Here is a 121,548-nt window from a genome sequence, read left to right on the forward strand (position 1 = left end):
GTCTGCAGTACTTATGGCAATCGGGGGTCCGCAAAGGCCAGCACTGGCACCTGGGTCAGCAGCTCTTTCAGCGATTGAAAGGCCTCCTCACATTTTGCATCCCACCTTGGTTCAAAGGGCTCCAATGGGCTAAGATACTCTACACTCTCCTGCCCTTTTCCCCCTGTCCCTTTCTTCCCCAAGGGAGGGTAACCGCACAGAAGCGGATTCAATGGGTGACTTACTTTCACATAGCCTTTCATGAACCTCCGATAGTAACCACAGAACCTGAGGAAAGAGCGCAGAGCGCTCACTGTCTGGGGTCTTGGCCAAGTGGTCACCACCTCTATCTTAGCCAGATCACTAGCTACTCCAACTATGAGACTATGTGCCCAACATAGCTAAAAGATGTTTGACAGAAGTGGCACTTGTCCAGGGAAAGTTTAAACCCTTCAGATTTCAGGCGGCCCAGCACCTTCACTTCATGTTCATCCAAGATGGATCCAAACACTATGAGGTCATCCAGATACACCAATACCTCAAGCAAATTCATATCTCCCACCGTCTTCTCCATGATCCGCTGGAAGGTTACAGGGGCTGCCGATATGCCCTGGGGCATCCTTCCAAACTGGAAAAATCCCAGGGGACATAAATGCCATTTTCTCTTTGTCGACCTCACTCATGGGGATCTGGTAATATCCACTCCTCAAATCCAGCACACTGAACCACTTCGCACCACTTAGGCAGGCCAGCGCGTCTTCAATCCTCAGGACCATATTCTGGTCAGAAACGGTGCTCCTGTTCAGAGTCCTATAGTCCACACACATCTGTACCTTCCCATTCTTCTTCCAGGCCACTATTATGGGGTACCCATAGGGGCTTCAGGACTTGGTGATGATCCCAGCTTCCTTCAACTTACACAAATGCTGCTGAACATTCTCCACCTCTGCAGGGGCCAGTCTCCGCGACCTTTCTGTGAACAGAGTATCCTCAGTCACCCAGATAGTGTGAAGCGTGCTCTTGGAACAACCCACATCAAACTCATCAGTGGAAAAGACACCTTTCAGCTTCAACATCTTCTCTACCAGTCTCCTCTTCCAACCCGTAGGAACCGGGGAGTCTCCGAAGTTGAATGACTCAGCTGTCAACTTTCCCCCTTTTTCCAATAGTTTCTCCCCAGCTTGTCTCACAGGGACACTAGACATTACAGTCACTGGGAACAGATGCGCCAGGGGCATCCCCCGCTTGAAGGTGACCTCCTCTTCGTAGTGTTCCTGACAATCACTGCCATCCTGCTCGCCTGTACAACCGAGGGCTTCTGCAGCTTGGGCCTCACCAGTACCCCAGCAGGAAATCCCAACTCCCCCTGTGGTCTTCCGGAGCGTCCACTAAGAGGTCCTCACCCTCAGGAGCTCCAGGAAATTTGGGGGTCCCCATCACTCTCACTACTTCCCCAGGCCATACCTCCATTGGCTTCGACTGGGTGAACCACACAGTCCCTCGTTTAAATTCGGTATCCGGCCTAATGCAGCCACGCACTTCCTCAAAAGCAGCTCGAAACACCGGGTGCACGGACAATGTTCCCAGAAAGCTCTCACCAGCCTTTGCCTTGCAGGCCCCCATGAGCCTCCTCAAAGAGGGGTGTAGGTCCCCACCAGAATTGAAACGCCACCCATCTCAACAGGGTCCAGACAAACCAGCACCACTGTATCGAGAACCTCAGACACTCCCACATCGGCCTCTGAGAACTCCAGTTTCACTGACAAATAACCATCATATGGATAATCACCAGCACTAAGGCCCCAGATCTCCAGTGCCCTGAATGGGGTCAAGGGTAAATGCTTCAGATACCAGTTGTAAAACAAACGGTACAACAACATGATCTGCGACCCAGTGTCGAGTATGACTTTGGCATGAATACCTTCTATCCGTAGCAACACACTGGAGCATGGACCCACCAAGCCTTCAGGAATTGGGCCTTTTGCTTTCGGGGGTTCCTTGGTACATTGCTGGGAATGTGTTCCCCCGGAGACACCAGGCTATTCCCTCACTGTTCTCCTCTAAGTTTTCCCAATGACTCTCTCTGCTTAAGTACCCGGGGACTCACTCTCCTTCTCGCGTATCACCTGCTGCCAGCAGCCCTCCGCATTGTCCGTCCCCTTAGGGGATCCGTCCCCACCACCCCATCAGCTCCATCATATGGGGGGAGGTCAACCCGCTGATAACAGCTGACGTATCTCCGTTCTCAACTCTGTAGCAATCTGCTCTACCGCTCACCGGGGTAGACTATCGGTGGTCACTCCACCGCAAGGGACGCTACCAAAGAGTGTACCTTGGTAACGGAGGCCTCTCACGCCTCTGACATACTCTCCTCTTCCTGTACCTCTCTGATCAGCTCAACAAATGATGGAGTGGTGGGGGGGGGGGCGCATCTGACGAGACTGTTGGAGACCCCAAGCAAAGAGGTCCTGGGACTGGGCGCCCCGGTTATCTGGACCACTCTTAACTGATCCACCTCAGCCGCCTGAATGACCCCTCTGTGTCGCAAGCAATTTAACTGCCTCTCTAGCTGAAAAATATAAGCAGAAAGCTTCTCCCCCTTCTCCTGACACATGTTCTGAAACCCCGCTATGGGCTCCATTGGGCTTTCTGTCGGGCCAAAAGCATTGTCCAGTTGTATGCAATTGACAGCTGTCACTACGGGTTACCGTAACCTGACAGCCCTCACAATGTCAGCAGCCCACCCACTCAAACTCTCAACCAATCCCTGTCGCTCTACATCATCAGAGCACTGCCACTCATCTAAAAACTGAGAGGTCTTCTCCGCCCAAGTCTCATACTCCTCTTCCCCTTTAGGGGTGGGTGTTATTCCAGAGAATAGGCGGAGCTTACCATAGCTGGGACTTTGAACCTGGGCATTTTTCCATAATTCGCCAGAGTGGCAAGGACGGATACTAACTCAGAATTCTCACTATTCACTGGGGGACGTGGACTAATTAGACATTCCAAATCCGACCACTCCTTCCACTCCCCCCTCAGAAACGATAGAACCCCGTCTTTGAAATCTCCGCCCCCAGCTACCGCTACATCAACACTGGTCTGCATTAAAACATGAGCTGCGCCCGCTATTTTATCAAACCTCCTCCCCAATCACACAGCTTCTAACGAATTCAATCCCAAACGATACCCCCACAATTGTAACTTTTGGTTTGGCTAGCGGCGAAATCTAGGGGAAGACAGCCCTCGGCCCGGCCAAACTTAAGAAATCTTGTTTGGGCGGATGCTGCGTGGTGTGTCTTTTGTTACAAATCAGTACCACGAAATAACAAACTGTACACAATATGTGATTAAACAATTGAGCTTATAATTCTTAATTTGACTGTATGGTTAGCAAAGAAACAAAAAAAAAGAAAAGGGCCCATTCACATGAAACATTCTAATGCGCAATGTTGGAGCTCACGGTTCCATTCATTTGTTTCCCTTTGACCTCCTCTGAGCATAGCCAACCCTTGGACACTCGCTCTGTCTACACCGTCCAGCGGTCTGCCAACTCTCTCCATTCACGTCTTCTCTCCTCATCTCTCCCCAGCAAAAGACCGCGAAATCCCTGCGGACTTTCAAGAATGAACAACATCCCGCTCATTGGCTAGCATATATTCCAAAGATCCCGTTATCTCTAGTCATAACTCAAACATTGCTGCTACAGAGAAACCATTACCTTAGCAGTGAAACATTACAGAGAGGCCATTACATTAGCAGTGAAACCTTACAGCATGTTACAATAATTACAATATAAATATAAAGTGAATGTAGAGAAATTTAAAAAAGAACTTAACCTGGATGGTACAATTAGTTGCAGAAATACCATGGTTGGTGTAAGCCTGAGGGGCCAGATGTGAAGTGCATGCTGTAGTCTCATTAGTAAGATCAGTGGCAGAATAAGAGGTAGGTACACCACCATCTACCAGTTTCTGAACTCCAACACATTTCTGTCTTCCTTTTGGTAGAGCACAGGCAGGAAACTCAAATATGCTTCAAACTTTAGAGGGTGAAGAGCTATTGGTGATCAAAATCTTGGCCATGAAGGAGGTAAAATATATCTTAAGTGAATGAAAGAAGGCCTTATGTTGGTAACTCCAGTGTTTAAGCAAAAAGTGCACTTACCAATATTACAAATGGTGATTAGCAGAAAGCAGAAATTCTGGAGATTTGAATAGTTGTAATATTCTGAAGAGATGAGGAGGGGTGAGGACATGCTAGTATTAGAACGTGCGATGAAGAATTAAAACTGATGCTGGGTTGCAAAATGGTTCAGCAAGTGGATAAGTGATGTGAATGACCAGTCAAATTTTGGATGTGGTTACATTTAAATGAGTGGAAGCAGGAAAGATGAGCAGGAGAGGAAAGGAATGTTCAAGGATAGAGTTAATAAAAGCACGATTGTGAATTTCAGATGTGGGAGAGCTCAAATAAATGAGAATCTTGGAGAAAAACTGGATATGGTTTTCTCTGGTGGGTATGTTTGTGTAGCTTTAAGGAGCCCAATTTATTGATTGTGGTATAAAGAGCATCGATCCCAAGAAGTAGACATATCCTGAGCTAGGAAATATGTCTGAAGTACCTCAAACACTTTCTATTGGTCTGATATATGGAAGGGACACTCATGTGAATTGTTGAATTGCTGGGAGATGCATTTTGCAAAGTTAAACTAGCATGGGACTTATACTATGAATGTTAGGGAACTAGGGCATGTAATGGAATAGAGCGACCGAAGAGTACAAGTGCATGCTTCACTGAAAGTGGTTTTACAATTAGATAGGCTGGTGAAAAAGGCGTTTAGCATTCTGGCCTTCATTGGTCATGGTATGGAGTTGGGATATTATGGTTCAATTGTACAAATTGTTGTTGAGGCCACACTTTGAGCATCTTGTACAGTTTTAGTAACCCTGTTATCGGAAAGATGTGGTTAATCTGGAAAGAGGAAAGAAAAGATTTACAAGGATGGTGCCAGACCAGAGGGCCCAAGTTATAGGGAGAGGCTGTCATGATGCGCTCACGAAGGACTGGACCCAGGTGCGGAAGAATGGCAGGATCACCAGGAACAGACGGAAAGAGGAGATTAAATGTCAGAATCGGACCCTTGACACTCAGTGGAAAAACATTGAGGAGAGGATACTTTCCATCCCCATACAGGCAATTTTGGCTGATAACAACCTACGAAGTTACATAAATACTATTGATAACCCATGGGTGAAATGGACTCTTAAAATATGGAAAACTATTATAAAAGAATAAAAACTAGAGAGAGACATTGCAATTCTTAAATGGTGTGCATATGACTCAGATTTTATGCCGAATATACTGGATGCTAGATTTAAGGACTGGACAGCTAAAGGAATAACAGCTATTTGCAATATAATGAAAGAAGGAAAACTGTTCAGTTTTGAAATGCTCAAAGAGAAACACTTATTAGAAAAACAAGACTTTTATCGATATTTACAGATGCGACAGTATGTTACTAGGAGGGTTAAAAATGTAACCAAGGCAAGTACATGTTTGATAGAGCTATTTAGAAAAGCATATAATTCAGACAATGGTAGTAGAATAATTTCAAGCGTGTATAAGGGTTTGTCAAATCTTAAAACGCATTCGACTTCATACATTAAAACAAAATGGGAGAAGGATAATTATATCTGAGGAAGAATGGACAATAATATGGAGGTATCAATGGAAGCGTACCAGTTCACGGAAATGGAGGGAGTTTGGGTGGAAAAACTTGATAAGATATTTTATTACACCCTCTCGGAAATCCCATCATGATAGTAGCCTCCCTGTTTACTGGAGAAATAGTGGAAATCAAAATGCAAACCATTATCATATTTTCTGGGAATGCCCTGTTATCAAAGACTCTTGGAATGGGATACATAATGCCCTACAAGACATTTTTAAATGTGAAATACCCTTAGAAAGTAAGACCATATATTTTGGGTATATACCTCAAGAATCGTTGAAAAGAGATAAATATTTAATGAATGTACTGCTGGTGGCTGGTAAAAAGACCCTTACCAGGAAATGGTTATCACAGGAGAGCCCAACTTTAAATGTATGGATGGAAATTACAATAGACATTTACAAAATGGAGAAGATAACAGTATCTGTTAATCATAAGTTGGAACAATTTGATTCATACTGAGAAAAATAGTTTAACTACATAACACCTCATAGGCCTGATTTTATTCTCGCAAGTCAATGAATATGTTGTAAAAAAAAAAGATCACTCCCTACTTTGTACATAGTTTTCTTCTTTTGATTGTTCTTTCTCTCCTCTCCTTCCTATAAGTGTATACCTCAGACAAATATTATGTGGAGATTTGTGACAAATATGACTATAACTATATGACTATATATATATACAGCATCTGAAATACATCTTATGGAAAGTTTTGTTTGATGTTGAACTTCAATAAAAAATAAATTACGAAAAAATAAAATCAGACTCTTGGAGGAGCCATGAGGTAATTCACCCTCTCTAACACAATGACCCCACTAAGGCACTGAATGAGAATCCTCTTTAAGTTAAGATGGACTGTGGGAAACAGATGCCAGCCACAATTAACTTGACAAGATTAAACCAAAAACACAAAGGCTTCTTAATTCTAGTTCAGACACTGATTAGCAAATACAAGTGCTCAAAAACCCCAGAAGCTCAATGCTCTACGGCAAGCCACAGGGCTCATGACAGTACCTCTCACACGAGGCCAGCAATGGGTGGCCCAGGGAGCTCGTGAGGCAGGTCTGAAAAACACAGGGCAGAACTGGGCCTCAAGGTGGTGCTGGAATATCCAGAACAGCTCTGAAGTTCCTGAGGAAGATTTGAAAAAGCAAACGGCAGAACTCTTGGGACAGGGCTGGAAAATCCAGAACAGATTTTGGGCTCTCAGGGCAGGTCTGAAAAACTCAAGGTAGATCTGGAGCTCAAGGGAGTTCCCGAGGCAGGTCTGAAAAAAACACAAGGTAGACTTAGAGCTCCGGACAGTACCCTGATGCTTCCAAAACAACATGAGGCAGATTACATGGGGCAGGGCTGGAAAATCTGGAACAGATCTGGGGCTCCTGAGGCAGGTCTGGAAAAACTCAAGGCAGACCTAGAGCTTGAAACATAGCATATAACTTGGAAACACAGCCTGTAACTTGAAAAACAAAGGATATAATTTGGAAACATAGTAATTGACTCAGAAACATAGTATATAACTTGGAAACATTGCATTTCACTTGGAAACATAGCAAGATCATATAGCTCAGAAACACTGTATGTGACTCATAAAAAAAGATATAACAGATTTTACAAACCTTGTTGACCCAGAGTACCTCAGAAAAAAAGTCTTGAGCATAGACTGGAGATGCTCAGAACCTCAGCTGGGTCCAAGTGAGTGGGGTCATTCGGTCATGATGTGCTCACAACAAACTGGATTCTAGTGCAGAGGGACAGCTGGATCCCCAGGAAGAGACAGAAACAGACAGTTAACCATTGGAATCAGAGCCTCAGAAGAGGGACTGAATAACACCACAAGGTAATTCATCCTCACCAACGCAATAACCCCACTAAGGCACTGAGTGATAGTCCTCTTTAAATAAGAAAAGGAAACATGTGCCAGCCACAATTAACTTGACAAGATTAAACTGAAAACACAAGGGTTTATCAACTCTGGTTCAGGCACTAATTAGAAAATACAGATGCTCCAAAACCCCAGAAGCAAAATGGTCTACAGCAAGCCACGGGAATCATGTCAGAGGTTGGCGATGATAGGCCTTTATTCCTGATAATGTAGGAGAAGGTGAGAGGGTTGACCTTATGGAAGCATTTTAAGATGAATGGCAACAATCTTTTCCCAAGGGTAAGGGAGTCCAAAAGTAGGGGTTATAGATTTAGAGTGGGAAGGAAAAGATTTGGAAGGGATCGGGGGGGGGGGGCAAAGTTGTCACACAGAGAGTGTAAAGTATATTGAAGTGGTTGAAGCAGGTATTTAAGAAGTATTTGGATAGGTACATGGATGGGCAGGGATTAGAGGGATATGGGCCTAGCACAGGAATTTGGGACTAGTTGGATGGGAACCATAGTTGGCATAGACTGGTTGGGGTGAAGGACCTCTGTCTGTACTGTAATGCTTCTTTGGTAATGGTAGGTCTGGTTGCTTGTTATTGTTATGGGCCATGCCATTCATCAGCGGTCATGGATACAGGCTGGAATGCATCCCTCAGATTAATGGACTATGCTTCTAAAAGGCTGAGTAGCATTGAACTGTGAAGAAATTCAGGGAACTGGTAATAAGCAAAAACTAGAAAGAAAGAGAGAGGCTTAAAGTTGTTGACTAATGAAACTTGTGGCAGTGCAGGAGACGAAGTTTTCACTTTCTCTGACATTCAGAAATTTCTGCTCATGTAGCAAGATGTTTGACAATTTAGAGACAGCAGAGGGATTAAGAGAGACAGTGGTAAGGCAGAGGGAGGCAGAACTGTGCCAGCTGTGTACAGGCTGAAGCAAAGGCTTCGAAAGCTGTCAAGGGCAGCAAGTGAAGAGAAACAGGGAAAATAGGAGAAAAGAAGACTGAATCCAAAGGGCCCACCAGAGATAACTGCCAAGCATCACTTAGAGGAAGAACAGTTAATACATAGAACATTTTCAGAGAAGTAAAGCAGGTTTGATTTGTTATCACATCTTTTCTTTCATGATAATGCAGAATAAATGTCAGAATATGCTTCTTACATCCTCTTCTATTATAGCAGGGATTTATGTCTCTGGTGTATAGAGCAATGCTCAGCATTAATTTCACAATGACTCACTAAATGAATTAGTAACCTGCATTGAGATAGTCTGGTACTCCCTGAGGAGGTGAGATATACTATTGTGGCAACTACTTTATTAATCATTGCTTTGTCAAAGATCCAGCTATTATGTTGAACCCCAGGCTATCAAAATTGAACACAGTTCAAAGAATAGAAAAATACTGTCATGAAAATTTGAAATAAGATCCAAAAACACATCCGTAAAAGGAGCAGATTGGGTCACATTTAACTTACCAATGACAGACGGTGCTTAAGAGAATTGTCAGTTACATTTATTCTGTGCATCACTGTGATTGTAAACTCTGTACCTACCAAGACCAAGGCAGCTCCAGCTTCATGAGCAATTAGATTCATTGTAATTGTTTTCTTAAGTTTACAGCAGCTGTGGCAATCATTTCTAGGAAGGTCTTATTCATGTGAATGGGATCGCCCATTTTCAAAACATAAGTGAAATGTATACATGTTTGTTTTGTCACGTGACCAGCAACAATGGATATATTATTAAGTCAGGTTTTACAAACAAACAGACATTTATTAAACTCTGCTCAACAACAGCGAAAGGTATTCAAACGACTAACTTAACCAGAAGTTAGCGGCTATACGGCAGATCTGGAACAGTTCTTAAAGTGGTAAATTCGAACACAGTCTTAAAATGGTGAATTCAAAAGTCCAACTGATTTACACAGTCAATAAGGAGAGACTTCTCTGGAAACGGATTTCTTCGAAGACGTGACGTTACTGTTGATTCTGTCCAAAGGATTCACGAATGAAGGAAATAAAATGGCTTAAAGGAACTGATGAATGAACACTGCAAAAACCTTCCTGATATTAAAGGGGTTATTTCAGATGCTGGTCACTATTTCTGAATGAAGATTCAATCAGGTCGATCCTTTATGAAACCGCCGAATGACACCAACTTTACTCAATCCTTCAGGCTCCCGTACTTTAGTAAGATCTTCACTCTCCAATACTAGACTTACAATAGAAAGTAAAACTCCACTTTAAAACAAAACTGCGTCATTTATCGAATACGCAGCATAATGGAGTAACTGGTGAATTAAACAACAAACTAAACTGAGTAACAACAGGGGTTTCCAGTTATATGCCTGTTGAGAACATGTCATCACGTGACCTCATACTGGTGGGAAAATTACATCACCCCACCATCACAAGACCATTACATCATGCTCACAAGATACTCAATTACATCATGGTCACAAGATACTCACAAGGTATGTAACAATTTGTTTGTATTTATGTCATTTTAATTTGATATTTTTATTGAAAATAGATTGTCAATTAAGTTATTTAATATTTCTTAGAAAATAAATTAATTATATGTTTCTAAATTGGTTCTAAGTACATTTTAACAGTAGAGAGATTTAAAGTCTACTGAAGAGGCCTTTAAAAGGATGAAATGCTAGAAGACCATCAAGGAAAAATCTGGAATGGCAGAATCTTAGGTTTCACCACTGCTAGATGTTGTATATGGACACTTCTGGTGCATAGGACAATCATAGCTAAATGGAGCTGGGTTCAGATCTGACTGGACCCAAGGCCAGGAGTCAGAGCCAAGACTCCCAGAGATCAGAGACCATGTCAAACCTAATATGATCTTCTGGACCCATGTTCAGCCTTTGAAGTAAGCATACTGGTGGTTATGCAGCTGGCAAGGAGAATGGAGCAGTGGAGTTATGATGAGAGGACCATGTGGAGATAATGACTGAAGTAATAAGGTGATAGTGATTGGGAAGGTAACTGGAGCAGACAGCAGGATGATAGTGAGTGATGCAGTGAGGAGACAGTATCTAGAGTAGTGAGGGAGCGTATAAAACTATGATAATTGAACATGACTAAAAGTTTTACTACCTGACAATGTACAGAAAAAATAAAATTTGCATCTTGTTTGATGTGCTCCCCTCAAAAAAGTACTCTACTCTCCCACACCATTGACAATGGAGCGACCCACAAAATATCAAAACAGAATCACAAAATTATGGAACTGAAAGAGATAATTCAACCCATTGTGTATATACTGATCAGAAACATATATAAGACCATAAAATATAGGAGCAGAATGAGGCCATTTTGGCCCTTTGAATCTGCTACCCCATTTCATCATGGCTGATCCATTTTCCCTCTCAGTCCTAATCTCCTGCCTTCTCCCCTTATCCCTTCATGCCCTGACTAATTCAGAACCTGTCAACCTCTGTTAAAGAAATTCCTCCTCATCTCAGTGCTAAATTGACGTCCCTCTCTTCTGAGGCTGTGTCCTCTAGTATTAGGCTTCCCCACGATAGGTAGCATCCTCTCCACATCCACTCTATCAGGATCTTTCAACATTCAATAGGTTTCAATGAGATCCCCTTCATTCTTCTGAATTCTAGTAAGTGCAGGCCCAGAACCGCTCCTCATATAATAATCCTGTCAATCCAAGAATAATTTTTGGGAATCTCCTTTGAACCCTCTCCAATGTCAGAACATCCTATAAAGGCCCAAAAATGTTCACAATACTCCGCGAGGCCTCGCCAGTGCCTCATAAGGCCTCAACATTACATTGTTGTTTTTATGTTCTCGACCTCTTGAAATGAATGCTAATATTGCATTGGGTTTCCTCACCACCGATTCAACCTGCAAATTCAGTTTTAGGGAATTCTGCACAAGGACTTCCAAGTCCCTTTGCACCTCAGATTTTTGAATTTTCTCTTCATTTAGAAAATATGCTGTGCTTTTATTTCTTTCACCAAGTGCATGACCATACACTTTCCTACACTGTATTCCAACTGCCACTTCTGTGCCCACTTCTATCTAAGTCCTCTGTAGTCTCTCTGCTTCCTCAACACTACCTCTCCTCCACCATATCGTCCGCAAACTTAGCCACAAAGCCATCAATTCTGTCATCCAAGTGATTGACATATAATGTAATAAGAAGCGGTCCCAACACAGACCCCTGTGGAATACTGCTGGTTACCAGCAGCCAGCTAGAAAAGGCTCCCTTTATTCCCACTCTTTGCCTCCTGCCTCTCGATCCATGCTATTATCTTTCCTGTAATACCATGGCTACTTAACTTGTTAAGCAGCCTCATTTGGTGGCACCTTGTCAAAGGCTTTCTGAAAATCCAAGTATACAACATCCACCAATTCTCCTTTTTCTATCCTGCTTGTTATTTCTTCAAAGAATTCCAACGGATTTGTCATGCAAGATTTTCCCTTAAGAGGAATAACTGGCCTACAATTTACTTTCTTCTGTCTCACTGCATTCTTGAAGAGTGGAGTGACATCTCACAGCTTCATGGTCAGATTCCAGTCCTTTGGAACCATTCCATAATCCATTGATTATTGAAAGATCATTACTAATGCACCAACAATCTCTTCAGCTACCTCTTCAGAACCATCCGGTCTAAGTGACATAGAGACCTACCGACCTTTCAGTTTCCCAAGCGCCCTCTTCCTGATAATGGCAACCTCACACACATGCCAGCTGACACTCTCAAACTTCCAGCATACTCCTAGTGTCTCCCAGAGTGAAGACTGATGCAAAATACTCTTTCAGTTCATCCGCCATTTCCTTGTCCCCCATTACTACCTCTCCAGCAGACTCTCTTGTCTACTCTCTCTTGTCTTTTACACTTTATGTATCCAAAGAACCTTTTAGTATCCTTCTTAATATTATTGGCTAGCTTACCTTCATATTCCACCTTTTCCTTCTTCTGTTAGTTTTTAAATTTTCCCATTCCTCTAACTTCACACTAATTTTTGCTCTGTTATGTGCCCACTCTTTGGATTTTTATGTTGGCTTTAACTTCTCTTGTCAGCCACAGTTGTGTCATCCTGCCTTTAGAATACTTCTTCTTTGGGATGTATCAATCCTACACCTTCTGAATTGCTCCAATAAATTCCAACCATTGTGCTAGCTATCATCCCCGCTAGTGTTCCCTTCCAATTAATTTTGGCCAGCTTCTCTCTCATGCCTCTGTAATTTCCTTGACACCTCTCATTTTAGCTTCTTCTTCTCAAATTTCAGGGTGAATTCTACCATATTATGATCACTGGTACCTAAGGGTTTCTTTACCTTAAGCTCTCTGATCAATCCCAGTTCATTGCACAACACCCAGTCCTGAATAACTGATCCCCTAGAGGGCTCTACCAGAAGATGCTCTAGAAAGCCATCTCATAGAAAATCTACAGATTCCCTCTTTTGAGATCCAGCACCAACTTGATTTTCCCAATCTACCTTTATATTTGTGGCGCATGGCCAAGTGTTTAGGGCGTTGGGCTCACGATCTGAAGGTCGTGGGTTCGAGTCTTGGCCAAGGCAGCATGTTGTGTCTTTGAGCAAGGTACTTAACCACACACTGCTCCAGTCCACCCAGCTGAAAATGAGTACCGGCAAATGCTGGGGGTTAACCTCGCGATAGACTAGCATCCTATCCGGGGGGGGGGGGGAGTCTCGTACTCTCAGTTGCCTCACGCCACAGAAACCAGCATAAGCACCAGCCTGATGGGCCACAAAGTCTCGGGACAGACTTTGACTTTTGACCTATATATTTAAATCCCTCATAACTATCGTAACATTGCCCTTTTGACATGCATTTTGTATCTCCCATTGTAATTTGTGGAGCGCATATTTACTACTGTTTGGAGGTCTGTATATAGCTCCCATCAGGGTCTTTTTACACTTGCAGATTCTTAGCTTTATCTACAATTATTCTACACCTTTCAATCCAATGTAACCTCTTTCTATGATTGATTTCATTTTCTATGAACAGAGCCACCCCTCCCCTTGGTCTATCTACCTGTCCCTTCAATGTAATGTTTCCTTGGACGCTAAGCTCCCAGCTGTAATTTTCTTTCATCCAATGTCCAGGTCTTAGTCACTGGTCTTGTAGACTACTGTTTGGCCAGTATATAGTGGGCAATTTTTAAGTGTGCTAAGAATTTCTGCCTCTACCCCATTCCTTCAGGTGATGAGTTCCATTACCCTACAATACCCTGGATTAAAAATGTTTTATTTATCTCCCTTCTTATTGTTCTACCAATAACTTCAATATTATGCCCCCTGGGTTTTGAAGACTTTTGTCAGGAATAATCATTCTTATTTCCTCACTGCCATTTACTTTCTACCATTTAATCTTAATTCAGGAAATTGCAAAGTATTGCACTTTGCAAAGTTAAATCCAGCTAGGATTTTCATAGTAAACGATAGGGCCCTGGAGAGTCTTATAGAAATGAGTAATCTTGGTGTACAAGTACATGGTTCTCTGAAAGTACAGTCTGGAGTAGACAGTATAGTGAATAAGGCTTTTGGCCTGCTGGCCTTCATAAGTATGAGCATTGAGTATAAAAATTGGGAGGTTATGGTGTGATTGTATAGGATGCTGAAGGAGCCACACTGGGATAGGGTGTTCAGTTTTGATTGTCCTAATAAAGGAAAGACGCTATTAAACTAGAAAGACTCCAGCAAAGATTTATTATTATTATTTAGAGATGCAGCATGAAACAGGCCCAACAAGCTGCACTGCCGAGCAATGTAGCTATTTAATCCTATCTTTATCACAGGACAATTTATAATGACCAATTAACCAACCACCAGTGCACCTTTGGATTGTGGGAGGAAAGTGGAGCACCTGGGGGAAACCCAGGCATTCACGGGAAACACCTTAAAGGCAGTGATGGGAATTGAACCTGGATCGCTGGCGCAATAAAGCGTTACGCTAACCATTACACTACTGAGCACAAAGATGTTGCCAGGACAGGAGAGACTGAGTTATAGGGAGAAGTTGGACAGGCTAGAACTTTATTCCTTGAAGCACAGGAGACAGCGGTGATATTTTCAAGATGTATAAGTTATGAGGGTCATAGATGGAGTCAGCTGTTTTCCCAGGGTTGGGGAGCTAAGAACTAGAGGGCATAGGTTTAATGTGAGAGAGTAAAGATTTAATAGGAACTTCAGGGCCCATTTTTTTTACTCAAAAGATAGTATCTGCGTGAAATGAGCTGCCAGAGGAAGTGGTCGATGCAGCTTCAATATCAGTTCCATAGATGCTGCTTGACCTGCTGAGCTCGTCCAGCATTTTGTGTGTGCAACTTTTAAAAGACAGTTAGACAGGTACATGGATTAGAAAGGTTATTGGCCAAACACTGCCAAATGAGACTAGCTTGGAATGAGCATCTTGGTTGGCATGATTCAATTGGATCCAATGGCCAGTTTCCATGTTGTCTAAATCTGGCCATATTTTCTTGCCATTTCACTTAAATCTCTCTCACCTTCTTCTACTCCAGAGTAAACATTCCGAGTTTATCCATTCTTTCTATATAGCTAGTTTTCTAGCATTGCCAACAGCCTTTTTTTTTTATCTCATGTGCAGCTTCCCCAATGCAACCATATGTTGTGATGATTTGAAATGTGTGTGACACAAAGCTCAGGACTAACTTCCCTGCTGTTATTCTGTATGCCTTGGCTAATAAAGGAAAGTGTTTTATGCATCTACTGACCTATACTGAGGTGCTCTAGCAGACTAGGTGAAGGAGGATCCTGAGGTCTTCAACAAATATATAGAAGACTGGATATATGAATATTTGGATAGACAGGGATTAATTAAGGATAGTCAGCATGACTTTGTGTTTGGTAGGTTCTATCTAACCATTATTATAGAGTTTTTTTTTTCTGAGGTTGTCACCAGGAAAGTCGATGAAGGCAAGGTAGTGGATGTTGTCTACATGGACTTCAGCAAGGCATTTGACAAACTCCAGCATGGGAGGTTGGTCAAGAGTGTTCAGTCACCTGGCATTCAAGATGAGGAAGTAAATTGGATTAGACATTGGCTATGCAGAAGAAGCCAGAGAGTGGAAGTAGACGGTTGCCTCTCTGACTGGAGTCCTGTGACTAGTGGAGTGCTGCAGGGATTGATGCTAGGTCCGTTGTCATCTATTTCAATGAACTGGATGATGTGCGGTTAACTGGATCAGCAAATTTGCAAATTTGACACCAAGATTGGGGGCATAATGAACAACGAGGAAGTCTATCAGAGCTTGCAGTGGGATCTGGACCAGCTGGAAAAATGCACTGAAAAATGGCAGATAGAATTTAATGCAGTCAAGTGTGAGGTGTTGCACTTTAGGAGGTAGCTGTTGTACAGTAAGCAGTAGGGCACTGAGTGCAGTAGAACAAAGAAATCTGGGAATTTATTTGACATTGATGACGCCTAATTTGGAGTATTGTGTGCAGTTTTGGTCAGCTGCCTACAGGAAGGATATAAGTAAGATTGAAAGAGTACAGAGAAAAATTAACAAGCAGGTTGCTGGGTAAATGCAAGCAGGCCTTCTCCCCTGAGGTTGGAGTGACTACAATCGGAGGTCATCAGAGGATGAAAAGTGAAATGTTTAAGGGAAACATGAGGGGAAGCTTCTTCACTCAGAGAGTGGTGAGAGTGTGGAATGAGCTGTCAGTACAAGTGGTGGATGAGATTTGAACTTCAACATTTAAAAGAAATTGGATAGGTATATACATAGGAGGGGAATGGAGGGCCACCACCCTGGTGCAGGTCAATGTGAATTGGCACGAACTGGATAGGCTCAAGGACCTGTTTCTGTGCTGTAATTTTTTTATGACTCTATGAGTTGATTTTTAGGCAGATTTTATGAGCTCATAAAAGCCATTCAATACTTCTATAGTCTGTAGCTGTTAAATTATCAGACAGTTCCATATCTTGCCAGTCACTGAAAAATATGCAAGTGTTTTGATAGTATTTAGTATTGCTCCCAATTTGATGGTCCCTTACATTCTGATTATAACTGAGCAAATTGGAGGACTACTGATTATCAGCCAGTTTACAAAGACTCTGGATAATTTGAGAGAATGTCTACTGGGCTGTTATTACTGAAAGGGTGTGTATACCTGGGTTGCTCTGGCTCAATATTTCAACCTCTGTGGATTGAAACTTGAAAATTTTCTTCATCTGTCACCAAGGAGACACTGAAGCTAGTGGATATCGAGGTGTTTTATTCAACAAAAATGAGCAGCAGGCATCATATTGAGACACTTGGAAGAAGAGGCCTCCCAAGCCAATAATACATTTTTATATGCTAAAGATCAAAGGTAGCAGCAAGACAATTCTACAGTTACAATATTACCTACAACACTTCCTTTGAATAACATATAGTTTTTAAACACCTCTTTCACCACACCCAAAAGGAATGTTAATTGCCACTGACTCAAGGTTGCATTAATGCATCTGCAGGCATCTGAGGTCTAATTGTTTTGAGCTGTGTTTTAAATTCAATCTGCAATCCACATTCCACGTTGAAAATTAGCTGCTGGTGAAATTGATATTTGCTATATACCCTAACTCCAAAATACACCTTAACGATGAAAAACAAAATGTAATGTTAAATTAAACATAAACTAACAATCAGTATCACTCAGTGGTTCTGCTGCACCATTGTTAATGAGAGGCAAGATCATTCTGGGCCAGGGCACTAACACCACTCTGAAACAAATATGAGCTCTTCTGATAGCACCATTTGTAAGTTCTATACAGAGTTTTACAATTAAACCACATAAGCTATAAACACCCTAAGTTTGATTTTTTGCTTGTATAGCTTCAATTGTGTCAATGGTATATGGTGTTCATGGGATGTGGAGGTATAATCGGCAGTAATTCCTTACTGATATCCAATGGTAGATGCAGGAAGATGTACTGCATAAGACTGGTTGACGACAGGAGAAAGGTCCCTTTGTTTTTATATCTTGCATCCTCCCTGTCTGCTGTGGAAACATTCGTCAGTTTAATACAAAGGAACCACAAAGTTATGAAAGCCACTGTCCATTTTATTAGGGTTATTTCATAACGGGGCCTGAATGATTGCAGACAACAAAGCGATTCCATTTCTAAAGCAGTGCATCTCTTGTAAACAACATAATGAAAAGCTCTCCATGAGTATATAGAACATTATTGGAATTTTAAATAAAAGCCAAAGTTGACCCTTATCAAAAGTGATCTCAGTGCCCTGAATTTAAAAAAAGAAATACTATTTCTCTATTTTTGAATAAAAATGGGCTCATATAAGCTCCTTCTTAAGACAAACAATTGATTTGGATATTACTTCCTTTCATTGCCCCAACCAAGGAGAGTCAGTTTTATAACATTTCCAGATCCACTGGAAACAGTCATGAGTATCTGAGATTAACTGAGTTGACGTGAAAACTCCTTTCACTCTTATGTCATTGATGTGAAAACACAACAGAAATTGATAAAGATGGCCTCATTAGTATTAATTAAGTGGCAAGAAATGTCTGTCTTTACCATAGAAAAAAAATTCAAGTGCTGGAATTACAGAGAGGCATAATGTATCACTGAACAACCGGAAAAATAGACTTCTACTTCATATTAATTTGATGCACAGAAAGAGTGATTTGATTTTAATCTTCTGTAATTTTCTATCAGATTAGTCATAAACCTTGGTTTGGCCCGGTTAGAAAGACAATCCCAGGCCTACAAACCAATTTTTTTTTACCTACTGCAGGGAAGACACATTTCCTGTATAGCAGCACACAAGTTAAAATATGTAAAGAATTTGAATTGATTTTGTGGTAAAGAGAATGTAGACTATTATTGTTTTTTTTACTGTCAGTACCTTCTGTTTAACAATAAAATGACATTTGAATTTTAGTGAATGAAATAGCTGCAGTTCAATATTCCTAAATTTCTATTGTTGTAACTGTCTGGGAAAATAGTTGTGGAGGATATGTTAGTGACCTTGGAAAAAGTCTGATCCTGAACATGACCTTGTGAAACTGTGCATGCTGGGGAAGGAACAAACAAAATACAAGCTGAAAACTGCTTTCAGGGAAAATTTCAGCACTTTTGGCAAGTAATTTACACATCAGAAGTAATGCCGTTCTGGAGAGCTCTGTTCTCTCCAGCGGTAGGTCAAAAATTGGATTGCAGTCCTAGAATCATCATACTAACCAGGCCAAAGTATATGACTAGTTATATTACAAAATGAATGTCTGTGTGGCTGTGGAAGGATGAGTTAGGTGAACCAAACACTCCTCAACTTTGTGATGGAATTTCCTGCAAAGAGTTAATGGGTGAACGGATGTTTAAAGGATTAAAACTAACTTACATTTTCCATGTCCTGAAGAATGTAGGGATAGTACAAAAAGTAGAATTATGAAAACTGCATAAAACTACACCAAACTATGTATAAGGCAATTGGGTTAAATCCTTCAAAAAAAATCAAAACTTCTGTGCGGTTTGTGACATATATCTTTAAAGAAATAGACAAGTATTGGAGACTTTGTACATGAAAGCTGTGGATTGAAATCTCATTGCAGAAATCTGTGCTGCTTGTCCAGTGCAGATCTGAGGCAGTAGTGCGTTTTCTGATGTGGCACCTTTCATTGAATCAGTGCCCCAACTGCCCTCTAAGCTGGACAAAGAAGATTGCATGACACTCTTTGAAGAATGGCAGGGAAGTTATCACTGATGTCCTGCCCAATATTTATCGTTCAGTCAAAATCACTAAAGCTGATTGGACTGTTTGATCATTTATCACATTGTTGTTAATAGAAAATCCGCTATATATGGACTGAGATCTCTAAATACATTGTTTAAATGTAATACTTTCTTCTTTCTTAGTGTTGAATTGGATGCAAGGAAGTTTTAAGCCACTCTGCTGATATTGCTCAGCACAAGTCCACAGTCAGATGAGGTGGACAGGACAATGAGGAGGAAATACACTAGATTCCAGTTAATTGAGATATATCGAGACCAAGACATGTTGAGCCAATTTAGTGGCTGTCCCAATTAGCAAAAGTTGATGGAAATAGTTAAAAAGGTTTAAAAATACAAACTGCCATTTAACTGAATAACAAATTATGTATTTAAATGAAATACGGTATAAATTACAACATTACCAAAAATGATACAGTATTACAAAACTGTGAATTAGTTCCTAATAGTTATCAATGGACGAATTCTTCCATTGCGATGCCTTCAAATTCCACAAAAAATTTAAAAAAATAAAAGAACTGATAAAAAGTTAACCACCCAATGTACAGAAAGAGAAAAAAACATCATGCAGACAATAACTGCAAGCAAATAGCATTTGGAGGTTAAGTCCGCAAAGAGAGTCCCATAGGTCAGCATAGTTCAGCGCAGAGCCAAGTCATAGAGCAGTGATCTGAACTGGCCTCACCTCACCTCAGGCCCCAACAGCCTGGTTTATCACCAGAGTCTCACAGGAATGGTAAAACTTGGTAAAACTCTGCCATCTAACTGAGTGACATCAATTGGTCCCCGCCACCTCCATTCTCAATGGATCCATGTCATTGTGCATAAGGTCTTTTCTCCCAAGAAACACTATGTAATACTATAGGATATCTTTGATTATCTCAGGATGCCTGAAAATGCTGTATTTTTATTCTGTGCAGTAGTAGTAGTAGGTAGAAGATCTTTGAGGATGTTGAGTGAAGAGCCAATTCTTGTGTCAGTAAGTTTCAGAGTCAATATTGCTTGCACTAGCAGCAGATGGATGAACAATGAGATGTTTCTAAAAATTAATGTATTCATCAGAGATTTATCAATTGAATGGATGAAGTAAGATTTAATTTTATCACAATTTCTTCGAGTAACACTGAATTAGAACACACAGTTTTGTAAACTGAAGGACAGGGTTCCCTATAACAGATGAACTTTCAATAACAGTTCTTATTACTAATTTGTTATTGCAAAGAGGACAAGTGAATGTGTTATAATATGGGTGTTACAATTTTAACCTACTCAATACCACAAAATGAACATCAGATCACAGTACACATTGACATGGAAATTTAACGATTATAGTAACCACAACAACAGACCCCGTTGCTTGGCAACATTACTTAATACTTGAAGAAAAGGTGTGTAATTGTAAAAGTCAAATGCACCCCTACAGAAACTCAATTTTTTCTATTACGGTTACTGACTTTTGGCTTTGGAAAGGGCAGCATTATTAATGAATGTTATTCAACTCCAGGCTTAAAATAAATACAGATCATTAAAATGAAACTAGCTTCATTTAGAAAGTATGGCAGTTAATTGAGTTCTTCACTATAAATTAATAAACTCTGTAAGAGTTCAGCACGGACTAAAAGGGCCGAGATGGCCTGTTTCTGTGCTGTAATTGTTATATTTTATATATGGTTATTAATACAAGCTACCGTCTTGTTTCCCCTGGCAGAATGTCTTAGTCCAATTATTTTAGCTTCCCATTTAACTCTGGATTCGTTCTCAATAATAAGCATTAAAACAAAATAAATTATCCAGTCATGGATTTCGCTCCTGTGCAAAATGTGCACTCAGTCAAGACTTGGCTTACCTTGGGAAAATAACCCTGACAACGTGAGGATAATTCACTGAAGCGTTATCTGCATCTCCCCAAAGACATCAGATAGAAGGAAGGCAAATAACAAGTGGTGCGTATTCATGCTTTGTTCTTTTACAGAGGTTTACATTTTGATTTGTCGCTGCATCTCACATTTCCTTAAAAGCTTTAGAGCCTTCATCAAGTCTCTGCTCTCCTATCTCCTTAAAGATCAAGTTGTCTCAGAAAGGCAGTGTCCATTATTAAGGACCTCTAGCACCCGGGGCATGCCCTTTCTCACTGTTACCATCAGATAGGAGGTACAGGAGCCTAAAGACACACACTCAGTGATTCAGGAACAGCTTCTTCCCCTCTCTCATCCAATTCCTAAATGGACATTGAAGATTTGAACACTACCTCACTTTTTTAATATACAGTGTTTCTGTTTTTGCACATTTTTAAAAATCTATTCAATATATGTAATTGATTTACTTGTTTATGTATTATGTTTTATTTTATTATTATTGTTTTTTTTCTCTCTGCTAGATTATGTATTGCATTGAACTGCTGCTGCTAACTTAATTTCACATCACATGCTGGTGATAATAAACCTGATTCTGATTCTGTTAAGTAGCAAAAGTCATTATGGATAACCGTCAACGAAATTGAGACATTTAACAATCCTGCATTAAAAGTGACATTGTGAGTTAGTGATAAAATTTGGTGAATTTAAATTAGAAAATTGCTTTATCACTGGAATCTCACAGGAATAGTAAAATTTGGTGGGTTACACTCTGCCATCTATCCGAGGTGACATCAATTGGTCCCTGCCTCCTCCATTTTCAATGGATCCATGTCTTTGCACATATGGTCTTTTCTCCCAAGAAACACAGTGCAATACTACAGGCTATCTTTGATTATCTCAGGATGCCTGGAAATGCTGTATTTTTACTCTGAATGTACACACCACTGATAAACTGAACAAAAATGTTCTGCCCTGGAAACAAAAAAGCCACAGTTAACTAAAAAGTGGGACAGATTGAACTTCAGGTCTCTTGTAGATTTTGGGAACAGCTTCATGATAAAACAGGTAGTTGTGCAATGGTGCCATGAAAAGTTAAAAAATAATCAGAGAGTACTAAGTGCATTATCCTTCTTAATTTGCATCATCTAGGAATTTTAATTGTTTGTGTTTCTTTAATATTGTGTGGAAATTGCAGAAAGAAAATCGATTTGAAAATGATTTTCAGCTTGTTTTGAAAATGGAAATACCTGTATCAGACAGAATCAGAACCAAAACCCGATTTGTTATCACTGACACATATTGCAAAATTGTTTTGCCGTAGCAGTGTAGTGCAAACTACTGTATGTAAAAACTATAATACATTAGAAAGAGAGTCATAAAAAACTAAATAAACTGTGAAGGGGGAGAGCAAAACAGTGAGGTAGCATTCATAGGCCATTCGAAAAGCTGATGCTGAAGAGAAAAAGCTCTTCCTAAAACTTTGAGTGTGTGTCTTCAGGCTCCTGTACCTCTTCCCAGATGGTAGCAGTGAGAAGAAGGCATGCCCAGAGTCGGGGAGTTCCTTAATGATGGATGCCACCTTTTTGACTCATCGCCTTTCGAAGATGTTGGGGAGGTTAATGCCCATAATGGAGCTGGCTGAGTTTAAACCCTCTGCATTTTTTTCTGATCCTGTGCCTTGGCGACTCCATACCAGACGATGATGTAACGAGTTAGACGACTCTCCACAGTACATCTGTAAATATTTGCTAGAGTCTTTGGTGATAAACCAAATCTCCTATACATGAGACATATTACTCCATACTTTAGTTGCAATAATAGTTTCCTGAGGTAGGTTTCAGAGTGTAATTAATAGTATTAGCATTTACACCCAATGGCCTCTTTGATAGGTACATCCATACACCTGCTCATTAATGCAAATATCTAATCAGCCAATCATGTGGCAGCAACTCAATGCATAAAAGCATGTAGACATGGTCAAGAGACTCAGTTGTTGTTCAGACCAAACATCAGAATGGGGAAGAAAAGTGATCTAAGTGACTTTGATTGTGGAATGATTGTTGGTGCCAGCTGAGGTGGTTTGAATATCTCATAAACTGCTGATCTCCTGGGATTTTCATGCATAACAGTTAAGGAGAATGGTGCAGAAACAAAAAAAATAAACATCCAGTGAGTGGCAGTTCTGTGGGCGAAAACACCTTATTAATGAGAAGGGGCAGAGGAGGGTAGCCAGACTGGTTCTAGCTGACAGGACGATAACCATGCATTACAACAGTGGTGTGCAGAGTAACATCTCTGAATGCACAACACTTCAAACCTTTACATGGATGGGCTACAGAAGCCGAAGACCATGAACATACACTCAGTGACCACTTTATTAGGTTCAGGTGATATTTGATAAAGAGCCATTGAGTGCATATAATTCCTGCAACGTGCATTTAGTGGGTTACAAATGAGGCAGTCAGGAGCACAGGGGTATTTCATTCCTGCCCCATGGTCAATACATCTTGAGAGGTATTTTAGAACTATATATGTCTGGAGTTCAGTACCTTTCAAGAAGTTATATGCTGTATTGAATATAATAGGACATTGCTTCAATGAATTTGCTGAGTAACTGGATGGGAACTGAAATAGTTAATATTGCATCAACTGATAATTAAAGAAATGTCCCTCCTTTTGGGAAGAGAAATAGGATTACCACAGATGTCGAGAAGTGAATAAACTGGCAGAAAAGATTCCGTTGACCTTTTGGATATTGATATGATTCTCTCATGATTTAATTGGCTGAGCTTGGTAAAATGATTTAATGTCATGTATGGATGTGACATCTGATGTTAAATAACTGCCAAGCTGAGTTAGTCATAACATTTCTTAACTTAATAAGCGAAACACATAAAAGAAATGCGATCATCTGGATTTCTGTACACTGTGGGAGCAAATGCTTCAGAACGTTGATATAAAATTGTTTCTGTACAAATCAGTAACACAGAATTTACCACTTAACACAAAAAGAATGAAAGAATAGATTAGTTTTGTAATAAATCGCCAAACCAAAGAACAGCCTAATATGGCAAATTTCTGTCAGTGACAACATGCCAGAAACAGTAATGAAAACAGCAACCTGTCAACTATCTCATTATTAAAAGGTCACCTTATATGAAACTTACTTCTGAGTCCAAGATGTAAAACCTGATGTGTTCCTTGCTTTTGACGGGTTTCAATGTAAGTAGTCACACCCTCTGTCCTAATTTAACTGTCAATTTTCCAGGAAAGGCAATGTTGAGGGTTATTTTGTGATTAGTTACATAGTATCCTGTTGCAACACAATATTTGCTGCTTGAATTCTGCTTAAGTCAGTCTAGGCAATAAACCTATTGTTGCCCAGGGCTTGAAAAGAAAATGATTTCCATCCTCTTAACATGGTATTCATTTATATTCATTGACTGCAGCTTTCCATCTCTTGAGGTTGACAGATCCATATTCTGTCTGGAAACAGCCTGAGCACTAAAGAGGACAATAACAGTCTCTGTTAGTTGTACGGGTGGAGACACCATTTTAATTTGACAGGATTCCATTACTAGATAACAAGAAGAAAAGTGAATCATTCTAGTGTAGATAACAGCAAGGCATGTTTCTACTGAACAATTATTCAAAATTTCCAGCACCGCATTGAACATAATGCCAAAAAAAAATCACATAAAATGCAACAACAATATTTTGGTTCTGTATCAATCTTCTTAAATTTGAGTATAATCAAATTTAAGAAATAGTATCCATAATATTTAAAAATATATTAACCTTACTCACCGTGAAATAGAATTGTTCATTGTATAATCTGCCAGGTGAAATACAGAAGCATAGGACAGTAAGACAGAGGAAGGTGTCAACCTGTTTGATCAAGTACACAGAAAAACAACATGGAGGCTGCAAGCAAGCAGAGACAAATCTGCAGCAGTGTAATTCCTGTCAGTGAGCTGATTTTCCAGATTTTCACCAGGATTGCCAACTCTGATTTTACATATTCTCGAAGTTTCCATGAATTATTACCCATCCGCCAAAATATCTTGTCCATCTGTGCACGCACACCTAGTCTGTCTTTGTGCTATACATTTTATGACGGCTTCAGTAAAGCAAATGGTCTCAAGGGCAGCAGATTCTCAACCAGGTAAATTAACTGGTAGGAAATGTGCTTCTTTTGTCAGATGGGAGCTGGGATAATTTCCTGCACACACTAATGTTAACCTGCAATGTAATTGGAAATGCACTGAATAACCTGAATAATTGGGGTGAACTGCCAGGGGTTGTAGTGCTTCCAGAGGCAGCTGGCTCACTTCAACTGCCTTAGTCTGGGATGCCTGCCTAAAATTAGCAGGAGCTGGCCAGGTTGGAAGGCAAAACAGAAGAAGGTGACCCAAGAGAGCTAGACTTTTAGAGTGCTGTGCAGGCAAGAAAATCATTATGGCTTTTGCTGACTCCATGTGAATACTAAAACCATGTCTCTTTAGAGACTCAGCTGTCCCTGAAGAGCTTAGTGGAACACCTTGTTCGACTCTGAACAATCCGGATCTTAAAGAAACATTAGATACTTAATTAACAGTGAGCATAATCCCTGTTTAAGAAAGTCAACAGAAATACTTCAAAAGGTTGAGGACCTTTCATTCAGCTTTGTAACTTGGAAAATCAAATCATAAAGTTATGGAATTTTGCCTTCTTTCAGTGGGCACTATTCACAAGGGAAAAAATCCTTCCCTAAAATGCATATTAGAGTCTTAGAACTATAGAATCTGACAGCACAGAAATGGAACCTTATGGTACAGCTCTTTCATGCTAATGGTGATGCCTCTCTATGCTAATCTCCATATGACCGCATCAGGCCCATATTCTACAACTACTTTCCCATTCAAATACCTGCCCAAATGCCTTTTAAAAGCTGTAATTTTGCCTGCCTCCACTATCTCCTTTGGTAGCTCATTCCAGATTCACCACATCTGAGAGAAAAACATACACTTCAAACCTCTTCTAAACTACACCTTCCCTCACCCCCCGCCCCCACTCCCCCCCCATTCACCTTAAATGTGAAGCCCTAGTTTTGGATTCCCTACCCTGAGAAAAAGATTCTATTTTTTCCCACCACATAATTTTGTCAACCTCTTTGGTTAGTTTCCTGTGTTCAAGTGACACTAAGCAGAGCCTACCCAAGCAACATACATCAAAGTTGCTGGTGAACGCAGCAGGCCAAGCAACATCTATAGGAAGAGGCGCAGTCGACGTTTCAGGCCGAGACCCTTCGTCAGGACTAACTGAAGGAAGAGTGAGTAAGGGATTTGAAAGCTGGAGGGGGAGGGGGAGATGCAAAATGATAGGAGAAGACAGGAGGGGGAGGGATAGAGCCGAGAGCTGGACAGGTGATAGGCAAAAGGGGATACGAGAGGATCATGGGACAGGAGGTCCGGGAAGAAAGACAAGGAGGGGGGGTGACCCAGAGGATGGGCAAGAGGTATATTCAGAGGGACAGAGGGAGAAAAAGGAGAGTGAGAGAAAGAATGTGTGCATAAAAATGAGTAACAGATGGGGTACGAGGGGGAGGTGGGGCTTTAGCGGAAGCTAGAGAAGTCGATGTTCATGCCATCAGGTTGGAGGCTACCCAGACGGAATATAAGGTGTTGTTCCTCCAACCTGAGTGTGGCTTCATCTTTACAGTAGAGGAGGCCGTGAATAGACATGTCAGAATGGGAATGGGATGTGGAATTAAAATGCGTGGCCACTGGGAGATCCTGCTTTCTCTGGCGGACAGAGCGTAGATGTTCAGCAAAGCGGTCTCCCAGTCTGCGTCGGGTCTCACCAATATATGAAAGGCCACATTGGGAGCACCGGACGCAGTATATCACCCCAGTCGACTCACAGGTGAAGTGGTGCCTCACCTGGAAGGACTGTTTGGGGCCCTGAATGGTGGTAAGGGAGGAAGTGTAAGGGCATGTGTAGCACTTGTTCCGCTTACATGGATAAGTGCCAGGAGGGAGATCAGTGGGGAGGGATGGGGGGGACGAATGGACAAGGGAGTTGTGTAGGGAGCGATCCCTGCGGAATGCAGAGAGAGGGGGGGAGGGAAAGATGTGCTTAGTGGTGGGATCCCGTTGGAGGTGGCGGAAGTTATGGAGAATAATATGTTGGACCCGGAGGCTGGTGGGGTGGTAGGTGAGGACCAGGGGAACCCTATTCCTAGTGGGGTGGTAGGAGGATGGAGTGAGAGCAGATGTACGTGAAATGAGGGAGATGCGTTTAAGAGCAGAGTTGATAGTGGAGGAAGGGAAGCCCCTTTCTTTAAAAAAGGAAGACATCTCCCTCGTCCTAGAATGAAAAGCCTCATCCTGAGAGCAGATGCGGCGGAGACGGAGGAATTGCGAGAAGGGGATGGCGTTTTTGCAAGAGACAGGGTGAGAAGAGGAATAGTCCAGATAGCTGTGAGAGTCAGTAGGCTTATAGTAGACATCAGTGGATAAGCTGTCTCCAGAGACAGAGACAGAAAGATCTAGAAAGGGGAGGGAGGTGTCGGAAATGGACCAGGTAAACTTGAGGGCAGGGTGAAAGTTGGAGGCGAAGTTAATAAAGTCAACGAGTTCTGCATGCGTGCAGGAAGCCTACCCAATTTTTCTTTGTGACTACAGACCCCCTTTGTAACAACGTCAAGTGAATCTCTTCACTAGAGTCTGTATTGCTACCACATCTTTCTGGTGGTGTGGTGACCAGAACCGCACACAATTCTCGAAGTGCAGACCACCAATGCAATGTACAACCTCAACAAGATATCTCAACTCCTATACTCAGCCTAAACCAAGCATATCAAAAGTCTATTTCATTATCCTATCTACCTCTGTCACCACTTTCACCCAAGGTCTTTCAGTATGTATATATGCTCCTACCACTCACACTGTATGTCAGAATTTATCCTCTAAGAGTGCATTACTTCACACTTATCAGGATTACATTCTGTTTGCCATCACTCCACTAAACTTTCCAACTCATCTATGGCTCCAGTGTCTTCATGATCAACAACTCTACCGATCTCTTCTTGCTTTATTCCTCAGGAAGTTAAAGAAATTCGGCATGGCCCTATTGACTCCTACCAATTTTTACTAATGTGCCACAGAAAACATTCTGTCTGGATGTATAACAGCTTGGTAGGGCAACTGCTCTGCTTGTGTACACAGGAAACAGCAGAGAATTGTGGATGCAGCTCAGTACAACACAGGAACCAGCCTTCCCTCCATGGACTCTGTCTATAATTCCCACTGCTTCAGTAATGCAGCCAGCATGGTCAAAGACCCCACCCACCCTGGAATTCTCTCTTCTCCCCTCTCCCATGGGGCAGAAGATACAAAAGCCTGATAGTATGTACATGCAGGCTCAAGGACAGCTTCTATCCTACTGTTATCAGACTCTTGAATGGACTTCTTGTACAATAAGGTACAAGAACTCACAATCATTCTCATTATGATCTTGTGATTTATAATTTGATTGCACAACTTTCTTTCAATTCTTTACATTTTATTCTGCATTGTTATCATTTTACCTTGTTCTAGCTCAATGCTCTGTGTAGTGATTTAGCCAAAGTAACTGTCGTCGCTGATATTAAAATATCTAAAATAACTGGACTCACAACACACACACTCTTAGGATTCAAGCATTCCTTTTATTTTACTCGTACACAGGGCCTCTGTCACCAACGCTGTTCTGAAGAGTGAACAGAAAACTGCTATTTTTATACAGAATTGGCTTATCAGTTACAAATATTGATCATAGTAAATTGTATATCTTTCAATTCCTTACTCACAAGATCAATCACCATTCACAATAGAGGTGGTAAAGTCAATCGAAACATTAAGCAGACTTTATGTTACATTGAAGTTATTCGAAGATAGTAAGGCCTGGGAGTGCTTGTGCATGAATCACAAAAGGTTGGCTTGCAGGTGCAGCAGGCTACCAAGAAGGCAAATGGAATGTTGGCCTCCATTGCAAGAGGGATTGAATTTAAGAGATGGAGGTTATGCTGCAACTGTACAGGGTCTTGGTGAGGCCGCATCTGGAGTATTGCATGCAGTTCTAGTCTTCTTACTTGAGGGAGGATATACTGGCTTTGGAGGCGGTGCAGAGGAGGTTCACCAGGTTGATTCCAGAGATGACGGGGTTAGACTACGAGGAGAGATTGAACCACCTGGGACTGCACTCACTGAAATTCAGAAGGATGAGAGGCAATCTTGTAGAAACATAAAGTTATGAAAAGGATAGACAAGATAGAGACAAGAAAGTTGTTTCCACTGGTAGATGAGACCAGAACTAGAGGATACAGCCTCAAGATTCAGGGGAGTAGACTTAGGACCGAGATGAGGAGGAACTGCTTTGCCCAGAGAGTGCTGAATCTGTGGAATTCTCTGCCCAGTGAAGCAGTGGAGGCTACTTCAGTAAATACATTTAAGACAAGGTTGGATAGATTTTTGCAGAGTAGGGGAATTAAGGGTTATGGGGAAAAGGCAGGAAGGTGGAGATGACGGGCTAGATGGCTTACTCCTGCTCCTATTTCTTATGTTCTTAAGACAATAGAGCCTTAGTTATGATCTTGGATGTGATTCTGGGACTGTTGGAGACCGTGTTTTGCTTTTTAGAGATCATTTGGAGTCTTCATTGCTCCGCAGTCTCCGAGACTCCAGGAGGCAAAGGCAGCATGAGTGAACCTCGTGATGAGAACCTGCAGGATGGTGTGCGAGACAATGCTTGACCCCATCTTGCTGATTATAACTTCGACTGTTCACCGGTTAAAGCAACGAGGGCAATTGAACCCTCCTGGTGATTGCAGAAGTTTGGAGATCATTTGGGTGTTCCAGCGCTCTGCATTCTTGGAGAGGATTCCAAGAAGCACGAACCTCACGGCGGGCAGGCTGCAGCACCGGGTGCAAAGCCAACGTTTGGCTCCACTTCACCAATTAAAGCTTCCATTGTTCGCCAACTGAAGCGAAGCAGGTGCGGAGGGTGAGCAGCAGCTGCCTGTCGTTTGATCGCTGTGCTATGCTACCAGAGAGGGGAGAGTCTGCCGCTGCGGAGAGTATTGCCCAGGTTTTCTCTGTGTTGTGGATGTTGACTTGACTATAAAATTCATTTTTTTAGTATTATAGTTTTTATATTCTGTGTTTTTTCACCTAATCTTCTTGGTCATTTTCTGTATGGGAGGAGAGATTTGGAGAGGACAGGGCCAATGTGCCTCAGCCGTTTTGTTTGTTTTTGTGCAGGAGGGGGATGAGGAGGTCAAAGTGTCTGATCCGTTTTCCTCAGCTTTTGTGCAGGAGGAGGGATTAGGGAGTTAATGTGCCTGATCCGTTTTGCTCGGTTTATGTGTGGGAGGAGGGATTTGGAGATTGATGTACCTGTTCCATTTTTGTTCATTTTGTTTTGCCAGGAGGTGGGGTTTCGGGGTTGATGGTTGCGCTGTCTTTCTTTTCTTTCTTGATTTCATGGCTATCCAGAGAACTGCAGAATTTCAGAGTTGTATACTTCAATAATAAAATGAACCTTTGAATCTTTGGGTGTGTTTCACATCCTTAACATAAGAACATTAGAAATAGGAGCAGGAGTAGGTCATCTGGCCCATTGACCCTGCTCCGCCATTCAATAAGATCATGGCTGATCTGGCCATGGACTCATTTCCACCTACCTGCCTTTTGCCCGTAACCCTTAATTCCCCTACTATGCAAAAATCTATCCAACCTTGTCATAAATATATTTACTGAGGTAGATCCTTCTGTTATCTTCAGCACCCCCTACTGTGTAAAGGAGGTAATGTTTTTTAAAAATCATTTTTAGAGAAGTCTCACTGTAGTGGCCTCAGTCGTTTAGCTTTACTGCACACTATCTCATCTGTAGTAGGCAGGGGTGCCTTTACTTCATAGGCCATGTTTGACTACAACTGGCCCAGGCTATCTTTACCTTACTGTAACTTCCACACTCCCTCCTCTTTGTCCTGTAGAGGTCAACATGAGTCTCACCTAATCTCTGTGATTGGCTACTGTATGAGGATGGAGGGAGCTGCTCTGCGGGCGAACACTCCAGAGGAATCTCAGGCAAGAGACCAAAGGAATATGATAACTATCAAGGATACGCCTCCCATTGCCCACTGTACGATGGAGTTGCCCCCAGCCTCTGAGTAAAGAGTGAGGGCAGCTAACAGGTCCCCAAGGTGAGGATGGAGTCTTGTGCACCTTTCTCAATCCCCTAACCTTATCAGCTTCTACTCACAAGTTCACAGCTAACAGGGTGATATTCTCAGACATATCGGGGCATATGTGCAGGACTCTTGGCCAATGAAGTACCACTCTTTTCAGCCAACAAAATGTCCAATGCTAATCGATTTTAAAGAGCCACCATGCAGATTGCACCTATTTCAGCAGTGATGACATCAATGGCCATATCATATAGCCCTGAGTCTGTATTAGTAGCCAGTTTCTACAGCTGTGCAAAGGCCAGGTTAATATTTTCATGAGCCAGATTTCCAGAACAGGGCTGCTAATATCCAGGAACACTCAGTTTCCATAATGCTCCTTTGATGGGTGGCCCCGCACAGTGGATTGTAGAGGGAGTGCCCGCAGGTGGTATAGATATGAATGGTACTACATAGGTTTCCAGGGCGCAGGCCTGGGCAAGGTTGTATGGAATACCAGTAGTTACCCATGCTGCAAGTCTCCACCGATGTTGTCCAAGGGAAGGGCATTAGGACCCATACGGCTTGGCACCGGTGTTGTCGTAGAGCAATGTGTGGTTAAGTGCCTTGCTCAAGGACACAGATATTGCCTCAGCTCAGGCTCGAACTAGCGACCTTCAGATCACTAGACCGACGCCTTAACCACTTGGCCCTGTGCCAACACTCATTGTACTGTAAGTACATAGATATTATCCTGCAAAGCAGATTGTCAAAAGTCATTCCTATGGGCAGTGCAGTCCCATGCTCCCTTCACAGTTCTAATTTTGTTATCAAGGTAAAACACGGATTCAAATTCACTACAATCCACACACATTCATAACTAAGGTGAAGAGAAGTGTTAAGAGTATTGGTAGCTTGAGGTACTTCAGCATTTAGGCAGAAAATGGACGCCCAGGTTACCCACAAAATATAATATATATTGGTTACTTAAGGTGGCAAACATCAAAGATCAAGAGTTCAGTCCGTCAGGATTTTTCTGGCCACCTGTTCCCTGGCCTGAAGGCACCACAGCTTAACGTGTGAGGCATGTATCAACGTCAGCCTTTGCTTGGACCTTTGAAGTGGTACAGTATATGTGGTCAGCAACTCTTGGAATGGACCTTCCCAGTGGGGCTCCAGGGAGTTCTGTACCCAGTCTCCCAGCTGGTCTGTCCACACTCTGCAGCCAGCGCCATCTTCTGGGCTCAAGTACCCGTTGATGGGAACCTTTAAGAGTCTGTGTTAGTGCTATACAATGCTGCAGTAGGTTTTCACTCATAATATGGATGTCCATCTGTTTAGTTAGAAAGGGAGAGGCGATGAGCAAGCGCATGGGACATCACAAAACTATCTCATGTGGAGCTAGGCCTGCTGCACAGTTTGGAGCACAGCCTCATGGTCATACGAGCCAGTGGAAACAGCTCTGGCCACTTTAGCTTGGTCTCCTCATGCAATTTAGCAAACCGCATTTTCGGGCCCCATTCTCTCTTTCGGCTGCCGGTAAGATTGACGGTGGAAAGTGCCGGTGAAATCATGCTGATGCTAAAGGCTTCCATCAATTCATAACTTTACCCATAAAGTGAAAACCGTATTCAATTAAGATTTTCTCAGGGATCCTAAACCTACTCATAAATTCTAATAAAAATCATCAACAGTTAGGGCATCATTTCTCTGAGTTGGATAAGCGTTTCCCCTTGGAGATAACAAAAAAACAAGTGCATAATCGCAAACCACACATTTAGGTAACTGTATAAAGTCCATTTGGAGATGCACAATTCCCGGGAGGGCGGGCAACAACGGCAGATACCGGGCAGTGCCTTTCAGGATTATGTCTCTGGCAAACCGGAAAGTTGCTTCTACTTTTGCTATGGTCGAGAATCTCTCATTTTCAATTATACCACCATCCTTTAGTCTTGCACATCATGTGCTTTAGTCCACAAAGCCTTATTTCAGCTACTGGTTTATCACGCTGTAATTTTACTATTCAAAGAATTTGTAAAGTATTGGCGGCCTGATCACATTTGGACTGCGACGTGACCCTGCCCCTGAAGATTTGCTGTTGCTGCCTTAGCAAAGGAGTCAGCTCGTTTGTTCCCGCTGGTTATTTCATAATTCCCGTTAGTGTGAGCCGCATAGATTATAACAGCAATTGCAGGAAGTGTTTTATACGCAGGAAAAGGTTCAGTTTTATCGGATTTCCGAAGAGGTGAGAACCCCACGTTGTTATTGTCCACTGTCAGACGCTAATAAAAATTACATGCGGTCTTACATCAGGTGACATTTTACAAGGGGCGGAATTTAAATTGTACAAGTTCTTAAATACAGTTCAGGAACGGATTATCTAAAGGAAACTGCGTAGTAAATGTAGCGGTGGAGGAGTAAACTGTTATCAAAATTGCCTTGACCCGAGGGCATCTTCGAGCCCTGTAGCCGCAAACTAAAATACAGTATACCCCTCGCATACATCCCCACGTTTAACCCCACCATGTCCATCGTCCTATTTCCGTGTTTGTTCGCTCAAAGGTCTGTAAACGCCATTTAGAATTTATTTCAGATTTCGAATAATATTATCTAAACTACGCTGTTCAACCAGTCACAAGTGGGTCTCATGAGTCATGTGTGTATAAATCAGGTAATGGTAAACACGGGAAATACTGCGAAATTTTAAGCAGAACTTAATCTGGTAGTGATTAGCCACTTCAATGTAGTTAGATACAAAGTAAAACTATGAATTAAAATAGCATTCAAATCGCAATCCTTTTAAAGCAACATTCAACATTGCCCAGAGGCTATAGTGGAGCAGCCCGGAAAGTTTCACACATAAGTATGGTCCCGGTTACCCGTAACAGCTTTAATCCCTTGATGTTGTAATTGCTTTTGGCAGTATTGTAAAACACTCGCAATTTTACTTAACTCGTCTCATCTCATACAATTAACAGTCTTTTGTTTTCCTTTAACCTAAAAGTTAATTTAAATGTAAATTAAGACGCGCGTCCCCGTTTCGAATGCGGAATACATCTACGCGCGTTCTAGAGATTTATTATCAGTATTGTTTCCTGCCAGATTTTTTTTTAATGCCAATCTATAGTGTGACGAAACATTTTCTTAGAGCTCCTACTAGACGAGTTCAAGGTACATTTAAATCAACATTTAGCTCATCCCCTCTGCAACCCTCCACCTCCCGTCGTACTGCTGAGAATCGCCGCCTCTGGCGGGACACCGACTGGCGCCAACCTTCACCGGGTGCTGAAGAGGCGTCACTTGGCGTGGGCGTTGTTGAATCCGTGCCTGGCGAAGGCGGGGGTACAGCATCTAATTCATCCTCAGCCTCTGGTGCTAACTGTTTCTTTTCTAACTGAGGTAGTTTTATACTTGTGCCTTTTCCTTATTTAAAATTTACTTTCTCTGCTTTTTATAAGATTTATCTAACCGTATTTGTATTTCACATCTTTATTAACAAATACAGCCCACCCTGCAGTCTTCTCGCATTGTCCTTTCTCTAACACACGCTTGCACTCGCCTAGTCCATTCCACTTTACAATATACTGAATAGTCTCTGCTCCATAACTTACAAACGTGCACGCTATCGGAGTCCTTTAGAGACGGGGCAGTGGACTTCCACGCTGCAACTCACGCACGCACACATTTCGGAATTCCTTTTGTTTAAACAAACACATCGATTTTTTTTCCCTCTCTTTCTGGGCTTCGTGTGGGACCCGACTCGGAGCACAGCGACCCTTTTTTAATGCTACAGCTTTCCTATATCGGCGGCTAAGGTACCTTGGCTGCCCCATACGGGAGGAAAAGTGCGTTCCAGCGGCAGACTCAGTCCCTTTCTCAAATATGAGCAGACTAGGATTTAGGACTGATCGGCTACCGGGGCTGAATTCCTTCCTCAGTATAATGAAACCAAGGGTTAGCCATCTCGCGGAACCCCCAAGTACAGTAACTGTCGTCGCCAGGACTGGGCCCAGAGCACATGGAATGCTCGACTACAAGACGACGTTTATTTCACTTGAGCGTAAGGAGAACACCATGGGCCCCTGTCACCCACACTGTTCTGGTCTGAACAGAAAACTGCTAGTTTTGTACAGAAACGCAAACACGAGGAATTCTGCAGATGCTGGAAATTCAAGCAACACACAACAAAGTTGCTGGTGAACGCAGCAGGCCAGGCAGCATCTCCAGGAAGAGAGACAGTCGACCTTTCAGGCCGAGACCCTTGTCAGGACTGAGTTCACCAGCAACTTTGATTTTTATGCAGAATTGGCTTATCAGTTACCGACATTGATTATTGTAATTTATATATCTTTCAATTCCTTATTTTCAGTCGCCATTCACAATAGAGGTGTTAAGGTCAATCGAAACATCAAGTGGACTTTATGATATTTTGAAGTTAGTAAAGACAATAGAGCCTTAGCTGTTTGCTAGATTCACATGTTTCTATTATCGTGTGTGTCTTTGGCACTCCCTATTGTGTAAAAGGGATGCTATGCTTAGGAAGACCTTTCTGGGAAGTCTCACTTCAGAGGCCTCACTGGTTCGGTCTGAGTACACACTATCTCACCTGTAGTAAGCAGAGGTGTCTCTGGTGATCTCACTTGACTACAGCTGTCCATGGCTATCTTTGCCTGACTGTAATTTCCACAATTTTCTTATGGAAGTTGAAGTGTAAACAGTATGCAAAACAGGCTTTTCACTGTATTTAAAAAAGCAGCTGGCACCAATTGCTTTTAGATACAAACTTAAAGAAGGGTAACTTTGAAGGTATGAGATGTGAATTAGCTAACATAGACTGGCAAATGATACTTAAAGGGTTGACAGTGGATATGCAATGGCAAGCATTTAAAGATCGCATGGATGAACTACAACAATTTTTCATCCCAGTTTGGCAAAAGAATAAACCAGGGAAGTTAGTGCACCTGTGGCTGACAAGGGAAATTAGGGTTAGTATCAATTCCAAAGAAGGAACATACAAATTAGCAAGAAAAAGTGGCACACCTGAGGACTGGGAGAAATTCAGAGTCCAGGAGAGGAGAACAAAGGGCTTAATTAGGAAAGGGAAAAAAGATTATGAGAGAAAGCTGGTAGGGAACATAAAAACTGACTGTAAAAGCTTTTATAGATATGTGAAAAAGAAAAAGATTGGTTAAGACAAATGTAGGTCCCATACAGTCAGAAACAGGTGAATTGATCATGGGGAACAAGGACATGGCAGATCAATTGAATAACTACTTTGGTTCTGCCTTCACGAAGAAGGACATAAATAATTTTCCAGAAATAGTAGGGGACCGAGGGTCCAGTGAGATGGAGGAACTAAGGGAAATACATGTTAGTAGGGAAGTGGTGTTAGGTAAATTGAAGGGATTAAATGCAGATAAATCCCCAGGGCCAGATGGTCTGCATCCCAGAGTGCTTAAGGAAGTAGCCCAAGAAATAGTGGATGCATTAGTGATAATTTTTCAAAACTCTTTAGATTCTGGACTAGTTCCTGAGGATTGGAGGGTGGCTAATGTAACCCTGCTTTTTAAAAAAGGAGGGAGAGAGAAACCAGGGAATTATAGACCAGTTAGCCTAACATCGGTGGTGGGGAAAATGCTAGAGTCAGTTATCAAAGATGTGATAACAGCACATTTGGAAAGCAGTGAAATCATCGGACAAAGTCAGCATGGATTTGTGAAAGGAAAATCATGTCTGACGGATCTCATAGAATTTTTTGAGGATGTAACTAGTAGAGTGGATAGGGGAGAACCAGTGGATGTGGTATATTTGGATTTTCAAAAGGTTTTTGACAAGGTCCCACACAGGAGATTAGTGTGCAAACTTAAAGCACATGGTATTGGGGGTGTGGTATTGAAGTGGATAGAGAATTGGTTGGCAGACAGGAAGCAAAGAGTGGGAATAAACAGGACCTTTTCAGAATGGCAGGCAGTGACTAGTGGGGTACGGCAAGGCTCAGTGCTGGGACCCCAGTTGTTTACAATATATATTAATGACTTAGATGAGGGAATTAAATGCAGCATCTCCAAGTTTGCGGATGATACAAAGCTGGGCGGCAGTGTTAGCTGTGAGGAGGATGCTAAGAGGATGCAGGGTGACTTGGATAGGTTAGGTGAGTGGGCAAATTCATGGCAGATGCAATTTAATGTGGATAAATGTGAGGTTATCCACTTAGGTGGCAAAAACAGGAAAACAGATTATTATCTGAATGGTGGCCAATTAGGAAAAGGGGAGGTGCAACGAGGCCTGGGTGTCATTATACACCAGTCATTGAAAGTGGGCATGCAGGTACAGCAGGCAGTGAAAAAGGCGAATGGTATGCTGGCATTCATAGCAAGAGGATTCGAGTACAGGAGCAGGGAGGTACTACTGCAGTTGTACAAGGCCTTGGTGAGACCACACCTGGAGTATTGTGTGCAGTTTTGGTCCCCTAATCTGAGGAAAGACATTCTTGCCATAGAGGGAGTACAAAGAAGGTTTACCAGATTGATTCCTGGGATGGCAGGACTTCCGTATGATGAAAGACTGGATCGACTAGGCTTATACTCGCTGGAGTTTAGAAGATTGAGGGGGGATCTTATTGAAATGTATAAAATCCTAAAGGGATTGGACAGGCTAGATGCAGGAAGATTGTTCCAGATGTTGGGGAAGTCCAGAACAAGGGGTCACAGTTCAAGGAAAAAGGGGAAGCCTTTTAGGACCGAGATGAGGAAAAACTTCTTCACACAGAGAGTGGTGAATCTGCGGAATTCTCTGCCACAGGAAACAGTTGAGGCCATTTCATTGGCTATATTTAAGAGGGAGTTAGATATGGCCCTTGTGGCTAAAGGGATCAGGGGGTATGGAGAGAAGGCAGGTACAGGGTTCTGAGTTGGATGATCAGCCATGATCATACTGAATGGCGGTGCAGGCTCGAAGGGCCGAATGGCCTACTCCTGCACCTATTTTCTATGTTTCTATGTTTCTATGTCCCAGACAGTTCTGGGTCCAATTTACCAACAGATTCAGATGCCTTCAGCATCAGCCTACCATGCAGGACATCAAAATCCTTATAACGTGAGGTAATAGATGAGAGAGAATAAGACGCCTTAGTACTCTTATAGACAATGCATACGATCAAAGAGGTGGCGAGTACAGACATTTTTATAAGGAAGAAATAGATTCTTTCCTGCAGTAAATTTTTAAACTGTTTCTTTGAGCAAATAAAGCAGCATCCCTGGTCTCAAATAGTCTCACAAATGGGAATGAATAAAGGGCAGTGCAATCTGTTCAACAGGACATCTGGTTATTATCACCTTGTTTATGGAAGTTGACAGTGCACAAATTGGCTGCTGTATTTCTGGCTTTACAATCATGGAGCTACATCAAAAGTACTTAAATTACTGCATAGTATCTTGGAGCAACATGAAAGGTTATTAGACAACCTGACAACATGAAAGTGATGTGTGTAAGAGCATGTCTTTATTTCTCTCTTCCCTCTAGCTGTTGTTGGCCAACATGAATCACACCAGAGATAATGAGGCTTTAGATATATCTGCTGGGATATTAAAATGAATGCACTACTAGCAATCTCTCGTTAGAATAACAGGAGTATGGATTGAAACTCATTCGGGATTTGAAAGTGTAATCTAGTCTAAAATCTCATCTCCAAAGAGGCCATCTTTTAGATGAAATAATAAACCATGTTAGAAACATATGAAAGTACAAAAATAATAAGCATGAAGAGACCATCTGGTACACTAACCCGGCATCATATATTTATTAAACCATCAGTATTGTAAAGAACCAACTCTTTATATCATTTTTGGCAAAGGATAATCGTTTTTATGCTGATCAATGAGAGAATGGTTTCTATATTGCTGCTTTCTATATTCTGATTCATTATTTGTCACATACAGTGAAATAAGTCCTTTACGTTAATAACTAACAAAACCTGAGGATGTGCAAGGGATACCACACATTCCAGTGCCAATGTAGCATGCCCATAATGTTCAACAAAACAGCAACAAGTTAACAATAGCAAAACAACCACCTGCCCACTCACACATACAGTCAGTCCTCCAATACCAGGACAGCTTCCAGGTAACCATCCCCACTGGAGAAGGACCGATGTGTGTCCTGGGCTCACACACATCGGTCCTTCTCCAGTGCTTCAATTAAACATTTTTTAGGCTGGAATCTTCAGCTCAGCCAAGGTCAGTGCAACACTCATTCTGAAAGTTTGTAGAAACTCTAAGCTCACCACTGCTTCAAAGAAGGAACCCCAACATCTAACCACAGGACCATAAAACATAGGAGCAGAAATAGGCCACATACCCCATCAACTCTACCATGATTTGTTTTCCCTCTCGACCCCATTCTCCTGCCTTCTGCGCATAACCTTTGATGGCCTGACTAATCAAGGACCTATCAACCTCCACTTTAAATATACGCAATCACTCGGCTTCCATTGCCGTCTGTGACAATGAATTGCACAGATTCACCACCTAATAAAATTCCTCCTCATCTCTGGTCTACAGGGAAGTCCTTCCATTCTGAGGCTGTGCCCCTTGGTCCATGACTTTCCCACTATTAGAAATATGTTCTCCATATCCACTTTATCAAGCCTTTCAATGTCCGATACCTGTCAATGAGAGCCGCCCTCATTCCTCTAAACTCCAACGAGCACAGGTCCAGATACATCAAAGGCGCCTCTTATATTAACCCTTTCATTCCTTGGATCACTCTGGTAAACTCCTCTGGACTCTCTCCAATGGCAGCACATCCTTTCTTGGATATGAAGTGGAAAACTGCATACAATATTCCTAATGTGATCCAACCAATGCCTTATAAAACCTCAGCGTTACATCCTTGGTTTTATATTCTAGTCCTCTTAAAATGAATGCTAGCATTGCACTTCCTTCCTTACCCACCGGTTCAACCTTTAAGTTAACCTTTAGGGAATCCTGTACCAGGATTTCTGAGTCCCTTTGCACTTCCGATTTCTCAATTCGCTCCCCGTTTAGAAAGCAGTCTTCGTCTTTATTCCTTCTACTAAAGTGCATGACCATACACTTCCGCATGCTGTAAACCATCTGCCATTTCTTTGCCCATTCTCCTTATCTATCCAAGTCCTTCTGCAGACTTCCTGCTTCCTCAACACTACCTGCCCCTCCACCTATATTTGTATCATTTGCTAACCTAGCCCAAACAATGTGTAACCCATGTGCATATGTGCACGTGTCTTAAGCCTCTGAAATGCATAATAAGAACACAAACTAGTCATCTACTTATTCAATCAAATCACCTCAAACCTTCATATCCGTGGTATATCTGTGTGGCCAAGCATAACTCAATTACCATCTATAAATTTGCTGATGATACAACCATTGTTGGAAGAATCTCAGGTGGCGATGAGAGGGTGAGATATGCCAACTAATGGACTGGTGCCACAGCAAGAACCTGGCACTCAACATCAATAAGATGAAAGAGTTGATTGTAGACTTCAGGAGGGATAAGATGAAGGAACACATTCTAATCCTCATAGAGGGATCAGAAGTGGAGAGAGTGAGCAGCTTCACGTTCCAGGATGTCAAGATCTCTGAGGATCTAACCTGGTCCCAACATAACGATGTAGTTATAAAGAAGGCAAGTCGGTGGCTATACCTTATTAGAAGAGATTTCACATGTTAACGAATACACTCAACAACTTCTATAGATGTACTGTGGAGAGCATTCTGACAGGCTGCATCACTGTGTGGTATGGAGGGGCTACTACACAGGACCGAAAGAGGCTGCAGAAGGTTGTAAATCTAGTCAGCTGCATCTTGGGCAATAGCCTACAAAGTACCCAGGACATCTTGAGGGAGTGGTGTCTTAGAAAGGCAGCATCCATTATTAAGTACCTCCAGCACCCAGGGCATGCCCTTTTCTCACTGTTACCATCAGGTAGGAGATACAGAAGCCTGAAGGCACACACTCAGCAATTATAGAATATAGAACATAGAATAGTACAGCACATTACAGGCTCTTCGGCCCACAATGTTGTGCCGACCCTCAAACCCTGCCTCCCATATAATCCCCCACCTTAAATTCCTCCATATACCTGTCTAGTAGTCTCTTAAACTTCACTAGTGTATCTGCCTCCACCACTGACTCAGGCAGTGCATTCCACGCACCAACCACTCTCTGAGTAAAAAACCTTCCTCTAATATCCCCCTTGAACTTCCCACCCCTTACCTTAAAGCCATGTCCTCTTGTATTGAGCACTGGTGCCCTGGGGAAGAGGCGCTGGCTGTCCACTCTATCTATTCCTCTTATTATCTTGTACACCTCTATCATGTCTCCTCTCATCCTCCTTCTCTCCAAAAAGTAAAGCCCTAGCTCCCTTAATCTCTGATCATAATGCATAATCTGTAAACCAGGCAGCATCCTGGTAAATCTCCTCTGTACCCTTTCCAGTGCTTCCACATTCTTCCTATAGTGAGGCGACCAGAACTGGACACAGTACTCCAAGTGTGGCCTAACCAGAGTTTTATAGAGCTGCATCATTACATCGCGGCTCTTAAACTCTATCCCGTGACTTATGAAAGCTAATACCCCATAAGCTTTCTTAACTACCCCATCTACCTGTGAGGCAACTTTCAGGGATCTGTGGACATGTACCCCCAGATCCCTCTGCTTCTCCACACTACCAAGTATCCTGCCATTTACTTTGTACACTGCCTTGGAGTTTGTCCTTCCAAAGTGTACCACCTCACACTTCTCTGGGTTGAACTCCATCTGCCACTTCTCAGCCCACTTCTGCATCCTATCAATGTCTCTCTGCAATCTTTGACAATCCTCTACACTATCTACAACACCACCATCCTTTGTGTCGTCTGCAAACTTGCCAACCCACCCTTCTACCCCCACATCCAAGTTGTTAATAAAAATCACGAAAAGTAGAGGTCCCAGAACAGATCCTTGTGGGACACCCCTAGTCACAATCCTCCAATCTGAATGTACTCCCTCCACCACGACCCTCTGCCTTCTGCAGGGCAAGCCAATTCTGAATCCACCTGGCCAAACTTCCTTGGATCCCATGCCTTCTAACTTTCTGAATAAGCCTACCATGTGGAACCTTGTCAAATGCCTTACTAAAATCCATAAAGATCACATCCAGTGCACTACCCTCATCTATATGCCTGCTCACCTCCTCAAAGAACTCTATCAGGCTTGTTAGACACGATCTGCCCTTCACAAAGCCATGCTGACTGTCCCTGATCAGACCATGATTCTCTAAATGCCCATAGATCCTATCTCTAAGAATCTTTTCCAACAGCTTTCCTGCCATAGACATAAGGCTCACTGGTCTATAATTACCCGGACTATTCCTACTACCTTTTTTAAACAAGGGGACAACATTCGCCTCCCTCCAGTTCTCCGGTACCATTCCCGTAGACAACGAGGACATAAGGATTCTAGCCAGAGGCTCAGCAATCTCTTCCCTTACCTCATGGAGCAGCCTGGGGAATATTCTGTCAGGAATATTCAAGAACAGCTTCTTCCCCTCTGCCATCTGATTCCTAAATGGATATTGAATCGCTGGGCACTACCCCACTTTTTTTTAATATACAGTATTTCTGATTTTGCACATTATTTTAAATCTATTCAATACATATAATTGATTTACTTGTTTATTTATTATTATTATTATTTTTATTTTATTGTTAGTTTTTCTCTCTGCTAGATTATGTATCGCATTGAACTGCTGCTGCTAAGTTAACAAATTTCACGTCACATGCCGGTGGTAATAAATCTGATTCTGATTCTGAAATAAACAGACTGAGTTTTTAAACTTGCTTCAGTAACAAAACATTTTCATTCCTTCAGCTGACCAGATGGGGCTCTATGCACCAACATGAAAGAATTGCTCAAAGCTGTTTGAGAGAAGGGAAATAGTAGAGCCTGATATTTGGTGGAGAAAAAAGACTGCTGGGGAACACACAAAATGCTGGAGGAACTCAGCAGGTCAGGCAGCATCTATGGACATGAATAGTCGATGTTTCAGGACTGAAAGGGAAAGAGTTCAGGATAAAAAGGGGAAAGAGCCTAGCTAGAAGATGCTAGGTGAAATCAGGTAGGTAGGAAAGATAAAAGGCTGGAGAAGAAGGAATCTGATCTGGAGGAGAGTGGATTATAAGAGAAAGGGAGTTAGGAGAGGGATGTGATAGATAGGTGAGAAGAGGTAAAAGGCCACAGTGGGAAATAGAAGGCGGGGGGGGGGGGGAATTGTTTACGGAAGGAGAAATCAATATTCATACCATCAGTTTGGAGGCTACCCAGACTAAATATAAGGGTCTCGGCCTGAAACGTCGACTGCGCCTCTTCCTATAGATGCTGCTTGGCCTGCTGCGTTCACCAGCAACTTTGATGTATGTTGCCTAAATATAAGGTGTTGCTTCTCCACCTTGAGGGTGTTCTCATTGTGGTACAAGAGGAGGTGATGGACAGGCTTGTTGGAATGGGAATGGGAATCGGAATAAAAATGTTTCAGCACCGGGTAGTTTTGCTTTTGGGGGATAGAGTGGAGGTGCTCAATGAAGCGGTCCCCCAATATATGAGGGGTCTCACCAATGTAGAGGAGGCCACGTTGGGAGCACTGGACACAATAGACACCCCAGCAGATTCACAGGTGAAGTGTTCTCTCTCCTGGAAGGACTGTTTGGAGCCTGAAATGAAGGTGAGGGAGGATTTATATGGGCAGGTGTAGCATTTTGACCACTTGCTTGCAGGGAGATTACTGGGGAGGAATGAATGGTCAAGGGAATCACGGAAGGAGAGATCCCTGTGGAAAGTGGAGGGAGTGGGGAGGTAAAGATATGTTTAGGATCCCTTTGAAGATGGTACAAGTTGCAGAGGATGACGTGTTGGATGTGGAGGTTCATGGGGTGAAAGGTAAGTACAAGAGGAACTCTGTCACTGTTAAGGCAGCAGAAAGATGGGGCGAGTGCAGATAATCGGGAAATGAAGGACGTGCAAGGGTGAGGGGAGCATCAATAGTGGAGGAAGGAAAACCCCTTTCTTTGAAGGACAAGGAGATCCTGGAAAAGAAAGCTGGATCCTGGGAACAGGTGCAGCAGAGGCAGAGTAACAGAGAAAAGGGAATAGCATTTTTACTTTCTCAGTTCTTTCACCTCTGCTCCCAGGAAGTGGCTTCAGAGGTGTCCTCCTTTTTCACAGAACAGGCTTTTCCTCCCTCCACTATTGATGTAGAGTTCCTTTTGTCCTTACCTACCACCCCATGGGCCTCTGCATCCAACACATCATCCTCCACAACTTCCACCATCTCCAAAGGGATTCTACCACAAACAGATCTTTTCCTCCCCACCCCCTCTGCTTTCCATTAGGATCACTCTCTCCACGGTTCCCTTGTCCGTTCATTTCTTCCTACTAGTCTCCCTCCCAGCATATTCCTGCAAGTGGCCTCTGTTCTACATCTGTCCATTCACCTCCTCCCTTGCCTCCATTCAGGGCCGCAAATAGTCCTTCCAGGTGAAGAAACACTTCACCTGTGAATCTGCTGGGGTCGTCTATTGTGTCTGGTGCTCCTGATGCAGTCTCCTCTACATTGGTGATACCCATCGTAAACTGTGAGACTGTTTTGTTGAGCACCTCTGCTCCATCCACCGTAAGTAGAACTTCCCGGTGGCCAAACATCTTAATTCCATTTCCCACTCCCATTCTAACATGTCGATCCATGGCTGCCTCCTGTGCCAAGATGAGGTCACCCTCAGGGTGGAGGAGCAAGACCTTATATTCCGTCTGGGTAGTCTCCAACCTGAGGGCATGAACATTGATTTCTCCTTCTGTAAAAAAAAATTCTCTCCCTCATCCTCTCATCTTCTATTCCCCTCTCTGGCCTTTTACCTCTTCTCTCCTGCCCATCACTTTACCCCTGGGTCCCCTCCTCCCTCTTTTTCTCCTATGATCCACTCTCCTCTCCTATCAGATTACTTCTCCAGCCCTTTACCTTTCCCACCCACCTGGCTTCACTTATCAACTTCTAGCTATCTCCCCCCCCCCCCCCACCTTTTTATCCTGGTGTCTTCCCCTTCCTTTTCAGTCCTGAAGAAGGGTCTCAGCCCAAAACATCAAATCTTTATTTATTTTCATAGGTACTGCCTGACCTGCTGAGTTCCTCCAGCATTTTAGGTGTGTTGCTTTGGATTTCCAGCATCTGCAGACTTTCATGTATTTATGATTTGCTGGGAAGCATTTCTTGAGAGAGGAAAGACAACTCTTCTAGTGAAGAGGATGTTAAGGACATGTGAATAGACTGTATCTGAGTGCAGGAGCAGTGTAGAGGAATCATTTTATGATACTTACATTGGTGAAAAATGAAACTTGCATTGATTAAAGAAAGGATATTATGAACTGAACATTATGACCAAGTACTTTACCATTACAAAGACCGGATTAATTTTAAATTCAAAATTTGTTTGAGTACTTCTCTGTAATTTTTAAAAACCAGTCACTTGCACTTTATAGTTGCTTAGTGAAAGATTTTATTCTATATCTCATAAAGCCAGGTTGCATAACTAATCTGGATTCTATTCAAATCTTCCACTGAATAGAGATATCTACAAAGAGGACAACCATGCCTGCCTCATAGAGTAGAGAAGATGATTCCCAGGAGACAATTATGGCTTCACTTCAAACTGTAAAATGTGAAAGCAATCAACATCAAAGAAAATATAGAAGAATCAATTGGAAGCCTCTACTAGAAAAATGAAAACAATGTGGGTTTTCCTTGACAAAAATTGCTAGAATAGAACCCTTTGAATCAGCCTTCCCGCTCTATCAAATGATGTTAAACTGTTGTACTTTTTAACATTTCATAACCCTTTCTGGCTGTGCATACTTCATGGATACAGTGCAATTTGGCTTTATATCTATAGCAGTTTATTTGTAAAGTGAGCATAGGTGCTATTAAAGTCTAATACTAGCACCTGAACTTCACAACGACAGCGGTAACTGCAGGCTACTATCTAGTGGTTTAGCAAGTTGACAGATAGTGAATTACATTGACGATGTTAGAGCATCCCTGTTCAGAGCAAATTGCTGATGAAATTATTCTCAAAATGGACTTGATGGGCTGAATAGCCACAATGACCATATAGGGTGAAATAAGAAAGGACCCCAGAGACAGCTGGAAAGCCCTTAACTGAACTCTCCTGGTGAAGACTTCGTCTTGTGTATGATAGTAGTGTAGAGTGTAGGGATAATTTTATTTTACTTTCACTGGTGATAAAAACTGAATCAAGGTAGATTTTGTACTAAAACGCACTCAGTTCTGGAACATCTGGACAATGAAGATGCATGTATCAGGATTTTCTTCATTGGCTATAGCTCAACATTCAACATTATCATTTTCATTTTCTTATTTACCGTCTATTACACTGATGGCATTTAGGGCAAAAATGAAGGTCCTCCATCTCTGTCTGTCCTTGGCCATCTCCTCTATTGTGCCCCAAATATGGTTCAGGGTAATGTCCCAGGTGGAGAGTCGGGAATGCCATTGCACACAGATGTAGAAGAATTCTTCATTGCTGTTTCCGTAACAGTTTTGTTTGACTAATCAGAGATTTTAACCCTGACCTGAAACACCGAATCTGGAGGACTGGTGGAGCACTCTTAGTCCGGCCTCTACTCTTTGACCTGTTTGACATGGGTGACCCTACCAGGAGCCAAAGCAGACAACATAACTCTCTGGGTCATTGAGGTACACAAACCTCCAAACCACAACAAGGTTGTGGTCCTCTTGGAGGACATCACCATCCCCTTGAAATTAATTGCTAATCTCCGGAACCTAGGCTTTGATATCTCGCTATGCAACTGGACCCTCAATTTCCTTGCTTGTAGATCCCAGTCGGTATGGATTTGCAACACCATCTCTTCCACAATCGCCTTCAGCACAGGTGCACCTCAAGGCTGTGTGCTTATCAGCCTGCTCGATTTTCTTTATACCCATGATTGCATGGGTAAGTGCAGCTCCAATACCATATTTAATATTAATGTTCAATAATGGAAAAGTCTACAGAAATGGTGGATCAGCCCAGTCCATCACAGGCAAAGTCTTCCCCACCATTAAACATATTTGCAAGGAATGCTGCCACAAGGAGCAGCATCCATTATTAAGGATCCCCACCATGCAGGACATGATCTCTTCTTGTTATTTCCATTGGGAAGGAGGTCTTAGATCCTTAGAGCCTTAGATCCCACACTACCAAGTTCAGGAATGGTTATTACCTTTCAACCATTAGGCTCCTGAAGAAAAGGGAAAAGCTTCTCTCACCTCAACTTTGATCTGATCTCACAACCTATAGACTCACTTTCAATGACGCTGCAACTCATGTTCTCCGTATTATTTATGTATTTGCATACTTCTTGTTTTTTTGTCAGTCTTTGTACAGTATGTAGTTTTTCATTGATTTTATTGTATTTCTTTGTTTGACTGTGAATGCCTGCAAGAAAATGAATCTTAAGGTAGTGTATGTACTTTGATAATAGTAGTTAATAATCAGGTCAGGGACATCATGGATAATTATGAAAAATAATCTATTCCAAGTAATTCACTTTCCCCTCAGATTTCAGACCTGGGCAGTTCTGCTGCAAGTCATCTGTCTATCTGTAATGTTCCCCCAGTTTTTCTCTCTCTGCTGGCTACATGTTTCATGTAGTTCTGCATTTCGTAGCCTTTACATTAATCTGTTCCTGTTCTATTTCTCAAAAAAGTCTCCTCAACTTATCCATCTGATAAGCTCATCAGCAGCTTATAGCCAGAGCAGCCCTGGCTTGATCCTATCCCTTTGCCCTATCCATACCTCCTGCAAACTCTCTGCAATATAAGACCACATTGTTTTCTCTCTTTCTCTGTTCTGGCAGTTAGGAAACAGATAGTGATAACTTCAAAACCCTCCCTCCCAAAAGCAATAAAAAAGGATATTGCTGTCTTATGCTCAGGGCATTGACATTCTCTTGAAGTTCAAGTTCAAGTTTATTGTCATCTGATTGTACATGTATACAACCCGATGAAACAACGTTCCCCCAGACCACAATGCACCCACAATGGATATATCACACACAACACATAAAACAGGATATCACCACAAGTACTGTGGATTAATAAAATATAATTCAAAATGCATACGAAATGCACGCACGGGCAAATAGTACAGTAAACATCTTGCTGTCCTAGTGACGAGACCTCGGTGATAGCAGGGTATTCATTAGCCTCACAGCCTGGGGGAAGAAACTGTTTCCCAGTCTGGTAGTCCCAATCTTGATGTTCCTGTATCTCCTTCCTGATGGTTGTGGGTCAAAGAGATTGTGGGATGGGTTGTAGAGACCCTCCACTATGCTTCGTGCCCTTCGTATACATGATAAGGCCTTTGTCATCAGGGGCGACCATGGATATTGCATCCTAACTGTCTAGAAACACACGCCTGGGCAGTACAATATAGAGAGCAAGCTGTTGCCCATGTAGCAGGCTCCCCCTCTCCATGCACCTGATGAACCCAAAGGAACAGATACTGTTTGGCACCAGTAGCATCGCAGGAGTTGTTGGTTTGCATTGAAATCAATGTAGGATTGCCTTAGGGACTCCTGCTCCAGATTCTTCCCTCTGGGTTTACTCCCGAAGCCTTCCCCGTGAGTGGGTATAGCAGCAAGGCAGTGGAAGTTTGAGATCAGAGTTTTCCTTCTCCTACCTGCCAACCACGGCTGACAAGCCCCATCTGCCTGAAGCGATTGGTTTTAAGGCACCAGCAACCCACCTTTGCCCCTTCTCTTGTCAATAGAAACAATTCCGCTGGGCTTGGTAGCTAAGGCACACATGAAGGCCAGGAGCCGGACTTGGTTGCCAGAGGCTATCTGAGGCGCACGTTATAGGGAACATTTATTAGGTAGTGGGAGCCTATCCCCACTACTTCCCCCAGCTCTAATAACCTCAAGGATCCAATTATATACAACGTTCCCAGTAAATGTCACAAATAGGGTGGAGGGAGACCCCAGTGATCCTTTCGGCACTTTTTTTCTGTCCTCTGTAAGGCCTGATGCCTTGTAGCTACCATACCACACAATAATCCAGCCAGACAGGACACTTTTGATGGTGCTCCTGTTGAAAGTTGTCGGAGTGGGAGCAGGGAGCCTTGCATATCTCAATCTCCTCAGAAAATGCAGACGCTGTTGTGTCTTCTTGACTAATGAGAAGGTGTGGTGGGTCCAGGTTAGATTGTCTGTTATCTGCACTCCAAGGAACTTTATGTTCTTCACTCTCTCCACGGCAGAGCCATTGATGTGCAATGCAGAGTGGTCATGCCATGCCTTCCTGAAGTCTACAACCATCTCCTTTGTCCACATTGAGACTCAATTTGTCGCTCTCACACCACTTGATAAGCCTCTGCCTCCTCTCTATGCTGACTCATCAATTGTTGCTGGTGAGGCTGACAAATGTATCATCAGTGAACTTGATGATACGGCTTGAGCTGGATCTGGTAATGCAGTCGTGAGTCAGCAGTGGGCTGAGCACACGGGCCTGGAGGACACCAGTGCTCGGCGTGCTGGAGTTTGAGATGCTGCTGCCAATTTGGACTGACCGGAAGATATCAGTTAAATTGTTCTCTATCATTTTTCAGTGGTTTCCATTGTTTGTGCCAGTTACCAAACCCTGAACACCTGATGGTCCACGGTCCACAGTCCAGACAGATGGTCAGCTTGGAGCTGACAGATCTGTCCAATTTAGCACGACTGTAGAACCACACAACATAATGGAAGACATCCTTAGTGTGAAAAGGATCTTGATCTGCACAAAGTGGCACAGCTGTCACTATACCAAGGCTGCAGTGGGTTGATTGATCAGGATGAGATCATACAGAGTTATCTTTCCTATTGATTAGGGCAGTACCTGATGGCGATCCAATCTGCCTCATCCTTCGGTTTGGTCACTGGGGAGATTAGTGATCCATTCTGGTTGAAGGGCATTGTAGATCACCACTCAGAATACATACTCTGCCATTTCTACTCTCAGTGCTTCTTCCAAGTTTTGTTCAAACGTATGAACATTGATGTATTAGCTGAGGATGGACAACAGATGTTAATCAGAAAATGGTTTGACCTGATGCCAAAGTATTTGTGGGATCTGGACTGCCACATCGACTCCTTCCTATTGGTATCCTTTGTGTACCACCATACAATGGCCTTGGCTGGGCCAATCTTCCTGGAGGATGAGAACATAATCAAAAGTTTTCATCCTCTGGTATTCACAGTATCATTCTAAATCAGTGGGTTTTGAGAATAAGTATTAATAGTTTATTAGCTGTTAGGGGAGAAGCAATCATATTTTCTGAAGAAGTCATTGGGTAATGATGAGAAAAAGCTCGTTGCTCCACTCATCAATTTGGTGATGCAATGGGTGATTACAGCCTAAATGCTGTTGAAATTATTTAATATGACAGAGACTGGGAATAAGCAGTGTGGTTAGTCACAGACCGCTAAGAAGCTACCCATGAAGGATTATTTTGCAGCTGTGAGGTCATGTTATGAGTTTGAATGGGACTGAAATACAGACATAAATAAAATCTATTGGCCACTTGCACTTTTTTTAAAAAATTAAGCAGCTAATAAGAGAAGGCATAATGGATCAAACAATTATCATCCTGTACGTCCTCCTGAGAGCCCATTTCCTCTGGAGTGCAGTATTATTATTGATAGTGTTTTCTTTTGCCCATCAATGCAGATAAAGTTAAAATTTTATAGTTTGCCTGTTCATATCAATTTTAAGCACAACCGCCTTCAGACGTTAATTTGAGTGATCTGAAGTAAGAACGCTATTTATTCTCAGGCAGTCAGTGAACACACAGAAAGCAAATCCCGTTTCATTCAGTCTCATATGTACTCAAAATATGGCAATTGGATAAAAGCTGCATAGCTTCTCCCTTTAGAGTTCTGAGGGCAACTTTTAATTGCAAAACCTGACCTGTATTTCTACTTCCCACTCCACACCCCAGGTTTTGATTACAGTCTCTTGTGCAATGACCTACCTGATTGCTCATATGTCCTTTTCAATTTTTTTTTCTGTTCTTACCAGGGAAAAGGTATAATCTGTCTTTATGGGAACACAGAATTGAGAAAATACCTGATACGGAAGACTATACAAGTCAAAAGATTCAGGCTGATTATGAATCAAGAATTAAAGATGAAGGACAGTCTAAAGAGACCATCCAACTTGAGATTGGTGGCCCTGAAGGTCATCGCTCTTCAACTGCACATCCAACCACTGATGAAGAGTGAAGGGAGATCCTTTCAGACCACCCCCCACTTATCATCTGGGTGAAAACATTTTTTTTCCACATTTGTCTCAATGCCAGCAATTACTTTAAATTTACGTCCCAGTTTTTGAACGCTGATGATGAAATTGATATTCATCATTTTATTTATCTCCATTCCTCATAATTTTATGCAACTCAAATAAGTAATTTCCCAATGTCCTCTGCTTCAAAGAAAAGAACTGTTCTGCCCAGTCTTTACACACAGCGAATGTTTCCCAGTCCAGTCAACTTCCCTGCAAATCTTTTCAATTTCTCAACTGTTATCTGTTCTTTCATGTAAACTGATGACTAGAATTTCACCAACCTGATCTGCATTTCCGCTTACTCCTCTGTACTTCATTTGTAGATTCACCCTAATAAAGTCAACTTCTTGTCTTCCACTCTTACAGCACCGCTCTCCTGCCCTTCTGTGTATCTATTCTACCCTACTCCTCAAAGAATGCCCTGCTCTTCCACAAATAAAATTAGTCCATCAATGTATCAATTTAGTCATAGTCATAGTCATACTTTATTGATCCTGGGGGAAACTGGTTTTCGTTACAGTTGCACCGTAAATAATAAATAGTAATAAAACCATAAATAGTTAAATAGTAATATGTAAATTATGGCAGTAAATTATGAAATAAGTCCAGGACCAGCCTATTGGCTCAGGGTGTCTGACCCTCCAAGGGAGGAGTTGTAAATTTTGATGGCCACAGGCAGGAATTACTTCCTATGATGCTCTGTGTTACACCTTGGTGGAATGAGTCTCTGGCTGAATGTACTCCTGTGCCCACTCAGTACATTATGTAGTGGATGGGAGACATTGACCAAGATGGCATGCAACTTGGACAGCATCCTCTTTTCAGACACCACTGTCAGAGAGACCAGTTCCATCCCCACAACATCACTGGCCTTACGAATGAGTTTGTTGATCCTGTTGGTGTCTGCTACCCTTGAAATCAATCACAATGTAATGCTTGTACACTTTAGCTTTTTTTTAAAACAATGTGAATGTGAAAAAAGGATCTAGTGCTTTCCCAGCATATATGACAAATAAACTCTTCTCACTCTTCCAGCTGGGTACAGGTATTGATTTTAACCAAGTTTTGATGACAACTCTGCCATTTTCAGATGGCAGAATTTGTCTTCAAAACGACAGTTAAAATCAATACCTGTACCCAGCAAGAAGCCCAAAAAGAGTTTAATGTGAACTCGTACATTTTCAAACCAGTTCACATTGAACTTGTTCAGAAGTTGTTCCAAATCCTTTCAGTGAAGAAAAGATTAATCAAAAATCTCACAGAACATTACCTACATTTTAGTCTGTGCTCCCTCCCATGCACTTTTGCGAACCTCCACCATTTGATTCTGGCTGATTTATTTTTCCTCTCAACCCTATTTTCCTGTTTCTTACATAATAGGAACTCACACAAAGAACCAGTAAACACCGATTGTGTGCTATACCTTTGCGGCTGATTAGGTAATGAGGCAGCAGTTAAAAACTACATGTATGTTCTGGAACTTCTTTTCCCTTTATGATAGCCTGTGGGATTTCAGATGCAGCTGACATCTTTCTCCCTGACAGCGCTTGTTCTTAGATATATCCAGCACAATCATTATACTTAATTGTTCTGGATTGTTATCTCATTTAACAGCAGTGTGAAATGTTTTTTAGAGTCTGGCAGGAAATTGCGACCTTAGAAATTAATGTTTGAGCCTTGTTCAAAGGATTATGCAGCTTTATTCTTTGTGAAGTATCCTAGTGAGGTTATTGCTTCTCCACTTATTTTGTTTGAAAATAGAAAGAAGTCCACATTTTTAAGTATATTTAAGCTAATGTTTATTCATCAATAACATAATTGGAATATATTAATACTGACTTACTTTCTGATCAAGTAAATCGATTAGATGTTGTGCGGTCAATCTTTGCAGTGTTCCAACAAGAAGAATTCATTGTTTGAACTGATTCTGTGCATAATAAAATATTTCAAGCACAGAGGTATTACTGTGCCTGAACAAAGGGGAACTCAGATGAAGTATTGGGAGTGCCTTTCACTCTCATTTCTGTGATAGTAATTTCTTCTGATAAATTTCAATAACATTCACGCAGAGCTGTCCAGAAGTCAATGCCGGGTTGATGGATATTAAGCAGGGCATTCATTGAAAGGAGTAATTTCATTATCATATTTCAAAGGAGAAGATGCTTGTGTTATTTAATCGCCACAATTAAATTATTGTGTAGACGTTCAAAAAAAACAATTTCAAAACATAGGTTTATATCAATTACATGCCTAAGAACAATGACCTTTAAGACAACTTGTACTTACAGTAATAACAAAAAACTGGCTTGTGAGGAGGTTGATGCAATGAGAATGACTGCATTGTTTCTCCTGCATTAAAAGCCGTAGCCTGATGTTATGCCCAGTGCAGCCTGAAACATCTTTTCATAGATTGAATGACTAATATAGCTGTCATTCTCAGAAATTCACAATTTAATAGTAACACAAATGTAACCATCTGTTAGATTAGTTTTCCTTCAATTTCAAACTGGAGTAGAAAAGGCTAAAAATGCAGAGCATTCCCAACGCTATCGAACAGGATGGAAGGTAATGCTTCATCTGGTAATGTGCTGCAAGGCGCTCTTTAGCATGTCACCCTGCATTTTCTCCCAGCTATCAATAGATATTCTACTTCAGATACGATCCTTTCAGATTTTTAGCTTTGCTTTCCCTTTTTAATTGGAACAATTTAAAGCATCTACCAGCAGGGTGTAATGGTAATGGTATCATCAACCTGGTAACTGTTCCAAGTCATAAATTAGTTCGTGTGAATTCCTTTCTGTTCCCATTTTATTTAAGTCCACAGAATTAAACCTAAATTATGCAGCAGTGCTTCTGCAGAGTTGCAGATGGAAATAGATAACCTCTATAGCAAAAGCAAAATTTATGCTCATGGTTCCCAAAACAAAACAGTTTGCTTTGTCATTTATTCAACCACTGCAGCCATTTTCAATTAAACATTGCAGAAGGTTATTTAATATTGTAAAAAATGTAAATCTCATGAGAAAGTGGGCAAGGAATGACAGATGCAATTTAACTCAGACAACTGCTGCATTTTGGGAAGGCAGGGCTTACCCAGCAAGTGGAAGGCCCCTGGAGACCGTAGGAGTACAAGTACGCAGTTTCCTGTAAGTGGTGACACAAGTAAACAGGATGGTTAAAAAAGAGGCATTTGCCATGCTTGCCTACATTAGTGAGGGAATTGAGTATAAGAGATGAGATGTCATGATACAACTGTACAAGACGTTGAGTCTTGTATGCAGCTTTAGATGCCTAGGTGATTTCATTAAGCTGGAAAAATGTGCAGAAAAGATTCACAAGAATGTTACCAGGACTAAAGGGTTTGAGTTACAGATAGAGAAAGGATAGGAGGGAACTTTTTTCCCTAGAGCATGGAAGGATGAGGAGTGATCTCAGAGAGTTATAATAAGTTATGAGGGGCAAGGATAAGCTAATAGTCAGACTCTGAATAGGTCTATCGTGAGAGAGGAAAGTTTAACAGGAAACTGAGGGGCAAGTCTTTCCACACAGAGGATGGCAGGTATTTGGAATGAGCTGCCTGAAGCATTTAAAAGACACTCGAACAGGTACATAGGTTTTTTAAAAAATTCAGAGATTTAAGGACCAAATTCAAAGACATGGAACCAGCTCAGGTGGACAACTTGGTTGATATTTTTGTGCTGAAGAGCCTGTTTCTGTACTGTATGGTTCAATGGCTCAATGGCTCAATACCATCCTCCATATTATTGGCATGAATTATGCTGTAAGTATAACCTCATCTATTGTTTATCTGCAAATCAGACAGAAATATCTGATAACATAGATTCAAATCCTGAAAATGCTGTTAGAGATACCCTGCTTCTATATAAGATTTGCTGTAAACATCATCTCATCATCTGCTTCATCATCTAAATGCACTGAACAATGTGAGCTCAGATATAGATTAAACGCAACAAACAAGATTAGAACTTGTCCTTTTCAGCCTAAATATCTAATTACATTTTGTATTTTTTCAATCTTTCTCCAAATCTGATTTTCATTCCCTTCTCTTTAATCCATTTTATATAATCAATCTAACAATGAACTTATTAGCTCCAGATCAAATGTTGTGCTGTACATTAGTTTAAATAGAAAAGTACTCTGTCCAGCACTTGCAGACCGCACATGAACATAACATTTGACCTTCTGTCCTCTAAACCTTAATCTGATTGGTTAAGGGCACAAAATGTCAATTGTCCTGATCGTATACATTCTAGTAGTCTCACAGATGCTGTTGTTCTATTTATGTACTTGGCATAGAAGTTGTCATTCAAGTTTATGGACATGTAAAAGTGGAACGAATACTTGAGGCATTATGTATGGAAGTACAAGGCAGAAATTGGGTGAGGGTGAGGGGTGGAAGATGCTTAACTTTTGCGTCTACCATCCAACAAACTAAAAGCAACCTGTGTTAGAGAATTATCACTATGGAGATATCAGAGAAAGCAGGTCAGTCAGGGCTCCCAGTCTCAGGAAATTGACTTGTCTGTAACAATCATGGGGAGATGAGGAATATAGAATTATTCACTGAGTCAGGCAGGATTTCAGGAGTCTGTTTTTGGCATCAGAGGCTTCAAGGGATGAAGGTATCAGGGTTCACAAATGCAATTGTGTTGGGGAGGCTCCTAATATATATGAATCAAAATCACAATCAAGTTTAATATCGCTGGCATATTTCATAAAGTTTGTTGTTGACAATGATCTTCCCAATGATCATTGATATCTGTATGTGATACAGCTGGAGGGAGATGGGATTTGTAAACACCTTCAATAACATTGATCACACCTAAGAGGTCATTAAATGTCCTCCCAGTGAACCATCTGCCAAAAGGTCTTCCTAATTTCCTGTTGTTTGTGGATGGCTTTCCTTCTCTCCATTTCATCTGCCAAGACCTGGATCACTCATAACCTGCTGCAAACTCTAATGATTGGTGCAAGTGATTTCCACCACCTAGGACAGCCACAAGATCCCTGATTTTGGAGAAGTACAGTGACGACATTGATCGGTGTGTGACTGGTGCTAACCATTTTTAAAACCAGTCCTGCAGGTATGCAATAAGACAGTTGCAACCCAATTAGCCATGGTTGGCCACTGAAATCATACAATGACACCACAGCATGAATTCTGTACAGCTTGTACCAGGGTAAATAGGTTACTCATTCATTGTGATCTCCATTCTAGCACTATCATAATTAATCATATTACCTCTAAATCACCAAAATAAGTTACCTGACCTATTGTTACTGAGCATATCCCTTTATTATTTTAGAACATGAGTTTTCTGCTATTTATTCTTCCATTTCTAAACAATCTTGGAACTCTGTCCAAAGCCTTTGCTGTCCCCAATTTATTTCCCATGGGAATCTAAAATACATCATCCACATCTTGTGATTTTTCTATTTTGAGCACCAAGCTGGCCTTTTTGTGCATTTTCTTTATCCACTATTCCTTATTGTCATTGACTGGCATCCGCCTCATCCTTGAGTGGACAAATGTGGGATGTATATGTAATAACAGAAACATGCCTTTCTCAAGATTTTTCCTTTTTGACCGCTAATTGATTCCACCCTTCTATTCTTTTACTATTTAAAAGTGCAAATAAAAATTCTGTTTCCTTTTTTGCCACTCATTTACCTTTTCAACTGTCTCTGATTGTTTCTTATTCCTTTTCTTCCTCCATACTGACCTTTATTAAAAAACCTCCTGTGTTGTCTCGCTTTACTCTACACATTTACCCTTCCATGGGCTGTTAGATGTTGCTCGTTCTCTGCCTTTCTCCTAACCAAATTCACTCTTTGAAGGCCTTCTACTGTTCATTTACTACTAATTCCCTACCTTTTGCACCATTGATTGTCACAACCACGGATTCGGCAGCTCAGTAGATACGGCAATTGCGCTTGTGAATATGCACGTCAGCTAATTATTATTTAATTGTGATAGTATTTAACTCCATACTTGTCGTCGTAGTGCTTGTCGATACTTGGACAGAACACAGCAACGCTTTGCTGCCTGTTTGCATTTGGCCTTCTCTGAGAAATTGGACTGTCGAGTCAACTGACTCTGAAGATTAGTGGTATTCGTTTAATACTTAGATGTTCTCTTCAGCCACAGTGTTGGCTTCGTTTTCCATTTGAGAGTTTTACTTAACAGCCTTGTTTGGCCTAGCATTTATTGTTTTATTTTCCCTTTAATGCTATTAGCATTAAAGCTTATGAACTATCAACCTGCTTCAGTGTCTCTCACTCCGCACTTGGGCCATATCCAAACCTGGTGACATTGATATCTTATAATCATTTATAATTTTCATCACCAGAACTGATTACATTTATATACTTAACTATCAGAACCATCAACTATTAAGTTATAGTCTCCATGCATTCAGGATTGAAGATTATTTCAGCCATAGCCTTCATCATTTGATATGGTAATGTTGTTAATAGCAAGTAGTCACATGCACTGAAATAAACATAACTTCTCCTACCGCATTGTCACTTAAATGTAATTTTCTATTTGTTGACTTACAAATCCTTCCTCATCATTCAGCGTCCCATTGTAATATCACAATCCCACATCTCTCTGACCACTCTTCACATGTGAGCTTTGATGTGAAGGACATTCAATTTAAGGGCCTTCTTCCCTGTAGTTTTAGCACCTGACGGGGATCAGCTAACTCTGCAGAAAGCAAGTACCAAATCTGGCCTGTACATGACAGGACCACACCTGCTGGCCTATTTATTCACAATGCAATTCAGAAAGCTCAGAATACACAATCTCAATTAAATGAACATATCCTTTAAGATCTCAGAATTCTAGCCTCCATTTAAAAGAAGTTGAAGCCAGTTGGCTTCTGTGTATGCCAGCAACGTCCAGCTCCAGGAATAACAACAGCATGTGAACAGAATTCATTGCAAAGAAAGATCCATTGTAAGAATTCTAATAGAAAAGTCATTTGGGAGTGCAATTACATCATGCTACATGAAAAATATCACATCCTTTGTGTTTAACCACCCCTGAATAAACATTTTTATTACAGAAACAGAACAGCAGCTGAGTCACTTTAGGTCTAATTTTCTGTTGCTGATTTTAACCCATGCTGCCTGGTGTTGATGGACTGGATGAATGAAATAAAACTAAATAGAACTTCCCATACATTTTATGATGCATTTGCTCTAGCCAGCCATTTTAGCTGTCATAGTGATCTGCTGCAGGAATATAGAGGCCTCGCTAATACCTTGTACTTAAAATTCATAGAAATATCCAATGAGATTTTAATTGTCAATGGTGGAAGTGATAGCTAGATTTATAGAAGCACAGAGACAGGGAGAGATACAGAATGGAAGCACACTCTTCAGCCCATCAAATCTGCACCAACTACCAATAATCCATATGCACAAACCCTACATTAATCCTACTTCAATTCTCCCATATTCTCATCAACTTCCCCATATTCTACCAAAATTCCATAGCTGTCAATGTTTATAGATACTCCAATACAACTCCATTGATATTGCTAACTTTGACAGTAATAAGTTGTATCATGTCCTCACAATGACCAAGCATTTTAAAATGTGAACGTATTTTTAAGGTTTCATCAGGGCCAGCAAGAGCAAGAACATTGATTCCAGCCAGATGAGAAACTCTTGTGTTGCTCTGTTCTAGGTTGTACCTCTCATTTGACCATATACTTATTCACTTCATTCCTGTATTCAAAGTCAAAGTAGATTTATTATGACTATATGTGCATGTCACCAAAATACACAAGAGATTCTGCAGATGCTGAAGATCCAAAGTAACACATGCTAAATGCTGGAGAAACTCAGCAGGTCTGGCAGCATCTATGGAAAGAATTAGAGCCGATGTTTCAGGTCAAGACTGACAAAAGGTCTTGCTTGCCCTGAAATGTCAGCTCTTTGTTCCCTTCATAAATGCTGACAGACTTGCTGAGTTCCTCCAGAAGTTTGTATGTGTTACTATATCATCTACTACATTGGGATTCATTTCTTGCAGGCATTTGAAGGAAGATAAAGAAATACAAAACAATCTATGAAAACTATACGCAACAAAGACTGCCAAATAACCAATGTGCAATAGAAGACAAAAGAAGTCAAATATTAAAGTCAAAATCAACTTATTATCAAAGTACATATATGTCACAATATACAATTCTGAGATTCATTTTCTTGCAGGCGTTCATAGTAAATGCAAGAAATGCAACGGAATTAATAAAAGACTACACTCAACAGATCAAGCAACCACTGTACAAAATACAACAAACTACGAGGAGTGATTGATAAGTTTGTGGCCTAAGGTAGAAGGAGTCAATTTTAGAAAACCCAGCACATTTATTTTTCAACATAGTCCCCTCCTACATTTACACACTTAGTCCAGCGGTCGTGGAGCATACAGATCTTGGACCCTCCAGAAAGTGTCCACAGTAGGGGTGTTTGATAGGTTCGTGGCCTAAGGTAGAAGGAGATGAGTTATACAGCCCTTGTTACATGCACTTGCAGTTCAACGCTTTCAGTGATCATGCAGAAAGTTTGAAGTTAATAACTCATCTCCTTCTACCTTAGGCCACAAACTTATCAATCACCCCTGCTGTGGACACTTTCTGGAGGTTCAAGATCCGTATGCTCCACGACCGCTGGACTAAGTATGTAAATGTAGGAGGAGGCTATATTGAAAAATAAATGTGCTAGGTTTTCTAAAATTGACTCCTTCTACCTTAGGCCACGAACTTATCAATCACCCCTTGTATGCAAATACAAAAAGAAAGAAAAAAGAATCATAAGTATTGAGAACATGAGATGAAGAGTCCTTGAAAGTGAGTCCATAGGTGGTGGGAACATTTCAGTGATGGGGTGAGTGAAGATGTCCATGCCAGTACAGGAGCCTGATGGTAGTAGGGTAATAACTTATCCTGAACCTGGTGCTGTGCGACATAAGGCTCCTGTACGTCCTGCCCACACAGTATATTGTGTGGTACATGGTGAACAGAGCAATGTACCACATATCATTCCCTTTACTTCTCACCAACAGAGTGCCTCATGGAATTTTGCTCCCACTTAACATTCCTGCCATATTTGGCTAGGACTCTTGCCTTCTAAATAGTGATGAACCAAAATGGCCCAAGTCTTTTGAGTGCTTTGTGCCCAGAAAACTGTAGTCAGTTGTTGTGCCCAGTGTTAAAATCAGGGCTCAATATAGTCAGACTTTATCTTTGAAGAGTTGATTTTGATTGAGAAAATACTTGTATACTCAGGGGTGTTTTAATGGCTTTTTTTGCACGTATCACATTTATGATTTTAAATGCCATAGAAGATCATCCCTTCAAAATGAAACAAATGCAGAGCAACCTTTAAAATAAGATTGAATGGGTGAAACATTCTTAGTAAAATCCATAATTATTCTGATAACAGTGGCTCATTTTCAGTGTCTGTTTTATATTCTGCATCTAGTTCTTCCAGACTTATTGTACATCACAGACAGGACTGTTCAACAGTACGATTGTTCATTAATTTTGCTAAATCGACAGCAAGTGCAAATCTCACAGAAAGGTTATGTGTTGAAAGATGGAGATGAAACAGAAAGCATAGTCAATGACTGGACCACGCTGCCTGCTCGGGTTTCTGATCCATTGAAAAGACTTGTACAATAAATTGAGATTTAGTAACTTTTCCCATGTTACTCTACGTTCAGTTTTTATTACCATGTTTAAATAATGAATCCTTCTGTTTCTCCTTTTCGGATAATGACCTCTTGGGCAAAGGAACAGAAAACCTGATTACATGCAGAAGAACGGGGCATATGGAGCACAGCTGACCTGGCAGCTACAAGTGACTTGGGTAAGTGGAAAAATGAATATTGACTAAATATTGTAATCAATTACTTTCTATGCCTTGCAAACACAAAATAATTGTCACCCTAAATAGAATTAATTTCCTACAGGAGGAAGCAATCTTCATCTCCACCATTAATATCAATTTTGTACCCAAGTTACAAAATTTAGAGAAAAGGATATTTAACTGTGAACTTAATCCTGAAATTGATTCAAGTCTGAAGAATTTTGCATTAAAATAGATGAATGATGGTGCATCCATTTAATGTTTCTGTTAAGAGTATGCATTATTCTTCCAAAGGATGAGATAAATATTTTAAAGTCAGTGATCCTACCTAATAAATCATCATTAAGATATGCAGCAAACTCAGTATTATCTTATCATTAAGTTGTTGAAAATGTAAGTACTCATGATTTGATTGGCTCATTTAAGATTAGTATTTGGATTATTTTTACTACATTATTGACTGACAAAATAGTACCTGAATTGCCATAAACCTATCTGATTCAGAAGAAAATCTGTCCAAAACATGAAATATTTCCAGAAATTGCACTTGTTGTTTATTTGTTCATTTTCCACGCGACATGAAAACCTGCCAATTTCAGTTAATTATGTTGCAGTTACATTTAGGATGAATATAACATAGGCTTTGGAAATGTGTCAGATTATTTCTCTTGATACCAGAGCTACTGTTTTAATTAAAGAAACCAGGGACTGCAAAGATTAGACTTTGAAAAGAATGAGATAAAAAAACTATGTAAATTAGGAAAACGTGATCAATTAAAACATATTTATCCTTAGATTGCAGAAGAAAGAAAAGAGAGGAATAATGATAAAGAACTGCACCAATCTGAGGTCCTAACATAGGAAGTAAGGACACAAATTTTGATATATCTTGATTTTAGTGCAAGTGAGAATCCAAGAGGAGGAAAGTTGAATAGAACAGTATATTGGTATCTTTATAGAAACAGAAGGAAAAATTAACATAAGTAATCCAATTGCATTGATGAAGCTATATATAACGAAGTTTGTGGCAAGACTGGAAGCAAATAGTGCATATCACTTGACATAGTTTAAAACCAAATGTCTCATAAAAAAGCTGCCAATATGCTTATTTCAGCTTTCAGGAGTTGCCTATAATTCTTTCAGAAGAAAATAAGCCCACAATATGGAGTATCTCCAGTAATTTCATACTGGTTTAACGTGGAATACTTCATGGTATTGTGGTATTCAATTATAGAAGTAGCTTATTGAACTTTCAAGATCACATCTGACTTGGAGGGATAGGAATATTAGAACCCTGAATGCTCTAAATTAAAAAATGAAATCTTAAGAATTATGATAAATTTTGACGAGCTAAATTGGGGAGATGTGTTACTACTGGCCAGTCAGACTCTACCTGAAAGTTATAAAATTAAAATCAGTGCAAAAAGAATGGAGGGGCTGAGAAAACAGAGACAGTGATGGGAACAGAAAATAAAGAACATTGGAAAATTCAGATCCACCAGAATCTGTGGAGAAAGAAACAAGGTTTCAAGTTGATGAACTTTCATCATAATTCATAAAAGCAAGTGGATATAAATGTATAGATATTTTAAACAAATATTACGAAGCTGAGGAAAGAATAAAGAGCCACATATGTAGAATGAATGGTTCAAATACATACACTTGTTGGAATATTCTTGGGTAGACTTTATTTTGTAGGTGATAACAAATCACCTACCCCTTTCTCTTCATCCCTCTAGATTTCTAAACCCACCAGGTATGTGGAGTATCTATTTCTATCTTCCTTTGAAAGAGGAGAATATGAAGAGACTTGGGAGAGGTGTTGAATATCATGTGAAATTCTGTTTGGAGTCAGAAGTGTTTTCACTGGAGGTTTCCATCAGCAGCTTTAAGGCAAATGGAAACATTTCCCAGGGAATAAATTAAGACTTTTCGTAAGAAATACCTCTTCAATGTAAATATTTTTGTTTATGAATTTTTGATATGATTGCATTGTTTATCAATTTATAAGCTTATTTAGTTTCGAAAAGAAATTGCAGACCACTTTCTTTGTAAGGGAATATATTGGACCAAAATTCTCATAAACTATTTTATCCCTCCTTTTCCATTGACAATATTTCATATAACAAAATGTTTTCTACATATGATCCCTTTTGTAAGTCAAGGAATGTTTGTAGACTCTTGAGCTGCAATGCATTATCTCAAAAGAGAATTGAAGTATATTCTAAGCAGAATTAAATATATGCCTTAAAACAAGAAATCTGAGAAGTGAATGCAAAGAGCAGGGTAATGGAGGTCTTTGTAGCTCTTTCAAAGTAAACACTTGAAATGCCATGGGCCTAATGCTGTGCAACTTTTCAGGGCACATACAGATAGTCTTATATGCATGGACCTGCTGCCCTTGTCCTACCTAGTGGTAGAGGTTCCATCTTTTAGGAGGTGCTATCAAAATAGCCTAAATAAGCAACTGCAGTGCATTTTGTGAGTGATACACCCTACAACTAAGAAATATTATAGTGGAGCAAATGAAAGTTTAGGGTGATGGATAGATTCTAATTGAGTGAAGTACTTTATTCTGGTTTAGGCTGTGCTTATCATGAGTTGCTGGAGCTACATTCACCCCAGCAAAAGGACAGTATTCTATTATGGTGCTGACATGTGCCTTGTAAAGATGGGAAAAGTTTTGGAGTGTCAAAAAATGACAATATTTAGCCTCTAATCTGGACTTATACTCCTGGTGTTTATAGGCATGCTCCGGTTGAGTTTCTGGTTGAGTTGTGCGTCCCCAGGGTGCTGATGATTGGGATTCAATGCTGGTAATTTAAGTGTCAAAGGTGGGTGGTTAGACTCTCTTTTGGGTGGAGATACAAGAGATTGCAGATCCTGAAATCTGAAGCAAAGAACAAAGCACAGGAGGAAATCAGTGGGACAGGCGGTATCTGTGCATGAAAGCAGATGATCAGCATTTGGGGTGTAGACCCTTCCTCTGGACCGATGAAGAATCTCGACCTGAAACATCGCTGGCTACGTGGAACATTCCATGTTTAAAGCCTTAACTGAGAATGCTCCCCAACTCCTTCTGCACTACATTGATAACCGTATTGGTGCTGCTTCAGGCACCCATGCTGGAGCTCATCAACTTCATCAACCTTTTCCTCCAACTTCCACCCTGTTCTTAGATTCACTTGGTCCATTTCTGACACTTCTCTCTCTTTTCTCAATCTTTCTGTCTCCATCTCTGGAGACAAACTGTCTATTGAACTCTTTTATAAACCTGCCAATTCACACAACTATCTTTACTATATGTCTTCCCAACCCCGCCTTCTGCAAAAATGCTATTCCCTTTTCTCAGTTCCTTCATCTCTGCTGTGTCTGTTCCCAGGATGAGGCTTTCCTTTCCTGAACATCTTCAAAGCCCTTCTTCAGCACTGATGCTGCCTTCACTTGCATTTCCTCTATTTCCCAGACAAAAGCGTTCAACCGCTCTTCCTGCCGCCTTAACAGAGATAGAGTCCTTGTCCTCACACACCACATTCAACACATCATTCTCCACAATATCCAGCATCTTCAACAGGATCCTATCACCAGACAAATCTTTACTTCCCCCTCACCCCACTTCCTGCTTTCCCCAGGAATCATTCCCTCCATGATTCCCTTATCCATTCATTCCTCCCCACTAATCTCTCTCCTGGCACATATCCCTAACGAACAAGAAAAATGCTATACCTGCCCATTCCTCCCCTCCATTCAGGTCCCCAGGCAGTCGTTCCAGGTGAGGCAACAATTCACCTGCAAATCTGTTGAGATCATCTATTGTCTCCATTGTTCCTCTACATTGGTAAGGCGTGACGTAAATTGGGGGCCTGCTTTGTCAAGCACTTCCACTCCATCTGCCAAAAGCAGAATATCCCAGTGGCCAACTATTTTAATTCCTATCCCCATTCCCATTCCAACATGTCAGTCGACGGCCTCCTCTTTTGCCATGATGAGGCCACCCTCAGGGTGGAGGAGCAACACCTCATATTCTGTCTGAGTAGCCTCCAAGCTGATGGCATGAACATTGATTTCTCCTTCCAGTATTTTTCTCTCTTTTTTCTTTTCCCCTCCCCCTTCCTTCTTCTTTCATTCCCCACTCAGGCCTCTTAACTTTTCTCCTCGCCTGCCGATCACCTCCCCCGGTGCCCCTCCCCTTCCCTTTCTTCCATGGTCCACTCTCCTCTCCTATCAGATTCCTTCTTCTCCAGCCCTTTACCTTTCCCACCCACATAGCTTTACCTATCACTTTTTAGCTATCCTCCCTCCCCTCTACCTTTTTATTCTGGCATTTTCTCTCTTCCTTTCCAGTCCCGATGAAGGGTCCTGGCCCAAAACGTCAACTGTTTATTCATTTTCATAGATGTTGCCAGAACTGCTCAGTTCCTCCAGCATTTTGTGTGTGCTGCTCTAGGTTTCCAGCATCTGCAGAATCTCTTGTGCAACAGAAAATTTCCCTCCACAGATTCTGCCTGACCTGCTGAGTTCCTCCAGCATTTTGATTTTTTACTCTCTTTTTGGAGACAGCCATTTATTTGTACTTACGTGGCTCAATGTTCTCTGTCATTTTTCAGCCAAAAATGGCAAGGTCTTACTTCCTGCAAGCACAGAGTATTTCATTTATTGAGGGGATTCAGCAAACATTCCCACTTCTGAGTAGTAATGGAAGGAAAGTTATTGGTGAAGTACTTGATAGTGCCAAAGTAGAGGACACCGAAATTCTGCAGTGAAGTCCTGGGGCTTGGATGATATATCTTCAAAACCATAACCATTTAGCTTTATATAAGGCAGGTGTTCCCAACATTTGTTTTTGCTAAAATCACCTACCATTGACCGAGAGGTTCGTGGACCCTGGGTTGGGAACCTCTGTTGTAAGGTGTGACTACACCAAATGGAGTGTTTTCTAGATTAACTTCAATTTTAGCAGCCTGCCTGACTGCCACACTTAGTCAAATGCTGCCTTGATGTTAAGGGCAGTCATTCTCACATCACCTCTGGAATTCAGCTTCTTGGTTTATGCCAAGGCTGTAATGAGCCTGGAGCAAATGCTGAAAAACTAGGCATCAGTGAGAAAGTTATTGGCAAAAACATGTTAATTAATGGCAATGTTACAGCCATCTGTCACCACTGTGCTGTTGATTTAGCACTGAATGTAGTAATACATTCAATTTTTTTAAAAGCAAAAATAAGGATAGGAAAATAATTTTTTTTAAAGTGAAGCAAAAGCTGCATAAGCAAGATAGATGATATTTTTTAACCATAATCTCTCTTAAACATTTTCTATTAAAGCATAGGGAGTGTTTTTGGAGTACTGTTTATAATAAATAATATTATTGGACATAGTAATTGTAATTACCAATAAATGCAGCAGCATATTTTAAAATACTGGCTAAACAGACCAGTAACCACCAGGTAATAAAACTAAGGAAGGCAAAGGAACTTTTTATGCAAACAATGCAATAACACAACTTAGAGAAAAGAAAGTCAAAAGAAATTGGATGACATACAAGGCAAGTAGATTAAATCTTTATGCTGACTGATCAGAATGGGTTGTGAGTTCCTTCCCCTCCTCCAGCCATTAACACCCACAACTTCACCCCATATCCCAATCAGAGCCATTGACCTCAGGTCCTGTCCAGAGTCTCATCCAGCCAAAGACTTCCAAAATTCCTTGGACCAGGTGCATTGTAAAATCATAGCGGGACTATGATCACTGCCAGCAGAAGCTATTCACCAACACAAAGGCCAGGTGATTCTTTGCTCACAAAACTGAGACAGCAAACAAACAATCAGAAGAATATCCGTGAACAGATAGTCAAAAGTTTACCAGCAAATAGACAGTCACGATTTTGACAGCTTGGCAAATGACAAACACATCCCCCACTGTATCTTAATGGCCTGAATATAAAGTAAGTGCCAGCAGCTGTAAATCAGGTGGTATGGTCCCATGTTGTTTGTGGAATCACAGAGAGGGCAAATCGATTGCAATATTATGGGCACATTTATCTTCAGAATCATATTAACCGCTTATGCAATTTATTCTGTGGAAACAACATATTATAAAATTAACTTGTTCCATTTTAAAATTCAAACTTATTGACCTCTTCAGATATAATAATCTAGGTTTAGATTGTTTGTTTCTTTTTGCAAATTATTGGAAAGATATATTATTTTTAATTCTGATAACTATTTATTTTGCAGCAATTATATATTTCAATTTAATTATTATAAACATTAAATTGAAACAAAACAATAGTACAATTTTTGACTGTCAAAGCAAAAAAATATTTATCATGAAATTCTTACTCTGAAATGCACATCAACCTATCTATGTAAGTGTAGTCATTTTGTTTAAAGTCTGAAGAATCTTAAGTTCATGGAAGTTATAGTAATAACCTTTTTTCTGCTTTCAGATGTATGACTAGGGTCTCAAATTTGTGGTTATAACTAATTACTGAGAAAATGTCCCCAAAATCTACTTTAAAAGATTTATTTTTTACAGTTTTGGCAATATATATGATAATGTTATTCATATGGTTTTATTTTAACCGCTCTGCACAACCAGACTTCTAGCCTGCATATTTGTTTGTGGAATATGCCAGTCAGTAAAGAACTAACGTATCTTGGAGGAAAAGGTTCAAAAATGTGAAAACATAGACAGCAAAGGGATGTATTTAAATATAAACAACAGCTGGAAATTCAAGCAACATACATCAAAGTTGTTGGTGAACGCAGCAGGCCAAGCAGCATCTAGAGGAAGAGGCGCAGTCGACGTTTCAGGCCGAGACCCTTCGTCAGGACTAACTGAAGGAAGAGTGAGTAAGGGATTTGAAAGCTGGAGGGGAGGGGGAGATGCAAAATGATCGGAGAAGAAAAGTTGAAGAGCCGAAGAAATTACAGATGGGGAGCAGTGAGAGATGGTTTCACTGAACTCCCGTCGAAGAGAGGATCTAAACTTCTTCGGTGTAGGCATCACCGGAAGAGGCTTCGCAGTAGTGAATTTAAGCGCAAACAACAGGAATTCTGCAGATGCTGGAAATTCAAGCAACACACATCAAAGTTGCTGGTGAACGCAGCAGGCCAAGCAGCATCTATAGGAAGAGGCGCAGTCGACGTTTTAGGCCGAGACCCTTCGTCAGGACTAACTGAAGGAAGAGTATGTTGATTTGATTATTGTTGTAACCAATGTTGTTACCATTCATTATGGAAAGCAGAATTAATGCATTTTATGCATAATTGTTTAATAACCCCAAATACCCAGTTTTGCTGATGACATATAACAAAGAAAAAGTAAACCAAACTGGAACTGAGCCATTCTTGGCAATAGGATCGTAAGAATTATAAGACAAATAAATCAGCAGGGGCAGGAACAACAGTTTGCAAGTTTCACATAGCTTTGTCTTCAGAACAATATTTCATTATTTTAATATATTTCTGCGGATTATTTTGGTGGACCCGGCCTCTGTTAAAAAAAGTGATAAATATATATGAAGAAAATGTTAGATGATTGATGAGAAATACTGTTCGTACATTGAAATCAAAGGATATAAAAGAAAAGCTTTACCATCCAAAGGCAAAAAAAACCTGCAGATGCTGAAAATCTGAAAACAAAAATGTTGGGAATACAGGCCAGGAAGCGTGTGTAGAGACAGTAGGTGAGTTAATGTTTCAAGTTGATGGTTTCTTTCAGAAAAAGAAAAAGCTAAAAAACCAAGAATGTTTTAAATTGCAGAGAAGAAGCAGGAGTGGTAAGGACAAAGGGAATGTGTATGATAGGGTGGAGACTAAGAAAGACTAAATGAACAGATAGTGATGATGCTAAATGAAGATGGATGGCGAAGGCTTGTTAACCACAGCTGATCTGGCAGCAGGAGATGAAAATTGAAGGACAAAGGACAGGAGAGAGAGACAGAGAAAAAGAGAGAGAGAGAGAGAGAGAGAAAAATTGCAGAATTGTGAATTATAAATTGCTGGAAATCTAAAATAAAGAGAAAGCTGGAGGTACTCAGCAGGTGAGGTAGCATCTGCAAAGAGTGAACATTCTGGGTTGGTCTTCTTCCATCAGAATTGATCAGTTTCCCTGAAAATTGTAATATGTTTAGCTGGAAGATGAGATGTTGTTTCTCAAACTTACTCTCAGTGGCTACTTTATTAGGTGCACCTGCTCATTAATACAAATACCTAATCAGCCAACCACGTGGTAGCAACTCAATGCATCTAAGCATACAGACATGGGCAAGAGTTTCAGTTGTTGTTCAGACCAAACATCAGAAGGAGAAGGAAATGTGATCTAAGTTACTTTGACTGTGGATTGATTGTTGGTGCCAAACAGGGTGTTTGAATATCCCAGTACTGCTGTTTACCTGGGATTTTTGTCTCTAGAACAGGGGTCGGCAACCATTTTGCCTCTGTGGGCCAGATCATGTGTTAATGAGTGGATGGTGGGCCAGATAAATGCCATAAAAAACTTGAAATATGGGAATTATCCATTAAAATACATCTAGTTATGTTTTGCCTCAAATTAATGAATAGCGCGTGCTAGAAAATCATTTGTGCTTAAGGCTGTCTACCCCTGCTCTAGAATTTACAGAGAATGGTGTGAAAAAACAATTAACATCCAGAGAGCAGCAGTTCGTGGGCAAAAATGCCTTGTTAATGAGAGAGGCCAGATTGGTTCAAGGTGAAAGGAAGGCAACAGTAACTCAATGAACCATGTTTTACATTAATGGTGTGCAGAAGAGCACCTCTGACCACATCAAACCTTGAAGTGGATGGGCTACAGCAGTAGAGGATCACAAACATACATTCGGTGGACATAAGTACTTAATAATGTGGTCACAAAGCGTAGATTGAGCTTCATTGGGACAATATTACAGATCAAAGACAAAGCAGGTCAGAGTGAAAGTGGGGTTGAATTGCTGAATAAAAATCAACTCAAGTTCAAGTTCCTTGTCATTCAACTGTACAATGAATACCTCCGCATGAAACAACAAGCCAAGGAGCACACACAGTACATATAACTCACACACAACACATAAAGCAATATCACTACAAACAAATTAACAAATAATAAGGTGCATTTACCTATTAAAAAATCATTTTGTTCATTTCAAGAATTTTTGGATTCTGTGCCAGGAAGTGTTAAAAACTTTAGGACCAAAAGATACAGGAGTGGAATTAGGCCAATCAGTCCCTTGAGTCTACTCAGCCTTTCAATCATGACTGATTCTTGTTTCACAATCCCATTCTTCCACTTTCTTCCCATAACTTTCTTTTTCAATATTTTTATTGATTTCTATACAGAAGAATACAGTCCAAGAGAATACATATTATAGAACAAAAGAAAACATACAGTAATACCAGATACAGTATATTGAATCACATTAACGAACTCCTTACCCTATATTCACATAGATTAGATTAATTCATATATTAGAATATAAATAATTTTATTAAGAAAAAAGATCTATACCCACTACCAAAGTCGAAGCTGTTTGGGGAAAAAAACTATCAGATAATAAAATATGCTATTAACCAACTTTTGCACTTTAACGAGAAGTCAAAGATTATGAAAATAATTCCATAAATTTTGAAAATCTTGGTTAGTTTCAGAAATTGAACAACGAATCTTTTCTAAATTTAGGCATGCCATAACATCCCGTAACCACTGAGCATGATTAGGCGGGACAGCATCCTTCCATTTAAACAAAAGTGCCCTCCTAGACATAAGAGAGATAAAAGCCAGAATGTGCAGATCAGGTGTCTTCAAAATGATATCTTTCCTTCCAACAATACCAAATAGGGCAGTCAAAGGATTAGGCTTAAAATTTACTTTAAAGAGTACAGAAAAAGTTTGGAATACTTCCTTTCAATATTTTCCAAGACTTGGGCATGTCCAAAACGTATGAATAAATGAAGCTTTTCCATTGTTACATCTATCACAGTAGGGAGATATATCCCTATAAAAATGAGATAACTTATCCTTGGTCATATAAGCCCTATGAACCATTTTAAATTGTAATTCCACTTCCCATTCCCATTTCGATATGTCCATCCATGGCCTCCTCCACTGTCAGGTAAGGCCACACTTAGGTTGAAGGGACAACTCCCTATATTCTGTTTCGGTAGCATCCAACCTGATGGCATGAATATCGATTTCTCAAAATTCCAGTGATGCTTCCCCCCCGCCCCTTCACAATCTCCTTGTCCCTCTCTCTTTTTATTTCCTTGCCTGCCCATCGCCTCCCTCTGGTGCTCCTCCCCACCCCCACCCCACTCTTTCTACTTCCTTCCATCTCATTCTGTCTCTTTCACCAATCAACTTCTGAGCTCTTTGCTTCATCCCTCCCCCTCCAAGTTTCACCTATCACCTGGTGTTTCTCTCTCCCCTCCCTCCACCTTTCAAACCTACCCCTCAACTTTTTTTTCTCCAGTCCTGCCAAAGCGGTTCACCTGAAACATCAGCTGTACTTTTTTCCATAGACGCTGCCTGGCCTGCTGAGTTCCTCCAGCATCTTGTGTGTGTTGCCAGGATTGATGTCTGATATAAGATGTCAACCTTGAAAAAATTAATTCATTTTAATATTCATGGCATGTCGTAATTTAAATGAATGAAAGTTCATTGTCTTAATCTGTTCATTCCCTAAAATGTAACAGATTTAGGCAAAAGCAATAAAATTATCAAGATAATCAAGCACTGAAGTTAATGCAAGGGAAGAAGAAACACTGAAGGAAAGAGAGGCCATTATGTTTAGCTCATTAAGTAAATTCCATTCATTACAAACTATTAGACAATTATTTAAAATATTCAAGATCTCCAAGCAAACTAGCATAGCAATCATTATTTCCTATACAATGTCCATTCAGTGATAATACTGCTGTAAATGGGCTATCAGTGATTACTTTTAGATATCAATGAGAGAGTTATCCTCCTAATTGAGAACTGAGTCCTGATGAAGGGTTTTGACCTGAAATATCAACTCTTTATTCTCCTTCATAGATGCTGCCTGACTTGCTGAGTTCCTCCAGTAGTTTGCCTGTGTTGCTCTGAGAATTTTACAGCTGATTCTTCATCCTGTTGGTGTTATATCTACCACAGAATTTTGGAACCCGTTATTTTCTTCCAAATTTGGAAGGATAACATATCACCACCCTCCCAATCAGCCTCTGAAGTATTCAGTGTGAATGTTGGACAGAATACTTGAATTCTGCTGCCAAGTATGGGTAACACCAAGATATCATCAGCCACTGTTACAATTAAAGCTTTCAAAACTGGTTTCCTTTCTCTTTCAACTATCTGGACATCTTTAGATGATCACATTAGGAGGTCTCTGACCTATTGAATCTAAAGGATTGAAACCCTGCATGATGTATTATAGTCTACTATTATGGCTAGACATGAGCTACATTCATCAACTCACTGTAGTCTTGCTAAGGCTTTGGTAGTAGAACATATGTTATCCAAACTAGATTTATATGTTCGTATGGTGAAATACTATATCTATGATCTCACTAGTGATACCTAATTGCAAACTGCCTTATACAAGCATTTAACCTAATGACGTTTAGGATTGACATGATTATCACTGCCACTGAGCGTTTTTTGTAAACCCTTGTGCAGAGGGCAGAATGTAAACAACTAGTTAATCTGAGTGTCCTGAAGCACTGATCCAGTTTGACTCCTGGATTGTTTATCATGTCAGTACAATCAGCTATAGTGGCAAAACACAGAAATTGCCTTAATTTTCAAAGCTTTCTCACATTCCTTTTGATTCACTGCTGGTAAGTGTTGAACTAATGGCTCACTAAGAGCATTAGCCTCGCTTCAGTAGGACCTCTCTTGCTAAGTAAGCAGGCTGCAGGTTCAAGATGCATTCTAGAGAATAGAGTACGTAAATCATGGAAAAACATCAGTCAAAAAGGAAAGTTGTACAGTTTTGGAAGAACCATCTTTCAGGCGCGATGTCTATCTGGACTCCCATCTTGCACCCTGTTGGATATTCCCTAAAAGGAGAGTAGAGGACCACTCCCTTGAGAGCATAGAGCGCAGAACATAGAATACTACAGCACAGTAAGAGTACTTCAGTCCAAAATGTTGTACTGACCTTAACCTACTCTAAGATCAATCTACCCCTTCCATTCTACGTAGCCCTGCATTTTTCTATCATCCATGAACTTATCTAAGAGTTCCTTAAATGTCCATAATGTATCTGCCCCTATCATTACCCCTGGCAGGGTGTTTTATGCACCCACAAATCTCTGTGTGAAGAACTTATTTCTGACATCCCCATATGCTTTCTTCCAATCACCTTAAAATTATGCCCCCTGGCATTAGCCATTTCCACCCTGGGAAAAAAGTCTTTGGTTATCCACTGGATCTATGCCTCTTCTCATCTTCTACAGCTCTATCAAGTCACCTCTCATTGTCTTTCACTCAAAAGAGAAAAGTCCTATCTTGCTCAACCTATCCATACAAGACATTATCCTGAGAAATCTCCTCTACATCCTCTCTAAAGCTTCCACATCCTTCCTATAAATAGGTGACTGGAAATGACCACAATATTCCAAGTGTGGTCTAACCAGGGTTTTATAGAGCTGCAACATTACCTCACGGCTTTTGAAATCAACCACCGCCCCACCCCACCAAAAAATGAAGGTCAATACACCATATACCTTTTTAACCACTCTATCAACTTGCATGGAAACTTTGAGGAATTTGTAGACATGGACCCCAAGATCCCTCTGTTCCTGCACACTGCTAAGAATCCTGCCATTAACCCTGCATTCTGCCTTCAAATTTGACTTACCAAGGCACTCTGACCAACAATTATTTATCAACCATCACCAATAGATAATCTGTCTACTTACATCATCACTGTTGAGGGATATTTGTCCACTTAGCAATGAACACATTTTATAGAATGAGGATTTCCAGCAGGGGGTATATTCTGAGATTTTCTGGGCATATTTCCGCCATTATGAAATACAAATCCTTACATTATCTTCTTTCAGCTTGTCTTCTACATAGAAATAGAAGGGGTGTTGCTCCGTGGTCAGTGAAATAAAATAATTTATTTCACTTATAATATAATAACTTATTTATCAAATGGAACCATGCCTATACTGTACTTGCAATTTCCATTATTACTGTGGTTGCTTGTTGGGAACTCAAATGGAAATAGCTAGTGCTATAGAGGGAACAGCCACTGAGCAGAAGGACATCCCTTTAGAACAGAGATGAGGAATGAGGAAGAATTCCTTTTTCCTAAATTGGTGAATCTGTGGAATTTATTTCCACAGACAGCTGTGTGTGGTGGGGGGGGGGGGGAAGTCATTGGATATACTTAAAGCAGAGTTTGTTGGGTTCTTGTTTAGTGAGGTTGTCAAAGGTTATGAGGCAAAAGCAGTAGAATGGGATTGAGAGGGATAATAAATCATCATGATGGAATGGTGGAGAACACTTGATATGCTGAATGGCCTAATTCTGCACCTGTCTTACTGTCTTCGAGTTAGGAAAGTTCAGTTGAGCACAAACTGAAATTATTCTAAATTAGGATGCAATTAGTTTGTCCAATGAAGGAACAATGTACCAATCTGTGAAATTTTTAGTTTTGTAGGACAAGATCAGTAAGATTTGGAAACACCTTGTAAATGAACACAGTACATCTTGCCTTGTTTTAATCATAACAAATTATATCGAGAGCAGCACCACAGAAGTGGAATTTCTTTTTCGCTATAAATTCTGCGACACTTGCATGTCTTTTCCACTTCTTTCCAACAGCCTTGCAATGGAACAGCTCTGTATCCTGCTGCTATTAGCTATTAGGATAAGTTCAGTGGATACACAGTTCAATGGCTACAACTGTGATGCCAATCTGCACAGCAGATTCCCTGGTAAGATTAAATAAAATGCATTTGAAATATTTAACTCTTTTAATGCCAAACAGTGATTCAAAAGTGTTTTGTCTTTTACTTGAAAATACTGTTCTCAGAGTAATAGGTTTTCTAATTTTATTCAACAATCTTCCCCAAGAAGCAAGCTGTGAATTTAGATCACTCTGATTTCAGGATGGTAGATGTTGTCATCTTTTAGACCTTCAGTTGCTCACTTGTGACCGGTTGAATTGTGGGTCTGTTTATTAGCTCCTTGCCCCCCATCCATCCCTATCACCATCCCCCACCTCTGACTCCAGCCTCTCAGCCTTTCTCCTGAGATTAGTGTGATAGATGGTCTCTTTGTACAGCAATGCAAAAGGACTGATTATAATCAGAATCATAATTATCTGCCAGCAGAAGGGTTATCATCTCTCTCACTTTACCAAAAATATGAAATCTGAAATGCTACCTGATCACTTACAACTATTTTATATCAATTTGCAAAGCCTGGTGTGTCACGCTCTGATAATACTCTGAACTATTATCAGCAGGTCATTTGTGAGCAGAATACTCTGCAATCAGCTGCACAGCCATCAACAATGACTTGATTTTACTTAGTTAAATATTCACGAACTTTATACCAACACCCAAGAAAAAAATCGCTTTTGATTTGTATACATTAGGAATATGGCTAAAATATTTCCCTGGTTATTTATTTTTAATAAACTCATTAAAGCATTGAAACAGAACACAGAAATTACATTCTGACAATTATTTCTGCAATATTTATTATGTTACCGATTCTTAACAACAAGAGGCAAGCTTCCCACAATTAATAATGCTGACAACGTCTTCATTTAGACTGAACATTGCAGACAGATTAGGGCAGAGCCTCAGCCTTTCCAGGAATCACATTGCATTTACATTTTTCATATTTTATGCTTCAAATCAAATAACCTTGCCTTTATCTGTATCAAATCCAATTACCATTTTTTGACTTATCCACATAATGGATTTGAAACATTTTGAAATTTATCATTGATCCTTATGCATCACTGAGGGATATAAATGGGTCTGTATTACAAAGTTCATTTGATCACTGGAGTTAAAAAAGATGCTTACCATCTAACCACTTCAATAGATTACCCTGGCTGATATAATTTCTATGTGTCACAGGTAAGTAACAGTCGATGTCAACAAAAGGAAATTAAGCTTCAGTGGGGTGAAAGAGTGATGTTCAAACTCAGCCGATATTCTGAACTTCTCTGATTATAACGTATTTGAATTCATTGAATATTTTTTTTTCTGACAGGTGAAAAGGATATCCTTGTCTTCTGTGGAGTGCAGACCATAACAATCAAGATCAATTTTTGTCCAGTACTGTTCTCTGGCTATTCAGAAACAGACTTAGCATTAAATGGTAGACATGGCAACGCGCATTGCAGGGGTTTTATTAATAACAGTACCTTTCCCACAGTTGTTATTTTTACCATCAACCTCAGTACATTAGAAGTCTGTGGAAATAACTTAGTGGTAAGATTTACTCTTGTTTTTGTTTATGATTTGTTATAGACTGATCATTCCTAAATTGCTTATTAACATTGAAATGCTAAAAATAATTATTTATTTGTCATCTATTTAAGCATCCTATGTTTTCCAGAGATAATCCCATGAAAAAGGGCCTCAATCTAGATATATAGCATGTCAGAAATGTCACTCAAAATTAATGGGGTTTGTTCTCTGCCAGGACTTTGAAGTTTCATTTCAAAGATGCAGTTCATTTACTCTCAAAAACTGGAGAAAATGTCAAATAGCACCAGTGCTGAATCTGGAACTGCACAGAAATTCTCTCAAGGACAGAAGGTGTCAGAAGGTGAACAAGTCATAAAGAGATACTGCCCTGCCCAGGAACAGGCCTTTTAGCCAACTGAGTCAGTACCAACTATCAAGCACTGATTTATACCACTCCTCCACTAATCAAGTCTCTCCATATTACACCATTCAGTCAAACACTTGGGACAATGACCAACTAACCCACCACCCCACATATCTAACTGTTAAAGAAATGCTCCAAGAATAAGAACAGATAGGAAATAATAGGCTGGTGAGTCTGACATCAGTAGTGGGAAAGTTATTAGAAGGTATTCCAAGAGACTGGATATATAAGTATTTGAATAGACAGGAAATGATTAGCGATAGTCAACATTGATTTCTGTATAGGAGGTCATGTCTAACCAATTTTCTGGAGCTTTTCGAGGAAGTTACCAGGAGAGCTGATGAAGGCAAGTCAGTAGATGTTCTCTACATGGACTTTAGCAAGGCTTTTGATATGGTCCCACAGGAGAGGTCTGTCAAGAAGGTTCAGTCATTGGCATACAAGATGAGGTAGTAAATTAGTACATCTCATTCAGTTTCAAAGACTGAACTACTAAACCACTCTTGAGAGAACAACTTCCCAAAGGAATAGTTAAGGAGGTATTTGGCTCATTCATTAATATATACCAATACATTGAAAAGTTGACCTAATGAATGTTACTGGGTAACACACATCAAAGTCGCTGGTGAACGCAGCAGGCCAGGCAGCATCTATAGGAAGAGGTGCAGTCGACGTTTCAGGCCGAGACCCTTCGTCAGGACTAACTGAAGGAAGAGTGAGTAAGGGATTTGAAAGCTGGAGGGGGAGGGGGAGATGCAAAATGATAGGAGAAGACAGGAGGGGGAGGGATGGAGCCGAGAGCTGGACAGGTGATAGGCAGAAGGGGATACGAGAGGATCATGGGACAGGAGGTCCGGGAAGAAAGATGGGGGGTGGGGGTGACCCAGAGGATGGGCAAGAGGTATATTCAGAGGGACAGAGGGAGAGAAAGGAGAGTGAGAGAAAGAATGTGTGCATAAAAAAGAGTAACAGATGGGGTACGAGGGGGAGGTGGGGCCTAGCGGAAGTTAGAGAAGTCAATGTTCATGCCATCAGGTTGGAGGCTACCCATACGGAATATAAGGTGTTGTTCCTCCAACCTGAGTGTGGCTTCATCTTTACAGTAGAGGAGGCCGTGGATAGACATGTCAGAATGGGAATGGGATGTGGAATTAAAATGTGTGGCCACTGGGAGATCCTGCTTTCTCTGGCGGACAGAGCGTAGATGTTCAGCAAAGCGGTCTCCCAGTCTGCGTCGGGTCTCACCAATATATAAAAGGCCACATCGGGAGCACCGGACGCAGTATATCACCCCAGTCGACTCACAGGTGAAGTGATGCCTCACCTGGAAGGACTGTTTGGGGCCCTGAATGGTGGTAAGGGAGGAAGTGTAAGGGCATGTGTAGCACTTGTTCCGCTTACACGGATAAGTGCCAGGAGGGAGATCAGTGGGGAGGGATGGGGAGGACGAATGGACAAGGGAGTTGTGTAGGGAGCGATCCCTGCGGAATGCAGAGAGAGGGGGGGAGGGAAAGATATGCTTAGTGGTGGGATCCCGTTGGAGGTGGCGGAAGTTACGGAGAATAATATGTTGGACCCGGAGGCTGGTGGGGTGGTAGGTGAGGACCAGGGGAACCCTATTCCTAGTGGGGTGGTGGGAGGATGGAGTGAGAGCAGATGTACGTGAAATGGGGGAGATGCGTTTAAGAGCAGAGTTGATAGTGGAGGAAGGGAAGCCCCTTTCTTTAAAAAATGAAGACATCTCCCTCGTCCTAGAATGAAAAGCCTCATCCTGAGAGCAGATGCGGCGGAGACGGAGGAATTGCGAGGAGGGGATGGCGTTTTTGCAAGAGACAGGGTGAGAAGAGGAATAGTCCAGATAGCTGTGAGAGTCAGTAGGCTTATAGTAGACATCAGTGGATAAGCTGTCTCCAGAGACAGAGACAGAAAGATCTAGAAAGGGGAGGGAGGTGTCGGAAATGGACCAGGTAAACTTGAGGGCTGGGTGAAAGTTGGAGGCAAAGTTAATAAAGTCAACGAGTTCTGCATGCGTGCAGGAAGCAGCGCCAATGCAGTCGTCGATGTAGCGAAGGAAAAGTGGGGGACAGATACCAGAATAGGCACGGAACATAGATTGTTCCACAAACCCAACAAAAAGGCAGGCATAGCTAGGACCCATACGGGTGCCCATAGCTACACCTTTAGTTTGGAGGAAATGGGAGGAGCAAAAGGAGAAATTATTAAGAGTAAGGACTAATTCTGCTAGACGGAGCAGAGTGGTGGTAGAGGGGAACTGATTAGGTCTGGAATCCAAAAAGAAGCGTAGAGCTTTGAGACCTTCCTGATGGGGGATGGAAGTATATAGGGACTGGACATCCATGGTGAAAATAAAGCGGTGGGGGCCAGGGAACTTAAAATCATTGAAAAGTTTAAGAGCGTGAGAAGTGTCACGAACATAGGTCGGAAGGGATTGAACTGGGTAACATGTTACTGAGAGAAGGAAGGGAAATGCACAGCCAATGCAGATTATACCTGTGGCTGTTCCCCTCCATAGTAAGTACATTGTTTTGCACACTGTTGAGGGGGGCGGTCTACCGGGAGGAGCCACAGTGACCAGCTCTCTGGCATTAGGTATGGTGCTGTGGCTCGGAAGAGCAGAGAGGAGAAAATGACTGCAGTGTTGATTGGAGATTCCATATTCAGAGGAACAAAGATGAGATTCTGTGGGTGCGATAGACACCCGGATGGTATGTTGCCTCCCAGGTGCCAGATATCTTGGATTGGGTCTATGCCATTTTCAAAGGGAAGGATGAGCATCCAGAAGTCTTGGTACGTATTGGCACCAATGACGGAAGTAGACAAAGTGAGGACGTCTGGAAGGCAGATTTTAGGGAGCACGTAGAAAGCTGAAAAACAGGACCTCCAGAGTAGTAATCTCTGGATTGCTGCCTATGCCACACACCAGTGCAGGTCAGAATAGTGTGTCTTGGCAAGTGAAAGCGTAGCTGAGGAAATGGTGCAGGGGGTAAGGAGTTCAGATTTATAGATCATTGGGAACCCTTCTGAGGAAGCTGGGTCCCTTACAAAAGGGTAGGTTACACCTGAACCCAAGTGCTGAGGATGAGGTAGTTGGTTTACAAACAGAGGCAGTGTGTAGTGAGACTCCAAAAGAAAGACTGATGATAGGGCAGAATTAGAGTCAACAGGATAAGTTGCAATATAAAAGGTGGACAAAATCAAAAAGAATGAATACAGGACTAAAGTTGTTATATTTGAATGTGCACAGTATACGAAATAAGGCAGATGCATAGTTACAGATCGGCAGGTATGATGTTATAGACATCACTGAATCGTGGCTGAAAGAAGATTCTAACTGGGAGCTTAGCTTCCAAGGATACACATTGTACCAAAAGGACAGGCAGGAAGGCAGAGGGGGTGGCATGGCTCTGTTTATAAAAAGTGAAATCAAATCATTAGAAAGGGGTGACATAGGATTGGAAGATGTTGAATCATTGTGGATAAAAGGAAATGCAAGGGTAAAAAGACCCTGAGAGGAGTTGTATACAGACATTCAAACAGTGTAAAGATATGGTCTACAAATTACAATGGGAGATAGAAAATGCATCTCAAAAGGGCAATATTACAATAGTCATGGGGGATTTCGGTATGGGGTGGATTAGGAAAATCAGGTCAGTGCTGGGTCACAAGGGCGGGAATTTCTAGAATGCCTACGAGATAGCTTTTTTGAGCAGCTGATGGTTGAACCTATTAGGGGAAAATCTGTTCTGGATTGGATGTTGCGTGATGAACCCAAATTGATTGGAGAGCTTAAGATAAAGCAATCCTAATATGATTGAATTCACCCTACAATTTGAGAAGGAATGCTAAAGTCAAATGTATCATTATTACAGTGAAATAAAAGGAATTTCAGAGGAATCAGAGAGGAGTTCGCCAATATTGATTGGAAAAGAACACTGGCAGGAATGATGGCAGAGCAGCAATGGCTGGAATGCCTGGAACCGATTTGGAAATCACAGGATATTTACATTCTAAAGAGGAAGAAGTATTATAAAGGCAAGATGACACAAGCATGGCCAACAAGGGAAGTCAAAGCCAAGATAAAAGCTGTAGAGGGCATATAATAAAGCAAAAATGAGTGGGAAGTTAGAGCAACACACATCAAAGTTGCTGGTGAACGCAGCAGGCCAAGCAGCATCTATAGGAAGAGGCGCAGTCGACGTTTCAGGCCGAGACCCTTCGTCAGGACTAACTGAAGGAAGAGTGAGTAAGGGATTTGAAAGCTGGAGGGGGAGGGGGAGATCCAAAATGATAGGAGAAGACAGGAGGGGGAGGGATGGAGCCGAGAGCTGGACAGGTGATAGGCAGAAGGGGATACGAGAGGATCATGGGACAGGAGGTCCGGGAAGAAAGACGGGGGGGGGTGACCCAGAGGATGGGCAAGAGGTATATTCAGAGGGACAGAGGGAGAAAAAGGAGAGTGAGAGAAAGAATGTGTGCATAAAAAAGAGTAACAGATGGGGTACGAGGGGGAGGTGGGGCCTTAGCGGAAGTTAGAGAAGTCAATGTTCATGCCATCAGGTTGGAGGCTACCCAGACGGAATATAAGGTGTTGTTCCTCCAACCTGAGTGTGGCTTCATCTTTACAGTAGAGGAGGCCGTGGATAGACATGTCAGAATGGGAATGGGATGTGGAATTAAAATGTGTGGCCACTGGGAGATCCTGCTTTCTCTGGTTAGAGATTGGGAAGCTTTTAAAAACCAACAGAAGACAACTAAAAAAGTCATTAAGAAGTTCAAAGGTGTGAGAGATTAGAAGTGTGTAGTTGCCATGACTAGAGAGAAGGGTCTTGGCAAACTAAGGTCAGAAGTTACATAAATCACCTGGACCAGATGGTGTACACCCCAGGGTTCTGAAAGAGGTGGCTGAAGAGATCGTGGAGGCATTGGTAATGATCTTTCAAGAATTATTAGATTCTGGAACGGTTCCAGAAGACTGGAAAATTGCAAATGTCACTCCACTCTTCAAGAAGAGAGAGAGGCAGAAGAACGGAAATATAAGCTAGCTAGGAGGACCTCAGTGGTTGGGAAAATGTTGGAGTCGATTGTTAAGGATGTGGTTTTGGAGTACTTGGAGAAACATGACAAAAATATGCCATAGTCAGCATGGCTTCCGCAAGGGAAAATCTTGCCTGACGAATCTGTTGGATTTCTTTCAAGAAATAACAAGCAGGATAGACAAAGGAGAATCAGTGGATGCTGTGTACTTGGATTTTCAGAAGACCTTTGACAAGATGCCACACCTGAGGCTGCTTGACAAGTTGAGGCCATGGTATTACAGGAAAGATACTAGTAGAGATAAAGCAGTGATTGATCGGCAGGAGGCAACAAATGGGAATAAAGGAAGCCTTTTCTAGTTCACTGCCATTGACTAGTAATGTTCCACAGTGACCACTTATTTTTACACTGTATGTCAATGACTTGGATAGCTTGGTTGCAAAGTTGCAGAACAATATGAAGATGGGTGGAGGGGCAGGTAGTTTTGAGGAAGTAGAGGCTTCAGCAGGACTTAGACAGATGAGGAGGATGGGCACAGAAATAACAGATGGAATATAGTGTTGGGAAGTGTATGGTCATGCACTTTGGTAGAAGAGATAAAATGGTAGACTATTTTCTAAGTAGCGAGAATATTCAAAAATCTGAAGTGCAAAGGGCCTTGCTAGTCCTTGTGCAAGATTCCCTAAAGGTTAATTTGCAAGTTGAGTCAGTAGTGAGGAAGGCAAATGCAATGTTAGCATTCATTTCAAAAGGACTAGAATACAAAAGCAAGGATGTAATATTGAGGCTTTATAAAGCACTGGTGAGGCTTCACGAGAGGGTTCAAAGGAGGTTCACAAAGATGATTCCAGGATTGAGTAGTTTGTCATATGAAGAGTATTTGATGGCTATGGGCCTGTATTCACTGGAATTCAGAGGAATGAGGGGTGACTTCATTAAAACCTATCGAATGGTAAAAAGCCTTGATAGTGGATGTGGAAAGGGTTTTCCTATGGCCAGAGAACACATTCTCAGAATAGAGGGGTGTCCTTTAGAACAGAAATGAGGCAACATTTTTTTAGCCAGAGAGCAGTGAATCTGAGGAATTCTTTGCCACAGGCATGCGTGGAGGCCAAGTTTTTATGTATATTTAAAGCAGAGGTTGATAGATCCGTGACTGGTCAAGGCATGAAGGGATATGGTGAGAAGGCAGAAGATTGGGGCTGAGAGGGAAAATGGATCAGCCATGATGAAATGTTGGAGCTTACTCAATGGGCCAAATGGCCTCACTCTATTCCTATATCTTACGATCTTAACAATGGCCACAATCTATATGGGGTTTGAGAACAAGTTAATAAGACTGCAAGACCATGAGAGATAGGAACAGAATTAGACCATTCTACCCATCGAGTCTGCTCTGCATTCAATCATAACTAATTTATTATCCCTCTCAAACCTATTCTGTTGCCTTCTTCCCATAACCATGTACTCCCTACTAATCAAGAACCTATCAACCTCTGGTTTAAAGAAACCCAAGGACCTGATCCCCACCACTGTCTGTGGCAATGAATTCCACAGATTCATCGCCCTCTGGCTAAAGAAATTCCTCCTCATCTCTGTTCTAAAGGGATATCCTTGTATTGAGGTTCCTTGACTCTCCCACTATTGGAAATATCCTCCCTATGTCCACTTTATCTAGGACTTTCAATATTTGATAGGTTTCAATGATTTACCCCCTCATCCCATTCTTCTAAACTCAGATACAGACCCTGAGCCATCAAACACTCTTCATATGTTGACCCTTTCATTCCTGGGAACATGCTTGTGAACCCCTTCCAGATCATCTCTACTGTCAGCATATCCTTTCTTGGATCTGGGGCCTAAAACTTCTCACAATACTCCAAGTGCTGTCTGACCAATACCTTGTAGAGCCTTAACATTTATGTAGAATCTTGCTTGTACTTTCTAGTCCTCTCAAAATGAATGCTCACAATTATTTTGCCTTTCTTACTTCAGACTCAAACTGCAAGTTAACCTTAGTGAATCCTGCACTAGTATTCCCAGGTCCCCTTACGCTTCCCGATTTCTGAATTTGCTCCTCAGTTGTAAAACAGTCTATGCCTTTATTTCTTCTACCAAAGTGCATGGCTATACTCCTCCCTACACTGTATTCCATTTGTCACATTTTTGTCCATTCTCCTAATCTGTGTAGACCTTCTGCAGACCTCCTGCTTCCTCAACACAACCTGCACCCCTGCCTTTATATCTTTGTATCATCCACAATCCTGGCTAAAAACCGTTAATTTCCTCATCCAGATCATTGACATTTAACAGAAAAAAGCAGCTGTGATACTGATGTCTGTAGAATATTGCTAGTCTCTGTCAGCCAACCAGAAAACACCCCCTTTATTGTCAATCTTTGCTTCCTGCCATGCCAGTATCTTTCCTCGATACTGCAGGCTCTTATCTTGTTAAGCAGCCTCATTGTGGCTAGATCCATTGCTAATTTATCATTGTGCCATCTCCTTTTGAATCAAATCATGGCTTCAACACAAAATAAATGTTATTGCAGTCTGTGACAGGTAAGCCAACATCATCTCGCTCTTTCAGCTTCTCCTCTTAATGAAGTGTATTCCCTAGATTACATGTGCCTCTATTTTGAGTTTTAAAATAAGTAAAAATTTGTCTTTTTCTTTTATAGGTATCTGCTGCTCAAGGAGTTAATGCATTAGGCAATATTTCAATGGTGCAATTTGGGAACATTTCAGGTTATATTGACACTCCTGACCCACCAACCATTATTAGTTACCTGCCAGGCCTGCTGTACAAGTACAGCTGTAGCTATCCTCTGGAATATCTTATCAACAACACTCAACTGGCTTCGTAGGTTTAAATTTTAAAGGGAAAAATATTTCAGCATGTTTCTGTTTGCTACTTGACAAATATTCCTGCTCAGTTTTAAAGTACTTCTAAAATGTTACTTTTAGATCATCTGCAGCGATATCAGTGAAAGACAGCAATGGTACATTTATCAGTACCTTGAGCTTACTCCTGTACAATGTAAGTTTGTCAGCATCTTTTTTTAAGATAAGATTTATTCATTGATGTAGTATCAATAGCCAATTGAGCCATGATTCTTGTTTTGCGGCTACTCATTGTGAAATGTGTAAAATTGCTGAGGACAAACAATTCCAAAGCAATTCCAACTCCAAACCTGATGACAAAACATTATCAACTTTAAACACTTAAAGGAGCACATTCCCTAAATGATGAGATATCGATTTATCTTGGGATAGAATTTTACATTATGTCATTTCAGCCTTACCCCGTAATTTGATCTATGATCCAGTACAATACTAAAGGAGTATTGCATTGTGAATTATATGTTCATTGTGACTTCCTATTGTATATCTCTCTGATAAGAGGCACAATTGTACTCCCATAATTCACACTTTGAGTTTCTATAAATTCATTAAATCAGCACTGTTTAGTACATTATTGGAAAATAACCTGACATCTGTGTATTAGGATCTCACTATCTTTGGGAAAGTATAGTATTTAATCTGTTCATCTCAGTAACTAATACTGGATAAAATCTGTACACCTATGTCACCTTTGCTCTAGGTCCCACACAACAAATCTTTGGGCTTTTATTCTCAATTTGCTCTTTTTCTCTGTCTTACTCCTTTCCCCACACCAATATTCCTGTATGTACTCCAAATTCTCAATGGCTCTGTCCCTCTACTCATGTATCTGTTTTCCATTTTCCCTTTATGCAACCACTATAATAGCCTGTATTAAGAACTATGTGGAAAGGCTGCTCGGGACTGCCAGGAATAGGTCCAGAATCAGGAACCAAGCAGAAGAAATAGAAAGTCGAAAGGATTAGACTGTTAAGACTAAGTTAGAGATCTGACCAGACATCTAATCTGATTGAGTTCAGTTTCAAATTTGAAAAGGAGAAGCTGGTATCAGGTGTATCGATATTTCAGTGGAACAAAGGAAATTACAGTGGTATGAGAAAGGAACTGGCCCAAGTAGATTGGAAAAGTAAGCTAGATGGAGGGATAATAGAGCGGAATTCGACGAAATTCCTACAAGAAATAAGGAAAGTGCAGGAAAAATATATTCCAAGAGAAAAGAAAATCATGAATGGAAAAATGGCACAAATGTGGCTAACGAGAGAGGTTAAGGCTAAAATAAAAGCAAAAGAGACGGCGTTTTAAGGAAGCAAAAATTAGTGGGAAAACTGAGGACTGGACGACTCTTAAAAACTTACAGAAGGAAACTAAGAAAGTCATTAGGAAAGAAAAGATGAATTATGAGAGTAAGTTGGCAATTAACATTAAAAAGGATACTAATAGTTTTTTTAAATATATGAAGAGTAAAAGTGTGACACGGGTAGATATAGGACTGATTGAAAATGACGCTGGAGAAATTATAATGGGTAACAAGGAGATGGCAGAGGAACTAAATGAGTATTTTGCATCAGTCTTCACAGTGGAAGACATTAGCAACATACCTGATAGCCAGAGGTCTCAGGGAATAGAATTAGGTACAGTCAAAATTACTAGAGAGAAGGTGCTTGGGAAGCTAAATGGACTAAAAATAGATAAGTCTCCCGGACCGAATGAGGTGCACCCATGGGTTCTGAAGGAGGTGGCTTTGGAGATTGTGGAGGCATTGGAAATGATCTTCCAGGAATCAATAGACTCTGGCATGGTTCCGGAGGACTGGAAGGTCGCAAATGTAGTTCCACTGTTTAAGAAAGGAGGGAGTCAGCAAAAAGAAAATTACAGACCTATTAGTCTGACATTGCTAGTTGGAAAGTTATTGGAGTCGATCCTCAAGGACGAGGTTATGAAATACCTCAAGGTGCATGACAAGATAGGCTGAAGCCAGCATGGTTTCATGAAGGGAAGATCCTGCTTCACCAACCTATTGGAATTTTTTGAGGTAATCTCAAATAAGATTGACAAGGGAGAGGCTGGGTATGTGTATTTGGATTTTCAAAAGGCGTTTGATAAGGTGCCACATAAGAGGCTGCTTAATAAGATGAGAGCCCATGGAATTACTGGAAAGATATTGGAATTGGTGGAGCATTGGCTGATAGGCAGAAAGCAAAGGGTGGGAATAAAGGGATCCTATTCTGATTGGTTGCCGGTTACTAGTGGTGTTCCGCAGGGGTCGGTGTTGGGGCCACTTCTTTTTACAATGTATATCGATGATTTAGATTATGGAGTAAATGGTTTTGTTGCTAAATTTGCGGATGACACCAAGATAGGTGGAGGAGCAGGAAGTGGTGAAGAAACGGAAAGGTTGCAGAGAGACTTGGTCAGTTTAGGAGAGTGGGCAAAGAAATGGCAGATGAGATACAATGTTGAGAAATGTACAGTTGTACATTTTGGAAGAAGAAATAATTGGGCAGATTATTATTTAGATGGGGAGAAAATTCAAAAATCGAAAGTGCAAAGGGACTTGGGGGTTCTCGTGCAGGATACCCTAAAGGTTAACCACCAGGTTGGATCGGCAGTAAGGAAAGCGAATGTTATGTTGGCATTCATTTCAAGAGGAATAGTGTATAAGAGTAAGGAGGTGTTGATGAGGCTCTATGGGGCATTGGTGAGAGCTCATTTGGAATAATGTGTGCAGTTTTGGGCCCCCTATCTCAGAAGGGATGTTCTGATGTTGGAGAGAGTTCAGAAAAGATTTACGAGGGTGATTCCTGGAATGCAGGGGCTAACATATGAGGAATGTTTGTCGGCTCTTGCACTGTATTCATTAGAGTATAGAAGAATGAGAGGGGATCTCATAGAAACATTTCAAACGTTGAAAGGGTTGGACAGAGTAGATGTGGAAAGGTTGTTTCCCTTGGTGGGTGAGTCCAGGACAAGAGGCCACAATCTTAGAATTAGAAGGTACCCATTTAAAACAGAGATGAGGAGAAATTTTTTTAGCCAGAGGGTCGTGGATTTATGGAATTCTTTGCCACATGCGGCTGTGGAGGCCCGATCATTGAGGGTGTTTAAGGAGGAGATTAATAGGTATCTAATTAGTCAGGGTATCAAGGGATATGGGGGAAAAGCCAGAAATTGGAACTAGATGGGAGAATAGTTTAGCTCATGGTGGAGTGGTGGAGCAGACTCGATGGGCCGAATGGCCTACTTCTGCTCCTCTCTTGTGATCTTGTAATCCATAGAAAATCCAGTACTGGGACATCCAGAGCCCTGCAAAATGCACGAGGTAGGGGAGAAGCTAAAGGGTTGGAGGGACCATGGTCCATACAATTAGAAGGGCTCAGAGTAGGTCAAAGCAGGCTGTTCACATAAGGCAGGATTGAAAATTAACAACAAGTTAGGAGGTCAAAGGAATGGAGACTGAGGTATACGGAAATGTTTGATAAGAGTAAGTGGAATCATATGATTGTTTTTGAAAGGGGCCAAGGTAAGAAGAACAGAAATTCATTGAGGTTGAGAAGTTGGGTAGAGTCAAAGAATAATTGTAGGAAGATTGGGTAAATACTTAAATCTGAATTGCATAGAGAAATACAAAGAAAAAAATGCAGAGATTTCACTGTAACAAAGACATTCTTGCGTGCTTAGATTAATTTGAGGTAGAACATGATTACCATCAACAGATCATGAATATAAGGTATCATACAAAATTTCAGATGTGGTAGAGAAAAAAATTTAGATATTAAATGAAAGCTAAATGAATCACATCAAAATTATGCATGGATCACTGTTCATTTTTGATCATTTTGGTTGGTATCTACACTATTTGGGTATCAGGAGAGCCAATAAGTGCATCATGGGACATAGGGGATCCAGTGCTATTGACTTATGGATAAGGAGAAAAAGGGAGTCTGGTCTGTGGAGGCATTAGCCCAGAAATCAATTTGAAATGTATTCTGATGTTTGATTTTGTTTGATTTTTAGAGCTGTACCCAAGAAATTGTACTGTGTAGCATGATATTCTTGTGTAATCCACCCTCCACAGCAACCGCTTCCTCCCTTGGTGCTCCCCCACCACTAACACTTCCACCCTTCTCTCTTCCGCGAACACATTTACTCCATGATTACCTCTCAGATTTCCTCTAGAAAGGAAAGGACTATTCTATTGTTTTGTTTGCATCAAATTATCACCACCAAGGGAATGACACAAATTGCAACCTCCCACTTGACTTCTGTGCATCACATGTTACAATCCCTATGCAGCACTTTGCTAATAGCAGGAAGCAGGCATTATTTGTGGGCATAATGGGAAAAAAATGTTAGAATTTGTTACTGGCTTCTTGCACATTCCTATACCCAGAGCAATGAATTACACAATAGAAAGAGAAGGAATCTATTTATTCAGCAAATAAAGTGCTGAGAATTTGCCACAACCTTGTCATTTCTCCAGGATTCAGCCTACAACCTCCCTCTAGTGATACCACCTGTGGGATTGCCCTTAAAAACCAAGGTGTATGCAGCTGTGAAAGCTACAAATCTTGATGGCAGGTAACAACTTAATATTAAACCTTAACTTCGTTTTTTTTGTGTGATAAGTATTTCCGGATAAAAAATATCATGTTCCCTGTACAGATGGCATGTCTTCATGGATTATTGTTACACTACTCCTTCCGGTAATCCAAACGATGAACATAGATATGATCTTTTCTTCAGGTGAGTGGTTTTCTTATTTTAAGATCTGTGGGTGGAGAGACTGTTCTCCAGAGAGCAGGGAAACTTTATGGTTAATGGTTCTTGTAGAGTAAGGTGTGAGTGTTTTTGCATTAGCAGAGTAGTAAACTGAGGATACAGGTGCAAGGTGATTCAAAAAAATAAAACAGGAAAGATATGAGAATATATTTATCTATAGTAAGTATTGATTATGCGTGTCGTGCCTGAAAGAACATAAAAATAAATTCAGTAGAAATTGATTTGAAAGGTTATGGTAAAAGAGCAGTGTTTAATTGCAATTCATTGTGGCATTGTTCTGTGTTTTTACAATAGAAAATAAGAATATACGAAATAGAAGCAGGAGTGGACTTACTTCAACATTCAGTTCTTCTACCACATCCACTTCAAGTGGTGCATAGTTTTCCACCTTAGCAAAAGATCTCAGTCCAAGGCTTCAACATGGCAGAACATCCACAGTTCTCCTTTTGACTCATTTTCCTGTCTGGATGGCCCAGCCTCCATCAGCCACATAGCTCTCATTGTGTGATTATGGTCCTTCCATTTTAGAAACTTCAGCCAAGGAAAATTGAACTTGTTAAAACATCTAAACAATATACTGTAGATTTCAATAAAATCACAAAACTAAGCTATGAACTCTGAAGAATATGGACTGATTTCTCCATTTCTCCTTATTTGCTATCTCTTCACTCACTTTCAGGTAAAAATATTGATCCTTGTGGGGGGTGGGGGGAAGACCAAAAGTGCACACTGTATCTCAGAGTCTCACTGAAGGCACGTATACTTAATTACAGCAAGCTTAACACACTTACTTTCCAACTCCCATTTTAATAAGAGCTGTTAATTACTGACCTAAATATCCCACCTTTTATATTGGCATCAGCAAATTTGAATTCATTATGCTCACCTAAGTCATTGATGTAGATCAATTAGACAGATTAACTTTAGTCCCCCAGACAAATTCAGTCTCCTTAATTCATTGCAATTGGCCTCCTGCTGAAGTGGATGCCATATCCCTAGCCCTACAATCAGCTCTGGAGCATCTGGACAGTAAAGACGTCAACGTTAGACTGTTATTTATTGACCTTCAGTACTAAATTCCAAGCGAATTTATTTCTCAAACTAGGATGCTATACTTCCTTTTGCAACTGAATCCATGACGTCCAAACCAAGAGACCACAATCAGCAGGAACGGGCATCAACACCTCCTCCACAGTTATTCTCAACGCTGGCATCCACAAGGTTGCAACCTCAGCCTCCTGCTCTATGTTCTGTACACTCACGACTATGTGGCCAAATTCTGCTCTACTTCCGTATAGAAGCTCGCAGATGATGCCACCATGGTAGATTTTATCTCAAATAATAAATCTGTGTATAACTGGGGTGGGGGGGGGGGAGAGAGAGAGAGTGAGAGAGAGAGAGAGCGAGCGCCTAGTGATGCGAGTTTACAACCTTTCCTTCAATGTCAGCAAAACAAGAGCTGGCCATTGACTTCAGGAAGGAGGGGCAGTGCACATGCTGCTGAGGTGGAAAGGGTTGAGAGATTTAAGTTCCTAGGAGTGAACAACCTAGTCAAACTATGTTGACACCTTGGCTAAGAAAGCTCTTCAGTGCCTTTACTTCCTCAAGGCTAAAGAAGTTTGGTATGTCCCTTTTGCCACCCCGCCTCCGCATGAATTGTTATTGATGCACCCCAGAAAGCATCCTTTCCAGGCACACCATGGCTTGCTATGGCAACTGCTCTGCCCGTGACCACATGAAGTTGCAGATATCTGTGTGCACAGCTCAACACATCATGGAACCCAGCCTGTTAGGCAGCATCTATCGAAATGAATGAACAGTCAACGTTTCGTGCCAAGATCCCTGATCAGGACTGGAAAGCAAGGGGGAAGATGCCAGAATAAGAAGGTGGAGAGAAGTGGTAAAACCTCGAAGCTGATGGGTGAAGTGGGCGGGAAAAAGGAGATGATTTAAGGATCTGGTAGCCGATAGTTCGAAAAGGTGAAATACTGTAGAAAGAGGAATCTGGAGAGGAGGGTGGACCTTGAGAGAAAGGGAAAGTGGAAAGGCACCAAGGGGAAGTGATAGGCAGGTGAGGAGAAGTGCTAAGAGGGGAGATCCAGAGCAGGGAAATTAAGAAGAGGAAAGAGGGATGGAAAAATCGATGTTCCTGGCATCAGGTTGGAGGCTACCTAGACAGAATAGAAGGTTCTGTTCCTCCAACCCGAAAGTGGTCTCATTGTGTCAGAAGAGGAGGTCATGAACCAACATGTCAGAATGGGGATTTCAATTGAAATGGTCAGCCACCTGGAAACCCTGTTTTTTGTGGATGGAGCCAAGGTGCTGGAAAAAGTGGTACCCCAATCGATGTCAGGTATCACCAGTGCACAGCAGACCACATTGGGAACACCGGATACAGTAGACGACCCTAATTTGCAGGTGAAGTGTTGCCTCAGCTGCAAAGTGTGTTTGGCGCCCTGAATGGAGGTGAGGCAGTACATAAGTGGGGAAGTGTAGCACTGCCTCCACTTACAGGGTAAGTGCAAGAAGGGAGATTAGAGGGGAGGGATGAATGGACAAGGGAGTCACAGAAGGAGCGATCTCTGCAGAAAGCTGAGATAGGGAGGGAGGTAAAGATGTGCTCGGTGGTAAGGACCTGTTGGAGATGGCAGAAGTTGTGATGAATTGTGTTAGATGCAGAGGCTCATGGGGTGGTAGGCGAAGACAAGAGGAACCCTATCCTTGTTATGGCGGTGGGAAAATGGGTTGAACATGGATATCCAGGGAATGGAGGAGATGCAGATGAGGGCAGAATCAATGGTGGATGAAGGGAATACCCCACTCTTTAAAGAGGCGGGCATCTCTGATGTCCTGGAAAGGAAAGCCTCATTCTGGGAAATGATGCAGTAGATATGACGGAACTAAAAAAAAGGGAAATCAGGATATCCTGGTGGCCAACCATTTTAAGTTCAATCCCCATTCCCAGTCTAATATGTCGGTCCATGGTCTCCTCTACTGCCATGATGAGGCCACTCTCAGGTTGGAGGAGCAACGAGTTGTATTCAGTCTAAGTATTCTGCAACCTGATGGCATGACCATTGATTTCTCTAACTTCTGGTAATTTCTTTCTCTTCCTCTTCCTCCTTCATTGCCCCATTCTGGCCCCTTTCTTACTTCTTCTCCTCACCTGCCTATCACCTTCTGCGGTGTCCCTCCACCTCCTATTTCTCCCATGGTCCACTCTCCTCTCCGATCAGGTTCCTTCTTCTCCAGCCCATTACCTTTACAAGCTATCACCACCCAGCTTACTTCATCCCCTCTCCCTCACTCCCTCACCCACCTGACTTCATTTAACACCTTCTTGTATGTACTCCTTCCCCTCCCCACACCCCCACCTTCTTATTCTGGAACCTCCCGCCTTCTTTTCCAGTCCTGATGAAGGGTCTTGACCCAAAACATTGACTGTTTATTCATTTCCACAGGTGCTGCTTGACCTGCTGAGTTCCTCTAGCATTCTTTGTGTTGCTCTGTATTTCCAGCATCTACAGACTCCTTAGTGTTTATGGAAACTGGCTTCCCATCTGTGGGCTCTGTCTGCACTTCCGGCTGACTCATTAAGGCAGACAGCATGATCAAAGATCCCACCCACTCCAGACATTCTCTCTTCTCCCACCCTCACACCGGGCAGAAGTTACAAAAGGCTGAAAGCACATACACAGAGCTCAAGGACAGCTTCTAATCCTAGTTCAATAAAATGGACCCTTGACCTCACAAACTACCTCCTACTGACCTCACACCTTGCGTCCATCTGCACTGCATTTTCTTTACACAGTAAAACTTCATCTTACACTCTGTTGTTATTCTACCTTGCACTACTTCAATTCACTATTGTAATGGATTGATCCATGTGGACACTATGCAGGACAAGATTTCTTCTGCACATCGGTGAATGTGACAATAAATCATGTTAACTTTAAAAATCATAAATTGTTGAGGTCAAAGCACAGATTCTTGTTGCTCCCTAGCTTTGTCAAATTGTCAATGCTGAAATGATTTATTTAATCCATCTAAAACAGAATCAGACTTTTCAAATTCAGAGTCCATGAACTATCTGGCAAACTGAGTGCCTTTTAATCTGATTCTACAAAAGAAACTAGGAATTGGGGTGGAAATCACAAACAGAAAATCTGCAGATGCTGGAATTTTTAGTGGGTGCAAGGGGACAAAGGTGAGGCCCTTACTGATCGGGGTAGAAATACGGTCTCCATCTTTACTCAATTGTAGAAATTATCTGCAGTCCACCATGACTTCTGAATTGAATTGAATTGACTGTATTTCTTACATCCTTCACAAACGTGAGGAGTAAAGATTTTTACGCTGTCTCAGTCTAAATGTGCAATGTGTAATCATAGTAATTTATAATAATTAATAATGAATAGATCAGTCAATGTAACATAAAATACACTCAGATCAGCGTGATTTAATCAGTCTGATGGCCTGGTGGAAGAAGCTGTCTCGGAACCTGTTGGTCCTGGCCTTTATGGTGCGGTACCGTTTCCTGGATGGTAGCAGCTGGAACAGTTTGCGGTTGGGGTGATTCGGCTCCCTAATGATCCTACAGGCCCTTTATACACACCTGTCCTTGTAAGTGTCCTGAATTATGGGAAGTTCACAACTTCAGATGCGCTGGGCTGTCCACACCACTCTCTGCAGAGTCCTGCAATTAAGGGAGGTACAGTTCCCATACCAGGCAGTGATGCAGCCAGTCAGGAAGCTCTCAATTGTGCCCCTGTAGACAGTTCTTAAGATTTGGAGGCCCATACCAAATTTTCTCAACTGTCTGAGGTGTTAACATTGTTTGAAAAATCTGATAAATGCAGGTAAGAACCAGAGTTGTATGCATTGTAGCCCTACATACTAACAAATTCTCTCATTGTAGCTCCACTGGAAATGTAATCTGTATGCCCATCCATCCCTCTTGCTAACAATCTATTTCACTACCAGATCTCTATGGTTGTATTTTTGTCTGACTCTCTTTACCTCCATCTAGCTGCCTGCTGCTCTGTATGTTCCTATTCATGCGTTCATCTCTCTAAGTCAATCTTATCTATTCATTACTATGCTTTCACTACTACCTCTCGGAATTCTATGACTATTCATGGAGGCCAACAAACCATTCTATTTGTAACCAACCTAAAATCAAATTCAGAAGTCCCAATCTAATCCAGAATCACATTTCATTAAAATATATATGAACACTCCTATTTGGGAAAATTTTGACCTCCTCTAGCCCAACCAGACATGATCAAGTCTGGATCATGTCTGATCCACTTTACCTCTCAGCCCCATTCTTCTGCCCTCTCCCCGTAAGCTTTCACCCCCTGACTAATCAAGAACCTATCAATATCCATCTTAATTACGCCCAATGAGCCACCTATGGCAATGAATTCCACAGATTTACCACTCTGGCTTAAGAAATTCCTCCTCATTTCTGTTCTAAATGGATGTCCCTCTATTCTGAGGTTGCACCCTCTGGCCCTAGACTTCCCCACTATAGGAAACATCTTCTCCACATCCAATCTATCAAGGCCTTTCAATATTTGACAGATTTCAATGAGATTCCACCCTCATTCCAATAAATTCCAATGAGTACAGGCCAAGAGCTATCAACTACTCCTCATACAATATCCTAGAATCCCAGTATCATTCTCATGATCCTTCTCTGAACCATCTCCCATATCAGCACATCCTTCCTTAGGTAATAGGCCTATAATTGCTCTCAATACTCCAGGTGAGGCCTCATAAAGCCTCAGCATTCCATTCTTGCTTTTATATTCTAGTCCTCGTGAAAAGAATGCTAACATTGTATTTGATCTTCCACTCCACTGATTCAACCTGCAAATTAACCTTTAGGGGATCCTGCTTGAGGACTCATAAGTCCCTTTGCACCTTGGATTTTTTAATTTTCTGCCCAATTAGTAAATAGCTTACACTTTTGTTCCTTCTACCAAAGTGCACAACCATACAATTCCCGAAACTGTATTCCATCTGCCACTTCTTTGCCCATTCTCCTAATATCTAAGTCTGCTGCAGCCTCCGTTTCCTCAACACTACCTGTCACTCCACCTATCTTTGTATCATCCACAAACTTGGCCACAAAGACAACAATTCCATCATCCAAATCATTGAGACATAATGTAAAAATAGGTTGTCCCAAAGATGACCCTGCAGAACGCCACTAGACACCAGCAACTGTGCAGAAAAGGCCCCCTTTATTCCCACTGTTTGCCTCCTGCCAGTTAGCCAATCTTCTATCCATGCTAATATCTTTCATATAAAATCTTGGGCTCTTACTTTGTTAAGCAGCCTTGTGTGTGGCAACTTGTTGTACACTTTCTGAAAATCCAATGACACAACATCCACTGATTTCCCTTTGCCTACCCTGCCTGTTAATTCCTCCAAAAAATTCCAACAGATTTGTCAGGAAGGTTTCCCCTTAAAGAAACCATGCTGACTTTGGGCTGTTTTATCATGAGATTCCAAGAACCCTGACTTCTCATCGACTCCAATATCTTCTCAACCACTGAGGTCGGACGAATTGGCCTATAATTTCCTTTCTTCTACCTCCCTCCCTTCTTGAAGAGTGGAGTGACATTTGCAATTTTCTCAGTCCTCCAGAACCATGTCAGAATATACTGATTCTTGAAAGATCATTACTAATACCTCCACAATTTCTTCCTCTTTCAGAACGCTGGGGTGACTTATCTACCTTCGGACCTTTCAGCTTTGCAAGCACCATACTCTTAGTAATAGCAACTGCACTCATTCATCAGACTGCAGGGTGAATTCCACGATGCCAGACGCAGTGGCAGAGACCCGGTCACTGCGGCTCCCCTGGCAGGTCAACCCGCCCAATGTTTTCCGAAGTGGTATATTTATTATCGAGGAAAAGCCACAACTAGATCCAGGGTGTGATTAGTAACTGACAAAATCCATCAGCAGATTCACAAATTTACACACTTAGTCATGGATTTTTGCACACCTTCAGGTTATCTCCAATTTTCCATCTTGTATTAAAGGAAGATCATAACAAACATAATTAAACATATACTTGAAGTGGAATTTGCAAAGAGATAGCCTGCTATGTCACTCAAACCAATGATGATCTTACTAGAAATGGATTTAATGGCAGTCCATTGCTAAGGATAATTTCAGCTAATCTCCACAACAGAGTTTTTATTGTAGCTTCATTCTCAGGAATTTTAGACCAGCATAATTTGACTGGTTCAATAAAGGATATTCCCAAATATGGGTACCTCTCTATTTACATGTGGAAAATTAAAGGAGTGTATTTTTTTCTGGATCTTCAATAAGTTCTCAGATAATTCATTCACTTATCACAAGAGTGATGAATAATACAGTAATGTAATTCATTTCAAATTTAAGCCAAGTTTATCACCAACGCTAACTTCAATTTTTTTCATTGAGAATAGCTGTACCAAGGATCCGCAGACTACAGTTATAGAAAATGGTAGGAGTCAGATGGGCAGATTCTCATTTGAAGTTTTTCGTTTTGTGAAACATAAGAACCAGAAGATGTCTCCAGTATTCTTGCACTGTGTAACAAAGCTTTGCAAGTCAGATGACTGTCCATTCTTGACACCAGTAAGTGATATCATTTAAATTCATGTGAAGTAAGTCTTTGAGAGCACAATGTCTAATAAATAATACTTTCTAATTATTTGTAATTATAAAAATGATTAAATAATAAATAATATGGGGTGGCCCTTTGACCACCACGTCCATCTGCATCCATCTCATTTACCTCCATTAGGCCTGTAGGATTTTATGAATAAAACATGTGAGAGTTGTTTTGTGTTTGACAAAAGCTGTAGCCTTTACTTCCATTATGAGTAAACCAAAATCAGTCACCTTACACTGACATCATTACATCAGACGTCTTTTAAAGTGAACACATCAATTTAATTACTGAGTTTGTGAATTATGTAGAACAATGTCTATTATGAAGACTATGTGTCATCTGTCACCAATTATACTACCCTACAAGTCTGTATCTTTCCATGCCTTGCTTATTTAAGAACCTGTCTAAATACCTCTTAAATGCGGAGATTGTATCCACTACCATCTCTGGCAATGTGTTCTAGATATCAACCACCCTGTGTTAAAATCTTTCTCCTCAGATCTTCTTTATAACAACTTCCTCTCAACAAACCTATTGCCTCACATTTTTGAAATCTCTGCAAGGGAAAAGAGATTCTAACTGTCTTCTTTTTTGGTGCATGTTGTAATTTTCACCCCTCAGCCTCCTTTATTCCAGGGAAAACGAGCTCAGCCTATCTAATATGCCCCATAACTAAAGTACTTTAATCTAGGCAACATCCCGGTGAATCTCCTTTACCTCTCTCCAGTTCGACCACAGTCCTTCTTGTAGTGTGGTGACCAGATCTACACACAATACTCTAAATGCAACCTAACCAGTGTTTCATAAACAACAGGAATTCTGCAGATGCTGGAAATTCAAGCAACACACATCAAAGTTGCTGGTGAACTCAGCAGGCCAGGCAGCATCTCTAGGAAGAGGTACAGACGACGTTTCAGGCCGAGACCCTTCGTCAGGACTAACTGAAGGAAGAGTTAGTAAGAGATTTGAAAGTGGGAGGGAGAGGGGAGAAGCACTGCTTCCTGCACGCATGCTGAGCTCGTTGACTTTATTAACTTTGCCTCCAACTTTCACCCTGCCCTCAAGTTTACCTGGTCCACTTCTGACACCTCCCTTCCCTTTCTAGATCTTTCCGTCTCTGTCTCTGGAGACAGCTTATCCACTGATGTCTACTATAAGCCTACTGACTCTCACAGCTATCTGGACTATTCCTCTTCTCACCCTGTCTCTTGCAAAAACGCCATCCCCTTCTCGCAATTCCTCCATCTCCGCCGTATCTGCTCTCAGGATGAGGCTTTTCATTCCAGGACGAGGGAGATGTTCCCCTTTTTTAAAGAAAGGGGCTTCCCTTCCTCCACTATCAACTCTGCTCTCAAACGCATCTCCCCCATTTCACGTACATCTGTTCTCACTCCATCCTCCCGCCACCTCACTAGGAATAGGGTTCCCCTGGTCCTCACCTACCACCCCACCAGCCTCCGGGTCCAACATATTATTCTCCGTAACTTCCGCCACCTCCAACGGGATCCCACCACTAAACACATCTTTCCCTCCCCCCCCCTCTGCTTTCCGCAGGGATCGCTCCCTATGCGACTCCCTTGTCCATTCGTCCCCCCCATCCCTCCCCACTGATCTCCCTCCTGGCACTTATCCGTGTAAGCGGAACAAGTGATACACATGCCCTTACACTTCCTCCCTCACCACCATTCAGGGTCCCAGACAGTCCTTCCAGGTGAGGCGACACTTCACCTGTGAGTCGGCTGGGGTGATATACTGCATCCAGTGCTCCCGATGTGGCCTTCTATATATTAGAAACATAGAAACATAGAAAATAGGTGCAGGAGTAGGCCATTCGGCCCTTCGAGCCTGCACCGCCATTTATTATGATCACGGCTGATCCTCCAACTCAGAACCCCGCCCCAGCCTTCCCTCCATACCCCCTGACCCCTGTAGCCACAAGGGCCATATCTAACTCCCTCTTAAATATAGCCAATGATCTGGCCTCAACTGTTTTCTGTGGCAGAGAATTCCACAGATTCACCACTCTCTGTGTGAAGAAGTTTTTCCTAATCTCGGTCCTAAAAGGCTTCCCCTCTATCCTCAAACTGTGGCCCCTCGTTCTGGACTTCCCCAACATCGGGAACAATCTTCCTGCATCTAGCCTGTCCAATCCCTTTAGGATCTTATACGTTTCAATCAGATCCCCCCTCAATCTTCTAAATTCCAACGAGTACAAGCCCAGTTCATCCAGTCTTTCTTCATATGAAAGTCTTGCCATCCCAGGAATCAATCTGGTGAACCTTCTTTGTACTCCCTCTATGGCAAAGATGTCTTTCCTCAGATTAGGGGACCCTATTGGCGAGACCCGACGCAGACTGGGAGACCGCTTTGCTGAACACCTATGCTCTGTCCGCCAGAGAAAGCAGGATCTCCCAGTGGCCACACATTTTAATTCCACATCCCATTCCCATTCTGACATATCTATCCACGGCCTCCTCTACTGTAAAGATGAAGGCACACTCAGGTTGGAGGAACAACACCTTATATTCTGTCTGGGTAGCCTCCAACCTGATGGCATAAACATCGACTTCTCTAACTTCCGCTAATGCCCCACCTCCCCCTCGTACCCCATCTGTTATTTATTTTTATACACACATTCTTTCTCTCACTCTCCTTTTTCTCCCTCTGTCCCTCTGACTATACCCCTTGCCCATCCTCTGGGTCCCCCCGCTCCTTGTCTTTCTCCCTGGGCCTCCTGTCCCATGATCCTCTCATATCCCCTTTGCCAATCATCTGTCCAGCTCTTGGTTCCATCCCTCCCCCTCCTGTCTTCTCCTATCATTTTGGATCTCCCCCTCTCCCTCCCACTTTCAAATCTCTTACTAACTCTTCCTTCAGTTAGTCCTGACGAAGCGTCTCGGCCTGAAACGTCGACTGTTCCTCTTCCTGGAGATGCTGCCTGGCCTGCTGCGTTCACCAGCAACTTTGATGTGTGTTGCAGTGTTTCATGAAGTTGCAATGTAATCTCTCAACTTTAAAGTTCTATAGCCTGATCTATTAAGGCAAGCATGCCCTCTTTACCAACTTCTCTGCCTCTATTGCCATTTTTAAATATCTGTAGACATGAACCTTGAGGGCCCTCTGTTCTTCGGTATTCATTTGTGTTCATTGTTTAATGTACAATTTATACGCTATCCCGATTGACAGGATTGATAGTAGGAACAAATATTGTCATGTGTATTACCAATCTGGATATGAATATAAGAGGTACAATAAGGAAAATTGCAAGTAACACAATGGTTAGTGGTGTTGTTGAAATTGAGGATGGTAGTCTTCAGCCACTAAATGATATTGATGAGTTGTTAATATGGGACGATAATTGACAGATATTTCTTAATCTTTAAGTTTGAGGTAATGCATTTTGGGGATAACTACTAAAACTAGGATATACACAATGAGGATTCAGTGGATTTCTAAAAAATAGAGGTACCTTGTCCAAAGATCCCTGAAGGCATTGATATGGGCCAATAAAGTGGTTAAGGAACCTTGAAGGATACTTGTGTTAAAGAGTATAGAATATAATATCAAGGAAGTTGTGCTACAATTATATAAAACTTTGTTAGGCCACAGCAGAAATATTATGAGTAATTCTGATTCCAGACTTTTAGGATGTGGTTGCCCTGGGGAAAGTAGAGAGGAGGTTCACCAGGATATTCCTACAGATTGGCTACAATGTCAAGGAAATCAATTGGACCCCTAACAAGGCTGATGGAAAACCAGGAAACCTAAAAACGAGCAGGAACCCATCACCACCGCCTGTCTTCCCTATATTTTCACAGTTTCTGGAAGGATCGCCTGGATCCTGAAGAAATACTAGATTAATATTATCCACAAACCCATAAGGAAGCTTGAAACACAGGTTATATGGGTCAAAGATGACCTGAAACTCAGGACGGCTGGCATTTACAGGATTCCCTGTAAATGCAGAGCAGCATATTTCAGCCAGACAGGACGCACGGTGGAAACCTGCATCAAGGAGCACAGGAGGTGTATCCATTTGGATTACCCAGAGAAATTGGCGGTAGCAGACCACTGCATTTGCAATGGCCATAGGATTGACTTCAACATAAAACTACTGTGCCGGGCCAATGGCCTCTGGGACCCCCGGTGAAGAAATCCATTGAAATAAAACTAGAGGAAAAGAATTTACAAAGAGGACCGACTCATTCTAAGACTGGAATTCAATTGTAAACAAGGTGGGACTGCAGAAACCTGATTGGATGAGGACTAACCAATCAGGAGGGACAGACAACAAGGTTATAAATATCACAGGACTAGACATGACCAGGTGTCATCTCTGATGAAGTTTGTCATCGAAACATTGGTTAAAATCGATACCTGTTCCTGGCTGAAAACCCAGGAAGAGATGGACATAGCTGATTTACAGACAGAGGCAATGTCTATTGAGGAGAGGCTGTTGTTGGGGCAAAATTGTAGTCAAGATGAGTTGCAACACAAAAGGTGGACAAAATTCAAAAGGGTGAATAGAGATCAGAAGGTGTTATATTTGAATGTGCGCAGTATATGGAATAAGGTAGATGAACTTGCACCACAGTTACAGATTGGCATGTATGATGTTGTAGGCATTAATGAATGATGGCTGAAAGAAGATTATAGCTGGGAGCTTAATGTCCAAGGATGAACATTGTATCAAAAGGACAGGCAGGAAGGCAAAGGGGATGGCACTGCTCTGTTGGTTAAAAAAAATGAAATCAAATCATTAGCAAGACATAGGGCCAGAAAATGTTGAATCATTATGGATAGAGCTAAGGAACTGCAAGGGTAAAAAGACCCTGATGGGAGTTGTATACAGACTCCCAAATAGTAGTAAGGATGAGACCTACAAATTACAACGGGAGACAGAAAATGCATGACAAAAGAGCAATGTTACAATAGTCATGGGGGACTATGTAGGTAGATTGAGAAAAACAAGTTGGTGCTGGATTCCAAGAGGGGGAATTTCTAGAATGCCTACGAGATGTCCTTTTGGAGAAGCTCGTGGTTGAGCCTACTAGGGGATCAGCTATTCTGGACTGGGTGTTACACAATGAGCCAGAATTGATTAGAGAGCTTAAGGTAGAAGAACCCTATGGGGAAAGTGATCATAATATGATTGAATTCACCCTAAAATTTGAGAAGAAGCTGAAATCAGATGTATCAATATTACAGTGGAGTAACTGGAATTACAGAGGGATGACAGAGGAGTTGGCCAGAATTGATTGGAAAAGGACACTGGCAGGGATGATGGCAGAGTAGCAATGGCTTTAATTTCTGGAAGCAATTTAGAAGACATAGGATATATACATCCCAAAGAGGAAGAAATACTCTAAAGGAAATATGATACGACTGCGTCTAGCAAGAGACATCAAAGCCAATATAAAAACCAAAGAGAGGACATATAATAGAACAAAGTTAGTGGGAAGTTAGAGAATAGGGAAGCTTTTAAAAATGAACAGAAGGCAACTAAAGGTGTCATTAAAAAGATAATCATGGAATACGGAAGTAAGGTAGCCCCCAAAAAAAGATACCAAAATTTTCTTCAAATACATAGAAGTGTAAAAGAGAGGCGAGGGTGGATATCGGACCCTTGGAAAACTATGCTGGATAGGTTGTAGTAGAGGACAAGGAAATGGCAGATGAACTGAATAAGTATTTTGCATCAGTCTTCACTGTGGACAACACTAGCAGTATGGTAGAGGTGTCAGGGTGATAGTGTGAGAAGTTACCATGACTAGAGAGAAGGTTCTTGGGTAACAGAAAGGACTGAAGTTACCTGAATAATAAGTTACCTGAACCCTATGGAGTATAACCCAGGGTTCTGAATGAAGTGGCTGAAGAGATCATGGAGACACCAGTAATGAACTTTCAAAAGTTCTGGAATGGCTTGGGAAGGCTGGAAAATTGCAAATGTCACTCCATCCTTCAAGAAGAGAAAGAGGCAGAAGAAAAGAAACTATAGGCTAGTTAGTCTGACTTCAGCACTTGGCAAGTTGTTGGATTTGATTAAAGATAATGTCTCAGGGTACTTGGTGACACAAGATAAAATAGGCCATAGTCAGCATGGTTTATTCAAGGGAAAATCTTGCCTGACAAATCTGTTGGAATTGTTTGAAGAAATAACAAGCAGAATAGACAAAGGAGAATTGGTTGATGTTGTGTACATGGATTTTCCGAAGGTCTTTGACAAGGTGCCACACATGAGGCTGCTTAACAAGCTACGATCCCATGGTATTACAGGAAACATTCTAGAGTGAATGAAGCAGTGGCTGATTGGTAGGAGGCAAAGAGTGGGCACAAAGGGAGCCTTTTCTGGTTGACTATCAGTGGCTGGTGGTGTTCCATAGGGGTCTGTGTTGGGACCGAATCTTTTTACGTTATATGTCAATGATTTGGATGATGGAATTGATGGTTTTGCTGCAAAGATTGCAGATGATATGAAGGTGGGTGGAGGGGCTGGTAGTTTGAGGAAGTAGAGAGGCTATGGAAGGATTTGGATAGATTAGGAGAAAGGGCAAAGCAATGGCAGATGGAATACAGTGTCGGGAAGTGTATGGTTATGAGCTTTGGTAGAAGAAATGAAAGGGTTGACTATTTCCTAAATGAAGAGAAAATACAAAATACTGAGGCACAAAGGGACTTAGGAATCCTTGTGTAGGATTCTCTAAAGTTTAATTTGTAGGTTGAGTCTGTGGAGAGGAAGACGAATGTAATGTTAGTATTCATTTCAAGAGGAGTAGAATATAAAAGCAAAGATGTAATGCTGAGGCTTTATAAGTCACTGTTGAGGCCTCACTTGGAGTATTGTGAACAGTTTTTGGGCCTCTTATCTTAGAAAGGGTGTGTTGAAACTGGAGAGGTTTCAAAGGAGGTTCACGAAAATGATTCCGTGATTGAATGGCTTGTCATTGAGAAGTGTTTGGCTGTAAGCCTGTATTCACTAGATCCAGAAGAGTGAAGGGTGACCTAATTGAAACCTACTGAGTGGTGAAAGGCCTTGATAGTGGATGTGGAGTGGATATTTCCTATGGTGGGATAGTCTCAGGCCAGAGGATGCAGACTCAGAATAGAGGGGCATCCTTTTAGAACAGAGATGAGGAGGAATTTCTTTAGCCAGAGAGTGGTGAATCTGTGGAACTGTTTGCCACAGGCGGCTGTGGGGGCCAAGTCTTTATGTATATTTAAGATAGAGGTTGATAGATTCTTGATTGGTCAGGGCATGACCGGATATGGGGAGAAGCCATGAGATTGGGGCTGAGGGGAAAATTAGATCAGCCATGATATACTGATGGAACAGACTCGATGGGCCAAATGGCCAAAATCTGCTCCTATATCTTGTGGTCTTGTGTCGTCTCGGATGGAGTATATAGATAATGAGAAAATATTTGAGAGCCAAGTTTGTTTTTCTCATAACAGTATCATGTAAAATTATGGCATATTTGGAGTTGATACTAAGAAACATAGAATATAGAACATAGAATAGCACAGCACAGTACAGGCCCTTCAGCCCACAATGTTGTGCCGACCCTTAAACCCTGCCTCCCATATAACCCCCCACCTTAAATTCCTTTATATACCTGTCTAGTAGTCTCTTAAATTTCACTGGTGTATCTGCCTCCACCACTGACTCAGGCAGTGCATTCCACGCACCAACCACTCTCTGAGTGAAAAAACCTTCCTCTAATATCCCTCTTGAACTTCCCACCCCTTACCTTAAAGCCATGTCCTTGGTGCCCTGGGAAGAGGCACTGGCTATCCACTCTATCTAATATCTTGTACATCTCTATCATGTCTCCTCTCATCCTCCTTATCTCCAAAGAGTAAAGCCCTTAATCTCTGATCATAATGCATACTCTCTAAACCAAGCAGCATCCTGGTAAATCTCCTCTGTACCCTTTCCAATGCTTCCACATCCTTCCTATAGTGAGGCGACCAGAACTGGACAAGTGTGGCCTAACCTGAGTTTTATAGAGCTGGCCATACATTTAAAGTAAGGGGTAAATTTAAGGGATTTGAAGAAGAATTTCTCCATCTGTCAGGTGATTGAAATCTGCAACACTGGTGATAATGAAGACCAGAAAACTTATATACTTCATATATAAGAAGAGTATTTAGATGTGCATTTGAAATATTATGGCATAATAGACTTAATGCAGTATATGTGATACTATGGAAAGGTGTTTGATAGCTGGAACGGCCATAGTTGATGAGAGGGCCATTTTCCAGGTTACATGTCACTGAGATTCTATGATAGACTCAATGTGCCTTTCCTTCAACAGGGAATGGTGGCATTCAAGTGGAATTCCATCAGGTTTTAGATCTTTAAGTTTATTAACTCCAAACCAACTCCAACACTCATAATTTGGTGCTTTAGCATTTCCGCAGTAGGCTTTCTGCAGAAACGTACTTTTCCATGAGAGGCTCTGAAAGACTCCCATTGCTCTGACAACTTGGCTCTGGTGAAGTGTAAAGGTCAGTTCAGTTAATGAGCATCACCAAGTGACCTGCGTAGCTGAGGCATCTGTTCAACTTAACATAAATTTTGATTATCACATTCTAACCACAGTCCTCAAAAATATTGATTAACTTCCACATCTGAAGCAAAATCAGACAACCTGAGACATAATAGGTGAAATAGAAAAAAAGTTGTATTTTCAATTATATTAAAGGCCATACCAAAGCTCATATAAAATTGCTGACTTGAACCCCTCATTAATGTCACTTAATTGGTAGCAGAGCATCATGCAAACATTTTCGCCCATCTTAAACAATCCACTGCAGTCAAACTCCATTTTGTGCATTAGGAAAAATGAACAACAGCTCAGCTGTTCCTTGCCAAGCGGGATCGAACAGCCCTGTTTATCTTCAGATCTTGTTTGCTATTTCCTATTCAGACACTTATGGTTAATTATTTCAGACTGTAGGTCAAAGTATGGAACATGAATAACTAATTATAATATTGGAAAGTATGCAAAACCTCTAATTAATTAAATTATTTTTGATTACAATTAACAGAATTGTTACAAAAGGAAGCGGAGAGATTTAATGGAAGTTGCTACCACAATCCCTCGCAGTTCCACAGGGAATGCCGTAATCACTGCAGGACCTATTATCACCAGGAGTGAGAGTGGTAAGGTTCACCAGCTAGCGCTTGCCAGCAAACATGTGTCGGGGAGCTTTAGGGCAAGTTCAGACTCCTAGGCAATCATAACTTGTGAAGCAAAGCTGAAAATTAATGCAGATAATAATAATGATAATTGTAATAATAATAATAATAATAATAACAACAATTGAAGACATCTCCATGATCTGAGCAGACTATGTGTCAACAAGGAAGCATTGAATGCCTGGCTCAGAGTCGGAGAAACAGAAGCGATCCTTGTGACAATATGGGACCAGGAAGTACGACTTACAGCAGTCCTCGAAGCAATGAAGCAGTATTATGAAAAATGGTCTCCGAACCCAAATCCACCAAAAACTTAAGTGTGTGCATTCCACCTGAGGAATCGAGAAGCAGCTCGGAAACTCAAGATCTTCTGGAGTGGGAAGGAGCTCGAACACCATCTGGTTCCAATTTACCTGGGCGTGACACTGGATAGGACGGTCTCATTTGCCACCCTCATCCAAAAACTCCCACGGAAAGCTGGCTCTCGCTATTCTCTCTTGAAAAAATTAGCAGGCACGAAATGGAGAGCTAATGCTCACACACTTAGATCAACTGCCCTAGCACTCTGCTATGCACCTGCAGAATACTGTGCACCTGTGTGGGGCAGATCAGCCCATGTGAAGAAAATAGACCCGTCGCTTAACGAAACCTGCCGAATAATCACGGGCACACTGCACCCCACACACACTAACATCATTTACAGACTTGCAGGCATTGCTCCCCCAGAGATCCAAAGACACACTACAATAAAAATTGATAAAGGTAAACAGAACTCGGATCCACGGCACCCACTACATCATCATGTGCCGGTTTCCAACCGCCTAAAATTGAGGAAAAGCTTTGCTACAGTGGAGGAACTACCGCACGGAACATCCCCCCCAAACATACAGGCTTGACCTCTGGCAACAAACAGAAGCCAGAACCCCACCAAACAATACAGTGCAAGACCCCACAGAAATGTTACCAGACGGGGCACTGCTTGACAGACGGAAGTGGTGCACTCTCAACAGAGTGAGAGCGGGAGTTTGTAGGACGGGAGACAATATGGTGAAGTGGGGTTTAAAGACCAGCGAATCCTGTGAGTGTGGCGAAAGGGTGCAGAACATTGAACACATTCTGCACAACTGCCCACTCTCACCTGATTTAGCTGACACTGACCTGCTCAACATCAACCAAACAACACTAGAGTGGCTGGCTGTCTGGTGTGACAAGCTATGATGATGATGACCAGGTAGTTAACACAAAAATTTGTCAAAACTACATTATAAATGACCAACAAATTCAAGATGATAAATGTAGAACATGCTGAGAAGAAAACAGAAACAATCCATCAAATGACAGGATCCAGTGGCAGTTTAACACAATCTGATTACTTACACAGACACAATCAAGTGGCAAACATCATTCACCAAAATCTTGATCTAAGATACAAACTCATAAATGTAATCACACCTCACTAAAAAATATAAGTCTGATCCAGGTTTAGAATTAGAATACCACAAATTATATTACAACTGATCCATTATTACAGAGAGAATAATCCATAAAAACAGTCCAGATATAATAAGACAGGGTAAACAAGCAAGAACAACTTACATAATAGATATAGCCATTCCAAACACACATAGCTTAAAAGAATAAGTGGAAAAGCACCAGAAAAATGCTGAGTTAAAAGAGGAAATTGAAAGACTTTGGAACATAAACAAGGGATACATTGTCCCGATAGTAATATCTATAAATTGTGTCATCCCAAAGACATTACACTATAGCATTAAACCATTAGGGCTACACAGTAACATCTATGTAAATCTTCAGAAAGCCACAATCCTAAACACCCCTAGAATAGTCTGAAAGTTCCTAGCAGATGACAAATGAGCCTGCTTGGCTATGCCCGTATCTCAGGTTTTACCAGCTTCAGCCGAGGAAAAAAAAATTTTTTAATAATAATAATTGAACATTTACATGAGTTTTTATGGGAGAGTCTGCAAGTTTTAGAATTGTACTCTTTGATGCTTAATCAATATTATTTCACATTGTGCCACGTTTCTCAGTAATGCTTTTATATTCTGATGACAAGATATTTCAGTCAGCAGCAAACAAATGATGTAGCAATTACTCTGTTACATTCATCTAAAGACCTGCTGTGGGCTTTATGCAAGAAGTTGCTCCCTGACAGCCACTGAGAAAAGGCTTTTTGCTCAGTAATGACAGCCAGGACCTGTGTTTACTAGGCAAATTACTGCATTTCTTAAATAAACAAATTGAAATTTTTCATATTCTAAGTGCTTCCTTCTCACTTAAGCAAGCCAAAATTGAAATTTTACTACATTATAATCATGATAATAAATCATTCCCTGCTCAATAAATAGTTAACAAAATATGCTCCTTTTAAAAAAAAACTATTCCTGTTGTGCCCTACAACCATGCACAGTACTCTGCAATTCCCATACCAGCTATTTATTTATTATTAGTCTGATTGATGGTGCCGTGGTAGCATAGCAGTTAATGCAACGCTTTACTGCGCCAGCAATCAGTGATGGGGTTCACTTCCCATCGCTGTCTGTAAGGCGTTTGTATGTTCTTAACACAGCTTGGATTTTCTCTAGGTGCTCCAGTTTCCTCCCACATTCCAAAGATTTATTTACTGAGATACAATGTGGACTAAGTCCTTCTGGCCCTTCAAGCCATTCCACACAGCAATCCCCAATTTAATCCTAGCCTAATCACAGGGCAATTTTCAACGATCAATCAACCTACCAACCGGTGTGTCTTTGGAATGTGGGAGGAAGCCAGAGCACCCAGAGGAAACCTACATGGTCATGGGGAGAAGGTACAAATTCCTTACAGGCAGCGGTGGGGATTGAACCTGCCATCACCTATACTGTAAACTGTTGTGCTCAGCACTAAGCCACTGTGCCACCCCTCTCTACAGGTTGGGTTAGTAAGTGTGGGCATGCTACGTTGGCACTGGAAGCATGGCAAAGCTTCCAGGAATGTGTTGATTGTTGATGCAAATGACACTTCACTGTACATTTTGATGCTTCATTGTGACAAATAAAGCTAATCTCCTTAATCTTTGATTAACAGCTCAGGCAACATTCCATTGCAAATTCATAATGACACAGATATTGTGGAGAGCCAGAGCCCACCCACCTGTAAATCACCAGCAATCTCAAGACCAAATTCCAATTTACCTTCCTCCTATCCCTCAGGAAAAGTTATCTGGATGAAAGCTGCATAAACCTCAGCATTTGGCCTTTGGATTCATATGTAGAAGGCGGGGCCTTTCTAGTTTAACTAACTGTCAAACATGTCACTCCATTAAGTGTACTTTAAGTGCTTCTGACACTCAAAATTATTTCAGACCCATTAAAATCTAACCAATGCACCAAAAGGCAGCTACAATACTATAAACATGAAAAACTAAAATAATTAAAAACCCTTAATATATTGAAATAAATTAAATCAACAAAAAATCTAAGATTAATACTATTTACTGACACATTTACAGCCATTTTGCATTGAATTGAATGGAAGAGAGCTCCCACATATTCAAATAAATTCTTCAGAGTAAATACTTGGTAAGTGCTGTGAAATTGTGCTCTACTGTTGTGCTGACATTGCCTTGCAATTTTATATAAAATCTTCATGATCAACAGAGAATAAACTTTAAACAAAACATTTTTGCTTGAATTAAACCCAGTAAAAGCTGCTTATTTATCGATTGGTCCATCAGTTGTCAAAAGGGTGCATTTAGTTTGGCCTCTCTGTGGAAAATGTTCCACGTTGTTTTGGGTTGTCAACTCCATAGCTATAGAGATGAGTCTGCAGAGAACATGAATCGTTACTGAGATTGGTTACTGAGAAGCTGATTCACAGTAATGTCTCAATCTGGAGTTATAAAATCATCAGAAAACAACACACGTCTTTTTTATGTAAGATTACAGGCATTACAAAAATGAGCATGCATATTAATAAATATATAGTGTATTATCTGACCTGGACATAGAACATTTTGGGTACAAATGACCCATTCCCTGGAGTCTGCAATCACGTGAATTTTAGTTCCATTTCAGTTATTTGCCTCATGTATCCCTTTACCTACTGCACAAATCTTTAAATTATTTAAGTTTGTAATACATATTTTTGTTACTAACAGATGACGCGACAGCAAACAAATCACAAGTTGGTAAGTCTTATTTTGTTGATTTTTGGGGGGCTAAAGACATTGTCTCAATACCACATTTTGAGGTGAATTTCTGGCCAGAAATTAACGCACTTTGTTGCAGATATCTTGGAGGTAGGGCAAAGGTGGGTGTTCTAATAGGAGGGGTAAGGAGCGGTATTATGGAGGTGAGTGAAGGCTAAAAATCATTAGCAGGACAGAGTTGAAAGACAGGAATATAGGACAGGTTAATCATAATTGCCTAGTCTGAAGATGGAATTCCAGAAGGATCATTGCTGGTGCTGGTGTTGCAAGCTATTCCATTGCCCAGTGAAAGTGTCTCTTAGTTCACAACATCACAAGACAAAGGAGCAGAAGTAGACCATTCGGTCCATCGAGTCTGCTCTGCAGCTCCCCCATGAGCTAAACTATTCACCCATCTAGTTCCAATTTCTGGCTTTTTCCCCATATCCCTTGATACCCTGACTAATTAGATACCTGTCAATCTCCTCCTTAAACACCCTCAATGATCGGGCCTCCACAGCTGTATGTGGCAACGAATTCCACAAATCCACGACCCTCTGGCTAAAAAAATTTCTCCTCATCTCTGTTTTAACTGGGTACCCTCTAATTCTAAGACTATGGCCTTTTGTCCTGGACTCACCCACCAAGGGAAACAATTTTTCCACATCTACTCTGTCCAACCCTTTCAACATCCGAAACGTTTCTATGAGATCCCCTCTCATTCTTCTATACTCTAATGAATACAATCCAAGAGCTGACAAACGCTCCTCACATGTTAGCCCCTGCATTCCAAGAATCATCCTCGTAAATCTTCTCTGAACTCTCTCCAACATCAGTACATCCTTTCTAAGATAGGGGGCCCAAAACTGCACGCAGTCTAAGACAGGGGGCCCAAAACTGCACACAATTGTCATTCTCTTTGAGTCAAATATAAACCACAGATTTTTACACAAACAGCGGTATGGCTGTAAAATAATGTTTGTAAAACTAGAGTCCTAATTTAAACATCATAATTTACTTTACTATTAGAGAAGCAAATACTTTGAAAATTATGAACAAGTCTGACTTTGTGTTTTCTTTTTAGGATACGTGGGAAAATCTGCTTTTCATTTCAACTCTGTGTCAAGTGCATTAGTTTCTGGAATTGTTATTCTTGGAGTGATGAGTATTTCCTTTGTTACCACCTCTGTCATCCTCAATAGGAAGCTGAAAAACAAAAGCGCTTTGGTTGAAACTAGAAATCCTGTTTTTAACTAGCTGGTCTGGAAAATGCACACTGTTTCTTTATCTACATAATGCAGACTATATTATAGAACAAGATGTTAGAGATTTCCTTTTCACTGAATTTAGAATAGGCCTATGTTCTTCATCACAACAAATCTAGCTCTGTCCCTTTTATAAGTTTTTGTAATTTTATTTACATTTCCAACCATGTAAGTGTCAGAACAGAGCATGTTTCCTAACAAATCTTCAGCAATATTTTGAAGTAGGTGTTTTTTTTCCCCAGAATGAGCTGGGTTGGGGAGGCTGCAAAGAGCCTATAATTCAGAATTTAAACTGAGTTTCTCTCTCACAGTTTCAGCAACCCTAGTTCAATCTAGACCTGACTTCTGGTGCTGTCTGTGTGGATTTTGCACACCGACCCTGTGACTGACTAGGTTTTCCCCAGATGCTCTGGATTCCCCACATCCCAAAGGTTGGTAGGTTAATTGGCCACTGTAAATTTTAGGTAGCTGGTAGAATAGAGTTGATGGGCATGGGAGAGGAGCAGGTTACAGGGAAACAAAGAGGAGGATGAGGCTGAGTACAAAACCGGGCACAGGTTATTTCTCAGCACACCAGGAATGGGGAATCTGAGTATAGGCTCGATGGCTCCTTGATCACTATGAAATTCTGGTAGTATTGGCATGATATAAGCCTTGTAGATGAACATGACTATATGTTAAACTTAAAAATGGAAGGGAGAGTGGACATGAGAATCTGTAATAAACTTGAGATATGTAGAGGCTTCTTTGACTAAACTCATCAAACAGAGGAATGCCAACGCAGGGTGAGTGAATTACTTTCCTACTTCAAGGCCCTAGAGTTGAAATCATGCATTTCCATGTCTTAAAACACATTCTTCTCCAGATCAGTGTGGCTTTCTTAAACCCGCAATCTTGACTATTTTTAAGTGCATTTTGTTATTTTTAGATCAGATCAAGGGGAATTTTGTGCTTCGGGGTCATGTCCAGAGATTACCAGAACTGAATTTATGTGGGCCTTTTAACACCATCAGATTTGAAGAAAAAAATAACACTAACATTCTCGTCTGGGTTAAACCCAAGTTCTGAAGAACACATAGTATTATCCAGTTTTTTGACAGAATTTTCTATGCTATGATTTACACTGTGTAGTTTGAAATATTAATTTGCAAATTATATGTGCTTTGTTTCTCTCAGTTGTCTGTTTCTAAATAGTGTTGGTATTCATAATGGCATGGAACATGCAAATAACATGAATTTCAATTAATTCCTGTATATTTCACTTTCAACAGCATCAACATTTATCAGGAGGAAGTACAGAAAAAACGGCCAGTTGTAAGTCAGGCCACCAGCTCTGTACCACAGCCCAGGGCAGATAGCCATGCTTAAAATAAAACTGAAACTGCTGGTGAAACTCACTAGTGCTACTTGACACACAATCAGAAAATGCACATCTAGGCACAATTTTTTTTTTGCCTGCATGTTGTAAATGGGGAAGCTACATGCAGTTTACAGGTTTTCAGAATATAAATCCTCTGTGGATTGCAGGATCTGTTATTTTATTCCATATTCCACTCACGTGTGCAGCTTAATAAAATGGTGCTGCTGGCAAGCCACCTGGATGCAACATCTGCCCATTTGCATCTTCCCTTCCCACTGTACATGGACCAAAACAGTCCTTTCAGGTGAAGCAACAATTCACTTGCACTTCTTCCAATCTAGTGTACTGTATTTGATACTGTGTGGCCTCCTCTGCATTGGGTAATTGCTTTTGGAGCATTTACACTCAGTCCTTGGGTGATGTAGAGCTCCCTGTTACCTGTCACTTCAATTCTACATCCCACTCCTGTTCTAACCAAGCTGTCTGCGGCAACCTTCAAATTATAACAAGGCTCCATGTCTGCTTGAGGAACAACACCTGTCAGAGCACACTGCAACCTCAATATGAAATTCTACAGCACTAGACACCTTGTTTCTGTATTTCTGTCAGAATTGGCCAGTTCTTCTCTAGGTCATCCAAATTTAATATTGGCTCGGCTCAGGTTTTTTTTTTCTGTGCCAGCACTGCCTGACCTGCTGGACATTTTTCTACAAAGTTCTGTATTTCTTTCTTTCTATGTGTTGTGTGTCCCCTCAATTTTCAGCTTTTATATCCTTTTATTTGTGTTTTCACTCTATCTTTAGTAACCACCAGCTCAGTTGGTTTCCGGTTAATTTCCATGTTAGTCTGACCTCATCTAACTCAAGAAGTTAGATGCATAAGTCCCACAATAAATTTTATACAAAATTTACAATGTGATGAAGATATTGCATGTACACTTTCAGGTACCTTATGTATCACATCTGCTTAGGCAGATTATCTTTTGATATTTATCTGTGTAGATTGTAGCACATCAAAATCAAATAGGCCATTTGAATTGCATTTCCTTTGAAAATGGTGTGTTAGATTGACTGGAAGTATGTGTCTGCCCCTCACTGAACATATTAAAATGACTGCACCCAATTGAGCTCAGCCTTTCCAAAAAGTCTACCCATAATCATTGCTGTGAAGTGAGAACACTGAAGACAAGGTCTGATTCCTGCCTGGAAGTTCTTTGGGAAATATAAACAGGTTTTCCCAAAGAAACAGTGTTCCTGTAGTCTACAAGTTGCTGGAGCTTTTACAATGCTGCATGAGATAAGCATATAGTAAGGTGTAGAATCTCCTGAGAAATGGGCTATTTGGTTCCAAATTTCCATGATGAAAGCTGCAATGTTAATTCACAACCACCTGTGTATTTCTTAACACCAGTCAATGAGTTTGAAATATATCATTCTCTTGATTTTTCAATACCTCAGTAACAATGTGCACTGCAGGGCTGTACTCTGATGATATTGTCATTCATAAGATCATTGTATAATAAACTGTGCCTAACCTAAGTGTTCAGTATTCCTTTCTTTGCACTATTTGAAACATTTGATTCAATTCCCCTCCATACATATCACCTGTGGCTATCGTCCAAAGGTAACCCATTGTGTGTTGTCCTGACACCAAGTTACCTACCAAATTTCCAAGTGACATTTTGATTCATAACCATCAAATTAAACACACTGATTAGATCAATTAATTTGAGATGTTTTAGGATCTGTTTAATATTTGGTTACCACAGATTTTGAAATCATCTGAAAATAATATTAGGATGAAATGAATATTCCACAGTACATTTTTATGGGATCTCTTACAATAGAAAGTGAGTATTTGTAAGCCAACAAAAATTCATTTCTTTTTGGGTGACTTAAGAATGATTAGGTAGGAAATTAAAGGCATAAATACTGATAAAATCCCTAAACCCTTTATGCCCTATGCTCATAAATTTCTCTTTTGTTTTCTAGCATTGAACCTTAATGCATTTGTCTGTGTCACTGAATTCATATCTGATGTCCTTTCAATCACTGCTGGTCAATATGTATCATTTAATGTGCATGTTCTATCAATCTGATAATTCTTTTGATTTTTACATTAGATTAAACTTTCAGCTTTCCTGTCAATGCATTGGCTTTGAACCCAAAGTGTTCACTCAAACTATATTTAAAATGCTGTGATGACTAATCCCTAAATCATTCTTAACAACAAATATACCCCTTGCCCATCCTCTGGGCTTTTCCCTCCCTTCCCCTTTTCTTTCTCCCTAGGCCTCCTATCCCATGATCCTCTCATATCCCTTTTACCAATCGACTGTCCAGATCTTGGTTCCATCCCTCCCCCTCCTGTCCTCTCCTATCATTTCAGATCTCCCCCTCCCCCTCCCACTTTCAAATCTCTCACTAGCTCTTCTTTCAGTTAGTCCTGACGAAGGGTCTCGGCCCGAAACGTTGACTGTACCTCTTCCTAGAGATGCTGCCTGGCCTGCTGCGTTCACCAGCAACTTTTATGTGTGTTGCTTGAAATTCCAGCACCTGCAGATTTCCTCGTGTTTGCGCTTAACAACAAACCTATTATTAATCCCTCCTGACGTCACCTAATCTAAAGTAGTCTGTTCCAGAGTAGGTTGTGTAACTTATTACCCCAGGAAATGATCCACAGATACCTCTTCCATGGTGTCCATGCCCATTTAATTAGTCCAATCAATGTGTAGATTAAGTCACGCATAATAATTGCAGTTCCCTTATTACTCACCTTTGATAATTTCTGATGTATCATTAGGCAACACCTTGGTAGCTTCCAATGTACTCCCACGCTTTTCTCCTTATCCCTGCTATTCCACAGAGGTCAATGTTAAGCAGCAGATGGGACATGACCAGTTGAGTCTCATCAGGAGTTAGGGATGATCACATCTGGTGCGGGTAAGTGATAAGGGTTTCAGCAGCAGACTTAGGACAGGTGATCTTAAAGATGTGTATTCCATCGCTAGTTTCACTGTACCAATATTATTAGTGACCACCACACTGTTGTTGTCCTTAACTAACATTGTCAGCCCAGCCCATTGTTCTGGGTTACTCCATATTTGGAGTAATGCATGATCTGAAATGATGGGACCAGGTGCAGGAGTGAAATTCTCCTCCTCCTGCTTGACACACGCACATTGAGGAGATGGAAAGATTTGAAGGGAGATGCAGCTAAACAAATTGGACATGTTTCACTGACTAAAGAGAAAGTTGATGTGGTAACCGTTGATGTCTGGAGAGGCTCATTTGACTTGATCATGTAATTATGCGATTAGATAGATAGATATACTTTATTGATCCTGAGGGAAATTGGGTTTCGTTACAGCCGCAACAACCAAGAATAGAGCATAAGTATAGCAATACAAAAACCACAAACAATCAAACAACAAAATGCAAACTATGCCAGATGAAAATAAGTCCAGGACCAGCCTATTGGCTCAGGGTGTCTGACCCTCCACAGGAGGAGCTGCAAAGTTCAATGGCCACAAGCAGGAGCGACCTCCCTTGATGCCCAGTATCTCGATGGAATATGGCCAGAGTCCAACAGCAAGAAGTTCAATATCCGGTCTACAAACACATTCCTCGATTGTAATATGACCCAGATTGTACCATCCGTTGTTAACCAAAACAGTAAGCACCCAACTCCTTTACGCTTACTGCTCTCAGTGCACTTCCAGTCAGCCCGAACGGTCTGGAAGCCGTCCATGGAAAAGCTTTGATCGGGTATGTCCTCGTGCAGCCCTGTTCCAGGAAAACACATAACACTGCACTCCTGAAATGTTCTCTGATGCCTGGCTAGCGCCATGATCTCGTCCATTTTATTACCCACCGAACTCCTCTTCTCCATAAGTCTCTGTTGTCTCGACCTGGTCCTCTTTCCTCACCTTTGTGATCCCCCTCTGCATCCTCTGTGTGTTTTCCTCCAGATTTCAGAAGGGGTGTCCGCCGCTCTGCTCGTTAAACCGGCCGGCATAAACTCAATCAGTTGGTCCCTGGAATAAACAATGCGACCATGCTTCTGCCCCCCTAATGAGACGTGTCAGAATGTAACTACTTTCAGCGCTAAAAACCCAAATAAAACTCTCTCTACCAGCACGTTAGAGAGGGTGCAGCTTCAACGTGTTACCATGAAAAGAAAAAAAAACAAAAAATAACGTAAGTTAAAAAAGTAAGAATACTCGTTGGAACGGCTGTGACAGGCTGCATGCATGACCGGCGCATGCACACTGCTGATTTGGTGAGATAGAGAAGGGTTTCAGTTGGGGTGGCCCAGGCGTATCGGGATGCCTGGATTCGGGTCCTGGAACAGGGCATTACTCAGTGCTTGGACAATTTAAATGTTGCCCCAGATAGACTGAAAGCCCAAGTGTTGGGTACAGAGGTGATGGTCGGGCTGATTTTGCTCGCTCTCCCGTGAACTATCATTCTTTTCTCCGTGGCAATGATACTGTCAACAGATCTGACTGCTGTTCATTTCTGCTGTGCTGGTGTAAAAACTGGGGCCTGAGGTTTGGCTTTGGGCCTACTCCAGACTCTTTAAGAGCAGACCTGGGACTCAGCCTGGTTCAGAATGCTATGACCTTGCTTCTACTGTTTGCACAATGTGTTTTTTTTTCCTCTCTCTTTCTCTGGGCATGGTTTTTTAGTTTTTAATTGGGTTATTCAAGTTTCTTGCTTTGTAGCTGCCTATAAGCAGACAAATTTCAATGTGTTTGAGTTATACATCCTTGGATAATAAATGTGCTTTGAATCTTTAAATCATGACTTCTTTATACCTTATCCAACCATGCCTTCCTCCACCATTGGCGTGGTAGATGTAGAACATGGTCTGGTTACCCGACTATTTGGAAGGATGTTGTGAAACTGGAAAGGGTACTAAAAAGAGTGATGAAAATATTAGTCATAGTCATACTTTATTAATCCCGGGGGAAACTGGTTTTCGTTACAGTTGCACCATAAATAATAAATAGTAATAAAACCATAAATAGTTAAATAGTAATATGTTAAATTATGCCAGGAAATAAGTCCAGGACCAGCCTATTGGCTCAGGGTGTCTGACCCTCCAAGGGAGGAGTTGTAAAGTTTGATGGCCACAGGCAGGAATGACTTCCTATGACACTCTGTGTTACATCTCGGTGGAATGAGTCTCTGGTTGAATGTACTCCTGTGCCCAACCAGTACATTATGTAGTGGATGGGAGACATTGTCCAAGATGGCATGCAACTTAGACAGCATCCTCTTTTCAGACACCACCGTCAGAGAGTCCAGTTCCATCCCCACAACATCACTGGCCTTACGAATGAGTTTGTTGATTCTGTTGGTGTCTGCTACCCTCAGCCTGCTGCCCCAGCACACAACAGCAAACATGATAGCACTGGCCACCACAGACTCGTAGAACATCCTCAGCATCGTCCAGCAGATGTTAAAGGATCTCGGTCTCCTCAGGAAATAGAGACGGCTCTGACCCTTCTTGTAGACAGCCTCAGTGTTCTTTGACCAGTCCAGTTTATTGTCAATTCGTATCCCCAGGTATTTGTAATCCTCCACCATGTCCACCCTGACCCCCTGGATGGAAACGGGGTCACCAGTACCTTAGCTCTCCTCAGGTCTACCACCAGCTCCTTAGTCTTTTTCACATTAAGCTGCAGATAATTCTGCTCACACTACGTGACAAAGTTTCCTACTGTAGCCCTGTACTTAGCCTCATCTCCCTTGCTGATGCATCCAACTATGGCAGAGTCATCCGAAAACTTCTGAAGATAACAAGACTCTGTGTAGTAGTTGAAGTCAGAGGTGTAAATGGTGAAGAGAAAGGGAGACAAGACAGTCCCCTGTGGAGCCCCAGTGCTGCTGATCACTCTGTCGGACACACAGTGTTGCAAGCACACGTACTGTGGTCTGCCAGTCAGGTAATCAAGAATCCATGATACCAGGGAAGCAACCACCTGCATCGCTGTCAGCTTCTCCCCCAGCAGAGCAGGGCGGATGGTGTTGAACACACTGGAGAAGTCAAAAAACATGACCCTCACAGTGCTTGCTGGCTTGTCCAGGTGGGCGTAGACACGGTTCAGCAGGTAGACAATGGCATCCTCAACTCCTAGTCGGGGCTGGTAGGCGAACTGGAGGGGATCTAAGTGTGGCCTGACCATGGGCCAGAGCAGCTCCAGAACAAGTCTCTCCAGGGTCTTCAAGATGAGAGAGGTCAATGCTACCAGTCTGTAGTCATTGAGGCTGCTGGGGCACGGTGTCTTCGGCACAGGGACGAGGCAGGATATCTTCCACAGTACAGGAACCCTCCGGAGCCTCAGGCTCAGGTTGAATACATGGCGAAGTACTCCACATAGCTGAGGAGCACAGGCTTTGAGCACCCTGGTACTGACTCCATCCGGGCCTGCAGCCTTGCTTGGGTTGAGACATTTCAGCTGTCTTCTCACCTGTTCAGCTGTGAAGCCCACCGTGGTGGTTTCGTGTGGGGAAGGGGTATAGTCATGAGAGCCGGGTGGGGGACTGTGAGGGGGTGTAGGAGGGGAGAGTGGAATATGTGTTGGTTGGGGGCCGACAACAGATGGCTCATGTGGGGGATGGGCAGGGGCCACAATGTCATATCTGTTAAAGAACAGGTTAAGTTCGTTGGCCCTGTCCACACTGCCTTCAGCTCCTCTGTTGCTAGTTTGCCGGAACCCAGTGATGGTCCTCATCCCACTCCAGACCTCTGTCATGTTGTTCTGCTGGAGTTTCCACTCAAGCTTCCTCCTGTACCTGTCATTAGCCTCGCTGATCCTGGCTTTCAGGTCCCTCTGTATTGCCCTCAGCTCCTCCCTATTTCCATCTCTAAACACCCTCTTTTTAGCATTCAAGATGTCCTTAATGTCCTTCATTACCCATGGCTTGTTATTTGAATAACAAAGGACAATTCTTGTCGGAACATTACAGTCCACACAGAAGTTGATGTAATCAGTGATGCACTCTGTGAGCCCAATCAATATCCTCTCCATGTGGCTCACAGAGTGCCTGCCCGTCTGTCACCTCAAAACAACCCTGGAGCGCCTCACAAGCCTCCTCCGACCATTTTCTCACTGTCCTCGAGGTTGCAGGTTTACTCTTCACCAGAGGCACGTAGCAGGGTTTTAGATGCACCAGGTTGTGATCTGACCTTCCCAATGGGGGGAGAGGAGAGGAGCTGTACGCATCCTTAACGTTAGCATACATCAAATCCAGAGTCCTCTCCCCTCTGGTTGTACGGCTCACATACTGTGTGATGTTGGGCAGTGTTCTGCCATGGTAACATGGTTGAAGTCACCCGAGATGGTAATGAGGGCACTCGGGTGCTGGGTTTGTAATCTGGGGGCACTTGGGTGCTGGGTTTGTAATCTGTATTCCCAGGATGGAAAGACTTGAGTGATGCCAATCTGCCACGATCAAAACAGCAACCAGAAGCAAATCACAGTGTGAGCCAGAGACTCCAGTCCGCAACAGTGTCAATTAAACTTTGCCTGTCCAGCAGCATCGAGTGAGAGGGACAGAGGGA

General features: G+C 41.4%; 1 protein-coding gene across 1 annotated transcript; it reads left to right on the forward strand.

Annotated features, from left to right (window-relative positions):
* Positions 1-61,603: 61,603 nt before the first annotated feature.
* On the forward strand, positions 61,604-112,608 carry zpld1a (zona pellucida-like domain containing 1a). Its single transcript, XM_063050177.1, has 11 exons — positions 61,604-61,698; positions 75,512-75,624; positions 76,919-77,139; positions 85,278-85,459; positions 85,564-85,636; positions 89,981-90,078; positions 90,163-90,243; positions 97,752-97,923; positions 107,012-107,126; positions 111,322-111,351; positions 112,436-112,608. The coding sequence occupies exons 2-11, from the start codon at positions 75,519-75,521 to the stop codon at positions 112,606-112,608; spliced, it is 1,251 nt and encodes a 416-aa protein (XP_062906247.1). The 5' UTR covers positions 61,604-61,698; positions 75,512-75,518.
* The last annotated feature ends 8,940 nt before the right edge of the window (positions 112,609-121,548 follow it).

The sequence above is a fragment of the Mobula hypostoma genome, chromosome 6, assembly GCF_963921235.1.
Source record: "Mobula hypostoma chromosome 6, sMobHyp1.1, whole genome shotgun sequence".
Taxonomy (NCBI): Eukaryota; Metazoa; Chordata; class Chondrichthyes; order Myliobatiformes; family Myliobatidae; genus Mobula; species Mobula hypostoma.

What these genes read in the sequence shown, in the direction of transcription:
- zpld1a (XM_063050177.1), top strand. Translation starts at nt 75,519, where the DNA reads ATGGAACAGCTCTGTATCCTGCTGCTATTAGCTATTAGGATAAGTTCA. An exon ending in TCTGCACAGCAGATTCCCTG is followed by an intron (nt 75,625 to 76,918) that starts GTAAGATTAAAT and finishes TTTTTCTGACAG; the next exon opens with GTGAAAAGGATATCCTTGTC. An exon ending in ACTGTCCATTCTTGACACCA is followed by an intron (nt 97,924 to 107,011) that starts GTAAGTGATATC and finishes TACAATTAACAG; the next exon opens with AATTGTTACAAAAGGAAGCG.